This window comes from Patiria miniata, unplaced genomic scaffold, assembly GCF_015706575.1.
Source record: "Patiria miniata isolate m_02_andy unplaced genomic scaffold, ASM1570657v1 HiC_scaffold_20, whole genome shotgun sequence".
In the NCBI taxonomy this organism is placed as follows: Eukaryota; Metazoa; Echinodermata; class Asteroidea; order Valvatida; family Asterinidae; genus Patiria; species Patiria miniata.
This window is the reverse complement of record NW_024037059.1, coordinates 27,354,375-27,457,749: the sequence shown is the minus strand read 5'-3', so window position 1 is coordinate 27,457,749 and position 103,375 is coordinate 27,354,375. Positions and strand designations below refer to the sequence as shown.

At 40.4% G+C, this 103,375-nt stretch overlaps 9 protein-coding genes across 13 annotated transcripts in view; 7 read left to right on the top strand and 2 right to left on the bottom strand.

Annotated features, from left to right (window-relative positions):
- Positions 1-8,429: 8,429 nt before the first annotated feature.
- Positions 8,430-22,991, top strand: LOC119727125 (golgin subfamily A member 4-like). The gene is made up of 23 exons (XM_038198987.1): positions 8,430-8,540; positions 9,611-10,141; positions 10,538-10,699; positions 11,385-11,546; positions 11,642-11,822; positions 11,983-12,209; positions 12,612-12,746; positions 13,185-13,322; positions 14,306-14,500; positions 15,425-15,568; positions 16,011-16,151; positions 16,357-16,507; positions 16,905-17,166; positions 17,540-17,795; positions 18,329-18,532; positions 18,884-19,063; positions 19,493-19,587; positions 20,067-20,141; positions 20,619-20,771; positions 21,189-21,290; positions 21,495-21,597; positions 22,026-22,171; positions 22,655-22,991. Exons 2-23 carry the CDS (start codon positions 9,662-9,664, stop codon positions 22,890-22,892), a joined length of 3,930 nt encoding a protein of 1,309 aa, XP_038054915.1. The 5' UTR covers positions 8,430-8,540; positions 9,611-9,661; the 3' UTR covers positions 22,893-22,991.
- A 3,285-nt stretch (positions 22,992-26,276) lies between these two features.
- Positions 26,277-28,753, top strand: LOC119727109. 2 transcript variants are annotated; one of them, XM_038198972.1, is made up of 3 exons: positions 26,277-26,315; positions 26,894-27,887; positions 28,053-28,753. In XM_038198972.1, exons 2-3 carry the CDS (start codon positions 27,063-27,065, stop codon positions 28,320-28,322), a joined length of 1,095 nt encoding a protein of 364 aa, XP_038054900.1. In that variant the 5' UTR covers positions 26,277-26,315; positions 26,894-27,062; the 3' UTR covers positions 28,323-28,753. The 2 variants fall into 2 exon arrangements, with proteins under 2 accessions (XP_038054900.1, XP_038054899.1); XM_038198971.1 differs by having other exon boundaries at positions 26,894-27,950.
- A 1,350-nt stretch (positions 28,754-30,103) lies between these two features.
- LOC119728418 (nucleoprotein TPR-like) lies at positions 30,104-72,043 on the bottom strand. Its single transcript, XM_038200649.1, has 58 exons — positions 71,829-72,043; positions 69,456-69,560; positions 68,962-69,132; positions 68,380-68,483; positions 67,545-67,658; positions 66,903-67,046; positions 66,622-66,702; positions 65,716-65,872; positions 64,862-65,031; positions 63,638-63,730; positions 63,150-63,254; positions 62,146-62,253; positions 61,714-61,838; positions 60,783-60,884; positions 59,639-59,795; positions 58,471-58,667; positions 57,664-57,742; positions 57,145-57,288; positions 56,840-57,013; positions 55,805-55,945; positions 55,410-55,520; positions 54,961-55,033; positions 54,474-54,575; positions 53,747-53,896; positions 53,328-53,425; positions 52,854-52,988; positions 51,817-51,891; positions 51,179-51,256; positions 49,705-49,815; positions 48,793-48,899; positions 48,474-48,621; positions 47,701-47,838; positions 47,283-47,467; positions 47,104-47,166; positions 46,807-46,848; positions 46,071-46,112; positions 45,806-45,838; positions 45,151-45,229; positions 44,667-44,813; positions 44,417-44,455; positions 44,032-44,107; positions 43,189-43,376; positions 42,814-42,885; positions 42,131-42,225; positions 41,248-41,486; positions 40,125-40,502; positions 38,710-38,864; positions 38,011-38,382; positions 37,521-37,661; positions 36,658-36,808; positions 35,996-36,186; positions 35,176-35,336; positions 33,979-34,076; positions 33,695-33,790; positions 33,237-33,471; positions 32,184-32,275; positions 31,270-31,428; positions 30,104-31,004 (listed from the first exon to the last, which is right to left on the bottom strand). The coding sequence occupies exons 1-58, from the start codon at positions 72,007-72,009 to the stop codon at positions 30,952-30,954; spliced, it is 7,560 nt and encodes a 2,519-aa protein (XP_038056577.1). The 5' UTR covers positions 72,010-72,043; the 3' UTR covers positions 30,104-30,951.
- An 809-nt stretch (positions 72,044-72,852) lies between these two features.
- On the top strand, positions 72,853-74,465 carry LOC119728414 (perlucin-like protein). The gene has a single exon (XM_038200644.1). It carries the CDS (start codon positions 73,141-73,143, stop codon positions 73,924-73,926), a length of 786 nt encoding a protein of 261 aa, XP_038056572.1. The 5' UTR covers positions 72,853-73,140; the 3' UTR covers positions 73,927-74,465.
- A 1,947-nt stretch (positions 74,466-76,412) lies between these two features.
- On the top strand, positions 76,413-77,367 carry LOC119728415 (low affinity immunoglobulin epsilon Fc receptor-like). The gene has a single exon (XM_038200645.1). It carries the CDS (start codon positions 76,576-76,578, stop codon positions 77,359-77,361), a length of 786 nt encoding a protein of 261 aa, XP_038056573.1. The 5' UTR covers positions 76,413-76,575; the 3' UTR covers positions 77,362-77,367.
- Positions 77,368-78,980: 1,613 nt separating this feature from the next.
- LOC119728417 (perlucin-like protein) lies at positions 78,981-79,966 on the top strand. The gene has a single exon (XM_038200648.1). It carries the CDS (start codon positions 79,187-79,189, stop codon positions 79,964-79,966), a length of 780 nt encoding a protein of 259 aa, XP_038056576.1. The 5' UTR covers positions 78,981-79,186.
- Positions 79,967-81,921: 1,955 nt separating this feature from the next.
- LOC119728416 (perlucin-like protein) lies at positions 81,922-82,805 on the top strand. Its single transcript, XM_038200646.1, has one exon. The coding sequence runs from the start codon at positions 82,020-82,022 to the stop codon at positions 82,803-82,805; it is 786 nt and encodes a 261-aa protein (XP_038056574.1). The 5' UTR covers positions 81,922-82,019.
- A 3,605-nt stretch (positions 82,806-86,410) lies between these two features.
- Positions 86,411-92,242, top strand: LOC119728723 (cytochrome P450 2J2-like). Of its 2 annotated transcripts, none has more exons than XM_038201069.1 (5): positions 86,411-86,955; positions 89,522-89,679; positions 90,005-90,348; positions 91,001-91,649; positions 91,743-92,242. In XM_038201069.1, the coding sequence occupies exons 1-5, from the start codon at positions 86,750-86,752 to the stop codon at positions 91,922-91,924; spliced, it is 1,539 nt and encodes a 512-aa protein (XP_038056997.1). In that variant the 5' UTR covers positions 86,411-86,749; the 3' UTR covers positions 91,925-92,242. The 2 variants fall into 2 exon arrangements, with proteins under 2 accessions (XP_038056997.1, XP_038056995.1); XM_038201067.1 differs by lacking the exon at positions 86,411-86,955 and adding an exon at positions 87,092-87,647.
- A 2,054-nt stretch (positions 92,243-94,296) lies between these two features.
- LOC119728411 (protein FAM135A-like) overlaps positions 94,297-103,375 on the bottom strand; it is a 21,339-nt gene continuing 12,260 nt past the window's right edge. For all 3 annotated transcript variants that reach the window (XM_038200640.1, XM_038200642.1, XM_038200641.1), the window contains exons 12-19: positions 101,664-103,191; positions 100,112-100,259; positions 99,068-99,193; positions 98,242-98,339; positions 97,893-98,044; positions 96,799-96,909; positions 96,092-96,208; positions 94,297-95,275 (exon numbers count right to left, since the gene is read on the bottom strand). In XM_038200640.1, the coding sequence (XP_038056568.1) occupies positions 95,070-95,275; positions 96,092-96,208; positions 96,799-96,909; positions 97,893-98,044; positions 98,242-98,339; positions 99,068-99,193; positions 100,112-100,259; positions 101,664-103,191 (2,486 nt within the window). In that variant the 3' untranslated portion in view covers positions 94,297-95,069. The remainder of the gene's footprint in view (positions 95,276-96,091; positions 96,209-96,798; positions 96,910-97,892; positions 98,045-98,241; positions 98,340-99,067; positions 99,194-100,111; positions 100,260-101,663; positions 103,192-103,375) is intronic.

Below are 103,375 nucleotides of genomic sequence, written 5' to 3'. Positions count from 1 at the left end.
GAAGATTTTTCAATTGAGATTAAGCGAAGAAAGAGTAATTGATACAATTGACGCACCTTCAACTTGGATATCATTGCAGTCGATCCAAAACCATCGGGACAGGTTCTCCAGCAGGAACTCAGTTTCCTCCTGAGACTGTGGCATGACCAAGACACTTCTCATCTTGATGCACTCCTGTTTTGCCTCAGCCCAAGGTAGTTTCTCGCTGCCTTGTTTGTAGCATTTGTCACCCCACTGGCTCCAAGCAGGAGGACACGCCCCTCTAATGGAGGCCCCACACCTCTCATTACCACCAGTGCATCTGATCATAAGACAAAGGCTTATCAAGCCAATGATGAGACGTTTAGGCAACATCGTTTTCAGATGTTGCCAGACGTACGCCAAGTGATGGCGAAATGAGGATTCTCTTGATATTAAACGTCGGAGCTGCAATGCAGTACACAGTCAATAGTCCTTAATGAAAATTAATGGCGCGTCTGCTGGACACAAAAGACATCTCACGCTCGACATTTTGTTTCGATAGAACCAATTTCAGTAGATTACTTCGCAGCTTATGGAGTATGCAGCGGCATTTCTATCACCATGGCATCTTTAGTGTCTCTCAAATTCAGCGTAGTGACCGTGAAAAACACTAAATTCAAGTTAATTTTATTTTTAATCAAAGAAGCCTCAGCTGTGTTATGCAGTTAACCTGCAATATCCACAATAGCCTTTATCAAGGGCTGGGCATAATTGTTTTTGCTGAGCGCGCTTCGCGTTGGTTTTTGTATGTGATGTACTGAGACTATTTTTGAGACAACACAATGCAGTTGTGTTTTGTTTGGTTCTTCAAAATAAGAAATAGGTTATTGACTCTATGTTTGTATTTTTTTGCCGTATCGTGCATAAGTGCCATCTTCAAGGCAAATAGTTGATTGCACTCGTATAAACCTATAAAATTGACCAAACCGTCGGAAGAAAGTGCCTTAACGGTATACATAAAATTGTTCACTTACAAGTCGATGGTATGACCAAGTATCAAATGATGCCATTTCTGCCAATTTTCAAATTTGCGACTGCTGGAAGATTTCAACATTCTTGTTTTCCCGTTAAATATTCCCTGCCTGAAAGTCACTGTGCGCAACCTTGCATTAGTCCTTTAAAAATTAATAATCAAGGACATAATAATAGGACCTATTGGGAAACCTGCACAATGACAACAAAGCTAAGGTCAATGGATGGCTGCTACACCAGACTGCTTACGTCAGCACTCAACATCAGCTGGACGAGTCACACAACCAGTCAAGACCTATACGGGCAACTGCCGAAACTAACAACTACCATCAAGAGGAGACGGCTCCAGTCTGCAGGACATTACAGAAGACAGTGGCCAGCTTGATTCCCTGGCAGCCAACCCAAGGGAAGCGAAACGTGGGATGACCAATGCCTACATTATGTTGATACACTGTGCCAAGATACCCAGCTACAACCAAGGGAAATTCATAGTTGCATGATAGAAAGAGAATCCTGAAGAGCCATCACTAATGTCCGACGGAAGTCGCATAAGAGTTAGAGTAATATTGGTGTAAAAACTGTTAATTTCGATTGAGTTTCATGACACACGTTTTATAAGAACACTGACAATCTGGTACTGGAGATGTCAAAGAGTCATGTCCCTTAAACGTTTGGTCATTGCATGACGGAGAGTGTTACAACAAACCAATTGAAGAATAATTCGTTCTTTACTCAATCTATCTTTATTATTGCTCAATTACGAAATATCTCCCTTATTCATTTTCTAACAGTTAGTTCATTATACTTCAGTACAGATCTCACGAGGCTGTAATACTTGATGAAACTGCATCGATTACAAAACGAAACACCGTGATGTGAAACTGTAAAGTTCTCGTAATATTATTATTATTTTTTTCAATTTACGAAGAATTAAAAGTCAAGAAGTCAGTCTTAAGATGTCATTTGAAAGTGAATGCATCTCTAGTGCTGGTCTGCATTGATATGACTGCCCTCGCTGCACCTGTCGACAATTTAAAATATTTTGTTTTCTAATTTAGGGCTCTATTGAAATTTGAACGGAAACAATTTAGGACCTGCATGAGACTGTTGAGTCGGTTTTTTTATGAAATCTTCACTTCGTTCTTTCTCTTTCGTACTTGATTCTAAAGTCAGTTTCATTCTTAAAATGAAGAGTCGTTTTGCCGCTATTTAAAGGTGCAACTTTGGTGCCGATCGCATGCAGATGAAGGGAGCAAGAAGCTTGCATGGTGAATCATCCCAGTGGCCTTGTACGACGACTATTGCACAGTCGGCAGCTCCGTGATCATTTGGTTCACCATCACCCCAGTTAGCGTACATGTCAATGTCATTCGTGCACACCCAGGAACCTGTAACAAACACAGAGTATGGCGTAAATGAAATGCAGAGGGGGTCGTTTGGTTTTAGGTTTGTTTTGATGCATTTTATTACAAACGAAAGAACTGACCAAGTTTTTAAACAGTTTAGCAGTCGTACACGAGAATTAACTTGAAATAAACGGAGGAATGGGAAAAGCATATACAATGTACTTTGACGCACCTTCAACTTGGAGATCGTTGCAGTCGATCCAAAACCAGTGGTACACGTTCTTCTGAAGGAAGTCAGTTTCCTCCTGAGACTGTGGCATGACCAAAACACTTCCCATCTTGATGCACTGCTGTTTTGCCTCAGCCCATGGTAGGTTCTGTATGCCTTTTTTGTAGCATTTGTCACCCCACTGGCTCCAAGCAGGAGGACACGCCCCTCTGATGGAGGCCCCGCACTTCGCATAACCACCAGCGCATCTGATCGTAAGACAAAGGCTTATCAAGCCAACGATGAGACGATTAGGCAACATCATTTCCAGATGTCAGGCGTGCGCCCAGTGATGTCGAAATGAGGATTTTCTTGAAACCTCTGAGCCACAATGTAGCATTTGGTCAATATTTGTTCTTTAATGAAGACAAATACGGTGCGCAACTGGATACAAAGAGATTTCACGCTCGACATTTTTACAATGGAATGAATTTCAAAAGTTACTTAGCAACATATGGATGCATGCGGTCGGCATTTCCATCGCCATGTCAACCTCCACTTCTCTCAAATTCATTATACGATGACCTTGACAAAGCCCACAGATCGAGTCAAAGCAAGTTAATTTTATATTTAGCATGAAGGCAGAGCAATGCCATATACAGTTAAGTTGCCATATATCCACTAAGACAATATTCACCAAGGAATGGACACTCAGTTTTTGCGCCATTTGGGTTGTATATTGTTTTTGGTGAATAACGCCAAGTCTTTTTACGAGGATTCTAAATCAACTTGTGTTTTGTTGGGTATTTCAAGTAAACAACGAAGAACAGTTGATATATGCAGAATATTGTTATTGCGGTAATGAAGTTCAAAAGTGGAATCCTAAAGGCTAACAGTTGGTGGCGCTCTTCAAAAGATATAGCATAAAATGACGTCAACTGGTGCTATGGAATGTTTTATTATGAACGTACAAGTTTGTACCGACATTCCCTAATATCAAATAAGGCTACCTCCACGCTTTTCAATTTTCTGACTGCCGGAAAATCTCTTTTTTTTCCCCGATAAATATTTCCTTTTCGAAACGTAAGCAAGCAACTGTATATCCTTTAAAAAAAAAATCGAGGACAAATGGGTGAATACTGATAATCGATTGATTAAAGGTCACTGTCGTACTGGTAGTGGAACTGAATTGAAAAGAACATTCTATCTTAAAAAAAACCTTTTGGTCATTGCCTGACGGAAAAGTATCAACACACCAATTATAGACAAATTCGTTCGTTACTCAATCTATCCGAGTTTATTTATTGCTCACTGCAAAATCTTTCCTTAGCCATTTCCAACTTCCTTTAGTTAACTTCAGTTCGGATCCGACGAGGTTGTAGAGATGTGTAATACTATAAAACTGCATCGATAACAAAACGACATCACGTGATGTCAAACTGTAAAGTACTCATACTATCGCAAACTTTTTTCAATTTGCAAAAAATAAATATAAGGAATTAATTTTAAGGTGTCATTTTGAAAGTTAAGCTCAAGTGCTGGTCTGAAGATACTGAGATGATTTTGTCCTTACGTTACATCATTGCACATGTACAATATAAAAAACTGTTATTCCTTGTAATTTAGCTCTCTATTAAATTGTGTCCATAACTTGTTAATTGAACAGAAATAATTTAGGACCTGCATAAGACTCTTGAGTCGTTTATCATGAAATCTTCACTTCGTTCTTTCTCTTTCGTACTTTCTAAAGCATTTTCAGTTTATGCGAAAGTGGGTTAAATGAAGAGTCGTTTTGCCGCTATTTAAAGGTGCAACTTTGGTGTCGATCGCATGCAGATGAAGGTCGCAAGAAGGTCGCATGGTGAATCATTCCAGTAGCCTTCTTTGACGACTATTGCACAGTCTTCAGCTCCGTGAGAGTCATTCGGTTCACCATCACCCCAGTTAGCGTACATGTCAATGTCATTCTGGCACACCCAGGAATCTGTACCAAACACAGAGTATGGCGTAAATGAAATACAGAGGGGGTCGTTTGGTTTTAGGTTTGTTTTGATGCATTTTATTACAAACGAAAGAACTGACCAAGTTTTTAAACAGTTTAGCAGTCGTACACGAGAATTACCTTGAAATAAACGGAGGAATGGGAAAAGCATATACAATGTACTTTGACGCACCTTCAACTTGGAGATCGTTGCAGTCGATCCAAAACCAGAGGTACACGTTCTTCTGAAGGAAGTAAGTTTCCTCCTGAGACTGTGGCATGACCAAGACACTTCCCATCTTGATGCACTCCTGTTTTGCCTGAGCCCACGGTAGTTTCCCGCTGCCTTTTTTGTAGCATTTGTTACCCCACTGGCTCCAAGCAGGAGGACACGCCCCTCTAATGGAGGCCCCACATCTCTCATTACCACCATCACATCTGATCATAAGACAAAGGCTTATCAAGCCAACGATGAGACGTTTAGGCAACATCATTTTTGATGTTGCCTCTCTTGTGCTACGATGTAGAAATGAAGACGTTATCAGTTCGGCTATGACCCACGTTGGACTTCTCCGTACACTCGACGTAATGCAATGAAGACGTCATCTAACCTGGGCTATGTCAGCTATATTTTTGTACCTCCCTACTGCAACAGCCTATTGCGCTCATCAAGAGACACTGTCAATATTATTATTAACCCTTCCCTTCAAGTTGAGGCTTTTTAATAAGCGTATCAGGGCAATACGTTCACTGACGAAACGCAACAATATCAGCCAAGATATTACCACAGGTTATTATTTCAGTTGATACAGCTATATGAAGCTTCCGCAATAAGCTGCAAAATTCTCCGTCTTTGGACCAGTCATTGTTTACTTCGTATCCAGTGATTGACAGCTTTTCCAACTGAAATGATTTCAATAGTGATTTCACAGTGCAGGTGATCTAATTCGTGTTGGCATTATATCGTTGAAATTTGATGCTCAGCCTTCCATGTCACTTTACTTGATGGCGTGCAACTAATCTTTAGTGTATTGTATCAGTCAAGACATTTCATCTTATGAGACTTGTTGCTTATCAGTTAATGAAGATGGACTCACCAGTATGAAGCCTGCTTCAAACTTTGTCGCAATTACAACTTCTTTCTTTGTATGTGTTATTTCTGCTTCGAGGAGCTAATTAAGCGGTTGACAAAATTTATAAGAGTTCAGATTTCTTGAGTGACTCCAATATATACCATGTCAGACAGTGCAGACGTTGCGAATTTGTAGTATTTAAATTATACCTTAACCGTTTTCTTTATGTAATGGCTAGCGATTTTAAAGTGGAAGTCACGTGAACTACACTACAAACTCCTGCACACACATTTTAGCAAATCGAAGTTGTGGCGGTTTCTTTTGTTATATCTCGTCATTTTTGTAAGTTTACCCTTAAAATAGTAATATTTTGGACAACATTTGTCACCATTGACCTATTCCAGCAACGAGAAAACAAAAACAAAATCCACCCCCCCCCAAAGGAGGATTTTAAAAACGTTTTCAAAGTCAGTGCAAAGGTTTATTCGGTGCCTGCAGTTGCAAGATTTGAATTGCTTATGTAAGTTTACAACGTATCGCGGTGGTAATTATGGTTATTAATGCAGAACTCTAAACACGAACAGTAATAATTTCTCAATACGTATACATATTAGACAAATAAGCGTAATAAAATATTGTATTCGGTGGTGCATAAGATATATTCTACCATTGTGTTCGAGAATCTTTACTTACAATTCTTCCTTATTTATTTAAGATACAGTAGTATTTTGTGCATCGAGGTGAAGAAGATAAATTGCTGATTCTGTACTGTATTCAACACCAAAACATCAATACGCACAACAATCTCTTCTGAGAAGTGTAACTCACATTAAGTCAATGCTCCTATATGCCATTGTTGTTAGGTTGTTTCTAAAAGACAGGTTATTGAAGATATAAACTTTTGACTTAAGATGTTGATTTTCTTCAAGAGAGACTAAACTGTGCCCTGCAGGCTTTTCTGATGAATGCAGAGCAGAATATGTGTAATACATTCAAACTGACGTACAAACGTCTTGCAAGATAGGCCTATTTACATCATTTTGGTCCTTGTGATTGTTGATAATTGTACAATTTTTAAAAATAAAAGTCCAATTAAAAGAGTCTCAGTAATTTGGGTGATGGTTTTCCACTGTAAGTTTCAAAGGTGTAGTTTGGGTGCAGGCTTCGTGCACACTGCGGGTTGTTCCCGTTTGCAGGGGAAGTCATTCCATTGGCCCATGGTTGTCAAGACGACGGCACAATCCTCTCCAGCGTTGCTGTAAGCCTTGGAATTATCTGGTTGACCATGTGCCCAGTTCCTAGAGGTTATGCTCTGACCATTCTGACACTTCCATGAACCTAAAGTATTGTAGAATATAAATCTTTGTGTGAAATGCATCGACGGAATATGAACTCTTTCAACTTTTTCCAATGTCTCAAAGTTCTGGTGCCTATACTTGTAATAGGTGAACAAGGAGGGTTCTCTACCGAATTTACTTCCCACGTACCTTCCCTTTGAAGATCATTGCAGTCAATCCAAAACCGAGGACTAAAGCGGCTCTGAAGGAACTCAGTTTCCTATTGAGACTGTGGCATGACCAAGACACTGCCCATCTTGATGCACTCCTGTTTTGCCTCAGCAAATGTGAACTTTTCAGTGGTACTTCTTTTGTAGCATTTGCCATCCCACTGGCTCCAAGCAGGAGGACACGCCCCTTTGACGGAGGCCACACATTCTTTAGTTGCAGCATGGAGTTGGCTTGTCACACACCAAATAATCAGGATTACGATCAAACTTTTTGATAACATCATATTTTCTTTCAGGAATGAACCAGTTCTGAGTCGAATGATTGATAATTTCCTCTATGACTACAAAGTATAACGGCAGTTATTATTGCGTCGATATTTTGATGCCAGTAGTAAGCGTCATAATTTGTAGACATGTCATTGCATAAGTATCAGTGGAAGTTATACGACCGTCGTCTGTCTGTTACCATAGTAACCGCGTGGAGACTGAGAGAGGACCCAAGCTTAATACCTCACGTTTTGTTACTCAGACTATTTTCATCTCCTAATCCATTTGTATAATGAGTATGGCTATAATTGCGCCGGTTGCTGTCATGGAAACCATGCTTTTATTTGTTTGCATCTACAGGGTGCACGAGTCATAAAGAAATTAACCAAATTAGAAAAAAATATTTCAAATAAAATATGTGGCTCTCTCCATTTCATAAAAAAAATATGATAGGAATAAAGTACATGTTATTGACTAGTAAATGTGAAAATATCACGTAATTTGCATACTCTGCTCCCAATTTATGTCCATTTTAATATATTGATCACAAAATGCAGCTGATGAATACAAATTTAATACAATGAAACATGGACGTTTTCCGACATCCATGAATGAACGAAAACTTGCAAAGGAAAACAGACACAAATTACCCTCAATATTGCAGGGAAAAGAGTCATATTCAAAACACAAAATTAGACATAAGAATGTTTCAGTCTTGATTCAAATGGGGGGGGGGGGCTTCAGATGTAGCTTCTTTTGTAATATCAGGAAACATGAAACCGATATTCCTTATAATATTAATTTTAAACTTTTAAAGAGGAGAATAGGTGCAAGGCACTATTCTTTCCATCATTATCCAGCAAAGACATCCGCATTCCCAGTTGAATTTCATCACTTTTCAACAATTACAATAATATTGGGTTTTGAATAAAAAAAACTGATCGCACTCAGATCGCGCGAAGCTCCGTCCACATAACGCGTAAGATAGAACTGCGCCCTCATGAAGCGAATACGATGAAACGTTCTGATTGGTCAAAAGTTTTCTAAGTGAACAAACTACTGACAAAAGGTGGCGCTTCATAAAGTTTACACAGTACAGCTGGTCGGATCGGATCGATCCCGTGGAAATTTGAATCGAACTGAGTAAGAAACAGCGTCGTGGAAGGTAAATGGATTAATTTCGACCAAATTTGACTTTGCTATAATATGCTAAATGTGTGAATAAAATTGTTATTATTTTTTGAACCTGGATAGTTTTGCTTCGTAACATTTATGAATTGAAATTTTGCCAAGAATGGATGTCAGTTTTGCAACAAGTCAAGGTAAAACTAAAAGTTTGGCCTGCCCGCCTAGGCTAGCGCGATGTAGGCCTAGCTAGGCCTATCTTGACTCTTGGATTTACTGGATTTGTATTGCTGACAAACGTTTAACTTTAACGAAGATGAAGATAATATTCAGTTTCGGTATAAAATGTGTATACGAGCATGTGTATTTATTCAAAAACTATGGTAGACAGAAAATTTCAGACATGTCAGAATATATGACTGACAACTTCACCCCCGTATAAGGCAAAATAAAAAAAAAAACATGTTTAGCGTCCTGCCTCTTTGACAAAAAGGAAGGAGGAAGCCCTTTTTTTTTTTTTTTTTTTTCTTTTCAAAATGGCCGCCCGACACATTTTTCAAGACAACGCGGCTATTTTTCAAGATGGTTACCAGCTTTTTTCAAAATGGCCGCCACTTGGACTCAGGAAATGACATATTGGCTTCTTATGGGCAAGATGCAACAGAAAATGAGACCAAAATGATGTAACTATGCAGAACCGAACATCTCTTCTGCGCAGAGATCGTTAAAATTTATCAATTTTTGTTAAAAAAAAAAAAGAAAAAAAGAAAAAAAAAAGGAGGCGGCCTCTAAAAAGGAAGCGGGCGGGGACGCTAAACATGTTTTTTTTTTACTTCGCCTAATAAGCCTATGCTGGCATGATTAAAAGCCAAAGTAGGCCCTACAAACAATCTATCTAGCCTACATGTTGAAGAAACACATTGAAAGTTTGAGTCAGCATCGTCCGTTTTATGAATCATTTATATTTCAATTAAGTTAAGTTAGGGTGCCTAACTTAGGCCTATATCTGTATAGTAATGAAATGACTTTTAATCACGTATACAATGTGAATTAATGTTTTAGCTCTTTAACCCTAATCTCCGCAGTATTTGAAATGTTGTGTTTTCAAAGGTACAAGACAAACTCTTCATCAATTAAGATGTTCTAGGAGGACAATCTACAATGAGTAACCACGGAGATCCCTGCATTGTGAAGCTGTGCGCTGCTACGAACAACAGTAGCTCCGAGGACATGGCGTCTTCGACGTCCACAACGACCGATGGAGATGACGACCTCCCGACCTTTGAGCACTGGTATTGCACGGGGACCTCCTCCCCAAGAGATGACACAGACCACACCTCCTTGGTGGTGGAAGCATCCAGCTCATCGCACTCTCTAGGTGATTTGCCTTTCGGGGGTGCCGTGATGATGGATCTACCCAATATCCTTGTCCCTTCATCGCAACCCAGTGGCTCTACCGTCCCCCTCCTTGGAATGGAAGATTCCACTGCCAAACTGAGTCCAATGCAAGGACAGTTTGATCAGGATGATTCCAAGGTGCAATGCGAGGGAGGGACGAAAGACAAGAAAAGTGAGGGATCATCTGGTATGGAGCTCAGCGTATCCTCATCAAACCAGCTGGAAATTCTGAACAATTTACAGGTAACTACAGCTGTTATCTTAATCAGGACGACTGTAATGTTGAATGCCTGCTCTGATAAATTAAGTGGATGAACACAATTTGTCTTGAGGTGTCACATGTACCGTACTTGGAATGCACTTACAGTTCAAATTTTGACAGATCATATCTGTTTTTGTTCAGACAAATATTCAGTGAAAAATGGTCGGTAAGTGTCCACAATGTCGGAATGAAATGGACCGTTCCTGTCTGACAATCAAACAGTATGTATTGCTAATTAAATAGCGACTTTGGGTCGGATATGGTAGCCCAAACTTGGTCACAAGCATTGAGAGAAATGTAGACACACCAAAGGCTTAAAATATGGCCAAATCTTTAATGGTCCATTTCACTTAATTATGGGATGTTGCCTTCATTAGTCTGAGCTGGAAGAGACGAGAGCAGCTCTGGAAATGACTGAGAGACAGCTGACACAGAAGATGAATGACAACGATGAGGCGGCCAAAGAGATTGATACCGCCTGGAAGATGGTTAGACAATTGCAGATGGAGAGAACCAAGCCAATGCTACGAGGTCAAAAGGTCAGAGTGAATATAATTCAAATTCATTTGAATTCAACTACAAAGTAATGCCTTTCCATACGCACACTGTATGCCTCAATGGCACACTATTAAGGAATTCTTACCTTCTATTAAAAAAGCTGATATAAAAGTCCAAAATAAAACAGCATAAAAATGTATACTGTCCACAAAAAATAGTGTAGTATTGTGTCACCATTTGTTTGAAGTGATTAGTGAATTTATGAATTTTCCTGCCTTTAATTTTGTGTTTTGGGACCTAATTATAATCTATAAAATGAAAACAAAGTATAGTGTGCGATAGATTCAAATAGATTTTTCTGTTTGACACTTGATATTTTTTTTTTTAAAGAAAAGCATATAGGGCTCGTTCAATGACGGCCATTTCTGTAGGAGAAGTGCAACTGCGTATTTCATGCAATCAAGCGCGCATTGCGCAGAGTTGAAAATGTTCCAAACACGCGTTCTTGTTGCTCGAAATGTGTTCGAAATACGACGCAGCCGATGCGCGTTATGCAAGTTGAGGCACAAATGCGGATGTACATGGATGGTCTGTAGGAAATGACGTCATTTGAACAAGACCTATTAATGTAAGAAAAGTTGTTACACAAGTCTTCTATGGTTCTGAAAGTTACAATGAATTTGGTGATTTAATGTTTTAATAAGTGTTCCCCCTTTTATTTAGCAGAATTCCAAGTTATTACTACACATCCTACATCAAATAGAGCAAGAAGGTGGGCCAGAGGGGGCGTGGCTAAGCCAGGAGGGACTGGAGGGGGCACTCCTCCATCTCTACATTGCTAGGGAAGATGCTATCATGGCAAAGAAGCTTGCTCAGGAACAAGTCCAGGTAAACATCGCGATGCATTTGTATCTTGGCTACACATCATAATGAATGTCAACAATATTACAAATCAAATTTGGAATTGATTTTGTTTCGTAAAGGAAATATCCCAGCAGTATCAGTCGATGCGAGGCAAACTCCAGTGTTTGACAGCTGGCCTACAAGGTTTACTCGGCAAGCCAATGGAGGAGGGGGCACTGACCTTTGACCTGGAGGTCATAGGTCAAGAGGATACCCCTGGCAGAGCGACAGAGCGGGACGAGCTTTGCTTCACTTTGCTCGGTATGCTAATTGATGAACAATTTATAATAACTTCGAATGGAATATTTTGTGTATATTCAAGGCTTTATTTACACATGGCCTTGACTTGTTTCACATTGACAAATGGGAATGTATACTGGAAGAATCTTCCATATTCTTAATTTTACGTCCCTAATTTCAGAGCAACTGAAGAGCAAGTTGCACTCACAGGACTTGCAAGCCACTCGTTGGCAGATGATGACGTCCCAACTACGCCGAGAGTTGGAGCAATCCAGACAACGATGTGAAGCTAAGATGGACACTCTGTGTCAGGTGGAAGACGAGTGTCGGAGGAGGACTGAGGAGGCAGAGTCTGGGAGACTTAAGGAGAGGAAACAAGATCAGTTGATCCAGGCACTCACAGCAAAGGTGAGAGATTGGGGCCAGAACCAATTTGGAAGGGGATGGGGACGGCTGGACTTAGCTAGGAGGCAGTCTTTTTTTCCCTTTTTTTCCCATTTTCTCACAAAACCATAGAGGAAAATGGGATGAGTAGCATCAATTTAAAAACATTTTTCTTTACTCCTTGTCTGGTTAATTTTAAAAACAAGTCTCAAAACATAATGCACACATTCAGAGGACCAAAAAGATTGAAATTAAATTTGTGGTTCATAAAGTTTTCTCTTTTAGTTTATTAACATGAGATATCCATTAAGAGGAGTTTCTCAATAGACCACAGAATTATAATATTAAAGTGAATCTAACACCATGCTTTGCACTTGTAGCAAAGAACCCCAAGTTTCTAAAAATGTGTTCCTTCAAACTGTGCAGATGGCAGAGTGCGACAGAGAGAATGCAACATCTCAGAAAATCCACAGTGAGCTAGAGGGTCGCATCAGCCGACTGTCGGAGCAGCTTCACAGAACTCTCAAAGAGCATGAAGAGAACCTCAAATGCCAGCAAAAGGTCCGAGAAATTCAGTTGTGCTAAAAAAATAATTTCTAATGAATATCAGAAGTCATCACAAGTCAATCTCAAGTCGTTCAGTTAAGTGAAGTGACAGGCTATTCCACTGAACATTGACAAAGGCATCTCTTAGCTTCGACTTCGTAATTATTTATCCCCGGTTCCAATACTTGTGACCTCATGTGTGACTGATTTTTTTTAAAATTTGTCGTTTGACTTGTAATTGACTTGTGATTTGACTTGTGATTTAACTTGTGCTTTGACTTGTGATGGATTTGTGATTGACTTTTAGAGAATAATTATTGTATTAACTAACCTGATATAACTGGTTCAAAATTTGAATACAATTTTTTTTAGAACCCATGACTTATGAGAGAAACGCATAAGTAACAATTGATATGACTAAACAATCTCTCTCATTTTTTATTTTAAATCTAGGTCATTTCGCTGGAGGAGCAGCTTAAAATTGCCAAGACAACCTGCAATGAATTATGGGAACAACAACATGACATTGCCTCTCAGCTTGCTTCTAAGACAACAGAACTTGAACAACTACAAAATAGCTCATCTAATGGGGTGAGAATCAGTCACTCATTGGCCTGAGCCCACTTTAAGAGATTTGGCAATATGATGCCTAAATGGCGATTACTACCCCTGCCAACCAGACCTGTAATTCATTGCACTGAGCCTATACATGTACCTTATAATCTCGCTGGGAGAATATTTCTGGCTAAGTGGTCACAGAAGATGTCACTGTGCTCAGAGACCAAGAATCTTGAGACCAATTCAGAATTTAAAGTACACTTATGCAGCAGCTGTGGGTTCCCCAGTTAGAAACTAATATTCTCATTATATGATTTTTCACTACAAGAGGTCGCAGCATATATTCAAAGTAGTATTCATAAGCTGTATTCATAAATACCTCAGACAGTTTAGCTATTCCTATTGGTCGAGAGCCCATCACGTGGCCGGTCTTAAACGGATGATAAAGACATGGCTGGCTGGTCTTAAACACTTTTACAGTGCCACAATAAAATGTGGACTCCTAAAAATCCAGTGCCTCTTACCGTTTCATTGGTTGAACGTTCACAATCCTCACGTAGGCATGCGCAATACTACAAGCGAGACAGAATTTTATAGTTCTAAATTCAAAACGCAACGCCCCAGGTGCGTTCTGCGTGACATCGCACAGAACATGCTACGCGCGCGTCAATCTCCATAAAAGGGTTGTTTACATCTTACTCGCCAGCTGAACACTCCATTATTTTGCTAGAGGGATGTTTCAAAAAGCATGAAGTGAACTTGTTGAACAAAATCGGGATTTTTTGAACGAATTATTTGATTTTTTTTACGGATAAGGTATTTATGAATGGGAATAAATATGTGCTCGGTCGGTATTTATCACTCTGTTTAATACCGCTTAGAGTCTGGGTGCTGATAATTACCCTCGCCTCCGGCTCGGGTAATTATCAGCACCCAGACTCTAAGCGGTATTAAACGAGTGATAAAAACCTCCGGAGCACACATTTATTCCCTTATTCATATTCATTTATTTACAGACCAATGCTACAGATGGTATGCATGCTGGTTGTTCTCATGACGATCCATCCATAAACTGTGATCAGCCAATCAGTACCAACGCAATGGAGGAGATTCGTGAGCAGTTTGCTAGGCATATGACCCTCGCTGAGGAGCTGGAGACTGAACGACAGAAATCCTACCAACTCAGGAATGCAAGGCTGGCTAGTGATGAGGTAGATTCTGATCTTGTCCCAGACTAAGTCATAAGAGTTGTAGTCAATACGTAACAAGTCAATCCCAAGTCAATTGCAAGTCAAATCACAAATCAATCACAAGTCAATCATAACGCAATCACGAGTCAATCACAAGCCAATCACAATTCAATCACAACTCAATCACAATTCAATCACAACTCAATCACAATTCAATCACAAGTCAATCACAATTGACCTATCGCCGTTTGCGAGTTAGCCACGCCCCTTAGACACCCTTATGGAGTTTTTGTACACTAAGTTTTGTTTGTCTCAGATTTTGCGCGTTCTACGTCCATTTGTATATCATGTAATTGGGCAATATTTCACAAGCTAGGTTGACGCGATTTTAACGCTATTCTAACACGTTAGGTCAATACATTAAGTCAATTACAAGTCAAATCACAATTCAATCACAAGTCAAATCACAATTCAATCACAATTCAATTACAAGTCCATCACAAGTCAATCACAAGTCAATCACAAGTCAATCACAAAGCAATCACAAGTCATTTACAAGTCAGTCACAAGTCAATCACAAGTCCGTCACAAGTCCATCACAAGTCGATCACAAGTCAATCACAATACAATCACAAGTCAATTACAAGTCAAACATAAGGCAATCATATGCCAATCACAAACCAATCACAATACAATCACAAGTCAATTACAAGTCAAACATAAGGCAATCATATGCCAATCACAAACCAATCACAAGTCAATTACAGGTCAATCACAAGCCAATAACTAGTCAATCACATCAATCAATATTCATTTGCAATTACACTTAAAATGTTTTATCCATAATTTCTTGTATTTGTGCAAAAACACCTTCTACATCAGAACAGATATATCAAACTTGCAGCTAGTAAGTCATTGATTCTTGAATGGTTGTACTCGTTGCAGTCAGCATGCTTGAATGTGAGAACGGAGCTATCCAAGGAGCGTGAAGCTTTGCAAGAAGGACAGAAGAAACAGGAGATGGCCCAGCAAAAACTGGAGGAAGAAAAACGATCGCAGGAAGAACGCGTCCAGAAAATGACTGAATCGGTAAGCTGAGATTCTTTTTGTCAAAGGTATGAAGTGATATGGGGGGGGGGGGGGGGAAGAGTCAATATAAGCTTTAGGTAGTGTAGATTCTAAAAATAAAAAAAAAATACATTTCTTTTGCAATTGTGAACATTGCGTTTGTCTGCTAGACAGTCTGCTAAATTATTGTTCAATCCATGGAGATACACTGCGACTTTTCTTACATTTCAAATTTTAATTGGTTTCACGAGAATCACCACACCAATTTGAATGTGTGGGGGGGGGGGAGGTGAGTGGGGGGGGGGAGTAGTTGTGTGGGTGGGGGGGGGAGGGGGTAGAGGCGAACCGGGTCAGTGACACAAATTTGCCAACTGTCAATTAGGTAATCAACATAGTTTTGCAACATCTATTAAACTTGTTTAAAGACTAGACCACATCTTTGATTGCAATTCTCATCCTACAGTTGTTGGAGGTGAGCCAAGTCCGAGGCCATTTGACCTCTGACCTGAGCCAATCCCAGCATGAAGCTGAGAAGTTCAGGAGACAGCTGGTGGCAGCATCCACTTCCCTGGAGTACGAGAAACAAGCCAGAGAGACCATACAAGTGAGTCCTTACACATGAAGCCAACATTTCTTGGCAGACATTGCAGTACTTTACCATCTGATCTCTAACCCTGTAGATGAATGGCCATGATTTAAAAATAGGGGGCCTCAATTACTGGTGGGGGGGGGGGGAAGGGAGTGGGGGGGGGGGGGCTCCGTTCACAAGTAATGTCACTGTATGTTTCTCTCATCATTTCTTGATCCAGGTCAAGTTTGACAAGTCAGAGGAGCAGGTATCCCAGATGCAACACCAGCTGACAACGCTCCAGCGAGATTACCAACTGACCATTCAGAAGTGTGCTGAGGCTCAGAGACAGGTGGCTGTCATCCAATCAGAGCGAGACAAATACAGAGAGGGTGAGTGTAACACCCGTTTCACAACTTGTGTTCTAGAGACATAGAACTAATTATACTGAAGTTGAGATTTAAGTTTAACACTTCAAACAGCTAGGAGTGACTAGACAGAAAGATTGACTGTTGCAGTCATAACTGCAGAGCCTAGTTGATGGTAAAATTAGTAAATCAAGATTTCCTGTCTAAACCCAAAATGTCTTCATGATGACTTGAGTTGCTCTAAATACGTATTGGTTTGGCACAACTCTGTTAAAGCCGATCTGGAATAGGTGTAAGTTCATATTGCTGCCGGAACCACAATGGGAATTTATTCATTTTTATAGAAATGTGGTTATCTTAATCACCAGCCTTTAAAATCTGCCTCACCACTTAATTCAAATTCCAAAATATATCTCATCAGAATACGTGAGGGTTTCTGAGGAATTGAAAAAGACGTCCGAGGCATTGCAGGGCTTGGAGCGCCAGACCTCCGTTACTATGGCAACCCGGGAGCTTGAAGCCAACGCCAAGCTGACCGAGAAGGCCATCTTGAATTCAGACCTGGCCAGGAGATTGGAGACTGTGACCGGCGAATGGAATGAACGGAACGAAAAGATCAAAAGCTTGGAAGAAAAACTGAAAGAGTACGATCAGACATTGGCGGATCTGCGAACAGCAAAAAGGTGACAATGGAATGTTTTTCTAAATCTTCAAAGAGGCTCTCTACAATAAATAGGGCTCTTTAGAAAAATAGACAATAAACAAAATTTGAACTGGAAAGGACTTAAAAATCAAACATTTCTTAACAGCCATTGCAGCATTTTACCAACTGATGATCCTCAACCAGTTTTGGTTAACGAATACTTGAGCTATTTTACCGCATACTTCAAAATTCTTCATCAAATTTTACAACGGCTAAGAGTTATTTTAATATGAATCAAAGGTTTGCAGAAAGAGTTATTTTACATATTTCTTGACATATTTGCACGGAAAATAACACAGTTAATTTTTAAATCAAGCTGTTGGAAAAGTGAGTGTTAATTTCATTTCCTGTAGTTGTTGTGAGCAGTTGCAATCCCACGTTGCTCAACTACAATCTGACTTAGCCACATCCCAGTCAACCCTCCAAGAATTAACAGCTCTGAGACAACAGCAAGAAGCGGATTTAGACACCACACAGGAGGAGCTGAACAGCGCCCTCGCTGGGCAGACTGCACTCACCAAGAAGCTGAAGAAGCAGAAGGTGGGGTCAGAGAGCACCCTCAGGGGTCTGGAAGAGGAGAGGGATGTCCTGACCAATAAGCTCACAGAGGTGAGAACTTAATCATGAATATGCATGAGATGATCTTGCCTGGTGTGTGTGATGTGTTTTGAGTTACAAATCTTTGCTTTAGGGTCATTTTCTCTTGTGCTTTGATATTTTGATGACAAAATCATATTATACACACAACAAAAAAGTATTTTATAAGAGTAAAGTCGTAGTAAAGTCTGTCACAAGCCAATGTGGCCCATCAGGCTGGTATTTTATCTCCGGTTTCAGTGCCATGGCGTTCCACTGAGAATATTTCTATTCCCCCTGGATGGGATGCCAGTCCATCGCAGGTTACTCCCCAGCTAATGCCGGTAACCATTTATACTCCTGGGTGGAGAGAGGCAAGTGGGGTGCAGTGGCTTGCCCAAGGACACAACATATGACCAGTAGCTGGATTCGAACCCCTGACCCTCTGATCATGAGTCACGAACCCTAAACACTTGGCCACACTCCCCAAATGTAGTGCTGTGTATCTTAACTTTAAATATGAAAAATGAGATTAAATTAATATAATAATTGTGGCCGTTTATCAGGCAACCAAGAATCTAGCCAACATACAGCAGCAGTTGAAGGCAGCCTTGGACAGCAAACTGCATCTCATACAGGACAAGCACAAACTGCGCGAAACCTGCAACGCATTGGAAGAACAGAGCAAACTGGACCAAGATCAGCTACAGAGGGCGCTCTGCAAAGCAGACAACCTCACACAGCAATTGGAGGAAGAGACAAAGATCAAGGTATTGCATGGATAGAGATCCTAGGACATATAGTGGTGCCTCGAAACCTCTTGTCTTCTCAGAAATCATACTGAAAAAGTGATTTAATGAACCACAAACAGCAAATATTTCTGAAAAATACCAAAGAAAGTTCATCATAAATTGGCCTCAAAACACATAAAACACCTGCTGAAAGGCTTGAACATGTCTACTACTACCACTACTACTATATAAATTTGTCTGTATTTATTCATTTCCCCAATCCGGCATCTTTACAAGGCTGAACAGTTAAAACCACTCACCGAATATTTTGAATACATGAAGTACAAAGGAAGGGTTAGCGAATGAAATTTACTTTTCATTTCATCACAGAGTGAGTGTCAAGAATGTTTAACTGAAGCAACAACGAGCTTGGCATCGATGAAGATAGAGGTCAAGGAGGAAGGGTTAAAGGTCACGACCCTGTCCACTGAGGTGTATGCTCTGAGGGACACGGCACGTTGTCAGAAGAATCAAATCGTGGAGCTGACTAGCCAGGTTCAAGAACTGCAGGTAGGGACTATGTATCTTAACTGAAATCTGATTAGTTGATAAAACATACATGAATGACACACTGTTTCTGATTGGTCAAAAGTTTTAGTTATGCAAATATCCTGTTAGATCTCAAGTGATAGCCTAAGTGGTTGATTTTAGACAGTTTATGTAGTGACAAAGCTGGTTGTGTTTTAGTTTTAGCTAGACAAAAATCAGTTGTAATGGTTGATTGTCAAAGTATTTAAAGCTTTTAAATAGTGTTAATGAATGAACGGTTTAAATTAGGATGTTAAGCTTCGAGTTAGATTGAATAGTTTATTTCTTTGCTTTTCAAATATTTCTAAAATCGCTTAAAAAACTGGTACAAAGTATTTTCTAAAACTGGAAAAAATTGATTTCCAATCTAAATTTTCTGCATCTCATTTTTACCACTTCTTCTGAGTTTAGTTGGAACTACAATCTGCAATCCACAAACATGATCTCCAGTACAACAAACTGATGTCATCCTCGGAGAAAACAATATCTGAACTCGAGAAAACATGGTAAGTGCAAAATATGCCATCCACAAGTTAAAAAAGGTTACAGTCGAGTGGCAATGAGTGTTTTGAGTTTTTTCTTTAAAATATTTCACAAGCCAAACACTTTAACAGACATATTAATTTGATTTGTTGAATATTGTGTCCAGTACTCCATAAATGTTAACTGTAATGTTAAAATCGGAACCAGGTTTTTGAAATTAAACTCACGCTTTTGAAATAGTTTTTACCAGACGTGGTAAAGAGAACAGCTCTGCACTTGCAAATTCCATCACTTTCTGTAAGTGCTGTATTTAATTTTCCCCTGTATTCCTGATTTTGAGTGAGCTTGTTAAACTATCTTGCTACCTTTCTGAAGCACCATCTAAACAATTAAACCGACTAGAAAATGTTGAATTCACAATGTGAAACATGAAGCTGTTTTGTTTACATTTTGTCCTTCACAGTGCTCCCTGATCACTAACCTTTTTATTTTCTTCTCTTAGTGAAAAACAAGAGGAGCAACTCAAAGATGTTTGTAAAGAGAACAGCAAAATACAGGCAGAACTAAATCTCCTCAAGTAAGTTCATGTATTACAACTCAACTTGCTTTGCCTCAAGAAACTCAGGATGCGGGATCCTGTAGGCGGCTAGTTTTACTATACACCACCTCAAACAGCTAATATTTGTAAACTATCACCCCTTGATGTAGTCAGTATTTGTAAAATATCACCCCTTGAAGCAGTCAATATTTGGAAATATTTCAAAACCATCACTGCTTGAAGCAGTCAATATTTGTAAACTATCACCCCTTGAAGCAGTCAGTAGTTGCAAACTATCACTGCTTGAAGCAGTCAATAGTTGCAAACTATTTTTTAAAGTATCACTGCTTGAAGCAGTCAATAGTTGCGAACTATCACCCCTTAAAGCAGTCAATAGTTGGAAACTACTATCACTGCTTGAGGCAGTCAATATTTTTAAAACTATAACATACCACATTTCATTTCAGTTTCCGTCTAGCAACCATTATCTAATGCAATGTTATTTTCTTCATCCAGCAATGCATTTTCTAAGAAGCGATGTGAATACAACCGGGCCCTCCTTGTGCTCCACAAGGCTGAGATGAAAGAGAAAGAAATGATGAGCGTCATCCATCAGTTGGAAGGACAGTTGGATGTCGAGAAGAACGTCCAAGACCAACTCAACAAGAGGTCAGACAATGGCTCAGATAGGCAAATGACGATAGAAAACTAACTCTACATGATAATTGATTGATTAAAGGGGTTTAAAAAGGGCAAAATGGAAGAAACGATATTTGAAATGGTGATAAACAATCAGTTGGAAACCAGAGTCCTACTTATTCAATCACAAATCTTTTTGATTTTTCAGTTAATCAGAAGGAACTGACAATTGCTTTCATTTTTGTGGGCAGATAGTTGAGAAAATTTCTCCAAGAAAAATGAGCTTGGACCGTCTCATTGTTTTATATCTACAATTTATACAATGTTAAACACGAATATTGTTCATCAATCAACAACCATTTAAGTTTCATTCTGGTGTGAAGTGTACAAGTGATTGCTGATGTATATTGCAATTATTTTGAAACGGTTGTTTCTTGCTCAATCTAGCTGTGAGAGTCACGAAGCTGAGCTGCAGAGACTACGGAAGACAGCGAAGGACAAAAAGCAAAATATGGAAGAGCTGAAAAACACCATGGAATGTAACACAAAGTAAGTGCCTTTCTAATAAGGCCAAAGTTTTATATTATCCACAGATCATGTGAACACAGGACGGACAAACAACGCCTTTTTAATTTAGGAAGAAATTATTCAATGCAAATGGCAGAACCAACCAATAATAATTGAACCAAATCATTATCTTCTGTTGGAAATCAGTCATTTGTTTACTTGTTTGTTTACTTGTTTACTTGTAAGGATTGAGCTGCAGCACATCAAAGCAGAACTCACTCGGGAGATAATCAACAAGATTGAGATCTCGCCACAGAAAGAAAACCAAAGTAATGCAGACAGGTCAAAGGTTAGATTTCAGAGTTCTGATTAAAAAAAAAAATGTTTACAATTTTTATTGTTGTACATGTACTTTATACATTACTTATTCATGCAGATAAATTACACTATCAATATGTTTGTATAAAAAGCATGTTGGAAAATGTTACATACATATTTTATTTACAAAAATCATGATTAAATTCTGATTCCTTCAAATAATGTTAGAGGAAATTGACTAGGTTGACTATTAATTAGTTCATCAGTAGAAGACAAACGCCCAAGTCCTCCTTCCGTTTATTTTTTACTATAAAAACTTGGCAAGGTGTAGCAACTTTATAGGTGGAAATTAAACTAATATTCTGTTTTATCGAGAAAAGGTGATTTAATTTCATACAATATAACTTAAAAACATGCATCACTTTAAAATCATAAAATTGTTCATGCTCAATTTTACAGGAATGTATCCAAGAGCTTGAAGCTCAGGTGTCCAAGTTGGAAGGTCTGCGATCCGTGGACAAGCTCACCATAGCATCACTGACAGAGGATCTGAACAAACTACAAACATTTCTAGCTAAGCAGAAAGGAGCATTGCTCAAACGCAAGTAAGAATATAAAGACTCCATAGCCAAGAGGATACAAGGACAAATCTGCTAAGCATGGAAGAGTTTCCTTAGCAAAATTGTAAATGATTTTTATTGCTCATGTTCCTGAATCCCTGATAACTTTTTGGCCTAATACTTTATTACTTTTAGATTTTGATACAAGAAGAAAACTACATAGAAAAAAAGTGCGAGCAGAATTGCCAACATACCTAACATGTCTGCCGAAGAATTGTGTCCCGCAGTTTACAGAATTTTGTTAATATTGTAGATGACATATTTGTGAACCTCAAATCTCCCGCAAAATGTCAACAGTCATCTTTAAATCCAATGTATCAACCACTTACTACTAGATACCACAAGATACCTATAAAAACATCCAAATATGTGATTTTTTAAAGTAATATCCAGGTGGACAATACAGCCAAGGAAGTACGAGCAATGAAATTTAATCTGACATCTCTCTTGCAAACTCTGAAAATACAGATCCCATGCTAAACCAAGGAAAGATGATATCAAAGCAGCTCTTGCAAAAGCCCATGTGAGGGCGCTGTCTATGAACTTGGCCGACAACTACCCCACTGTACAGTCGCCGCTCTTCGGCAACGCAGAATGGTTTGACACCGGCAAGGCATCGTCACCAAAGAAAAAGCCTAGTTACGGTTACTGGGAGACCAAATCCACGGACTCCATAGCAACCAGTAGCGATGAGTACTCATCTTGAAGTGAACATTAAAACAAACAAATAAACAATCAAACTGAAGCTTAGATCACCAAAGGGCTCTGTTGTCAGAAAATATCCTGTGAAACTATAAAAAGAGGCCTAGCATCGGAGGTCACATCTTTCATGGAATGTCTATGTTCCTCTAAGAGAATTTTTATGAAGTGATCATCTTGAGCTTAAAGGGAATGTACATCATTGGCTTTTGCTGTAATTTTCAGATATGAACTATTTGAGGGGTTAGTATTATAGATCAAATATTGTTACACTGACATTTTTGAAGTTTTGTGTTCGAAAAGGTTGGAAAAACCAAGAAAAACAAAATTGTTCAAGTAGTCTGGTTCCCTGACTCCACAAAAGATAAAATGGATCAATTTATAGATGATGAAAAATTGTAAGGCAAGGGAACCAGTCTAGTTGGCCTGCATCCGTTCATGAACATGTAATCAATAGCAAACAAAATTTGGACTGAAAAAATGGTAAATTTGGAGCAGTAGTTGAAAAATAGTTAGGTTTTTCCAACACTGGTCGGCCGACCACCGTTGGAAATGTATACAAAAATACCATTTTCTTGAAAATGACTTCACACCAGGTGCCATAATTTTACAAGATGCTTGAGACTGTCATTTACCAACATCCTAGTAAGGTATTTCGTAAAAATTTGGTAATTTTATTTTTCGATGTTTGCAAATGTTGTATATTCCCTTTAAACAGAAGCTATCCTATTTTTGGTTTAGGGGAAGAGGGGCTGGCAAATGGTACTTTGTCTCTAACAAAATGGATCCCATTTTTTTCATTTGTAAAAATGTTCTTAAAAAGAGGGGGATGGAACTTTGACCTGTTGTGAAGTGGTGGCACTCTCATAAAACGAAACAAAGACAGATATACCAAAAAACCCACAATTTGCAAAAAGTCAATTTATTGGCGTGAAATTTAGTTTTGTTTTATATTTAAAAAATTGTCATAGAAATTGATATATCAAATTTATTATACATAAGATTATTAAAAACTGTGCAGTGCACTGTGCATTTACACACGAGGGTACTCATGATATGTACACTGAATATTGTATATTAATGACAAAAAAAGTATTTTCTAGTAATTCTATGCAACGAATAACTTGCCCGTTTACAATCATATCAGCCTGGAAGTGTGCAGATGTAATAAAGAATTTTTAGTTAATTTAAAAAAAAAAAGCGCCAAATGAATTCATTTTTCAAGCTGTCCCGATGATTCTGTTAAAATTGATTTTGAATTTAAATGGCCAGTCAAATTGATTTATTTGAAGTGGCTTTTAGCACAAGTTTTTGGAAATTTAATGGCAAGACACTTAAAAACATCAGATTTGCACAGACCCTGGCCTTTTATTAAATCAAGAAAACTCACAAATCAAACACACGCCATGAATCAAAAGATAAACAAATTGATTCATGTAATGTAATGTCCTTGGTAAGACTAAATTCTGTTATTGGTATTAGTTATTAAAAGGCACTTAAAGACAGTTGCACAAATTAAGAGACTTATACACCTGTTAATTAGAATAATGGTTTTGCTTCTATGTTGAAAACATTCTCCACAAGACTTGAAGATTTGGCAGTGCTGTCGACTAATACCCAACAGAACTAATTACAGCAAAGTAGCAGGACATAGGCCACATACACCACAGACAACTTCAATTAGTAATTTCTTTAATTTCTGCAAACAATGCAAATGTGAGTTTTCTTGAGCGCATGCGTGAAAGCCGCTAGATACCTATTACAATCGGTGCTCTGAAATTTTGAGCTTAGTCTTCTCCATCAGTTTGCCAGGGGCACTTTGCCGCCTTCATCTTGCACTTTCAACACTTCGAACACCAAGCCCAGTTATTGCACAGGAGAAAGGTTTGTAGACGAATCAACCTTTTCACTTCAACTTTTGGTTTTGCAGTTCAGTTATTGGAGGTATTTTTAATAAGATTTGTGTTGACTGTTTTGAAATCATCTCTTGTCCTCAAGTCTGGTTGATGATTATCAGTAGGACGATCGTATCATTTGCAGTTGTTGACTGAAATAATCTTCAAATCCAGGATATATTTTAAAAAAATATGTATGAAAGGGATAGTGGTAGATTACATTTTTAATCACTGTGGTTTAGATTAATTTATTTTTATTTTTCCCCCTTCATGACCTAATAAAAATTAATTGGTCTTTTCTGTAGAGGAACTCAATCGATATTAATTAAAAGTGTGCATGTCTGTTTCACAGAAAGGCTAGAATTATTTTTTTTTTGTACTCCCTAGCAATTTCCTTCTCGGAGTCTGCAACAAATTGAAGACATCATGAATATGATTACGGTGATGGTTGCTGCAGCACTTTGTAAGTATCTGTATATGTGTGCTCGAGAGGTTTTAATCACTCATTTAAGACTGCTTAGAGTCTGGGTGCTGATAATTACCCGAGCCGGAGGCAAGGGTAATTATCAGCACCCAGACTCTAAGCAGTCTTTAAAAGAGTGATTAATACCGACCGAGCACATATTTATTCCCATTCATAAATACCTTTTCGGTAAAAAAAAATCAATTAATTCCTTCAAAAAATCCCGATTTTGTTCAACAAGTTCACTCCAGCTTTTTGAAACATCCCTCTAGCAAAATAATGGAGTGTTCAGCTGGCGAGTAAGATGTAAACAACCCTTTTATGGAGATTGACGCGCGCGTGGCACGTTCTGCGCGATGTCGCGCACAACGCACCTGGGGCGTTGCGTTTTGAATTTAGAACTATACAATTCTGACTCGCTTGTAGTGTTGCGCATGCCTACGTGAGGATTGTGAACGTTCAACCAATGAAACGGTAAGAGGCACTGGATTTTTAGGAGTCCACATTTTATGTGACACTGGAAAAGTGTTTAAGACCAGCTAGCCATGTCTTTATCATCCGTTTAAGACCGGCCACGTGACGGGCTCTCGACCAATAGGAATGGCTAAACTGTCTGAGGTATTTATGAATGAAGATTCAAAGCTTTTATTTCTTTTAAATTGCCTTTTCTTTGAATCGTTTTGATTTTTAGTAGTGGTCGATGACTCGTGTAGAAGAAGACTGATAATTTGTCAAAAACAAAACAAGCTCAAACAAACCTGCTTAAAAAAAGTGTTTTAAAAGATTGTTTGAATGAATACTTTGTTCTCTAAATACGACTTTTAAATGAAATAAATATTTACAAAAGGGAATTTTTTCAGTTTTTCTTCGTCATGTATGTCATACTGTAGCAGTTGTAATGTTATTTGAATATTTGGTCCATGTTACATTTCTAGTCATATGTGGAGTTGATAGTCAGTGTTACAACTGCTCTGTCGTCACTACGGGTCAGGAGACGGAGGGACCGCTGGGCTGCAAGGAACCATTCAACAGTGATGGAATACAGACCGTACCGTGCCAAGGCAAATGCAAAGTAAGTACATGTATTGACAAACCTACAACTCAAGCAAACAAACCATTAGTTTAATGGGAGTCACCCATTAAAGGCTTAAGCCACTACATACAAAAGGCAGGTGTTAAGAGATTGGAGGAAATTGGTTTTCAAGTAGTAAGCAAAAAGTGCCACACCTGTGAAAACACAAGTCAACTGAGCTAATGGACCCAAGGGCCAAGATGTTTAATTGATGCCCTTCTGGGTACAAAGAAGCCTTTGAAGATTAACTTTGCTTTATTAATCTTCTGTCAATTTTAAGTGGGAGGTATTTTGTGCAAAAAATGTGTAGAAATGTTGGGATGATTTTCAAGGAAACAGTAGTGGGGTGGGGTCAAAATTAACATTTTCAGTCATATGTGATGACACTGTACAATTCTCACTCGTTTTTCTCCTTCTACAGCACAATGCATTGTCGGGAGTCCCCCCCCCCCTCCCCACGAAAACGACCCCTGAATCAAGCATGATCTAGACTCTGGACCAATTCAATTTTGCAAATGAAAAATAAACAAACAATGCCTTCCTTACACTGTTGACTTATTTCATCACAATATCTCCAGATAACACAGGTGGATGCTGCAGCAGGTGACGGCCTGACAAGTACAACAGTCCTGCGCAGGTGTCACAATCAAGATGAAGGACCATGTGAGGAGCTCAATAACTTGCAAATAGACCAACTGACATGGACCCAAACCTGCTGCATGGGGCCTCTGTGCAACGGTGGTGGGAATGAAGGTGGTCGTGCAAGAGATGAAGGTGGTCATGCAGAAGATGAAGGTGGGGATGCAGGAGATGAAGGTGGTCATGCAGGAGATGAAGGTGGTCATGCAGGAGATGAAGGTGGGGATGCAGGAGATGAAGGTGGTGATGCAGGAGATGAAGGTGGTCATGCAGGAGATGAAGGTGGTCATGCAGGAGATGAAGGTGGTCATGCAGGAGATGAAGGTGGTCATGCAGGAGATGAAGGTGGTCATGCAGGAGATGAAGGTGGTGATGCAGGAGATGAAGGTGGTCATGCAGGAGATGAAGGTGGTCATGCAGGAGATGAAGGTGGCCATGCAGGAGATGAAGGTGGTCATGCAGGAGATGAAGGTGGTCATGCAGGAGATGAAGGTGGGGATGCAGGAGATGAAGGTGGTGATGCAGGAGATGAAGGTGGTGATGCAGGAGATGAAGGTGGTCATGCAGGAGATGAAGGTGGTCATGCAGGAGATGAAGGTGGTCATGCAGGAGATGAAGGTGGTGATGCAGGAGATGAAGGTGGTGATGCAGGAGATGAAGGTGGTGATGCAGGAGATGAAGGTGGTCATGCAGGAGATGAAGGTGGGGATGCAGGAGATGAAGGTGGTGATGCAGGAGATGAAGGTGGTCATGCAGGAGATGAAGGTGGTCATGCAGGAGATGAAGGTGGTCATGCAGGAGATGAAGGTGGTCATGCAGGAGATGAAGGTGGTGATGCAGGAGATGAAGGTGGTGATGCAGGAGATGAAGGTGGTCATGCAGGAGATGAAGGTGGTCATGCAGGAGATGAAGGTGGTGACGCAGGAGATGAAGGTGGTGATGCAGGAGATGAAGGTGGTGATGCAGGAGATGAAGGTGGCCATGCAGGAGATGAAGGTGGTCATGCAGGAGATGAAGGTGGTGATGCAGGAGATGAAGGTGATGATGCAGGAGATGAAGGTGGTGATGCAGGAGATGAGGGTGATGCAGGAGATGAAGGTGGTGATGCAGGAGATGAAGGTGGTGATGCAGGAGATGAAGGTGGTGATGCAGGAGATGAAGGTGGTGATGCAGGAGATGAAGGTGGTGACGCAGGAGATGAAGGTGGTGACGCAGGAGATGAAGGTGGTGATGCAGGAGATGAAGGTGGTGATGCAGGAGATGAAGGTGGTGACGCAGGAGATGAAGGTGGTGATGCAGGAGCTGAAGGTGGCAAGCCAGGAGCTGAAGGTGGTAATGCAGCATCAAAGCTGTTCAGCTTTAACATAGCCTTTATTATTCTTGCACTGTTCTTTACCATTATGTTTTGAACTCCCAAGTCCCTTTTCTTGGACCCCAGAGTTCCTATGTACATATATACCTAACACTACAATTACAGTGTTAAACTAAACGTTGATCATTACGGATCGAGTATCAGCACGATTCCCATTCAATTTTATTCATAAAATGTTTGTATGACATCTACAGTTTTTAATTGATTTCTCATGGTTAACGTATACTCGTTCGGTGGACACATTAATAGTGAAATAATACAAAATTGTCAGTCTAATAAGGGTCAAACAGAGTATTTCAGAAGAACATTCATGTGTTATCGGTTCTGTGCAGTATTAAAGAGATATGAATAGAGTGATTTTAATTCTTTAGTGAATACCTAAAAATAAGGTCATAAAACAGTATATCCCTGTAGCTGTAAGTTCGAATTGTGGTTTGTGCAGATTCTATTCCATTTGAAGAGTCTTTTGATTTTCACAATTACATTTGATAAGGCACCTTGTAGACCATGTCCCTTCACGTCATACCAACAGGCAACTGATGAGCAACTGACTGGCAACTCAAACATTTCAGCATCTTTTGCACGTTACTTTGCCCACGTTACACAGTTTATGTCACCACTTTTGCACCAATCACATTTCAAGAAATACACATGTAGTACAGAACAGAACAGTTCTCTTCCAGTTAGCATAACGTGACCACAACATTTGTAATTAAACGTAACATGACGTTTACGACCTGGAAAGGTAGCGTGACACGCCGTTTTACAAAAATATGGTTTAACATCCAAGGGGGATGGAATAAAAATAACGAGTTCTTATATAGCACTTTTAACCAAGATCAAAGCGCTTTACATGATTATTACCCCTGATCATTGGGCCAAGGAAACATACCAAATACCATCTCAGCTCCCTGGGGGCGTAATTTTTTTTCCTAGGAGGGTTAGGGGCAATGTCATAAATAATTAAGTTTTTCCTTTGAATCATTGCAAGACTTAGGTTCTCGTTCTATTTTCCCTTAATTTAAAATTATCTCAGTGATAAATTTGGAGAAGAAAAATAGCTGATGAAAATGAGCAGCGACGACGTGGATTCGAACCAGGGATCTTTGTATCCATAGCTCATCTCGCTATCCACTAGGTTACTGTGTGGTAGCTCGACGACAACCGTTCTTTAAAATGCTTTAATATATTGTAACTAGTTGAGTAACTAACAACAATGCTGTTGATGTCATTGTCCGTTCTCATGGATAAACATGAATTATTCATGACATTGCCCCTAACCCTCCTAGGAATAAAAATTACGCTCCCTGGGGAGTATACAGCTCGATGCTGCCATTTAGGTGCAAAGCAGCTACAATCACCACAATAACCATCTCACAGGTACCCATTTACTCCTGGGTGGGAAGCAGTGACAAAGTGCCTTGCCCAAGGGCACACACACCATAGCCCCAGGTTGGACTCGAACCCACAACCTGCAGAATTACCTGCAGACCTTAAATTCAATACCCCAGACCAGGACACTCCATGAAGGAAGGGGGGGGGGGTGTGCAACGGGGGCAAAGTATCATTTAAAAAAATTAACCACAGGAGTGAAGACGACCGTTTTGAAATTGATGCTACTCATCCCTTTTCACACTAAGAATTTGTGAAATGTTTACAGGAAAAAAATTCCATTCTTTGGTAGCATAAGAATGAAATATTAGATAGAATGGCTGTCGAACATGACAACAGGCGTCTATATAAACTACACAATGAAAGTACACGCTTGACATCTACGTTACGGTAACTTCAGTTTATTTATCTAATCTCAAAAAAAAAGACACAAAATACCTGTACACAATGGATCTGAAACTTTTGATTCCTTGTTTCATAAATTGATGATCCCAACAAGGGAATTTCAAACACAATTTTAATAATGACATAACAAAGAGACGAAGTAAAGCAACAAAATAATGTACTCCACTACAAAATATGACAAGAAAATAATGCTTTCAAAATAACAGAAATAAGTGTTAACATTCGACACATGCTTTAGAAGCAAAAACAGGTACCTTAACCCTGGTGTTGAAACAGCTGGACAGATTTTAATCGCAACACAATATTATGGAACAGTTGAAATTACTCTAAAGAAAAGACAGTGGTGGAACATTTATGAACAAACAGTGCAGTCTATCAGCTTAGAATATTAACTTTTATGGCATTATGTACAACTCCAACAAGACAACCACAATGGTGATAACATATGGCCATTTTACATTGCATACTGTTTCTGTATTTATTTATTTATTTATTCATGATCATTTTTTTAGCGGGATGTAACTTAAAATAAAATAATCAAAATTGGAACATACAAGATTTCACTGTAACTTGGTTTTCATTGATATGCATGAATTAGAACAAGGAATTTTTAAACTATTAGATAGAATAATCCATCAATTCCCATCCACTGCACATAGACGTTTGTCAGACATTTGATTGTGCAGTTGTGGCCGTGACATCAAACATCACTTGCTGGAGTTGAAGGGATCGGTCTGTTGTCAAAGCTTCTGCGACAATCTCAACTCCTCCAAATTTTTTTTAAAATTTCTTTGATGTCTTGTAGAAAGTAGAAAGCCTTCGGACTGTTTAAAATGGCGGTTGGCCCCGACCACGCGTGAATCGTCCACCTCGACTTCGAGCTGTGAAGAAATGAAAAACAAAATGTTAAGCCTACAAAAAAATAGGATTTCATGATCAGTATGTATTACATGCACTTCCCAAAACATTAAAAAATGCTGCGTCCTTGTTAAAATAATACATGTAATAACATTTGGTGCATGCTTGTTGACCGTTTTCACAAATGCACTGCTAAAATGGCCTCTCAGTGGTATATTTGTGAATAACGCCTGTTATTCTCCAATAGAGTTATGCATTAAGGTCAACGTTGTCAGGGTGACGATTTACTTGCTGTGCCGGTGCCTCTAGGAAAGGACCGTTGTATAAATCGACCTCGACTCCTGATAGCTGTGCCTCCTCTTGACTGTTGAGGGCGCTGTTGCGACTGACTGGAGCTGGCTGAGTCCTGCCACACGATGCGTTTGGGTTTCGGCCGCTCCCCTTGACCTTTCAATCACAATCAGAAAGTGTTAGCGTTTTTTTTTTTTAATTTTTAAATTACAAAATTATAATGATTGGGTTTTAATTGATTACTACTAACAAAAATTCTGAAAACTTTATGAAATATCAAAATATTTTCAAAATCCAGTGTCAAGAACAAGGAGTTATTTTTAAAGAAAATTAAGATAAAAAGATAAAAAGACACAAAGTAATTCAACAAATTAAAGAGAATTACGAGGTTCATTGTATCTTGAGTTAATTCACATTCTCTGTTGTTTAAAAGGTAATGTGAGTTGAAAGTTTATGACCATACACAACTCATGCATTATACACAGAACACAACTGATGCATCTATTAATATTTGGTTCAGTAAAAACTGACGTCGTGACACTGAGTGGTTCGGTACAGGTACAGGCAATGCATGATCTACTCTGAAAGCATCTGCATGGGACTCGTAACAGATGGTGTTTAACAAAGAACCATGTGGTAAAGGGGTGATCAGCACATACATTGTAATTATTACCCTAGTATCCCTACATTTGTTTGTTGCACCCAAACACATATCATTCTGTGCATGGGCTCCGTGCACAAGTACCCCCTCAACGGTAAGAAAGGGAGAGTTGGGGGAGACCACTGGGAGAGACATGCGAACATATTGCTGACTAAACCCGTCCACTGGCTCTTGAAAGTAGTAAAATAGCGCCCTCTTTTTGTTTGCGCACAGAGCCATTTTGGATGATATGTGTTACACTAAGCCTTACCTGCTTCAGCGCTACCACTTTGTTCTGGTCTGTCCCTCGGATCGGCACCCTCAGCACTTGGAACAGCACTGGTTAATTCTTCACCTTGGTCGCTGTAGATAAAGTTAGCCAAAAGGAATTAAGTCATTCTTTAGAATTCAATGCAAACCAGTAGAAACATATCTGGCCATGTTTTCAATTCATCGGTGAAAGTATTGTGCTAGCTGTTGTTGGGATAATCCGTCACGGGCAGTTGCTTTGTACAATAGTATGCACAATGGTTTCTCCATTGAAAAGGGCCTTGTGAGGTACAATCCTCACTTGCCCTGGGACCGATTTCACAAAACTCATCTTATCTTGTGACTCATCTCAGGACTTGAGACGAAGCCCCAATCGCGTTCTAAGATCGATTTCAGTAAACCCATCTTAAGCAAGACGCATCAAAACTACCAATTCGATGGCTGTTTCATGTTTGTTTATACTGTTTGACGAAACAGTCGTTGAAAAGAAATGGGCAAAACCAATTTCCCGCGCTCTTGCGCACAGAACACAAACTTTCACCAGAAAAATTACTCTACTCAATAAATTTCACATGAAAGGTAGTTCTACACAAGATACGATAGAGTCATTCTTGCTCCCCGTTTCAACACTCTATTTAAAAAAGTTGACTAGTTGGCGTATAATTGAATTTTGTAAATAACTTATTATTATTAAACCTCCCCACATATCAGCAATCTTTTCAAATCTGTTTCTAAAGGGGTTTTCCTCCTCGAAACTATAACTCTTATAGGCCAATATTCATCTTTAATGAGAAGCTACAGCAATGATTTCCAGACGATTATTACAAATAAATGCACGCATTATGAGATAAGACTATCCTCAGATGGATCTTAAGTTAAAGACAAGTTCAGCCACATTGCTAAGGAAGTTAGGACGTGTTGAACACGTCTCAAGTTTGGTTAAATCGATCCTAGGACGAGTCGCGAGTTATGATGAGTAACCCTTCCTAAGATTCGTGAATTCACCCCAGGTTCGTCTTTACATGACTGGTCAATGATTTTTTGTTTCATTTACCCCTGGGAATCAGCAGACGCTATGGTGGTTTGTTCCTCGCTACTCGTGTCTGGTCCTGCGGGAGACGACTGCGGTACTTCGCTAGGCAGAGTGTCGGGCTCGTCTTGCTCCCCGACTCCCTGCAGCTGTTGCTGTTGGCTGGCTTCACTGGTGGCTGGCACAGAACGCGAGGTGTCCTGACTAACTGGTGAGGAATCTCGGGTCTGGCTTGAGGGACTCGCTGTCAGAACGGTTGCTGAGAATTGACAAAGAGAAGTGATTTTATAAATAAGACACCTGCCTCTTTGTGGCTGTTACTATGGCTGCTTCATAGGTCTCTTGCCGAAATGACTTATGACAATATATCTGAATTTGGAAGATTGTTTGATCTTTAAGGGGCAGCCAGTCTCTATATTTATGAAATGCAAGGAGGTTTGGTACCGTTTGTTTAATAGTTTTAGTTTTGTCAGTAGGCTTACAAGGTGCGTGAGTTTGCAGGGGTGTCGTTGGCACGCTCCGTCCTCCATCTTCATCTCCTCCTAGAAGGTTGATGCGGGTGTCGTCCAGACCCAGATCTTAAGGACAGAATCAGATGCAAACAGATAACACAATGATTATACTATACCAACTTGACTGCTGGTAAAACTAGCCTCCCGAGTTGATCCGTGGAACACTCTGTTTTTCTAAGACGTTAGATGTATATCTAAGAAGTGATAAGAGTATTTTTTGTATCAATTTTGGTGCCCAAAATGAATTTCCTTACCTCCTTGGGTAGCTAGCTGGGCCAGTGCTGGAGCCATGGAGCGTGATGGTTCAGCATCCGAGCCCCCGAAGTGAAATCTCCCAGGAAGTAGAGGAGAACTGCAACATGTAACCATCAATCACATCAACTTAACACAGGCATCAAATTTTAGTAAAACTCTGCAATTTTACTGAACCAGAAATATGTTTACAAGACAGTGCCAAAATGAGAAATGCCCTATTTAAAATGCCCTGTTTGAAATGAAAGAGATGGCTTTTTGAAGAAGTTTCAAAGCCAAGTAATGTACATGAACATTCTGTTTCAAAAGATATTAAACTATTGCAATGAATATGACTTTTGACTTGGTTAAATTAGAATCGAAAACGGAATATTGGTTGATGATCAGAAGGACGCAAAACCACCAGACCACTGGACTAGTCAATCCATAGAAAGCACTACAGTATGTTCCCCAAAAAAAGCGTCCATCTGACTATTTTTGACATAACTACAAAACCATGAAGTCAATTAAAAAAATGTTTCATCGTGCAGATACTCTTAAGCCTTGGCCTCAACCCCTTACGAGTTTCATTAAATTTCAGTCACGCATCACTAAAACAATTGTCAATTGATCACAACAACCTTTTCAGAAACTGTCAATAAGTTCCTTGCCTTAATCATTTTCAGTACTGTGTTAGTAAGCTGTGTAAAATCCTGCATGTTGTGCAAAGGGCTGCGGTTGGGATTGGAATCATTTGCCTGGCTATCAGTCATCATGGCAAGACATCAGTTGAATGCTCAAGGGCAAATGATTCCAATCCCAAACCACATCGGCCTTTTTTCGCAACATGCAGGATTTTACACAACTTACATAACACAGAATTGAAATTGAATAAGGCAAGAAAATTGGTCACAGTGTCCAAAAATGTTGTTGTGATCAATTGACCATTGTGCAGTGAGGCGTGACTGAAATTAAATGAATCTCATAGAGGTTGAGGCGAAGGATAAGAGGTATCTGCACAATCAACAATTTTGAAAATTGGCTTCATGGTTTTGAAATTATTTTTAAAAAAGTCAGACGGACACTTTCTTTGGGACGTACTGTAGTCGATGCCTTAAAATGTTGCTCCCAATAGTCTCCCCAATGTGGAATGCTAAAGACTTGTGAACAAGTTCATTGGTAGAATCAGGAAGCAAAAATGCCAGGTATCTTGGTCTTACTTGATTGCCTCTGCAAAGCCATCCGTCCTGCGTGGCACGAAGAGGGTAGGCGTGCTTGGCACTTGTCTGTCATCTCCGATGTCATCAAAGGGCCCCCCGGCACCTATGAACATCGGGGCTCTCCCAAGTGATGCAAGACGTTGTCTCGGAACAGTAGCTTGCTGTAAAGAGAAGGAAAGAGGACTCAGATTACGTTTGTGGTTTCACAATGTGACAACAAATCACTTTTGGTGAGTTGGTATGGTTCTGAAAAGAACCGATGGAAACTCAGATGGTATGCTCTGCCTGTCATCAGGAGACTGGGACCGACTATTCAATGACTAGTTGCAAGGCAGTCTATCAGTCATCTAGCATCTATGTCAAATTCAGGGGGAAATTCACCCACAGAATAAGGATATAATGTTTGAGAAGGGATACTCAAAAAATAATTACTAAAAAATCTTTAAAAAACCTAAAATTGTGCCTACTTTTATAAACTGTTAAGGGTTATACTATTAGATCTGTTTATTAAAAATACTGACAAGATTGCCTCAGGATCCACGTTTTTCATGTATGCACATTGTTGTTTATGAGACACTCTATAAAAGAAAAACATGCAGGCTAGTGAAAATGCCCGCAGGCTAGTTAAGTCTGTTTCAGTAGCCCGGCTGGCTCGTGAAAAAAAAAAATTTAGGTCGAATCCTGAAAAAAATTTTTAGGTCGAATCCTGGTTAACATAATGTTGATAGAAACCTTGTCTCTTCTTAATTGCCTTTTCCTTGGGTCATTAAAAATGTAACAACAAATAAAGAATATGAAATCAAACAATATGTATTTTTACCTGGAATGGAATTCTCTCGATCTGCGTCTCTTGACCCTGAGAGGTTGGGACTTGATCTCCAGGGGGCTCCACTCTCAGCTCCGGCATGGGTAAGCGTAACTGTGGATGCTCTTCCATTGGTTGCGCTTGCTCCTGCTGGTCGCTAGACCCAACTTCCATCTCATTCTCTGCTCCTTCGGTCTCCTCGTCCTCTGTGCATCATAAAAACATTTCATTCAGAAACCAAAAATTCATCTCGCAATTATTTTTACTCCTAACAAATTTTCAACTTTGTATGCTTTATTTTAACCAAATAAAACCTACCCTTTTTCCATTTTGGGCATCTGCAATCTTCTAAAAGATGGCTTTAATTTTTGGTTGCTTTTGGGCATAAAAAGATCTACCCTGTTATTAGACTAGTTTCAGACCCTACATTATCAATTTTGATAGGGTGCGGGAACCAGTCTAAAACTGCAATATACAAATGTTTTTGTTGGGATGTAAATTATTCAAAATTTGTAAAATTATTTGTTATTCCATAGCAAAACTGTCAATGTCTCATTCAAAATTGAAAAACTTTCGTACAGCTAGAAAATTAGCACTTTATAAAAAATAAATATTTTTTTTTGGGGGTGAAACTCAAAAATAGCACTGACAGTACATCTTGAATGAGGGAGTCTTACCACTGATTTCCACCACCTCATCATCATCCATGACCTGATCATCTCCAGTGTCTCCTGCATCACCTTCTTCATCTTGCTCATCCATGGAGACAGCTTCTTCTCCTTCATCATCGTCCATTTCCTCATCAATCTCATCCTCCTCCTCTCCATCCTGTCAAAACAAATCCACAAGGAGTCAAAAACTGAAGGAATAAAAGCAGAGTCTAACTGTGTAGCACAGAGTGTGCCAAAAAAGGGCACCATTCAGAAAACAAAGAATTAAAACTGTTCAATGTTTTTTCTTCAATGAAATTATATATTACATTAAAGCCTGACTATTTTTCAATCCACTCGTTTTTACCCCATTCCATTTGGGTCCCTAGATCCAGAAATACAATCACCTAAGTGAAAGGGTGTACATTTTCTACTTGGGCCACACTCACCTGTGATGTCGCCAACTCCAATGCCTATTCAATGTTTAACCCAGATTCAGCATGTCCAGGTGAGAGTGGCCCAAGTAAAATGTACACTCTTTCACGTAATCAATTGTATTTCTGGATCTAGGGACCCAAATGGAATGGGGTAAAAAGAAGTGGATTGAGAAATAGTCAGGCTTTGATGTAATATACAATTTCATCGCAGAAAAAACTTTAACAGTGTTCATGATTTGTTTTCTGAACGTTGCACTTTTTTGCACATTCTGTACAAAGTAGGAGACAAAAATATTAAAAACTCTCTGAGATTGATCATGGTGATGTACTGTGGGATTTTATCTGGCTTTCAAACTTGAACTTCTGAAAAAAAAAGTCTTGGAAACAGTGCTGAACCAATGGAATTTTACAATCGAATAGCATGGTGTTACAATAACAGTTGTAAGGACTTACCCCATACTCGATCTCTCCTTCTACTGGGTACTCATCATCAAAGTCTTCATAGTCTCCTGCTTCTCCTTCCTCATCTGCATCATCGCCGATGTCTTCATCTTCCTCTCCTTGAGACTGCTCATCCTCCTCAGAAACATCCTCCTGCCAAAACAACAACAAATTCTCTGAACTAGAATGTTTTCATTTGAGATTTTGTCATTCCAAATGTTAATTTACAACTATTACATATTCAGTGCCATCCAACTGGAAGAGCATGCAAGAGAAATTCACAAGCTTGCATGGGTAGGACTCGAACCCACAATCTCCTGCTCACTAGTCCAGACGTCAAGATCTTGTAAACCACCTAATCACTGAGCCTGCCTGGGTTGGCTGTCCAATTAGAATCTCACACAGCATTCAGTTCAACATTCATTTGGGAAACCGAGAATACACAAGTAACTCTGACTACAAAGTAGGTTTGGGCAATTATGAATGCAAAAGTCCAACTGACCTCATCGCTATCAACGACGATAACGATATCATCTTCATCTTCTTCATCTGGGTCTTCGACTTCGCCTCGTACATCAAGCCCCTCCTCTTGTTCGTCGTCAACTTCTCCCTCAGTGGGCGGAGCTTCCTCCTCCTCTTGCTGCAATGTATCGCTAGCCAAGGGCTCTTGTGTCGATGCCTGGTCCTGGGTTTCAACTTCATCTTGCTCTGTCTCCTCCAGAGAGGGCGCTTTTACACCGGTGCCCGCTTCGTCTTCGCCAGCGGGAGATGAAGTTGATGACTGTCGGGTGCTTGAAGGAGTTGCCTCTGCTGGGGTCTCGGCTTGGGTGTCGGTAGAAGCTAGGGAGGGCTGATCTGGTTCCTCTACCGCTTGCTGAGGAGAGAGATTTGAATTCATACACTTAATGAACTTGTACATACGTAGTGCTAGGACATAGGAAAGAATGTTGCAACCTGACGCCACTTTTTTCTTCATATATCATCTCAATAATGGTCAGTCATTCCAAAATGAAGTGGTGTCTGGATACTACATTCTTTCCGGACGGATACCAAGTTACCTGATACCAGACCAAAAATGCTGGGTTCTGGGTTCTATTTTTTGGATGTTAGACATTCTGGTAGCTCTATTATGGCTGTGATTGCTCCAAATACGACAGGGCAGGGTTCAATGGGATGGTCTATTTCTGGATGGTCTGTTTACCGGTTGAGGCGTGACTCGCTGACGTTTTTCTGCATGGCCGGTCTCTTCTATTTGAGCTGTCTCAGTGTCATCCTCTGCTGATTCCTCTCGTTGACGTTTGTGACTCAGCTCTGTACGACTGCCCGAGGAGGAACTTGGTTTCTGTGTCTCAGCATCTGAAAATGAACGAGACCAGACGCTGACAGATGAACAAAACAGAGCCAGTTTGTTCAGGGACATTGGTCAACAAGTGGACCATTTTGGATTTGGCCATAAACCACACCCACTTGTGGTTTTATACGTACATTTCTCATGGTGCTTGTCACCAAGTTTGACTGACTTTTTGTGAGAAGCTGACCAACATTGCAAATAAATTTGTCAGTCGCCCCACGAACCGTCGTATCCCGAATTTGGCCAAATTGTCATTAACATTTTTATTTCATTGCAGTGCTCATCCTCACAAAGTTTTATTCCGATCTGAGTTCTAATTAACTTAGAAGGCTAATTAGACTGTGCAGCGTATCTCTAAGAAATCACAAACGTTTCACCCCGAAGTTTAGGCCACTCAGCACGCTAAATCCAATAGCGCTGTGACGTAACTAAACAGCACCAGCATGAAAAGTGTAAATTCATTGTATTCTCGTATCTGCCACGTGGCCACTATTACGTGCGTTGTATGAAATACAATAACGTAAGTTTTACAAAGAGACATGTATCTTGGGAACTGAATATCTTAAAAACTAAGCAACTCAGAAGCAAACAGATTGCATACGATGAAGTTTAAACTCAAATTTTTTAACTGAAACAAAACTGATTGAATTCTTACACTGGAAGAATAAGGAATGAGCCTACCGAAATATGACCACCTTTAATTAATTTTTTTTTCTCAAAACACCAAAAATTGCGATACAACGGTTCATGGTGCAACTGATGAATTAGTCAATGTGCACTGCGTCCTGAAGTCCCCGAAATGTTCATGTTTTGGATTGTTTACTATCCTATTTCCAACATCTGGTTGGAAGGAAACCAACCTAATGTCTTGTCGTTCCTGAGAAAGGATGAAAAAACCTGGTTGTTTACATTGGACACGACGAGGAACACATACATTTCTCCTGTCGTTTTCAGTTAATCTACAATACACGTTGTGTTACATAAATTACACACAGCACCAATGCACAAATATGGTTTCTTACACATCTGCAAAAGGCGAACGCTTTATGGCTGGAATCACAACTAGCATGAACAGCCTGACTTTTGGGGGTCACAAAAATGGACCCGAAAGTCGTTCTCGCACGCATAACACAAGAATAACACAAAAACGCCCAGTTTTTAAAGGATAGATGTGTGGATGTTTATATCCTACTTTTAAATGTTCTTTCAAGCAGGACAAGCAGGAAGGATCAATTTCCTCCAGTAAAGAAAGTAAAGAATCTCACCTTCTCTCTCTGATTGCTCACTGGGAGTCTGCACCTCCGCCAGGCTCTCCTCGTCAGGCTGCAAGGCTTCCGTGACTGCCTCTGTGACGGGTTCAGTCACCGGTTCCGCCACCTGTTCTACCACAGGCTCAACGACAGGTGCAATTCTGGGTTCTGCCCTCACCTCCTGTACATTATCAGCGCGAACAACCTCCTGCTGTTGCATGGGTTCTAGCCTCTCCTCCTGTGCCCCATCCATTCTGGTATCTGGCACCTGGTGCTGGTAGTGGGGTACGGACGTGTGAGGGGCTTGTTGGGTTGGGGTGACTGCCTGGATTGGTGTGGTTGAAGCTATGGAAATGACGATAGGTGTCTCTACAGAGAGGGGTTCTTGAACTGCTGTACAGGCAAATAAATCAGAGCAAAATATGAACAATACTGTAAATGTAATTATTTTGAAATTACAGCAGCTCTTACATAAGCTTATTAAGCATGGATTCTCATTATAAACATTGCAAAAAAAGAAACTCCACACTCATTGGAGGGGTCATAATTTTGAATCTGATCGTCTTATGATGATGTCATTTGTGTAGACCTTTGGGGAATGTTGTTGGCTACATTTTGATACCCCGTTTGCTAGCAAAGACTGTAAATCATCCAAGATTGACAACGGTTTATGAAAAATGATGCAGTTTGAAAAGTTGCAAATTTAAAGATTACGCGTGCCCATAATTGGCCCCTATCGACTGCACAGTGCCCAAACAAAGCGCGTTAATTCAATTCGCATGCTCCCATGCATACAAGCACTATGCGATCGCTATACCCTGCCGTTTATTTCGGATAGTGTAACATATTCACGCGGCAATTTCCACTCGAGTACTCCTTAACTTCGCAACTTTTCAAACTGCATCATTTTTCATAAACCGTTGTCAATGTTGGACAATAGTCTTTGGTAGCAAATGGGTATCAAAATGTAGCTGACAACATTCTCCAAACGTCTATATAAATGACATTATTATAAGATGATCAGATTTAAAATTATGACCCCTCCAATGAGTGTGGACTTTGTTTTTTGCGGTGTTTATAAGCTCCGCATTAGTAAGTTTTACCGAGTAAAAACAAAACGTATTCTGGACTGTCTTACCTTGTTGCCTGTCAGTCTCCATGACAACGGTACTAGCCTCGCTCTGGGTCTGAGGCATGACTGTTGCCATGGGTGTTGCCGAGGCGCTAGACAGAGCACTAGTTACCGGGGTAACAGGGATGGGACGGACGCTGGCAGTCACCCGCAGACTGGAGGGGACGGAGGTCTTGGTGACTGGCTGGGCTGGGGAGGAGATGGGTTTAATGTTGGCTGTGGGTGGCGGCTCTTCACTTCTGGTACTATGGGCAAAAAAGTCAATGCTGTGTTAATAACAAGGTCTGATCAGGGACCATTTTGGTCGACTAGCTGTTACTGTGTGACGTAACTTATGCCTACTCCCTAATGGTAATGAACAAATGTCTTTAGCAAATCAATGGTCAAAACACCATATGTGTCATGGCCTAGCGGTTAAGAGCACCGGACTCATGCTCTGGTGTTTCATAGGCAACAGTGACGTGGGTTCGAGCCCGCCGGCGGACACTTGTGCCCTTAAGCAAGGCACTTAACCATTATTGCTTCGTCCTTCGGATGGGACGTAAAGCCGTAGGTCCCATGTGTTGTGTAATCCAATGCACGTAAAAGAACCCAGTGACACTTCGCTAAGAAAAGGGGTTTGCCCCGGTGTTTCTGGCCTCCTGCATAAACTCCCACGCAGAGTATTTAATAAAAGGACCAACCAACAACCAACCAAGAACATCATCATGAAATGCCTGGTCTTGTCTCCCTGCTGTGAATTATAATGTACGTGGCTATTGGTAATCAGCGATACGACTGACCATTGAAGTCAATGTACAAAATGACTCATTTTAAGTACATAAATGGCACTTTTATAACTGCTTTGCCTCTGCTGTATAATGTAACGACAAGGAAAGGGGAGTTGTACCTGGGTCGTTCGGCTCCCATTGGCTGCTGAGGAGCCAGATGCTTGATCTGTAGCTGCTTCTGCTGCTCCTCAACCTGTCGCTCTAACTCCTGGACCTACCAAAGTAAACGATTAAATAGTTGACAACGTTGGACAAAGAAAGAGAATGTCAAGCTATACTATTATATGAGACAAAAGTAGTAATCCATCGGTCAGGTAACAGGACAAAAAAGGATAAATAATCACAAAGGAATGCCCTTGTTACACACAAGAAGCAAAGAATTGGGGGAGAGCATTTTATTATGTGACAACATTTTTTAATTCACCATGCAGCAAAATTGTCCAGTCATTTTGCTCTTGTGGTGTATTTGTTGCAGTGAAAATATATAATGAGGAACTATCTTGTTGGAACTACAGGGTGGCGCAAAAAGAAGGAAACCCACTTTTGACAGGAAGTTTAACCTACTTGCTTAACTTATTTGAGCTTTAAAGATCAATATTTTAATACCATTAAATTATTTTTTTTTTAAATATGCTCAACAAGTAGGTGAAATTGCTGTCAAAAGTGGGTTTCCTTCTTTTTGCACCACCCTATATAGGCTCTGTTGTAGGTGCTGCTATTGGTTGACCATAATTTTAAAACAGAGAATATCATGTATCAGTTTAAAAAAAAGAAAATAAAGACTGAAGAAAAAACTAGTTACCTTGGTTTGGAGCTCAGTCTTTTGCCGCTGCTGTTTCTGTTGTTCCTCTAATTGGATTGTTTGAAGCTTCTCCTGCAAGTGTTTCAAACAACCATGATTGGGTCAACGTTTCATTATGGCTCATCTAACAGGTGAATTCTAACAGGTGAATTTGAACAACAGGTGATCCAAATTAATTGATTGCTTGAATGAAATGATGTCATCCATTACTTAAAGGGGTACAATTAAGGTATCAGTCAGTCAGAAGCAACTACACCGGCAGTGTTCAAAATCATCGTTTCAAGTGACTAATTCATAATTTGGGATTACCAATTCTGTTTAGATCATCCTCTCCAACAATGTAAAAGAGGAACATGTTTGACATTCTAAACGGACCTGGTTTTCTTTGGATTGTTTCAGGTCTTTCTCCAGTTGTTCCACTTTCTCCTGGAGTTGTTTCTTCTCAGCTTCCATCTGTGCCTCACTCTGTGTCTGTAAGGACTTGATGGCCGACAGCTCCCCCTTCATCTCATCCACGGTGGACTGCAGTTTGGTCTTCTCCTCATTCGCCTTGTTGCGCTCCGCTGAGGAACCACAACCAAACACATTCCAAACTCAGTAATTTCAGTGCATTATCTAATTTCTCTCTACAAGTAACAAAAAGACTACAAATTTCAGAACATAATTTGATTTTTGAGCTTGAAAGTTTGTTTCCAGTCTCGTTATTATATCAAGTAAATCCTTTTTGGGACTTGAGTTTCAGAGCTCGTATCAGGAGCTTGCGACACCATAACGGTGTCCTTATCAACTGGTGTTGTTAAATTTTCGACAGCAACCAAGACTACGCTTGCCTAGATCATCCAAAGATACAGGTCTTACATAAATTACCAAATAAACCAGAAATAGAAGATGACTGCGTTCATTTTGCCAATTCAATAGTATAATAATTCAAATTGATTAGTATAACAAGTCAACTACACTTAAGGATATACAGATTCTCGGCTTCGTCTCCGTCTTCAGCTTTTGGATCTAACTTTATAACTTTAGTCACCTGATCTGACAGACTTTAGGACAATATTGGTTCATTTTCAGTTACAGAGACTCTACCACACCTGGCAGTTCAAATGTAGCAGGATTCATATGAATCTCAGGATGGAAATGAAGACAAAGAGGGAGACAAAGCTTCAGTTTCACAACCCCCCCCCCCCCCCCCCCCCGAGTCTGAGAAACTTGACTTACTGTTGAATTGGGCTAGTTTCTGCCTCACCAGTTTCTTGGATTTCTCTTCACGCTCATCTCTTTCACTTAGTTGAGTCTGTTCATGGGGACAACAAACAACACATCTGATAAGCTGTAATGTGGACACTGGAAATATTGCTTTAATGCAGAGAGTTGAATTTGAGTCAATCACAAGTCAAGTCAGAGTTTCATCACAAATAATGGGATGAACAAAGAGAGATACCCTGGCCTTAGCTCATTATGACTAGCTTGTAACTTACTTGACACTGGATCACTTGTAACAACTTGATTACACTTTTTTTTGAAGGTTCTGTTCTGATCATCTGTTCCATAAAATGTTTAAAAAAATTACTCAAAATGGATTAAAAATGAGACACAACTTTACCTTTGTCTTCTCTTCTGCCTCTTTCAACGATTTGTTTTCCTGTTAAAAAAAAACATCCATAATATCTCAGAATATGAAATATTTCTGCGGTTAATACACAAACGTCAATGATTGCTGAAGACTCTCTTAAAATTATGTTTCTGCCAAGTAAAAAATTAATACTAATTATGAGTCTAAGTGCGTGAGACACAAGAAGAAGCACCGTTATGGAATTCTTGGTTTCATTCCAGGATTACAATACTTGACTGACCTCTGTTAGTTTGGCCATGGCTTCTTCTAACTCTTTGATCTTGATATCTCTTTCTGCGTTGGGCGCGCCTTGTTGTTCCTTCTCTGCGTCCACTTTGGCCTGCAGATCCTCAAACTGGGACTTGTAGCGACGACCGATCTTCTTAACCTGGGGATAAAGCAACATTGATGTCCATCACACTCCAGCATGCCTTGTATTCAAGATTGTGTCCACATTGTGATGTGTACTGTGTTCTTTTTTTCTTGATGTTTGTAGTTCTGTGTCCAATCGTTTGGCAGCATATTTTATTTGCTTCTTTGTGTTACCAGCGTCAGCATCACCTACAAGTCCTAATATTTCATCTTCTGTTAGAACAAACGGTGTTTCAGTCTCGCGTAACGTCTGCATTTTGGAAAATAGATTCTGCACCAAGATTATCACGATATGCAATGTATCCTAACACCTGTAGCGTCTGTAAGAATATCACCAGTGCTTGAGTGCATACCTGTTGTATTGTATTCTTCTTGTCGTTAATATCATTCTCCTTGGCCGTGTTATCCATTTTCAATGTGTTGATCTCCTCACTAAATCATTTCAAGGAGACAAAATAAAACAAATTTAAATTTTCATCCATTTAGCAGGTTATCAGAAACAAACAAAAAACTCCTTAACTTCCAATTGGAAATTGACTAAACAAGAAAGTGTAAAGATCTGATGTTTCAAGCCCAAAGAAAGATCTTGTCAAACAAAATGTGGGATGACTTATAATTCTGCTAATATGTCACTTTAAAAAACAAACAAAATTGGGCTTGCCTAATGGAGGTGGAGCAGACATTCTAACTTTTGGACATTACTTATACTCAGTGGCTCAGTCAGTCAGGTAGCGACTCAGTCAATCAGTCAATGAATGTCAGTGACTCAATCGGTCAGTGGGGGAATCAGTCCGTCAGTCAGTGGGGGGGGGGGGGGGGGGGAGGGGGGGGGAGCCAGCCAGTGACTCGGGGAGTCAGCCAGTGACTCAGTGGGGGAGTCGGGGAGTCAGTCAGTCAAAGACTCAGTCGCTCAGCTGGCCCTTCAGATCCACAAAAATATCTAAAATAAAAGAGGACTTCATATATTTACTGACATTTCCTCAATAAGTTTAAATGGTTAATACTTACTTCAGTTTGCTTTGCTCTAACTTCAGTTCAGACCTGAAAAAGTAAAATCACAAACAGTCAGAATGGTACTAGCATAGAGAAAGAATTTCTCTTCAAATGGTAAAAAGTCCTATCACATCTACTGAAATTAAAGTACGCCCTTCACTTTAACATCATTCATGTTCCACACATTTGGAGCCACCTTTTAACCTTAACTAACTATCTATTTCCCACACCATAGATTGTGTAGTGAAACAAAATGTAGAAGGATTGGGGCAAAACTTACTGCATACTGGCAAAGTCAGTGGTCATCTTGCTGATCTCATTCCTGGGGGGAAACAACACAAGTATATAATTTAGCCATTTAAAGGGTGATTAACTACTAACGAAACATACACTCCCAACTTTTGAGTACACAATATTCACAGTTAAAATACAAATCCGTTTTAATAACTGAGGGAACATTCATTTCCAAATATGATCACAAATTTAGATGTAGGAGACTTTTTAAGAAATAATAATAACAATTTTGGGGTTAATCATCCTTATTCGAAGCTGAGAAGCTGAATTGCAAAAGAAGTGGCTACGACGTGGTCTATCCGAAACATGTAAAGGCTCCTTAGGCAGCCGCCATACGACCCATGTGTGACCACGGAGCACAGCCAGGGATCAAAAGTGTTGATTTTTGCGAAGGGAGGAAAACTGGAGAGCCCCGAGAAAAAAACCCCTCATGGCACAGGAGATAAACAACAAACAACTCTACTCGCATATGGTCCGAGCCAGGAATCGAACCCAGGCCACATTGGTGAAAGGCGAGTGCTAAACGCTGCATGTGTGGGGTTTTTTTTTTAAAAATTTTAGCACGGGGCACATTTTCAAAGTAACATCATATCTTCATTTCCTTCAAGTAAATGCAATATTAAAAGGTTTCAAATCATTTGATACAACTGTCTAGAAGATTTACAATTTGACTCTTCAACTAGAAGAAAACTAGTAATTAATTTGTACAACAATCTACTTACTTTGCGGCTGAAAGCTGTGCATTTAGTCTTGAGAGCTCAGCTCTACACACACACAAATTAAAATAAACAAATATTTGAGAAATCCTGTTGAGTTTTAAAAATAGTATGTTGCTCACAATTTTTTGGACATTAGGATTCAAGTCAAAGAAAAAAAATTGTGAGCAAGTTTAGGATTTTGGACTAATTAATTTCAAATCGATTAAATTTTCTTAAGACACTGTGGTTGATTTTCAGCATCTATATAATGTAGCTATTTTTTTCTTCTTCAAATTATTTTTATATTAAGCACTTTCTTACTTGTGTCTGAGGTTTTCTTCCCGTAGGCTGCCTATAGTCTTCTTGTTTGCGTCTTTCTCAGCACTGAAAAATTCAGAAAAACAATTAAGGAAATTATCAACAATTTGCTGGAAGATAATGTATCTTGTTGAGGATAGATACTTATGCGATATAAATAAATAAGATTGTAATCTGTTTACATTAATCTCTTCTGCTCTTCTGGGTCGGCCCTGTTGCACTGCTCGATGAGATGATTGGTGCGTTGCTTCCATCGGGTGACTTCAATGGTCAGGCCAATCTTGTCGGTGTTCAGAGCGTCTCGTTTAGCCTCCAGATCTCGATTCTGATCTTGAAGCGGCTGGATGTCATTCTCCAACTGGCCAACCTGACAAACAAATCAAACATTCACTACAATCAGTTACCGATTTGGAGCACTGAGGTCAAAACGGATTATGTGTTCTTGGGCAAGACAGTTTACTGTAATTGTCTTCCTCCACTGAGGGTTATATATGTTACAGTGAGGGTAGAGAATCGAGGTACTGTAGCAAAATGGTGTCATGACCCGATGAATAGGAGTAATTGTGAAAAGTGAGGTTTGTAGTTTGCTACACAACCCACCTTTGCCTCTAGTTGTTGCACCTGTTGATCCAGCCTGTCTTTCTCTTCTCTCAGCATCCTGTTGCTGTCTGTCAGGGCATTCAGTGTCTCCACCTTCTTTAGGAGCTCCTGGTGCTTAGCTGTTGTCTGTGCCATCACCTGGATATGACAATATAAATTTTAAAGAGTGAATCAGTTGGTGGGATGGTAGCTTGGTGTAGGTTGGGTCCAGTTGGGTCGGGTCCTGGTCTGAGTTGGGGTCTGGGATGGGTTGGGTTGGGTTGGGTTGGGTTGGGTTGGGGCAAGTCGAGGTCGGGTTGGGTCAGGATTGGGTTGGGTTGAGTTGAGTTGATTTGGGTTGGGGTTGTGTTGGGTTGGGTCAGGGTGGGGTCGAGTTGAGTCAGGGTTGGGTCAGGGTTGAGTCGAGCTGGGTCCGGGTTGGGTCGAGCTGGGTCAGGGTAGGGTTGATTCAGGTCAGGGTTGGGTTGGGTCAGGTTAGGTCGAGTTGGGTCAGGTTGGGTTATACGCAGGTCAAGTTGGGTCCAGTCGGGTTGGGCTGGGTCAGGTAGGGTCAAGTCAGGTCTGGTCCGTGTAAGGTGAGGGTTGGTTCACATCTGGGTCAGGTCAGGGTAGGGTCGGGTCAGGTGGGGTTGAGGTTGTGTCAGGGTTGAGGTCGGATCAGGTTGGGTCATTCAGGTCAGGTCAGATTGGGTCAGGTCATTCAGAGGACAATAATCTGGCCCTTCAGTTGCAGAAAAGACACATCTTCAAGACGGCCTAGTTTGTCTACGTACCTGAGTCCTCTCCCTCTCTCCAGTCAAGTTACGATGGGCCTCTTCATACTGTCGCTCAAGATGCTCGCATCTCTGCTTGAGACGAAGGGTTTCTGACTGAGCCAGCTCTGAACGGGTCTCGGCAATCTCCTTCTCACGACGCAAGAATCTGTCAAACAAAACTTAGTTATATGTTATTGCTGTATACTAGTACTGTACTACCAAGTCAAAAAATTCAACTATGTGCACCAAGTCCGTTATATGCTCCTAACATCTCTACAAAGACATGAGTAGACTAGACAAGCGTCACATGTTCTACAGGCAGAAATACCAGCCTTACTTGATAACTTCTAGTAGTTGTTCTGATGATTTGTTCTCGTCGGGTACACGCACGTTGCCATCGACAGAATCCCTCCGCTGGGGACTTCTCATCATACGACCGCTCAACTAAAAAAAAAAAAAACCAACAATTTTAAATAAAATGCAACATGATGACCATAATAAAACAAAACATTTTGACCTGAATTTGTGATCAATCAATAACGCACATTACTATTGGGAAAAGATAAAAATCTAAGTGTGTGACGAAACATGTTTCTCTATTCTGCCAGTTGAACATGAATTAAATTTTTATTAAACCTTCTACTACTTAAGAGGTCACCATTGGTCAAAAGTTTCTTCCTCACCTCCTGGCCTACTGTGTACAAACCAATGGGGGTCTTGACCAATATTGACCGAAGTAATAACCAGGCTGACAATGCATGTTTCCATAGCAGGGTTAATGCAGGCAATAAAGTTGAAAATGAAATTTTGACCTAAACTTTTGGTGATACGATCCTGCACACACATACTGAAATTTGTATTTTTGTGGAGACATTTCTTTGTTCTCGTGTACTTAAGTTTTTGAGTTTGAAAGTGAAGTTTCAAAATGCTCTTATTTTAACCATAATTAATTTCCTTAGTTGAAATTCGGACTTAATATCCCTTTCCTAAAACTCTTCCATTTGCGACAGATCAACCCACCTTGGAAATTCCTAGTTTTTGAGTAAAATCCATATATCAATTTCGTGAAAACCTTGTGGAGTCGTATTCATCTATATAAATTGCCCTGTAGAGACGTTTACATTTTTTTGTTCCCTATTGTGTGCACGTCTCCAGAGGGCACGGTGTATCAGATCATTACTACTGGGTAAAGATAAACACATGAGTCTGTGACTAAACTAGTTGGTAATAAAAACTGATCATGGCCTACCTCTTCCAGTTGCTGGTGTAGCAGCATGTTTTGATGGTTGAGTTCCTGGCAGGTTGTTACTCGTTGTTGCAGCTCGTTGGCCTGGATGCGTGACTGCTCCTCCCATCCGACCTGAATAGACAAACACACACAAGCCTCTTTGTAAACACCAGCAATTGTGGACCCCTATTGTCCCTATTCCTCATTCCTTTGTTTGTACTCTTGCAACAGCTCTCATTGGTTTTGTACACGACTTTCAATCGTGGACTATCGGTCAATCGTGGATGTACTGTTTGTGCCCTAACCATTTAGTCCCTAGTCCACGATGCCGGCGTTTACATACTCACCCGTTTGTTTATGGTGTAAATCGAGGATTTTCTATTGTTTCTCTTATGTTTCCTTTATTTATACTCTAACATTTTTGCAACAGCTGTCATTGGTTTTGTACACATTTTCGAATCGAGGTCGTCCTCGATTTGGTTCCTGTCCTCCATTCATCAATGATGTTGCACCTGTGTGTCCTCGATTTGCACCATAAACAAGGGCACAAAGGGAGAGAGAACGGATGTCAGTATCCACTTGTCTTGTCTAATTTTTTGTTTATAACCACTTAACAAAATATTTGATAAAGAAAGGTGCAGTGTATCATTCTTGGAGATCAAGGCTTTTATTCTGAAGCAGGATACTGCTTGCCAACATAACACAGTCAAGCAGAAGATGAATTTCATGTCTGGACATTGAAACTTTCGTCGGTATTTTCATGCTGTTCATTTTCCATTTATTGTTATTATTTCTCACGTCGGAACACAAACAGACACAAAATACAATACAAACATTTTGGGTAACAGGCCCGTGTAACAAAGACTATAAAAACAAACAAACAAACAAACAAGCAAGCAATATTGATAACACCCCTGAAGGATTGCTATCTGTTGGCTGTCCTAAAATGCTGTCAAGTACAAAGAAAAACAATTAACGTGCATGTATAGAATACCCAGTCCCATCGAATATATTGCTATAAGCAAAAAAACAAAACAAACAAACAATTAGATCAAGACAATTCAAGACTGGGATATCAAATCTACGATACAAACACTTGGCAACAGCAATTAACCTATTGCGGTAGAATCGCGTCAACGCGGCTTGTGAAATATTGTCCGATTACATGATATACAAATGGACACGGAACGCGCAAAATCTGAGACAAACAAAACTTAACATACAAAATTCTGTAGGGTTGTCTAAGGGGCATGGCTAACTCGCAAACGGCGATAGGTCAATTGACAATTAGAACAACAAAAACTAAATTTACACATTAAACATTTTACAAGGTGATTAAGTTTTACCACTAGTCCAAAGCTACAAGTATTAAATTGAAATATTGTTTCTTTTAACCCTCTTTCACACAAGGATTCAGTAAAAATATTCACAATTTTGTGTTGGGGGGGGGGGTTAATTAGGGGTAGGGACAGAGTTATGAATAATGCTTTTTTACCTTTGATGAGCTCAGTGTTTCTTCAGCCTTCCTAGCTGCTTCCTCTGCCTCTGCTAATCGCGTGTTGAGACCTTCCAACTGTGGATGCAAACAAAAACACAGCAGCATTTAGTTTTGCATAAAGATATTGAAACTTGAAGTAGTGACCTCCAGATTAACTCTACTCATTCTCCAATTTGTCAAGTTTTAGCTGCGGGAAAGCAGCTCTACAAGTACTCACTTATCTCTGTTGGTTGGTTGGGTGGGTGGTTAGTAACAAACTTCAACGAATGCCTTGTTTGGCAATCAATCACTCTGTCCCTTAGGCCCTCGCAACAACATGTGCTTCAGGTCTCCACTGACCAGCCACCAATTTATTGCAGTCGTGGAAAATTGGGTCACGAGGTCACACATTTCGCATTGGGGCTAGCACTGCACTGCACACAAATTGGGTGTTCCACATGTTATAAAACGCTCCATGCACCAACTGACATTCCACAAAATAATGGGAATCCTTTTCAATTGACAGTCACGACCACATGAGTAGTTGTGCATTATAAGAACAGACTTTTACATCATGTACATGACTTATAGGCTACAGCAGGTCTACAGTTAAGCCGTAGCTTCTGAGATCGTTTCAAGCTTGTTTGTTACATTACCTGATCTTTCACTGTCACCAGCTGCTGGACATCTGCTGCGTGAAGCAGAAACTCTCGCTCATACTTGTCCTGAGCCTAAGACGGAACAAATACAGCAGTACATTACCACTAACCACGGGCCTTATTCATGAGTAAGCCTTATTGGATTGAGAATGAGGTAAAATCTTCATTTTTGGAACTTGTGTAGAGAAATGAAAGCAACAAAGTTACAAATTAATACCAGTCTGCTCTGATGAATAATTGGAAATTTTGTGATTAAACATACCCTAATGTTTTAAGCCACATTTAAAAAAAAAAATGCAAGTGAGGCTATAGTGAATAAGTAGTCTGGCACCATCCCATTCAACAGTTCACAATTTATGATATACATTCAGGGAACATGACAAAAAAATGGCCAACTTGTACATAAGGCCCAGCAAGATGCAACACAGCGCAACACGTGAACAAGTCTGTGAGACGTTGTTGCATTAGGCCATCATCTTCAGTTCAATAACTGCTGATTAAGTAGTTAATGAAGGGAGATACAGATTCTTGAATTAAAGATTATTGCATTTGTGACCTGTTCTGTCAAAATCAGACTTTTCTGGGCATAAGGTCAAAAATGAGATTTTTGCATATTGTTAAAATACGTTCTGTTTCCTTTTAATAGGTGGTTTAATTTTTGAAACCGGTCATTCCTGGGCAGAGCTATGCTATTTTGAAGTTCATTGGGTCGAAAAGTAGAAAACAGAGAAAATGGACACGAACGTCACAAAACAGACATTTCTTTAACTGATATACCTTATCAAATCATCAAAAATACTATAATTAGAGATCAAATTAGGGTTTCAAACTTTTATAGTATATTTTAGACATGCTCAGGATTACAAATATGCAAAAATTAGAAAATGGGGAAAAAAATCACCCCCACAGCGTTTTTTTGGCCCTATCTCAATTTCAACCTCTGCCCAGAAGCGTCTGCTTTTGACAGAACAGGTCACATTATTTTGTCCTTAAATTTCTGAGGAACGGACTGAACAAGAAACAAATTGTCTCACCTCCTTGGCCAGTTTGGCCTGCACCTGATTGTCTTGTCTGGCCGTGGCCTCGTTAGTCTCTGCTTCAGACTTCCGCTGGACTGCCAAGGTCAGCTCCTCTTGAACATGAAGGAGATTGCGACGCAGTTCACTGGTCTGTCAAGAGAGGACAAAAGTTACAGTCTTGTTGTTGAGACTATCACAAGTCTAGACACAAGTAAATCAGAAGTCCATTCGTAACTCTGGTCGCAAGCAGCAGGGAATGAACAATAAGAAAAGGAATGTCTTTGTCACAAATATTTGAATACCATGTTACTTGATGACTTATTATGAATTTGATTAGATGACTTGTGATGACTTTGACAGACTTGTGATTGTCTTGACTTCAACAATGCTTGGCTGCATCTCTAAATTCCCCATTTTACAGCTCAGATAAGTGTTACTTTAATTTCCTGCAGAAAGTTTCTTAGCTGTTTGCTTGGTTCTTCTTTTTACCTGAGACGCAACAGCCTCGCTCAGTTCCTCTTTCTCGCTGCGCATTTCGTCTCGCTCTTTCACCAACTCAATGACTTGCTTCTCAAGTTGCTCTCGAGCTGCCATGAGACAAAAGAGAAAAAAGAAAAGTAGCACATTTAAGCAAGAAACACAAATTAATTAACATTATCAATGTTGCTACATTTACTTTGATTCAATGTTCCCTTATGCTTGGTTATTTTTTCTCAATTGAAGATTTCTGAAACCCCAAAAATATCAAAACTAAATTCAAAGTAATTTTATCCAGTAATTTATGAATGGGATTTTGATATCCAGTTTGATGTTTAATGTTCATAAAAATGAAGACCCATTACGTACAGTCAGGTCACTTTTTTTTTTTACAGAAAATTTGTATAAGTTTGAATGCCTGGCATCCATACCTTGTGTTGTCTCCTCCATACGTTTCTCCATGTTATCCTTGTATGTCTGAGCAGCCAGGCTCTGTTCCTTCAGGCTAGTCTCAATGGCAGCGCTGATGGACTTGTATTGCTCTAGATGCTTCTTAGACTTCTCAATCTGGTCCTTCAGAACTAAAACATGAGATAAAAATATATCAATAACCCCATAGAATCACCTGCACCCAATGTGGCCAAGAAGAGACGATTTGCTGACAGATTCAACGGCACATCCAAAACATCAGGCTACCTACTGCGGTAGCGCAACATTCTCTATTTAAGCCCCACCATTGATGACATGAGTGACTGCATCCTGGATGCCAAGTGGGCCGAGCATATCATCTTCCAGCTCGGTACGCTGTCTCCTCGTGGTATCACATGGAATTTACTGCATTCTATCCGCCTGATAGGGCAGTTGCTGCACAGCCCTGAAGGGCAGACTGTCCAAAAATGTGGCTCTTTTCATCAGTGTGCACTGTTGTATCTTTCTTATATTCAATAACCCCATAGATCCAGAATCATTTTGTAAACCACACCCCTAATACACAATCACATGGGTTCCATAGTCGAATGTGCATGCATATTTGCACCTTGCAAGAATCCGAGAATTTGTATAAAACTAGCAGCTGGAACATATTGTGATGGTCAAATGACCACTCAGAATTTAACTCTCATTCATGAATATGTACGACATATGGTAATATCAACTAACCTTTGACCTGATCCTCAGCCATTCGGAGCTTAGTCTTCAACTCTCGGACCTCTTCATCATTGCTAGACACAACAACAGTCTGCTGAGACTGAGACGCTAGAGCTGTGAACACATTAGAAAGGGAAATAGACAAATGAGGACTGCTACAAGTCTAACGTATATAAAATTGCAGAGCATTGATTTTCTCAAATCCAAAACAATCTGCTGTGACCAAGACGTTAGAGCTGTCAACACATGAGAAAAGGCAAATATACAAAATGGGGATTGCCACAACTTTAATGATTGCAAATTGCTGACATTTGAGTTTCCTCAATGTTACTGTGATCATAGAGTAGCACCCAGGCTGTGATACCTTCAAAGCAATAGTTTTTTTTTTTTTTTTAATTTGTGAAGCGCTTTAAGACATTTAGTGAAAAGCGCTATATAAGTGTCATTATTATTATTATTATTATTATAATTTTTTAATATGAATTTATGAAAACCTTACCTTCATTTTTGTCCTTAAGAGCACTCTCATACTTGATCTGAGCTGATACCAGCTGAGCCTCCACAGACGAACACTGAAAGAAAAAAGTTTAAGTCCTCATAAATATTCATGATCATACATATTCATGACTCAGCTCTGCTTTGAATTCAGCTGACCAAAAAAGTAACCTCTCTAACCCATAGCTCTAGCGAAACGAAATACAGTCGAGTCTCGTTAATACAAACTCGTTCGATCAGAATTTTGTATTAAGAGGAACATCAGTCCCATTCATTGTGCACATACATGCACAGTCAGGACCAAGGCTTTATGTTTGTTATAACCAGAATTTTGTATGAACAGGGTTTGTACTAACGAGACTCGACTGTAGCCCATCCCCAATCCCAATCAGAGCACAATAGTCTGGCCCCTCAGGTCCAGCCAGAGGTTCCACAATGGGTGAGTCTAGGTACCTGTTCCTTCATGTTCTGAAGGTCAGCCTTGGTCTTGTTCAGGCTTTCTCTGGTCTTCTGATGATTATCCAGCTCGTGGTTCAACTGCCGTTGGAGGCTCTGCACCCGACCCTAACAAAAAAAATAAATAAAACACAGGACATGCATTGCTGTTTTGTCAATCAGGTCAACCTATGCTAAATAGTAAATCTAGCCGTCAAAATACTAATGACTAGTAAGGGATCAGATGGAACTTTCTTACCAAACTGAGGTGGAATTCTATTGTGAGAGAGACAATGAGGTCTGAAGTTGGCTAGATCGCCTTGGGTAAGATCGAAGGGGTTATGAAATAGTTCACTATACACCCTTTGTTTGAGATGCAAAATTGTTCCTGACAAAGGAATCCACTACGTTACCTCCCATGTCTTGAGTACCACACGATGCTGGTCATTTTCTCCTTCTAGTCTTCGTCTCAACTGATTCAACTCACGCTCCATCGCTTCCATCTGATTGGACAATCGGGCCTTGCTTTCAAACTCTGACCTCTCCAAGTTATTCTATGATGAAGACAAGAAAAAACACCTTAAGATGTAACAGAAAACAGCACTTGAAATTTTGAGTCCTCAAGTTCTCCGCACCATGCATGGTAACAACTGAAGAGCCTTGCTCTCCACTTTGCTAAACTTTTGAGTCTGACTCAAGCTATCCAATGACAATGGCCTACTTGTAATTGACTTGTGATCTGACTTGCGAATGGACTTGTGAGTAACTTTGATAGACTTGTGACTGACTTGTGATGGCTAGTGATTGACTTGCGACTGACTTGTGATTGACTTGTGACTGACTTGTGATGGCTAGTGATTGACTTGTGATGGACTTGTGATGACTTGTGATTGACTTGTGATTGACTTGTGATCTGACTTGTGAGAGACTTGTGATGGACTTGTGATGACTTGTGACTGACTTGTGATCTGACTTGCGATGGACTTGTGATGGACTTGTGACTGACTTGTGATCTGACTTGTGATGAACTAGTGATGGACTTGTGACTGACTTGTAATCTGACTTGTGATGGACTAGTGATGGACTTGTGACAGACTTGTGTTCTGACTTATGATGGCTTTGTGATGGACTTGCGATGGACTTGTGATGGACTTGTGATGGACTTGTGATGGACTTGTGTTCTGACTTATGATGGCTTGTGATCTGACTTGCAATGAAACTGTGACTGACTTGTGACTGACTTGTGATTGACTTGTGACTGACTTGTGACTGACTTGTGATTGACTTGTGATTGACTTGCTATGGACTTGCGATTGACTTGTGACTGACTTGTGACGGACTTGTGATGGACTTGTGATTGACTTGTGATGGACTTGTGATGGACTTGTGATTGACTTGTGACCGACTTGTGACTGACTTGTGACTGACTTGACTACCACTCTACCCACCTGTATGGTTTCTAAGTTTGTCAGCAGCAAGGTCTGGCCGCGGTGCTCTCTCTGCATGCTTTCCTTCTCCTGTGTTAGTCTGGCCTCCACTCCCTTCAGCAATTCCCGCTCAACCTTCAGATTGTCACAAGCAACTTCTGCTCTCGTTAGTTTCTCATTGGCAGCCATCAGGTCCTGATTGGTGAACAAATGCAAACAGTTTAGAATGGGTAACGATGCGCTGTGTTGTAGTAGAAGTGGTTGTGATGGACCACAAGTTACAACAAATTAATAAGACTAAATTGAGAGAACATTTCAGCACCAACCTGTGTGAGGGTGTTGATCCTCTGCTGATTTTTCACCATTTCAGCCGAGTATTTCTGGCTCTTGTCGCGATGAGACGCAATCTCCTTCTTGTAACCATCAACGTTGGACTGCAGGATTTTGTAGCGTTCACCGGCAAAGTCAAGCTGTGAAGGTTGTATTGAATGACACATGATTAGAACTACTGCCTCAATACGCATTTAAATGCACCATATTATGCTTTGTGGGATACCCTAAGTGCTATACTTGTCGGAAATGGAAGCAAAGTTTAAATAATGGGAAATATTTGTATAACAAAACAAAATAAACCCCAACTCTGAAGCACTTTTGCTGAGAATTTTACTGAATCCTCCAAAACATCCTCCAATGTGCAGGAAGAAGCAGAACATTTTTTTCTTCACTTTTTAACTTTCAAGGGACAGGGCTCTACCATCCTCCAAATTCTCACAGGGGACTTTTAAGGACATGAGAGAGTAAAGGTTAAGGGGCTGTACAGTTTGACCTTTGACATGGGTCATTACCTGTGAGGTCAGCTGGGCGTTCTGTACTCTGAAGTCGGAGACATCTTTTCTCATTGTCTCAAGCTGCTCGTTCAAAAGCCTGTCAATTATTCCGAGAAAATAATCTTACTTTCACTAGCTCAAAAGGAATATACTACGTCACAATCTCAACACTTAGAAGTCTATGGGAAATGCTTCAGTCCCTGAGTTGCATGTAACAACAAATACTTTTTGGACTGAGAATGCACCGACAAAACATTTGTTTTGAAATATCTGGTTGCTTTTCCACACAGTATTTTCTGTATTTAGTTTAGACTGCCATGAGTGAAAGCCAGTGCAATATTTTACCTGCACGGCTGCAATTCAGATTTGATAATTCTGATAATTTTCGCATGCGTGCAAATTTAAGAGGATCATTGTACAAAAGGCTTGAATCTGAGGTAACTATGAAATCCTGAAAACTTTGGAACACATTGCATTTTACAGCAATTTCCACGGTCCAACGTATACATCTTTACGATTACAAAAACAATTCAAAACTGCACAACATATTATCATTCCTCTGTCAGATTTTTGTACATTTTATCTGCTGTATTTATGACAATGTACAAAATTGCAAATGTGCCACAGACATTATCATGTTGCGGCCATCTTAATTTTCCCATTCAAGTCAAAGTAACCAAAGCGAGGCTGGAAGGAAAAATAGTCTGGTTCCTTTTTGCACAAAAAACATTATCATTCAGTACTGTTAATGGATACAGGGAACATGACTGAAATGGTGGCATAATAACGGTCTGTTAAATCAATGAAGTGGCTTATTGTATTTACTTTTCATTTTGAGCCTTTTCCTTTCTGTAAGTCTCAAACTCCTCTTGTAGTGTCTTGAGTGCTTGCCTAGCCATATCCTTAGCCTCAGCGACTGGTGCACTGTCTGACTTGGTGATTGGTTGTGTGTCTGGGGTAGTCACAGCCGCGGGAGCAAGGGCAGGGGAGGCTAGAGGGCTGACAGACATTATCAACGACATCTAGACGCATGGAACAAAAACAAATCAGATATTCCATTAGCAATATATCTGAGAACCCGAAAGAAAAAAGTTAACACCACACCCACAGATTCTAACTATGGATTGGCCGAGAGTATGTGGCATTTGCTATTTTTACTACCTTGCCTGGCTAAAAACACTATATAACGGTGCCTTTGATTGCATAGGTGCACGCGTGCATTGTTTGCATTTTGGTTTGGGGTATCAGGTTTGATAATTCACCTTTTTGAATTACAAACTAATATGCAAGTAGCCACGCCAAATGTGGATCTTTCCATGGTTTTACGCACAAAAAAAATGAATGCGCCCAGCAGGCGTCACTACATACTTGTGATTCAGCTTTCTACTAACTTAACATAGCTCACTGGTCTCTGGACCCAATTACATGAGTTTTCTGCTAACAAGCCTCTGTCTAATTTGGGCGATACACAATGCAGTGCGCCACCAAGAGTTTGCCACGGAGAGTCCACTTTTCAAGTTTACGGTCGACAAAACATGGCCCATTTGAATGAGTGTCGGTAGACAACTTGAGCTAATATGTCAAAGATTGGTGCTTAGCGTTCTGCCGCCTTACAAAAAACACCATATTGATAACAAGAAAAGAAATGGGCAAACAGATCCTCGAATCATACGCTTCAACGAAACCACTGACCGGAAAAACTAACAATTTCAAATGTCCCACGCTGCGAATTTGTCGACCATCTCCCACAATGCACTGGGAAAAATGAACTCTCCGTGGCAAACTCTTGGTGGCACACTGCATTGTTAATCGCCCGAATTCACTGATGCCAGTAAGCACAGCAAAAGGCACGTTAACTTCAGAGGAAAAATTTGAGTTGTTAAGATAGCACACCCAAGCCATGAAAAAGGTAAAATTATTTTGTTCAGTTGTAGCCAGCTTTTCTGATAAGCAACCCCTGGTGACATATAAAGACTTGTCTGTCTTGACTGACCGGTGGAGGTGTGGTTCCACTCTGCTGTAGTAGGACTCTGTACATGTCTCTCTGTCTGACGATAGCCTCAACCATTTCTGTCTGCCTTGCTCTGGCTTCTCTCATCTCCTGGATGTCTTGTGAGGCGGCGTCCAGTTGCTGCTTCAGCCCTGCAGTCCTGTAACCGAGCAAGATTCAGTATGATCAGTTATCATTTATCAATTAGTGTGCTGTGTGTGTGTGTGTTAACGCATTAGAACCTGTGGTCAAATAGTGACTCATGTGCCATGGTACATGGGTTCGAATCCTGAAGGGGAACATGGTGCTTGTGTTTTTGGGCAAGACACTTGACTACAATTGCCTTTCTCTTCCCAGGAGTATAAATGGGTACCTGTGAGGGTAGAGACCAGAATGCGCTGATCTCGAGCTGCTGCAAAAACTGGTCTCATGGCCTGATGATCAGGGGTAATATTTGTGAAGCGCTTTGCAACCTCTGGTATAAAAAGCTATCCAGGGTGGTCCAAAAAAACCGGAACGACATACTTCCACTACCTTGAGACTCAAACCACCTGCACCAATGGATGGAGAATCCTTTTAGAAGAATTATACCAAAATATCCCGAATCGGTCCAGTAGTTTTGCTGTAGAGCCTATTCTGTGAAGGATACTTCTTAAGTGTGGGTTAATTAAATAACAATCCCTCCATCAAATACGATGTAATTAAAATCCCGGGCGCGGTTTAGTAATTCATCGGGACAAAAATGACCCCCACCTTGCTGCACAAAATAGGCTCTAGAACAAAAACTACTGGACCTAATCAGGCGATCTTGGTTTTATTTTTCTTCTAAATAGATTCTCCATGCATTGGTATATGTGGTTTGAGTCTCAGTGTAGTGGAAGTATGAGGTTTAATTTTTTGGAAACCCTGTATAAGGACCATATTATTGATATTATATCGCACTAATTCCCCAATGAAGCCATAAAACGATGTGCTTGGGCAGTTCTTGGCACCCGCAAGGCCAATAAATGGGCTAAATCCGGCATGTTGTGTAGATCAGATAATAGAATTTAGTGGACTCTAGGGACAGCCTTACTAGGCTTGCCGTGTCATGTTTACTAACAGAGTCAACTGTACCACTCAAATCCCTTCTCAAGAACAGACTTACTTGCTCTCAACGGTCAGTTGTTCTTCCTGTTCTTTCTTGTTGCTGAGTTCTCGTAGCGAGGCCAGGAGTTTCTCATTCTGCGCCTGCAACTCTTCTATGCTTCTGTAGGAATTGAGACACGTACGGAAGACTAGTCAGATTAGTCAAACTATCTGGGAATACGATTGATTCGGGACTTGCAAGAAATCTGTTTGGTCACGTATGTTTCTTGGTATCTCTTCAACTGCCGCAGCATTTCACATGACAAGCTTTCCACTCGCCATGGAGTCACATGTATCCATGTCAAGCCATGGAATCTTATCAGAAAATAATGGCAACTCGCACAGCATTCAAGCAAATGATCATGAGTGAGATATGCTTAGAATTTGTTTAAATAGCAGTGCCAAGGTTCCCGAAACTGGATGTAATCAAGTTCATAGCACCCTTTACCACCATGGCAAATTCGGGCGATTCACAATGCAGTGCGCCACCAAAAGTTTGCCACGGAGAGTCCATTTGTCAAGTTTATGGTCGACAAAACATGGCCTATTTGAACGAGTGTCAGTGAACAACTTGAGCTAATTTGTTATAGGTTGCATAGCATTCTGCCACCTTACAAAGAACACACCATATTTATAAAAAGAAAAGAAATGGCAAATAGATCGTCGAATCACACGCTTACAAAACTACTGACCGAAAAACTAACAATTTCAAATGTTCCGTGCTGCGACTTTGTCGACTATCTCCTACAACGTACTGAGAAAAATGAACTCTCTGTGGCACACTGCATTGTGAATCGCCCGAATTGACTGTGTTGATAGAGATCTGGACCAGCTGAATTGGGAACAAAATCCAAATCCAGTATTGAATCAAAACTGAGCCTTGGCCTTAGCCTTTGTCTTAGACTTTGTCTGAGTCTCTGTTTTAGCCTTTGTCTTAGCCTTAGCCTTACCTGAAGGAGACAAGGTGTTCACTGATGACATTGGAGGAACTGGAGACATCAGGGGAAGAGACGTTGGGCTCATGCCTGATGGGTCCTCCTTTGGCCTCATGGACCTCCTTCAGTAACACCCGAACCTACCGACACACAAGAAGTCACATATCACCAAAGGAAATGCATTTTGAATTTGTTTACCTAGTCTTTGCTATTTTCGACTTCCACCCAAAATCTGTTTATTTTTAAATAGCAATTTTTCAAGCGATACAAAAGTTTGTCACTTTTGAATGAGATATCAAACAGGAAAAATAAATCAGCCAACATTTAGTTATTGAATGATTACTTTACAAATTTCAACTTCCCAGAACATAAAATCTATCAAAGAATGGAGGGGCCCAAGTTTCTTGCCAAAGGAAATCTGTCACCATGAGGGATCTGCAAACCTACCTGTTGGCCTAGGTCTGTGCACTGTTGCTTGAGTCGAATGATCTCCCTGGCTGACATGCTTGCTCGACGCTCTGCCTCGTCAGCAGCTATACGCAACTGTTCACACTCCTATAGAGAGTCAAATTAATTTCAATGCATGAGGTACAATCTCAGTCATTCCAGTAATCTTCAATCACCATCTTCAAGACTTGTATCAGACTTCCAGGCATGCAACTAGAAATGTAGAAAAAATGAGGAAGGTCCAAACCACGCAAGACTTTGTACAGTATTTTTCAATTTGTAATGGCATTCATGAGAAGTAAAAAAATGAGGAAATCAGCGGATCTGAGGAAAAGTTGCATGCCTGGACTTCTCATGAAGTTTGCTACCCCTATCTGGGGTGGTACAGGAGTTACATCAGATTTCCAGGCAGGTTGGCGTAGCCAAGGGAGTCAGGTTGGCGTAGCGGTGCTTTCCTCGCCTTCCACCGCTGTGACCCGTGTTCGGATCAAGCCTGGGCCAATATGTGGATTGGGTTTTCAGTCCCTACCTGATTCCGTGGGTTTTTCCCAGAATATCTTCTGGGCTTTTCCTCCCACCTCTAAAACTAATTTCTTCTCATTGTCTTCTCTCTAAGTTGGTGTGATGTTTCCCCTGGGATGCTTTACCGACTATAATGATACAGATACAGATACATTGAAGCTGAGGCAGATAATAGGACAGGGCATTCGGTCTGCTTGAGACTAATGATCCTCTGAACATAGGAGGAAAGTTGCATCACTGTCTTCTGGAGACATTTCTTTAGGCAACCTTCTGTTGAACCGTCTAATATTTTACCCCAAACTTACGAGCTACAAGACTGCACACAAGTGGCCACGTGTACCGTGTTGTGATCCCTAAATCAAAACCAGCCTTCAGCTCAACTGAAGTTAGCTATGGTTCATCATCATTGAACCTGTGTTTTACAGATATACTTCAATAAATTCAGTCACTCCTTTTCCCCAATGTTCCGTAGGCATACTCACAACCAGGTTTGCATCCAGTCGTGCTGACAGCTGATTAGTTGTCTGCAATGCCTTCTCGTAGTCATCACGCTGTTTCTGCATAATGGGGGCTTTCTCTTCAATTTCCTACACAAGAATCAATCAATCAGCAATTATTCACATTAAAATTGACTAAAGTGTTGAGTTAAGCTACTTCAAGTTTGACTGCAAGACTGCAAGCCACATTTGCCTTCTTTATCATGCTGAAAACTTCTCATTTTTCTGAAGAGTGCTGTCTGTGGTTTGACAGAGTCTGATTCTTATTCTTCAAGATGTTTTACTCTTAGCAAAAAAACATCCGTGCTTACTGTAGCAGAAATTTCTGTACTTTACGGTTAGCAGATTTCATGGGTTAGCAAAGGATTTTGGCTTATGTGCATGAATACATCCTGAAATTAGAGATTCTGTGCTTACAGGGTTAGAACATAATTTGTGCACTTAGCGGCAATTTAAAATTGGTCCCTGCTTACCACTAGGATCTGATCAAGGTAGGAGTTGAGCCGTTGGTTCTCCGCCTTCTCCACTTCCAGTTCATCGGAGGACTTGACATATTCACTGTACATCTGTGTCATCAGAGAAACAACACACTCATAGTGATACGCTAGTCTGGTTTAAAGTTATCTAACCTGTGCTTAATAGGATTAAACGCAGGATGATTTATTAAAACAAATGGTTTTAATCAGTTATCGCCTGCAAGTCAGATTACATTGTATTGTTAACCTGGTTTGAATACCCGAGTCAGGGTAAATCCAGATTTTAGGAAGCTGCTGGCTGCTGCCTCATGTTTTGTTTCATAGTTAATGCTAACTAGTCTGGTTAAATATAACCTGGTTTGAATATTTGAGTCAGTGTTAATCCAGATTTTATGACATAGCTGGCTGCTGCCCCATATCTGGATTGATTCAGGTAATGCTAACTAGTCAGGTTACATAACCTGGTTTGAATACCTGGGTTACAGTTATTCCAGATTTCAGGAAGCTGCTGGCCACTCCGTCATATCTGGTTTTACTCAGTTAATGCTTACTAGTCAGGTTACATAACCTGGTTTGAGTACCTGAGTCAGGGTTAATCCAGATTTTAGGAAGCTGCTGGCTGCTTCCCCATATCTGGTTTTAATCAGGTACTGCTAACTTGTTAGGTTACATAACCTGGTTTGAATACCTGAGTCAGGTTTAATCCAGATTTTAGGAAGCAGTTGGCTGCTTCCCCATATCTGGTTTCAATCAGGTACTGCTAACTTGTCAGGTTACATAACCTGGTTTGAATACCTGAGTCAGGTTTAATCCAGATTTTAGGAAGCTGCTGGCTGCTGCCCCATATCTGGTTTTAATCAGGTACTGCTAACTAGTCAGGCTCATAACCTGGTTGAGTACCTGAGTCAGGGTTAATCCAGATTTCAGGAAACTGCTGGCTGCTTCCCCATATCTGGTTTTAATCAGGTACTGCTAACTAGTCAGGTTGCATAACCTGGTTTGAATACCTGAGTCAGGGTTAATCCAGATTTCAGGAAGCTGCTGGCTGCTGCCCCATATCTGGTTTTAATCAGGTAATGCTAGCTAGTCAGGTTGCATAACCTGGTTTGAATACCTGAGTCTGTGTTAATCCCAATTTTAGGAAGCTGTTGGCTGCTGCCCCATATCTGGTTTTAATCAGGTAATGCTTACTAGTCAGGTTACATAACCTGGTTTGAATACCTGAGTCAGGGTTAATCCAGATTTCAGGAAGCTACTGGCGGCTGCTGCAGTCGGTGAGAGGCTGTTCAATTCCTCATCAGACATCTTCATCACTACTCCCTTCTTCCTGGCAGCATTCAAGAGATCATTGGCATCCTCCAACTCCTTCTCCATCTTAGCCATCTTCTCATCTTCAGAAGATCACAAAAGAGAAACAGAAGTTGGGAGAGGCATGCAGCATTGATCTTGGACCACCAGCATATCAAAATCATCAAATATAACCAATTGTATACAATACATCGCACAGACTCAATAAATAAATGCAGATCATTGCAAACATGCAGATTGCATGAATACAAGGTCTCATGTTTAAAATTTGGATTCCGTTTAAAGATATGTCAAAAAATTGGTGAACAGATTCTGAATTTTTTTTTCATTTGAAATTTAAACATGTAAATGTCACATCCTTTATTGCAAACAGGCAGATGGCATGAAACACAGGCATATTTTCAAAACGTTTGTAGAAATTTGCGAACACTTTTACAATTTATGCATTTGAACTTTAAATGTTTAAATGTTAGGGAATTGTGGGCTACAGTTAGGGCTCGTGACTCATGATCAGAGGGTCAGGGGTTCAAATCCAGCTGCTGGCCATATGTTGTGTCCTTGGGCAAGCCACTTCACCCCACTCGCCTCTCTCCACCCAGGAGTATAAATGGGTACCGGCATTAGCTGGGAGTAACCTGCGATGGACTGGCATCCCATCCAGGGGGAGTAGAAATATTCTCAGTCATTTCATGCTACTGAAACTGGAGATAAACGCCGGCCTGATGGGCCATATTGGCTCGGGACAGACTTGACTTTTAAACACCTACTTAGTTCAGTCTCCTTGGCTGAATACCCGGTCTCCATCTCCTGTAGCTGTGTCTTGAGCTCACCCTGGGAGGTACTGGCCTGGCCAAGTAACTTCTGCAGTTCCTCCACAGCGGTGATCAGTTCCCGCACCTTCCCCTGGGCTTCCTCAGCGCTTTTCTGCAGGATTCAAATCATTTTCCAAAAAGGATCATTTACATTTATCCCAAAAGTAAAACACCAAATTATTGTCCAAAACTTTCTTGAATTCAAGATTGTCCTGGTATTAAGCACCCAGTGAAGGTACTCTGTCTGGCTTGCTGTCATTTTGAAGAAATCAACAAATGTAGGTGATTCCAATGATCACTCAATTGACTGATTTTTTTAAATAAAGAGTGTTGACAAAAACGTGGTTCGTGATCAAATGTTGTGCATGGTTTTTCAGTTTTCTCAAAAAGTGTAATATCCACTGAGCTGAAACTTTAACAGGTTAGGTTTTGAATATTCTTCTTTGAATTTTGAGTGGTGTTATTATTGGAAACAAACAAAATGCATGTAAAGCAAATGATCCTATATGCATTTAACCCTTCTGCTGTATGAACAGTCACAGACAGTCAAAGATTTTGGTCTAGTCACCAACAGTCATATCCATTTTATGCAAGCACTGTAACTAGTCAAATTCAATCAACATACGAAAGTAGGTAACTGGTATGTACAGCTGGCTTATCAATCACATAGTCAAGGCAAAGCTGTATCAAGTTACATTAACAGTCACAGCCAGTCAATCCTATATAAGCACAGGATTTCTTTCTGCTAAAGACAAAATACTTGATTGAGTTTGACGCCCGAGATGGCTGTGTCTAACTTGTCAATTTGATCAAAAATCCATTGCTTAGGTTGAGTGTTTTATTTGTTATCATACAACCTACCTCATAGAGACTTGTCAGCTTGCCTTGGGCTTGGAGTTCTCCGTGGAACTGCTCTTCACTCTTAGCATACGCTTCGTTATTCTAAGCAGGAAGATCAAGAACTACAGTTTAAGAAATCTATATAATTTTATCCACTTATGGAAATTTCATTACATTAAGTTTCGACATACTTACATGGAACTTTAACTTTTAGAAATTAAGGCAAATAATTTTGTACTCAATGAGTTAAAAATGACAAAAAAACACAAAAAAGATATGTTAAACAAGTAAATTCTTCTGACCTCTTTCATCTTTGTGATCAGCTCCTCAATCCTGGTCTCTTGGTCTTTGTTGGTCGTCTTGAACGTCTCCACAGATTCCTGGAGATGTGTGATCTCATCCAGTCGTTCATTCAGCTGGCCTTGCAGCTCCAAAATCTGATTGGACTGGATGGGGTTAATTGAAAGTAACAGGTAAGTAATGTCAGTCTCAAGGCAATATGGCTCATCAGGCTGGCTCTTATCTTCGGTTTCCTTGGCATTAAACAACTGACAATATTGCTATTCTGACTGGATAATAAGCTAGTTCGTCAGGCTACTGCCCAGCTAATGCCGGTACCCATATATACTCCTGGGTGGAGAGAGGCAAGTGAGAGTCAAGTGGCTTGCCCAAGGACACAACTTCTCGCCAGCAGCAGGGTTTGAAGCTGTAACCCTCTGATCACGAGTCACAAGCAACTGCAGATTAAAAGAAGTTTGCAGAGACACTATGAGAAGCAACTAGCTCTCAAAAGAGTGGTTGTAAAAGTACCAGCGGTTTTACACCTAGCTCAACTTTTCTATCAGTGTGCCCTTACCACTACTGGGAGAAAGCCTAATACCAACTTTAAATTCAACATTTAGACAACCAATACAGGTTCATGATGTATGCATGGAGAAACTCACCTTTTCTTTTCTCAGAACCAAGAGCTCATCTGAGTTTGCTTTGAGTTGTTGAGTGAGCCACTCATTCTGTGAGCTGAGATGAGTCTTCTCCTGCTCCAGGCGCTTCTCTCGGTACTAGACAAGACAATAAACAGGGGAGGAAAAAAAAGAAAAGAATTGAATAAACCCAGTTCCTACTTATTCTAAAGTTAATATGAAGCCAAGTTAACATCAAAAACATGTTCTTGAGTAATCTGTTTGAAAATCTGCAGAGGCCAACTTTTACTTTTAACACCTTTTTTTGTAATGGGTTTTCCCCTTTGGCGACGTATGTTATATACACTCAATACTTAGTGTTGTCTGAAGGCTTACTGGGGAAAATTCACAACACTGAGTGTACAGTCTTTATAAAATACTTTGGCAAAGCGCAAAACCCGATATAACAAACCTACCACCACATCCACACAAGATGCAACTTCACACTTCATCAATTCGCTTTTGCTACTTAAGTATTGACTTTTTTAGAGTTTAGGCACTCTCCTGAAGACGGTCAGAGCATACTGATCGGAACATCGAGTTTACACCTCTGGTTCTTTTCAGAACTATTCTCTTAGTTGAGAAATTATTCGCACATGGTGTTTCCGCAAACCTTTCATTATTTAGTATCTCCACCATGCAAAGCCTCAAACCTAAGTCTCCCTAAAATTCCATCTAATAAAAAGTTTCAATATCACAAATTTGCTTAAAATTGCTTTTGCAAACATTGTAAATGGTTTGGAAACATCCTATGTCCTATCATAATGGGGTCTGAAGACTTTGGTTGTCTTTTGGGGGAGTAGGAAAATGATGCAAATACCTTGACAGACATATCCTGGTTCTGTAGCTCGTCAATTTTGACCTGCAAGTTGCACTTTGCCACGTTGGCTTCAGCCAGCTTACCAGACATGGTCTTCCAGTCATCTACAAAGAGTTTGATCAAATCATACATGTATGAGATCAAAATGAAATTTTGTATGCCAATCCTATTGAAAAAAAGGCTCAATAATGTTTTCAAAATGGCAAGCACTGTGCACTAAATATCTCAGAACGGGTGACACTGATGACAAGACATGTACCAGGTCAGGGGGGAGATTTGAGAAAATAAAGTCCACAAACAATATTTGACGGAGGGCGACCCATGGTCCCAGAGCATCAGAGGTCAGATGTGTCCTCAATATTAAAACCTTTGATCTAAACACTTAAAAACAGTGATGAGGACTTCTCATTTATGTTTTTTTTTCTTAAATCCACCGATGTGGGGAAAATATGAAAGAATCTAGCCCCTGATGTACACATTAGAAGTCTTGATTATCATCAATATCACAATTGTTACATTTGGAGCACGTGAGGTTTATGTTGGGAATGCTGTCTGCTGTCAAGAACAAAGACAGGCTCTCACCATTGAGTCGGCTAATTTCTTGGTTCTTGCGTTCCAACACTTTTAGCAGTTCCCCCTTCTCATACTCAAGAACTTCCAGACTGCGGCTCAGCTGCTTGTAGCTGAGATTGCTGCCCTCGCTTGAGTCACGCACTTCAGACAATTCTTCTTTACTTCGACGCAGCTGTTCCTCTATACGGAGACACATAAGATTCACAGTAAGCGGCTGACGTAGGATTCGAAGGAGCGAAGTGTGGTGGCCCAGTGGTGAGTTTTCTAACTCAGGATCAGAGGGTCAGGGGTTCGATTCCTGTTGCTGGCCCTATGTGGTGTCATTAGGCAAGCCATTGCACCCCTCAAAAGGAACAAAAGGATTCTTTGCACCGCAAGAACTGAATGTATTCACACATATTTATCAGATCTACAGGCCAAGGGTTATGTGTGCTGAGTAACCTTTGAGGTTTATAAATGGTCTAATTTAGGGGAAGGTTTGTGAAGATGAAGACCAGTCTTACCTAGTCTGGTATTGGAAGCCTTGAGCTCATCAATACTGCCGAGTGATGACTCCAACTTGCTACTGGATGCTATCAGTTGCTTCTCTAACTCAAAGTAGCGTTGCTCTGTCGATTGAAAAAGAAGACAAGACAACTTCAACAACCCGGACAATATGCCCATAATGCAACGCAATAAACCTTTGCCAGACTTTAGTTACTCACATGCGTCAGGGCTCAATTTACCCGGGTGCACGCATGCACCAGTGCATGTAGATTTTTGCTTGTGCACGTAGCTTTTTTACTGAGCATGCACGTTGTGCATGTAACTTTTTTAGCCACCAAAATACTCATTTCATGCATATATTTACCAATGAGTGAGAATAAGAATGTTTGTTGCATACTTGACCAGATAGTGTACAAACGTGTTATTTCTTTTAAAAATCCATAAATTATTACTCGCAGCAGATTCAGAGTACGAGGTAAAACTTGGCAAGATCTCAACCTCCTGCAACCTCCTCCGATGCATGTGATTTACCACGTGATACACGCTGCGGATAATTTGGTATCGCACTGACGTTATTGGCCAATCGGACGTCGCCTATCATATATGTGCCACATGAAGCAGACGGGTAGCTCGGAGGGCTCCGATAATTTTGCACGCAAATGACCCTGGGTACTTGTCCGACTTGTCCAGGGTCATTTGTCAGGGTCACTTGTCAGGTTAAAATTTAATTTCTACACGTTCGTATGGGTCTTTTCATCGATGGCAAATTTCATCGAAATGACACATCCTGAACACGCGGGAAAGCAAATTTAGATTTCTAGGTGAATACTCAACATATGCACGAAATTATGTATGGCGGATCGATTTCGCCATGTTCGAAATGCCACAACAGCGTGGCGTTATATACAACGCCACTAGATAGAGTAAAAAAGGCTATGTACTGTTCTGTCTGTCGAAAGTTTGATAAATCAAAGAGAAAGAATGCCTTCAGAGAAGCAGACGGTGTAAGTCAATTATGGTGCATGTGGGTTTTTCTTGGTGCATGTAGGTTTTTTGGTCTACATGCACCAGTGCATGCCACTTTTTTTTTGTAAATCGAACTCTGACATGCATGACATGTGTATATGTTTCCTTAATTAATCATATAATCATACATCAAAAAAAATTAATACATTTAGGAACACAAAATAAACTGCACTAGGCCTAGTCCGAAAATTTGGGACTCTCAATACTGTGTATGAGAGTCCCAAAACTTAAGGTATCCATATCGTGCAAAACTTTGTGCTGCATAATAAAACCAGTGTGAATCAAATTTGCAAGCTTCTTACTCACTACAGTTTCTTCAATAATCCCCGAAACTTCTGCCTAGCAAAGTTGCTGTTGTGAGCATTGCATCACCAAAATTGCAGCTTTTAATTCTAATTTTGCAGAGAGTTATCGAAATCCATACGTGAGACATCACATTGATGTGTACTGCAATGCATTGTGCAAAAAGACTCCTCAGCTATAAGTTACATTTTCATCGTGTAGATAAAACAGCGCCCTCTTGTTGATCTGAGTGAATGCAAAATGTTTCATTTTTTAGCAGAGGGCGCTATGTTCATTTGGCCATTGATTAAAAAACAAGTAAGCTGCAAGGCTCTTCCTACACCTACCCAGAATACATTGGGAATCACACACCCATTTCCAGAGCATGGAGATTGACGTGGGTGGTTTTTGAACTGCCAAAACCTTGCCTTAAAATTGGATTTAAGGTCTCAAATTTTGCAGGTGACATGCTTGCAACTATAGCATTTTGATGTATGTGTTGTGTGGGCATTAATTAGCCAAATGGTGAGTAAAAAAACGTCAGTAGTAATTTGCACGTTTTTATGCACTCACGGTCCCAGTCTGCACTAGGCCTTACTGAAAGAGAAATAGTTGTCAATCACAATTTCTTTGTTACATTCTTATTACTGAAGAGAACATTATGAAACAGAGGTTAAGTGTACTGACATAATTGTCTTAAATATTGTTTGTTGCTAATTAATTAGGAGCTAATAATGTGTTCAACAAAAAGAAGTTTAAGTAAGTAGGATTTCTGAGTAATATCAAAATAACACAAAATGGCAAAATGGCATTATTTATATTTCTTTTCTCAAATGTCTTACATTTCTTACGGCAGAAAACATAATCCCCAGTTTCATGCCTTCTGAAAATAGAAGAAACTGTTCAAAAATTACAAAAAAGGTGTCAATGTATTGAAAGAAGTCTCTCTAGCCCAGGTTGAAGAGGTCATTTTTTAGTAATTAAAAACACCCTTGACCCTAACTTTATCGAAAATAAAGTACACTACACGATCGCCATTATTTCTAAATCATGTCCGAAAACTGGGCATACAGTAAACTCACCAGAATTCACTCGCAACTTCTCCAGTTTAGTCTTCAGTCCATCTTCAGTCGTTTCTTTGGAATCCAGAAGAGCTTCGAGCTTTTCTCGAACATCTTGAGGAACCAAGTCGATTTCAGCTGGGCTCAGAACAATCGCAAGATATTTGAGTTCCGCACGTTCGCCCGCCATCATGGTCGCCATGTTGAAGTTTGGTACGGAGTCTCCGAAATGACACGCGTCTCGAATAAATAGTCATACATTCAAAAAATCGAGATCGATTATTTTCCGCGTTGTTCGTTTTTTTGTTGAAAGGCGTTCAAACGAATGCGAAGGGTATAGATAAAAATCGAACGTTTTTATGCGTAGATAAATGAGGAAAAGTTTCCAAGTTATTTCGTGATAAACAATCTACTACTAGCACCAGCAGTCCCAGAACCAATATTTTCGCCGGGGTGGGGTTAGGTTCATCCATTCCTCCATGGTTCATCAAATCAGAAATAACTTGTACGTGTACATAAAATGTATACTGAAATTTTAATTTTTTTCTAATAAACAAAATCATTGGTTGTACTGAAAAGGTCAGATTTTCGTGATCATGTTGTGACATAAAATTCTTCATAACTTAACTAGGCTCTGTCTAACCACGGCCCAACCATGCACTCTGCTTTGTAACTCAACAAGCGCCTTGACCTCTAGTTTAATTACAAGTAAGGCCAGAAGAATATAGGCGATGGCATCTCCAGAAATTTCAACTTAAATGCATCTGCCAATTCATCAATGATTTTACGGTTAATTTCACGTACTTTTTATATAGCTCTGCCGTGTTTAATGAAACGTAAGGGTCATTGTTCATATCTCACCGCGTTGAGGAAAAATTCAAACGATGCGATACACAAACTATTCTGGGTCATGGCTGAATACGTATTCTGCTTGCTCAGTAAACCATTAGGCAATATGAAACTGTCCCGCTTGAGGTTAGACCGCGACTTTTTAATTAAAAAAAACCGGACAGTCCTTTAAGCTACAGTTCAAATTTGTTACCGCAGCAACTAGTTTTTCCGGTGACTTGGCGACGCATTTTTAATTAAAAAAACAACCAGACAATAACGGGTTGTTGATTCAACAACTACCATTCAAAAGTGTTACCATAGCAACTATTTTTTCGGGTGACTGGGAATTGGTTTTTGCTGTGCTCTGCTCGCGACGTCATGTTTTCGCTGTGATGATCATTCTCCACTCTGTGCGCACACGCTCTGGATGAACAAGTGATATCTCTCGATCATTTCTACTGAATTACTTTGATCTGTTGCTTGTCACAGAGGCAAACGAATCATGTATTCGCTGAAATGTTTTGCTGTTTTGGCCATCACTTATGTCATCACAGTGTTAGGATCTCACATCTGCCCGTCTGAACCCGCTGTCAAATGTTCCTGCCCACCTCAGTGGCAATTGTGGCGGAACGGGTGTTATCGCCTGACTTCTTCCGAAAACAATTGGGAAGGCGCCGAGACAGGTTGCAAAGACATTGGAGGCACAATGGCCGCTCCTCGCTCAGTCGAAGAAATAAACTTCATGGCGAAAATGGCACGAAGTGAGTACAGTCTCTACGAGGCCTGGATTGCTTGCAATGACAAAGAAGATGAAGGAACTTGGGAGTGTGATGGTCAGAAAGGAGACGAGCCCTTCTTGGTATGGGATGCTGGGCAACCAGATAATTGGGGAGACAATCAAGATTGTGTTCTCATATCAGCACGTTATAATGACAGGATGGATGATAATTACTGTGGGTTTCAGTGTAGGGCTTTTTGTGTTCGTCAGGCAGATTGCACTCATCTCCCAACCCAACCCCGTCAATACTGCCTCTCTACCGACACCCACGGCCGCATTCTCAATTCAACCTGCCTCCTCAACCATACCATCCGGGAGTTAATCACCGAGGGCGTGGTCGCCTGTGGTTCAGCCTGCACCAAGGAGTCCGGATGTCGCTCCTTCAACATCAAGAAAACAAAAGAAGGGAAGAAAGTATGCCAGCTGAACAATAGCACAAGCTCCGAAGATAAGGACAAGTTTCTGAAGACCGATTACTTCTGTATGTACTCGCAAATGTGTTTCGTCTAACTAAATACGTTCACAGTGGATAGAATTAAGATTTTGTAAACAGTGTACTGTACAAACTCAACCTTTAATTAAGTAAAAAGACAATTTGCTTGGATTACAAAACAATTGGGACTGGACGCTAGTTTTTGAAGAAGAAAAAAAATCAGCTACTTCGGCAAACCTTATTGTTTTCATCATATCAAAAACTGCTAAACCGTGGACATCGTTAAAATAGCTGATTAATGACTCCTATACTTTGTTCGCTTATCATGACAGAAGAAAGAAGAGATATCCTTTCAACAATAAAGGTACATGTAAATACTTTATGTTCATAATGTTAGAAAAGAGTTGGAAACAAATTGTAATGTGCCAAAACAAAAATAATAATTAATTGATGTTACCGTTGCATTCAGAATGCAACGGTAACATTATTTATTATTATTTTTGTTTAGGCAGAGGGAGTATTTTTAAAGTATCATTTAGATTGAGTTTCCGTGGTATCGATAAACGTTTTATTCGTGCGATTTGCAGTTGCCATAGTGATACTTTATCGCTACGGCGCATTAACCCTAAAGGGGCCGGGTTATTTTGACCATCTCTCAGCCGGGGGGGGGGCGGAATCCCTAAGATCTCGGCCATCGAGAGACGAAAAATTTTGAAACTCGGCACATGCATAGAGCAACTCTTCCTAAACATACCCAAGAAATTTCATGATTATAGGTCAAAGGGTTTTGGAATTATGGCTAATTAATTATTCATAATGTACGAATGACAATTCTGCTCTGTGTACACGACGCATATGCAAAAATTCAGTTTTCACGCCGGAAAATGTTTCGCTACGCGGCAACCCGTGGTCCGATTTTTATGTTTTTGGTATCAAAAGATGCGCAAAGCTCGAGGCTAAAAAGTCATAACAGCTCGGGTCGCGAAACTTTTTTTTTTTAGAGGCTATCACGGAAAATGTTGAGGGGGGGGGGCGGATTCCGCCCCCCGGCCCCTTTAGGGTTAAAGCACAGGCATTGTAAATTCGCATTTTGTTTATTGTTAAATTTGGTATGTTGGAAATGAATAATGGAATGAGTAGGCATATTTTTCGTTAGAAATCATCTGCACTGTAAATTCGCGTTTAATATTTTACAAGTTGATATAGTGAAGTTCATTTCGGGGGTACCAAGGCATTTTGCATATTACAAGGTTTAGTGGCGACCTCTTGTAGTTGACTTTTGAGGCAAACATTGATAATGATAATGTTATGATTCGGTTACTAATTTGCCATCTTAAGAAACCAAAGAAAATGATTTGAAAATGAGAATAATGGTGAACTGTTTGTATCTCTGCTAAATTAGGGATCCGTAGTTTCAATGATAAAAATGAATATAAACGTGTAAATGAAAATATCCAGCTTTGAATAATGAAAAGAAACATTGTCCCATCAATCTGTAAAATAAACCTCAGCCTCTCACTTTCTGATAGGCTGGGGGCGCTCGACCTCAGTTTCAAAACGATTTGAAAATGAGAATGATGATGTAATGTTTGTATCTTTGTTGCATCCGTAATTTAAATGATAAAAATAAATATATACATGTATTTTATCCAGCTTTGAATATAAAAAAAGAAAAACATTTTCCTCATCTATCTGTAAAATAAATCTAAGCCTCTTATTTCCCGGGGGTTGGGGGCGCTCGACCTCATTTAACCTTGAAACCCTAATTCCCCTTTCTTCTCAGCCATTCTTTTAACAGTTCATGAATGGCGAGAATCGGGATGAGGATACTACAGCATCAATCTTACGGTGGTCTTCACTCCTCTAGATTCCCCCCCCCCTCCTTGGTGCCCCAGATGACCAGAGGAAAAATCTTATTTTACAAGTGTTTGCTGCTACAAAAGGGGAAATCGTAAAGTTTTCCTTTAGCTACAGAGTTATAGACTGGTTAATAGTCCCTCCATCATCCATTCTGACTTCAAATGTTTAACACAGTGAGACTAGAGAGAGTGGACAATAACCCACGTTAATGACATTCTTCTTTGCGATAGAGGGCGGTAGACAATAGTCATGGGGGGGGCTACATTTGAGAACTGCAGGTCCCAATGATCGCGTCCATGAATTACAATAGGAACTTGTTTACAAGTAAGGAAGGGAGAATAGGCAATGGCATTCCGATGGAATTTCAACTTATTTATTGCGTTTGCCAATTCATCAATGAATTTACGGTTAATTGCACATACTAAATATAGCTCTGCAATACTCAATGAAACGTTAGATCACTTGTTAATATCTCACAACTTTGAGGAAAACTTTGCAAACAATGCGATACAAAACATTCTGGTTGATGGCTGAACGCCTATTTTGCTTGCTCAGTTAACCATGAGGCAATATGAAACTGCCTCGTTTTTAATTAAAAAAGAAACCGCCTCGTTTTTAATTAAAAATAAAAAAACTGGACAATTCTAGGTTGTTGAATCAATAACTACGATTCAAAATTGTTACCAAAGCAACTATTTTTTCGGGTGACTGGGAATTGGTTTTTGCTGTGCTCTGCTCGCGACGTCAAATTTTTGCTGTGACGATCATTCTCCACTCTGTGCGCACACGTTCTGGATGAACAAGTGATATCTCTCATATCTACTGAATTACTTTGATCTGTTGCTTGTCATAGAGCCAAACGAATCATGTATTCGCTGAAATGTTTTGCTGTTTTGGCCATCACTTATGCCATCACAGTGTTAGGATCTCACATCTGCCCGTCTGAACCCGCTGTCAAATGTTCCTGCCCACCTCAGTGGCAATTGTGGCAGAACGGGTGTTATCGCCTGACTCCTTCAGAACATAATTGGGAAGGCGCCAAGACAGCTTGCCAAGACATGGGAGGCAAGATGGCCGCTCCTCGCTCGTTCGAGGAAATGAACTTCATGACAAAAATGGCACGAAAGGCGGACAGTAGCTACTACGCTTGGATTTCTTGCAAAGACAGAGAAGTTGAAGGAACTTGGGAGTGTGATGGTCAGGAAGGAGGCGAGCCCTTCTTGGTATGGGATGATGGGCAACCAGATAATTGGGGAGACAATCAAGATTGTGTTCTCATATCAGCACATCATAATGACAGGATGGATGATGATGGCTGTTGGGTTCGCCGGAGGGCTTTTTGTGTTCGCAAGGCTCACTGCACTCATCTCCCAACCCAGCCCAGTCAATACTGCCTCTCTACCGACACTCACGGCCGCATTCTCAACTCAACCTGCCTCCTCGACCACAGCATCCGGCAGTTTATCACTCAGGGCGTGGCCGCCTGTGGCTCAGCCTGCGCCAAGGAGTCCGAATGTCGATCCTTCAACATCAAGAAAACCGAAGACGGGAAGAAAATATGCCAGCTGAACAACAGCACAAGCTCCGAAGATAAGGACAAGTTTCAGAAGACCGATTACTTCTGTTTGTACTCAGAAGTGTGTTTTGGCTAACTACGTTCACAGTGGATATAATTAAGATTCGTACAAACTCAACCTTTAAGTGATAAAGTCACCTCTGTTTGGATTACAAAACATTTGGGACTGGATGCTGGTTTTTAAGCGAAAAAAAATCAGCACCTTCGACAAACATTGTGTTTCCATCATATTCAAAAGTGTTAACTGTGGACATCGTTTAAATAGCCGTTTAATGACTCGTGTACTTTGTTCACTTATGACGAAAGAAGGAAGAGATACTCTTTCAACAATAAAGGTACATGAAAATACTTTATGTTCATAACGACAGAAAAACTATTCGAAACAAATTGCAACGTACCCCCCCCCCAAAAAAAACCCCCTATAAATTGATGTTACCGTTGCATTCTTTTAGGCAGACCGAGTATTTTAAAAGTATTTCTAGATTGAGTTTTCATGCTATCGATACAACTTTTACTCGTGCAATTTGTAGTTGCCATAGTAATACTTTATCTCTACGGCACATTAAAGCATTCGCTTTGTAAATTCGCATTTTGTAAATTGTTAAATTTAGTTTGTTGGAAATGAAAAAGTGAATGACTAGGTTTATTTTTCGTTTGAAATTATCTGCACTGTAAATTCGCGCTTAATATTTTACGAGTTGATAATTAAAGCTAATTTCAAGGGGTACCAAGGCATTTTGAAAATGAGAATGATGAAAATGATTTCTGTATCAAAGTTGCATCCTTGATTTCAAATGATAAAATAAATATTCATGTAAATGAAAATATCCAGCTTTGAATACTGAAAAAGAAAACATTTTCCCCATCAATCGGTCAAATATACTTCAGCCTCTCAATTTCTGGGGTTTGGGGCGCTTGACTTCATTTAACCTTAAAAACCCTAATTCCTTTTTCTACTCAGCCATTCTTTTGCATGAATGGAGAGAAATGGGATGAGGATACTACAGCATCAATCTTTAATACGGTGGTCTTCACTCCTCTAGATTCGCCTCCCCCCCCCCCTCTTTGGCGCCCCATATAACCAGTTGGAAGTTCTTGTATTAGGAGTGCTTACTGCTACAAAAAGGGGAAATCATAAAGTTCTCCTTTAACTAGAGACCTAGACTGTTCCCAGTTCCTCCATCATCGGTCTGACTTGGACTGATTTGGAGGCAGAGAGGGCGGACAATAATCCGCCATTAATGGCATTCTACTTTGCGATAGAGGGCGGTAGACAAAGTCTAGTCACAGGGGGGGGGGGGGGGAGCTACAGTTCCCAATGATCGCGTCCATGAATTATAATAGGAACTTGTTTACAAGTCAAGAAGAGAGAATAGGCGATGGCATCCCGATGGAATTTCAACTTAATTGCGTCTGCCAATTCATCAATGAATTTTCGGTTAATTTCACATACTGAATATAGCTCTGCAATACTCAATGAAACGTTAGATCACATGTTAATATCTCACAACTTTGAGGAAAATTTTGCAAACAATGCGATACAAAACACTCTGGGTCATGGCTGAATGCCTATTTTGCTTGCTCAGTTAACCATGAGGCAATATGTAACTGCCTCGTTTTAATTGAAAGAGGAACTGCCTCGTTTTCAATGAAAAATATAAAAAAAACCTGGACAATGCTAGGTTGTGGAATCAATAACTACCATTCAAAAGTGTTACCATAGCAACTATGGTTTTCGGGTGACAGGGAATTGGTTTTTGTTGTGCTCTGCTCGCGACGTCAAATTTTCGCTCTGACGATCATTCTCTACTAAGTGCGCACACGCTCTGGATGAGAAAGTGATATCTCTCATTTCTACTGAATTACTTTGATCTGTTGCTTGTCATCGAGCCAAACGAATCATGTATTCGCTGAAATGTTTTGCTGTTTTGGCCATCACTTACGTCATCACAGTGTTAGGATCTCACATCTGCCCGTCTGAACCCGCTGTCAAATGTTCCTGCCCACCTCAGTGGCAATTGTGGCAGAACGGGTGTCATCGCCTCACTCCTTCATGGCATTCTTGGGATGACGCCAAGGAAGCTTGTCAAGACATGGGAGGCAAGATGGCCGCTCCTCGCTCGCTCGAGGAATTGAAGTTCATAGCGGAAATGGCCCGAAAGGTGGACAGTCAATACAGGGCCTGGATTGCTTGCAATGACAAAGAGGTTGAAGGAACTTGGGAGTGTGACGGTCAGGAAGGAGGCGAGCCCTTCCTGGTATGGAATGGTGGGGAACCAGATAATTGGATGGATCAAGATTGTGCTCAAATAACCGCACAGTATGACAGAATGGATGATGCGGGCTGTTATGTAGAGAAATTGGCTTTTTGTGTTCGCAAGGCTGATTGCACTCATCTCCCAATCCAACCCCGTCAATACTGCCTCTCTACCGACACCCACGGCCGCATTCTCAACTCGACCTGCCTCCTCGACCACAGCATCCGGGAGTTTATCACCCAGGGCGTGGCCGCCTGTGGCTCGGCCTGCGCCAAGGAGCCCGGATGTCGCTCCTTCAACATCAAGAAAACCGAAGACGGGAAGAAAATATGCCAGCTGAACAACAGCACAAGCTCCGAAGATAATGACAAGTTTCAGACGACCTATTACTTCTGTATGTACTCAGAAGTTTGTTTTGGCTAACTACGTTCACAGTGGATAATAATAAAGATTGTGTAAATAGTGTCTCAACCTTTAAGAGAAAAAAGACACCTTTGTTTGGATTACAAAACACTTGGAGCTGGACCGTACTTTTTGAAAATAAAATAATCAGCAACTTCGGCAAACTTTGTTGTTTCTATCATATAAAAAACTTAAACTGTGGACATCGTTAAAGCAGCTGTTTAATGACTCCTATACTTTGTTCGCTTGACAGAAAAAAGACGAAGTATCTGTTCAACAATAAAGGTACATGTAAATATTTTATGTTCATATAGTGTTAATAAACAATTCGAAACAAATTGTACCGCACCCCCAAAAAAATATTTAATTGATGTTACCCTTGTATTCTTTTAGGCAGAGCGAGTATTTTAAAAGTATTTTTTTGAGATTGAATTTCTCTGGTATCGATACAAGTTTTATTCGTGCAATTTGCAGTTGCCTTAGTGATACTTCATCGCTACGGTAATTTACAGCACTCGCTTTGTAAATTCGCATTGGAAATTGTTAAATTAGGTTTGTTGGAAGTGAAAAAGTGAATGAGTAGGTTTTATTCTTAAGAAATTACCTGCACTGTAAATTCGTATACTTTATATTTTTTTTAGGAGTTTAAATTAAAGTTTATTTCAAGGCTACCAAGGAATTTTTAACATTAATTGGTTAAGTGGCGACCTTTTGAGGTGGAAGTTTGAAGCGAACATTTGATAATGAGAATGATATGTTTCGGTTACTTCTTTGGAATCTTAAGAAATTTGAACGAGTTGAAAATGAGAACGATTATAAATTTCTGTATCTTTGTTGCATCCGTGATTTCAAATTATAAAATAAATATATACATGTAGGCCCTAAATGAAAATATCCAGCTTTGAATATTAAAAAAAAATCCCCCATCAATCGGTCAAATAAACTGCAGCCTCTCATTTTCTGGGGGTTGGGGGCGGTCGTCCTCATTTAACCTTGAAACCCTATTCCCCTTTCTTCTTAGTCATTCTTTTAATAGTTCATTAATAGAAAGAAATTGGATGAGTATACTACAACATCAATCTTACGGTGGTCTTCACTCCTCTAGATCCCTCCCCCTCCTTGGCGCCCCTAGATAACCAGTTGGAAGTTCTTGTTTTAGGAGTGCTTTACTGCAACAAAAGGGGAAATCATAAAGTTCTCCTTTAGCTAGAGACCTAGACTAGTTCCTAGTCCCTCCATCATCGGTCTGAATTGGACTGTTTTACACAGTGAGAGGTAGAGAGGGCGGACAATAATCCGCCATTAATGGCATTCTACTTTGCGATCGAGGGCGGTAGACAATAATCATGGGGGGATATATTTGAGAACTGTCGGTTCCCAATGATGGCGTCCATGAAATAAAATAGGAGCTTGTTTACAAGTAAGGAAGGGAGAATAGGCGATGACATCCCGATTGAATTTCAACTTATTAATTGCGTTTGCCAATTCATCAATGAATTTACGGTTACTTTCACATACTTAATATAGCTCCGCAATACTCAATGAAACGTTAGGTCACCTTTTAATATCTCGCAACATTGAGGAAAAATTTGCAAGCAATGCGATACAAAACATTCTGGTTGATGGCTGAACGCCTATTTTGCTTGCTCAGCTCAGTCAACCATTTGGCAATATGAAACTGCCTCGCTTTTTTTTTATTAAAAAAGAAACCGCCTCGTTTTTAATAAAAAAATGTAAAAACCCTGGACAATTCTAGGTTGTTGAATCAATAACTACCATTCAAAAGTGTTACCATAGCAACTAACCTTTCGGGCAACTTGATAGCGCATTTTTCATAAAAAAAATATTTGAAAAACGGACAATTCTAGGTTGTTGATAAATGACTATTGGAAAATGTTACCATAGCAACTAGCTTTTCGGGGGACTATTTGTTGTGCTCTGCTCCCGCGACGTCATGTTTTCGCTCTGACGATCATTCTCCACTCTGTGCGCACACGCTCTGAATGAAAAAGTGATATCTCTCATTTCTACTGAATTACTTTGATCTGTTGCTTGTCATAGAGCCAAACGAATCATGTATTCGCTGAAATGTTTTGCTGTTTTGGCCATCACTTATGTCATCACAGTGTTAGGATCTCACATCTGCCCGTCTGAACCCGCTGTCAAATGTTCGTGCCCACCTCAGTGGCAAGTGTGGCAGAACAGGTGTTATCGCCTGACTCCTTCAAAGCATTCTTGGGATGACGCCAAGGAAGCTTGCCAAGACTTTGGAGGCAAGATGGCCGCTCCTCGCTCGCCCGAGGAATTGAAGTTCATAGCGGAAATGGCCCGAAAGGTGGACAGTCAGTACAGGGTCTGCATTGCTTGCAATGACAAAGAGGTTGAAGGAACGTGGGAGTGTGATGATCAGGAAGAAGCCGAGCCCTTCCTGGTATGGGGTGATGGGCAACCAAATAGTTGGAGAGGCAATCAAGATTGTGCTAAGTTAGCCGCACGTTTTAATGACAGGATGGATGATGCACAATGTGAGAGTCGGTGGAGGGCTTTTTGTGTTCGTCAGGCAGCTTGCACTCATCTCCCAACCCAACCCCGTCGATACTGCCTCTCTACCGACACCCACGGCCGCATTCTCAACTCAATCTGCCTCCTTGACCACAACATCCGGGAGTTTATCACCGAGGGCGTGGTCACCTGTGGCTCGGCCTGCGCCAAGGAACCCGAATGTCGCTCCTTCAACATCAAGAAAACCGTAGAAGGGAAGAAAATATGCCAGCTGAACAACAGCACAAGCTCCGAAGATAATGACAAGTTTCAGAAGACCGATTACTTTTGTATGTACTCAGAAGTGTGTTTGGTCTAACTACGTTCACAGTGAATATCTTACAAATTACAAATACTCGGAACTGGACCAAAACTGCGAACTGTAAGCAAAGTCATCGTTTAAACAGCTGTTTAATACCTGCTATTTTTTGTGCTCAACAAGACATGAAAACACTTTCATCATAAAATGTAAAAAAAAAAGTCATCATATTATAATATTACAATTGCAATAAAGGATTCCAAATAATAGTATCCCCCAGTCCCAGCCAAAAAAATGGGATGTTAACATTGCATTCTTTTAGGCAGAGCGAGTATTTTAGTAGATTGAGTTTCAGTGTTTCCTATTATGTAATTGGACGTCAAAGCTGTTACCATCGTTACAGCACTTGCATGTAAATTCGCATTTATTATGTAAATTTTTACAACAGGTTTGTTCGAAATGAAAAAGGTTTTTTTCTTCAGAAATTATCTGCATTGTAAATTCGCACTTAGTATTATTGGGAGTTGATATCACGGGTACAATGGCATTTGGAATATTATATGTGTTCAGTAACAAACTCTCAAGGTTGATATTTGAGGCAAACATTTTGATGATGATTATGCCATGATCCGCACACTTCTTTGGAATATTAAGAAATACATGTTTAAGCAAAACGATTTGAAAATGAGGATGATGGTGAAATGTTTGTATCTTTGTTGCATCCGTAATCTCAATGATCAAAAATATATATAGGCCTACGTGTAAATAAAAATATCCAGCTTTGAATACTGAAGAAAAAAAATTCTATCAGTAGGGGAAATTCCGCCTCTAATTTTCTCAACACCACTGTAAATATCATTATGACAAATTGGGCCATTTTTTCTATGTCTGAGACAAACAAAAGTATGGTGATGATGATGATGATGATTCTTCGGTGGACAAAGACAAAAAAAAAATATATGCGAAGTCATTGATGACATGATAAAGAGACCATTATTCTTGATCTTGAAGACTTTCTAAGGGCAAGATTTTGAGCTCACATTTTCTTTTGATGATGAGGAATACGAAGAAGACATATGGCAAACTCGAAAATTAAACATTTTCTTGAAAGGAATACTGGATGGTGGAGACACGGGAGCCATTTTGCCTGCTGAAAATATCAGATATGCTGGACTATACCCTGTACTGTTTGACACGATTGAGATTCATCTTTGACACGGCTCTCCGCTACACATTTTGTAGACTCCTTTTATAACAGTATATTATCTATACCAACAGTCCATCATAACAATAGCCCCCCCCCCTTTTATATAAAATAAATGCCATTATAGCACTAAACCACAAGTCGTCTTCTAGAAATATGCAAACCTAAGAATGTCACTGACAATAGGCGTGCCTGCCACATAACTTTACCAAAGGACTCAACAACAGGTGTGTATGTCGGCACGTGACGCCACGTGCCGACTTTCATCAAGACGCCAGCATTAAAATAATTATGAATAACAATGACCACCTCTCGCAGTGGGGTCAAAGGTCGAATAAAATCAATACAGCCGCCCAGGGGCCAAGGCTTACATTGTTCGCGTCTCGCGAAGCTTTTCTTATAAAGGAATTTACAGGTGTTAACTATGCCTACTGACCGCAAATCAGGGAGAAAAATCAATACACGCACGCCTTTCACAAAACAAAATGACATGCCTTTGACATGCCTATGAAAAACAAATCACACTTGGATCAAGAAAAATAGGTCTGTGGAGCTCAAGACTTTAGCAACTTTGTCAACTTATAGGTTACAGTATCATGTGTGAATTCGACATTAATTTAAACCATCCGTTTTGTCATTTACAAATACATGTACATGTTTATACAGGTATAGGTTATCAACATGTTGGCATCAAATATGAGTTGTTATTTTGTTTCTTGGATGAAAGAGTAAATTCGGAGGCGGATCTAGGTTGATTCCACAGAGGTAGACAATACTGTTGAAGACTAATTTTTTAATTAATTCTTTTTTAAGTGTTAAGTTAACACAAAGCCATAAGCAAAGAAAAGAGATTTGCAATGTCAGGATGGAAAATGTACAATTTTGCCAGACGGAAAGAAAGCAGTTCCAACCACCTCATTGAAGCAACGCACAAATATTTCTTGTTAACTTTCGAAGATAAATTCAAAATTTTACTTACCTCAGATATTTGTTTTTGACTTACCGAATTTCTTGAATTCTTTTCTTGTCCAAAGTTAGCACACACATTGAGTATAATATCCACAAAGTTAGCACACACGAGTATATATCCAGAGTCGGAAAAATTCAACCAACCGTTCAGGTTCATTAGAAAAAAAACCAATTTGCTCATTTTGATAGATGGGTAAACGTACTTCAGCTTTTGTGTTCATCGCTCGTAAAATGTCCGAGCCTTTTCTGGGGGAATTTGTGGCAGTTTAGTTCATTTTGAACAGAAGTCACTAAACGGCAAGCTGGTCTAAATAGTCTGTTCCTCAATGTAGTTCCATTCACGATGAATCCATAGACTGAAGTCAGTGAACTGAGAATTCGGAGTGTAGCGTGTCACGTCGAATTCTGATGGGTAGAACAGCGTGAAAACCCGGTCGCCGCGTTGGTGTTGACCCGCACGCAAGGCGGTCTCCGAGTTAAAACAATTTCAGCTCTTCTCTCTTCCTGTACTTCACATAATTCCACGTAGTGCAAGTGCTAAATAATTCTCACATTGTTCCCCCTCAGGTCAGAGGGATATTCACTGCTCCACAGTCACACAAACTGCTCAAAATTTCGTTTGTTGTGGACAAACGAAGAGTGCCGGTCATCCATACTGAATGAGTGTCTACAAATAACTTCAAATGCTGGCGGCTAATCAAAAAGGAGCGTTTTACACGAAAATGTCGAACATGAAGATGTGTCCCTCCGCGACCAAGTTTTTTAACCACAAAACTCGTAAACGGAAGTACTTTCATCGTTGGTTACGCTCAATAATTGAACCAATCATGTTGTATTCACAAAAGACTCAGATACTATTTTTAAATGACAAAAGTATCTTAATATTTAAGCAACACGGTGCGTCCTATTTTCTTTGACGTGGAGCGATATCGAACTGAGTCTCCGGGTAAGTTGGCCTTGAACGCCAGAGAGTGTCTGCTATTGGTTGGAAGTGGAAAAGTAATCATTTTGATTGGCAGATGACGCGTCAGACGCGCACATATTGACGCTGGCTTGTTGGCATGCTGTTGTGTAGAATTTGGACTCCTTAAAAACCTGTCGCCTTCGCATGCGCTGCCTGTATGTACAAAACTACCAGTCCGACTTGAAACACTATAACGGGCGGATCGGCAGATAAACAGCTTTGATGTAAAATTTGTCATCTTTAGTCCTCTTTTGTATTAAAACAAAAGGTGTATTGGTGGTGGTGGTGACGGGGGGGGGGGGGGGGGTGGCATTCCCCCATTGCGCCGGCCCTTTTTATCATGGATGATGGAAGATATCTCACTCGCAGTTTAGTCACGTTTTGTCTTTTGTCCTTGGCCCGCGTTAGTTTTGCCGCACGACCAAGGACGCGTGTTCCATGCTGTGGAATCGCTTACCTATCGTATGCAAACAGCTTAATTTAAAAATCAACAGTATGACCATAACAAAGAAGGATATGACTTTAGGCTCATTTTCGAATATGCATTGATCTGCATAGGTTCTAGTCTACCTGTCTACACATGGATTGATTGATACCTTGCACATTATTTTGCTTTATACACATCTTCATCTTTTATGGGGCTCATTTAGTTTGGAGGCAAAATGCATGGTTTTCCATAATTGGGGTGCTCGCAAATGCCCGCTTCTATGCACACGTTATTACGTAACTGTTAGCTGACTCCTCTTTCTCGCGCTATCTGACCACGTGTATTGATCGTGGTATGTGCCACAGCGTCTAGACTTTATATTGATCTATGGTTTGAGAAAAGTACTAAATTTGCTCCCAGGTCACCGGAAGGATACAGCCATGGATTACTCCTGGAGCCTCGCCCTCCTTGGCCTTAGTGTAGTCCTGTTTGTCCTGTGGTGGTCCCGTCGCCGTACCCCTACCACCACCAGGAATGTACCGGCCATGCCCTTCATCTCCTCGCTAGCCGATGCGGTGGAGGATTTCTGGATCACGGTAGATCTGTTTCGAGCGGGGTTATCTCAGCCGCACTACATGTTCAACAGGTAAAGAAACTCGGGGCCAGTGGCTGATTGCCAGCAGGCTTTGGGTAGGAGGAGGCAAAATAAGCATTTTGTTCTTATAAACAGGGCACGATTTGTTTCGTTCCGTAAAAATTGTTAAAATTGGGGGGTGGGGAGGGTGTAGCAGTTTGAAAGACCTTTATGACACAAATTTACACGAGGCCTATTGCAGGTGATGTTTCTATTAATAAGCTCACGTCATGCGCACTCTCAACAACTTTTGACCGGGTAAAGGTGAACCAAAATATCAACGACATGAGTCAACAAACTTTGAGCATACATGTACATAAGTGCGAATGCCGACCAAACCAGAATTATGAAACATTTTGGACCCTGCATAATCGATTATAGGATTTGTGCAGACAGACAACACCTTGGTTGAAAATTCTTCATTTTAACCGGAGTTTGTGTAATCGCTGCATTATCATGAGTCGGTCGTCAGTCATGTCTTTGCCGAGCGGCGTTTTCTGGGGGCTAGTTGAACCTCGTACGGTTCTCTTGACTGTCCTGGTGTTCCTCGGAGTTGTGTGGTTCATCCGTGGCAGGCGGGCTGGTAAGACCTATCGTTACCCTCCTGATGCTGGGCGGTCCCTCACAAACGCATATGAAGATCTGCGCCTTATGGGGGATATGTTCATGAAGGGAGTCTCTCAGCCTCACGAAGTATTGACAAGGTATGATGGACCATACATGACAATGAAGAGTGCCTACGGTGATGCTTTCAAAATTCCTCCCAGTGATCTCTCCAATATTTTTTCTTCGTCATCACCGAGTTGGCATTTTATACGGAGTCCTATACCTTTTCGCGGCTTTTTTTCCAAAGCGTTTGATGATTGCTCATCTCAAACAACGGTTGAGTCAAGGCTAACGTAGGTTAAAAGTGATGTGACATGTTGAATTTCATTTTTAACATTTAAATTTCAAAATGAAAGATAACCTGATGACGACCCAAAACATCGTCAGAGTCCTAACCCAAACCAGGTAAACATATATGTGAGGGATTTTTAGGGGCCAATACCTGGATGAATTTCCCTTTAAAACGAAAGAGTGGTTATATGCAATGTAAATAAAGATAGTCCTTGTTTTTTGTTTATCTGATATTAGTGTCTGATATGGTAGGACTTTAAACCTCGAAAGTAGAGGTCTTATTTAAAGGTCTGGGTGAACAGTTCAGTACATGTATGTCGCAGCTACCAAGCGACCCTTTTAAAGCTGTGCATAGTACATGTAGAAGAGACATAAATATATTCTGCATATAATTATTCACATCTATATGATCAGTTTTAAAGAATTTTAAGTGTTTTACGCCATATCCATCCTTATCTACCTAGCTCTATGCATCTGGTTTCTTTTCTAATTTAACCCCCCCCCCCCCCCGCTCAGGGAAGGCAAAATTGAAATTTTGACTCCCTGAATATCTCTGAAGAAAATGAGGCCCCCATGTGCACCCCCCCCCCCCTCCTACAAAAATAAACCCCAGTTTCACCACAAGTTAGCGCCCATAATGACCAAATGAGTTGTGGTTATCGTTGTACACATACATGTATGCAGGCCTTTTTGTTACTACACACGATGTATGCATACTTAAGTGACAATAAAGTCTCTCGTTCAACCATATATCATCATCGGACAATCACCACTGGACAGTCACATTGTGACTTAACTGCATTCAGGATAATTGTAAGCTATTAAATGGGGAACTATGGGCAGCAATGCTCACAATTTGAAAATACGAACACCAGTGATACACTGTGGCATGTTGGAACTATTTTTGCTTCGGGGCGATATGGTATCACTGTCGCTTGGTTTTTGTTAATTTTGTTTTTTGCACTTGTAAACAGGAGGTCTTGGGTTCAAGTCCCGAGTAAGTTTGTGATTTTTTCTCACCAGCCCTCGGACAACACTGGCATGGTCGTCGCCAGGATTTTTCTAGGGGGCAGCAAAGCACATTTTCCCCCCAAATCCCTATAATTTCCAGCATTTCCCCGATTTATCATGTTTTCGAGGGTGGGCAGGGACATTTGCCCCCCCCCCCATTAACTTAATATGACTTCACACCTTTTTTTCCCTTCTTATTTTTCCTCCTTTTTTTTGGGCTTGTGGGGGGGGGGGGGGGAAGCACCCCCCCCCCCCCCCCTGCAACGACCATGAACACTGGGTATACAGTGTTTATTTATTTTTTATTTTTTTTAATATGCATTACAGCAACACTAAAATGTTGAATTCACAAGTCAAATGCCTATGGTGAGTCAGGTTGGCGAAGTGGTACTTTCCTCGCCTTCCACTGCTGTGACCAGGGTTCAATTCCTGCCTGGGCCGTTAGAAAAATTGGTTTTCATTCCACATTTGATTCCGTGGGTTCTACCCAAAATATTCTTTTGGGGTTTTCCTCCCACATCTAAAACTGTAATTTCTTTACATTGTCTTCTCTTTACTGGGTCCTATGGGAGACCAGTGGATACCACTGAATGGGCTACCCAGTTAAAATAAGAGAGAAATATAAAACATTTCATTTGTAATTAGGCTTAGTGTTATTTTTGTTGTCCAGGTTTTCCCAGAAGTACGGGCCTGTTTTTAGTGTTACCCTTCCGTACCTGCGGATCGTGGTACTGAGTAGCTACGAAGCTATACGGGAAGCCTTTCAAAACCAGTTGCTTAGCGACCGACCGGTCATTCACGTCCTGAAGCATGGGGTCAAAGGTCACGGTAAATATTACATCCGTTCTTCTCCACAACCCCATCCCTTTTAGAAATTTAAAAACTTAAATGTATCCAACTTTTGTGAATTCAAATGCGAATACTTTCCATTTCTGCTTTTGCTCGGAGTATGACATGAGTAGCACCCGCCTTGTACTGACGAAACATGATTGATTTGAAACTCTACAGGGAAAACAAAAATAGACCTATTGTTTGTTATAAAAATTCGCAAAGGATTGATCAAATTAACCAATCATGTAAAGTAGAGCACAAATACTTATGTAGAATGAAAGTTGCTGTGTATTCACAACATTTTTCTGGTACTGTTCACCAGGGGTTGCATTTTCCTCGGGAGAAACTTGGAAAGTCCAACGGAAGATGGTCTTGAATTTCCTGCGAGCCTTCGGCGTGAATCGATCCAGCTTTGAGGAGAAGATAGCCCTTGAGGCTAGCCATCTGAATGCCGAGCTACGCCAGCTGGACGGCCGGGCCTTCAACCCATCACACCTGTTTGCTAACGCCGTCTCCAACATCATCTGCTCTGTGGTCTTTGGCCAAAGATACGAATACTCCGACCCTAGGTTTAAGAAGCTCCTACGGGCCGTGTACCGTAACGTGGCTATCATAGGCGGCAACACTGGTCCGTTACAAATGCTACCCTTTGCATACCTTTTGAAGGTAAGTTCTCATCGACAAACTACGTCTTTCAATTCTTCAAAACACCACCTAGAAATCTTTCCTAAAACTGTTTTTATAGTAGGCTTGTTTTACGTAGTGAACCAATTTCACAGCACACGCACTTTAAAGAGGTTGTGGAATGCTCGAAGACATTTTCGTCATTTTTCGGGTATATGTAGCCTAAGGTGTGATGAAATAAAAACGACTATTGTGTCTGTCATGAAATGAGTACAAAAGGTACTTTTGAGAGCCGTTTTTCAGGTCAAGGTTTCGACCCGAACGTGCAATTTGTGTAAAAGTCGTCGTTGGGGGCAGCAAACAAAACGTAGTAAATCGTGACGTAACAAACAGGACTCCCTATGCAGCGTAGTATAAACGAGTCCTGTTTATTACGTCACGATTTTTCTGATTTTACGAAGAACCCGATGACTGTTGATTTCAATTATGCGCTCGCCGACCAACAAATTACTCGATGAATTTCAGTTTTATAAACATATAAACACACATTACAAAAGAATGGGAGTTTGTCATTATGATATATATGGGTCTACTCTACAATAAAAAAATATAAAAAACAAAACGACTTTCAGCATTCCACAACCTCTTTAATTGATGTGATTTTTCCTATCTTCCTGTCCTTATTTCCACGAAGCCATTAATACCTGTTCTGAAAGAAACTGAGGATAACGGCAAGCTGATCAACAACTTTGCCAAGGAGGTCCTAGAGGAGCACCAGAAGGATTTTGACCCGGACAATCCCCGCGACTTCACCGATGTCTTCCTGCGGAAGATGGCTGCTGCGACGACTGAAGGTGAGAGTGACAAGGACAGTAATAACAATGAGTCCATCTTGACTGTCCACAACATGTGCGCCACTGCCTCGGATCTGTTCGTAGCCGGCACGGAGACCACGTCTACCTCGCTCCGCTGGGGGTTGCTCTACATGATGGCCCGGCCGGACATCCTGGAAAAGGTTCAGCAGGAGTTGGATGCGGTGGTTGGGAGAGGTCGTCTGCCTAGAATGTCCGATAAGCCTAATCTACCATACACAGAAGCCACACTGATGGAGCTGCAACGCGTCGCTAACATCCTACCACTTGGGATACCTCACCAAGCGTCTGAGGACACCACCATCCTGGGTTTTGATATACCTAAAGGCTCCGTCATCATGCCCAACATGTGGGCCTTGTCTACTGATTCTAAGCTGTGGCAGGATCCGGAGACATTCCGTCCTGAACGGTTCTTGGATGAGACTGGACGTAACGTGGTCAAGCAAGAGGAACACATCCCGTTCAGTATTGGTGAGATCATCTTGAACAATCAACCACAAGTTAATCTCAAGTCAACTTTCAATTTTTTTTAAACTCAAAACTTTTTCACCCTGTCTTTCACAGGTCGTCGCATGTGCATCGGAGAACAACTCGCCAAGATGGAACTCTTTATCTTCCTAACGCATCTCTTCCATCAGTTCACGATCAAGAAGCCAGACGGTTCTCCTCCTATCTCCTTCAAGGGGGTCATGGGTGTCACCCTCTCGCCTCTTCCTTATGAAGTCTGTGTCATTCCTCGTTCTTAAAGAACATCAACACCCCACTGGGTGTCCAACCACATATCTAAGATTAGACTAAGACAACCAGGCAGAGGATGCTAATGCAGCACCATCGTTAATGAGCTGTGGTCATAAGAACAACTTTGACTCTCTCGCTTTTCAAACTTTTCCTCTGCATGTAAAGATTAAACTTGCTGAATTTGTTATTTTCAGTGAGACGGGTTTTCCCTTTCTTATCTCATTGGATATTCATGTTCTACATACATTGCAGGGTGAGTAAAAAAAACACGAAACCCAAATGTCGGGACTATTGTTTAAGTGAAGTTCTGCATGTAGCACTTTCAAAATCTAGGATATGAAAGCCCAATTCATAAGCTTTCTTTTAGTACAAGAATCATTCAAATCACATGAGTGATTTTCAAGTTACGGAATTTCAAACACAACCACCATTTTAAAGTTCTGTCCACAGATCACAAAAAAGATGTGCGTTCTTTCAGCAAAACGAAAACAATAAGACCATGTCCAAATGTGATTTATTTTCGTTTTGCTGAAAGAACACTTTACCTTTTTGTGATCCGTGGACAGAACTTTAAAACAGTGTTTATGTTTAAAATCCCGTAACTTGAAAATTACATGAGTGATTTGCATGATTCTTGTACTAAAATAAAGCTTATGAATTGGGCTTTCATATCCTAGATTTTGAAAGTGCTACATGCAGAACTTCACTAAAACAAGGGTCCCAACATTTGGGTTTCGTTTTTATTACTCACCCTGTACAGCTTGAAACAGAAAAAGTAAAATATATTTTTAGGCGATCAATCCATATCGGTTACACCATCTGCATTCCGAGTGATTAAGGAGCGGAAAGTATATAAAAAAAAAACAAGCTCAAAAGATGGTCACTGCCAAATTTTGTAAATAAAAATGAAAATGTTGAAAGTGAGTGATGTTCAATGGGTTAAACGTTTCTTCTTCAATTCTTAACATTTACTTCTATATTATTATTCTTTCCAAATAGATACAAGGTTATACGGTTTTGATTGATATTCAGCTTTTGTAACTCCATAACAAATAGATAAATGTTTGATAATATACATTGTTACAAGACTATACTACATGCATGTCGCCTAGAACTATGCATATACAGTTGTAACTGCATTTGTTAGAAATACTTGAATATTATTTTGTGCTTGTATCATTAAAATGTACTCTAACTATAGTCTAAATAATCAAATGCTATCTAGGTAAGTACTTTGCCATTTACTTATTATTCTCTGTAATTGCACTCATATTTATCTAAAGAACTGGACGACACAATGGAGGTAAATACTGATTGCTTGGTAAATACAACGTATGTTAGATCTGCTGAATTAAAGGATTACAATTCAAAAAAGATGGAAAATACATGTCTTCTGTTTTTCATTCCTTGTTCAGTTTCCCTTAATTTCAGCTTTATGAATAAAATATGTGCATTTTGTGGTTCTTAAAGGTTTGAACGACAAAATGCTCAAAATCTAAAGATGGGTGTTTAACAACTAACCTGCTGAAGCGTTAGCTCTGTGAATGCTGTTTAATTCGAGAAAACATGATATTCTGGATCTCAATTTCAATTCAAAGTTCCCGAGTCATAAATCCCGAAATCAGCATTTGGGACAAGATTCTCATTCAGCCGATTGTTGCTACGTGATGTCACACACTGAACCGATGATTCTGGCTAATAATGGCAACAGTGCTGGCACCCATTCATGGATTTGCCCTATTACAAACCACCTGCTAACAGAAACTTCCAAAAATATGTCACTTGACACATCTTCGGGAATTACCATCTTGTATTGTTTCCTTCAAAATGACAGCATGCCAGAAGGAATGTCACTTTGAGTTTAGTGTCATTATACTATCTTTAAACCAATTACGTTTTTGACAACATAATTTGGTCGGTTACTTTTTAGATAGCTGCCAATGGTCTACTACTTTTACAATGGTGTTATAAAAACCCAATCAAATAAAGTCAACACTGACTGACAGCTTATCAGTTTCGGTTGTCGCAATTCTGGCATGTACAGTTAAGGGACATTTCACACACAAAAATCACACAACTAAACATTATATCAACCTACATTTCAACCTAATATACAGCTATTTCAATTTCAGTTAAATTCAAATTAAATGTGTAGGAAAATAAATATTGTGAATTGATTTAGAATATTAAGTAGTTTTATAAGCAGACTCAAAAGAAATTAATTCGACAAAATTCTAAAGGAGAAAATGTACCAAATTTAGGGCTCAGGCTTGTATGCAGACTACAAATACTGTGTAATGGTACCAAGTTTAAATAAAGGGTCCATGGGATGACTTTTTCTTAGGAACACATTTTGTGCAACTTTCTACTCCTCTTAAATGTATGAAAAGTATTTGACATCCATTTTTGGTTAACTTTATTGAAAAGTGCACTTCTTTAAACATATAAAAGTTTCCGTGCTTTTCCGGACCACTGAGGGCGCTGTTGCTGTGATGTCATTCCAGGAAGATAATGTTCAGTTTAAGGGTAGTTTGCTCAAATTGTGAACCCAAACATTTGGTCTTTAAAAACATTTGTGAGAAAAGTTTGTTCACTGGCTGACTGCCTTGAACTGACACAATGAATCACCAAAGAAAAGAAAATTCACGACAACAAAACTACCAAAATTCTGGCAACTTTTGGTGCTGTAATAGCTGTAGCATTGAGTTTCTGCCTGAAATGACATCACACTGTTGCTCATGAATATGGAAAATTGCATTAGCATAAAAACCAAAAAGGCACCAAAATACCTTTGAAATGGCAAAACGAAAATTGAAAATAAAGTTAAATGGGACATTTTGAGGATTGCTTTAAACAAAAATGCATTGCATGGACCTTTAAGAATCTTGAATGGATATCACTAACAGTAAAACCCTGATAATGTGGATGATTTGAATTCATCTGTCACAACCAGCAACACGCTTTAAAACCAATTTTTGTCCAATCTGAGTTATTATTTGATCTATTGCCATTCTTACAGTCCACTGAGTGACTCGCGAGTCACTTATAAATAACTTGTGAGTTACCTGTGAGTAGCTTGCGAGCGACTAGTGACTTCTGACGACTTGACTACATCTCTGGTCTCAAGACCTGACTCTCACGATCTACCTCACACTACTTGAAGTAATTGAGAGCGGAGACCGTCATGAATTTCTCAATGAAGAGTTCCGAGTCAAGGAATGCAATGTGCGCTGCCCTGCCGATGAGTGTGTTTGCGGAGGTACTGAGGGTGTGGTTGACATCGTAACGGACTAACGAGCAATTAGCATTCTGGATGACAGGCTGGAGTAGATTGTTGATCATTTCACTGTAAACATTTCCTGCATGATACAAAGGGTAGATTATCAAAATCAATTTTGTTTTCTAACAATAACTCTACTATAGAGATGAAATGAAGGTTTACATCTAACATGATATAATAGGGTCAACAAACATTCGGCTATTCCGAACATCGTCCTTGGCCACTGATTTTTGTGTACAAAGTGTACCAATCATTGTTGAAAATTGTCAACAGAAGAGCGACAAGTGGCTATTATTTTAGAAGGGGAAAGCCACCCATTGCTGTTGGTAGTAAGCTTAAAAACTGTGTAATTACATAATTCAATAGTCGGCATATGTGATTCAATCAAGCTAAACGAGTCGTTTGTCGACCATGGTCAATTTTTTTTTTTACAGATTTGAAAAGAGCACAATCTCAGCATTACTGCTTTAAAAACCGCATGCTGGTACCATCTTTAGTTAAAAAATTATGGAAGTCGGAACACCAAGAGATGTGATGAAGTGATGTGATGAAGGGGCCCTATTTTGGCCTGAATCTCCAAATGAAATTTTTCGACAAACGACTCATTTAGCTTGATCGCATCACATATGTTCAAAGTCGTCTTTCAGTAACTACCAGGGCATGCAGGGTGAAGTTCTAAAGGGCGCTATTTGTTGAAAGTGAGTACCGGAGCACTGGCAGCTTCGAATCGCTATACCGAACGATCGCTATTACGACAAATTTTTGTGGATCCCGCGATGTTTGTTATAACGGTGTTTTACTGTATAACACAAGAGCTATGTAATGTCAATTATATAATGTGAAGAGTTCATTAACTACTTTGCTGATTGTTTGCTCAAATCTCCTCTGATCTTACCTAGCAAGGACTTATCCTTGACAGCGGGTCGACACATCTCAATCCTAGCCGAGTGGATAGGAACATAGCGGTCCTGTAACGACCCTACTAGGACTACGTTCTTGAAGAAACTCAAACCTGAATGTTTGAAAATTTAAAAAAAAAAGAAAATAACAAGTAAACCATCCTTTTTTGTAACACTTCTAAACGCATTAACGGATAGATGATGAACAACAAAAAACTAAACTACAGAAGCTGATCATAATGATAAAAAGAGACTTGTTTGAACTAAAACGTTTGTGTGTGCACTGCATTTTAAACTCTTCTATGAACCACAGAGATTGACTGCTTAGAATTTGACTTCATTCAGATTTTAATCAGATCAAACTATCTGGCCAACTCAGTAGTAAGACACCAGCAGCCGATTTCACCAAACAGTAACTTTCGTGAAAGTGTTATAACTGAAATAAATTGTGGCACAAGTGGACTTACGCACAATGAAACTTTCATGAAATTGTCATAACTAAAATGCTGTGCAGCGTGAAATGTCATGCCACTTACGCAATAAATTGTGGTGCAAGACAAGTTATGCCACTGCTTAAATTTCCAGAAATCGGCTGCAGCACTATTAAGCAGGTAGTTGTGGGTTTGAGGAGCCCAAATAAACTTGTTAAACTTCTCTGTTTACTATACAATCTTAGCATCTGTGTTTTAATTTCTCTACCTACCTGAAGAGCGGCTGAGCTTGTAGAGGAATGTCTGGCGCATGTCCGTGTGATCTCTGAAGGCAAGTTGAAGTAGAGAGCTAGACTTCTTCCATTTCTGCATCAACCACATGCCTACAAGAACAAAAACAAGTCTTAGTTTTTTTTTCTTAATGATGACTGTCTTGCACCCAATTTCATGAAAGTCATCGTAACTTACAATGCATCGCAGCGGATGCGACACGTCGTATCTCTACAATGCGTCGTAGCTGCGACGCGTCCTGTGATTAATTTCACAAACATGTTGTACCGGTAAGTGCGAGGTGTCTTACGTGTATTTATAGCACACCCCGTTGACTGTTACATGTATTTATTCAGCGTACAGTAAATAGTCGTCTGATACTCAGCAAAGAGTCGTCCGATCTCCTCTCAAAAGTTTGTAAAACGTAAAACAAAATGCCGAACGTATGATGCAGTTTTAAAGAAAAACAAGTTTACAGAGGGCTGTTAGCTACTTTGAAATTTCAACTGCAATATTCAAGGCTAATAAATATTTACTTTGATGTATTTTCCATTTACAACTTGATACACAATGTCTTGGTATAATAGTCTCGTGTATTTAATTTTTATGGCATAAAACTGGCTAAGACAAGAACGCTTCCAATTTTGCGATGGCTAAAAGACACGTCGTAATTTGCGACGTGTTTTAAGCCATTGTCAAGGAACTTACAATGCCTTCAACACATGGTACATTTTGTGAAATGTATCATACGATGCGTTGCAAGTTGCAACGTGCTACAGGTCGCAAATCGAGTTGCGATGCGTCGTAGCGCTTCGTGAAATTGGGTTCAAATCACGTTGTGCTATCAACAATATTAACCAAATTCAGTCTTAGGACTTTGGTACGCTGAACCAAGAAATTCAGAGCAAAGCTCACTCGCGCTGTATTCAAGATAATGTGCATAAGTGAGGTGTGCTTGAAATTTCTTTGGTAGGGGTGCCAAAGTGCCCAAGACTTAAGTTGGTTTGTCTTGTTGATAGCGCCCTCTACCGTCAAGGTAGCTTGACCGCATTTGTCAGGGAACGGCTGCATGAGGTACTTATAGATTTGAGCTTACCTGTGTTTACGATGGCACTGCTGTTATATAACTGTCCTAGATGAGGGCCAGATAGTGACAGGAACGTGTACATCTTGTCAATGTAGGGTGTAAGCTGAGGTCTGGCTAATGCTGATCGAATGATGATGGTGCCTAGCGAATGGCCTATGAAACTGTTGAGAGATTAAAGTACTGAATGTTAGCTGAGAACAGGAAATAAAATATGCAGAAAACTGGGCATAATTCTTGACGCGGCTTTACACTTAGCAGAATGGTTTTTCTCAGTATAGCAGAACATTGCGCTAACCTTAAGCATTATTTCAAGGAAAAGGAGACAGTGGTAGAGCAACCAAGACGTGAGATATCTGACCTGAGTTTCTTGGGTCGTATCCTGAAGACATCAATGTACATGATGATCTCCTTCACTAGCTTATCCGTCATGGTATCAAAGTCAGCAAAAGTATCACCCTTCAAGAAAAAAACAGAGAATGACGCTTTAGGCATTCCCAGCTAAATATTAGTTGGTGATGTTAGGATTTGTCCAATGACACTGTCACATTCCTCATTTGTTATTATTTCTTATTAACCCTCCTATGCAAACATACATTCTGTGCCAAATTGTCCTTTCAGTCAAAATCAATCAAGTGCCTGTTTTCAACAGTTAAGAGCTTCCAGCCAACATAATTCAGGATTGACTGGCTGTGACTGTTTATGTATTAAACATGATACAGCTATGCTTTGACTGTAGATGATTGTAAGCCAGCTGTTAATAAGACATGATGCAACCATTTGATAAGCCTGCCTGGTTTTGTCTGTTGACTGAAGTTGACTACTCACAGTGCTTGCTTGAAATATGATCTGACTGTTGGTGACTAGCATGTGTAAAAGGCATGGCAGGGGAAGAAGATTGATTTTATTGACTGCCTGTGACTGTTAAGATAGCAGGACGGTTAAGATAAAATGAAAGGACTTCATCCTGACTTGAAGCCCATCAACGATTAAATTCCTCACTACTTGCACCTCGTTATTATTCAAGTTATTGACTTCGGTTGACCACCCCTACATTAGCCACAGACATCCCAGACTAGATGCAACCACCCTACAGCAAACCCCCAAGGCGTTACAATCAACCATCAGAGATTCTAACTCTAAGTTCTTTTAAAACTATGCCTTGTTTTCAGAGGAGTGGTACATACCTGGTTACTCTCAGACATCAGGAAGTCGAATCTCTCTCCTGGTAACCCCAGCTCCAGATAGGTCTTCAGTAGTCTCAAATCAGCCCTGTTGCCATCCAGGCCATGAACGCACACTACAAGGTGTACCTAGAAAGGAAATAGTGATTATTGGGTTATGCCCTTCACAAATCTAGTTTTATGAGCACTAATGGCTTAAAGCACGAACAACGCAGGGTGTTTTTGACCATGTTCGACAGCCCAGTGGATTAGACACACTGTGTGCGTGTACTGGTTCGTGCCCGTATTGTTGACTGATGTACCCCAATGTGGGGCGGCCCTTAATATAGCGCACTTGGATTTTTTGCCTCTAGCGCCTAGCTGGAGCAAACTTTTTACCTTTAAATTTGTCATTAAGTGAAATTTTATCAAGTTCTAAACACTCCTGTTCATAAATCTTGAGTTGACGTACTCACTTTAAACTCCCAGAGAAACTCTATTTTGGCGTAATTTTCCGACTTTATTTTGAAGTGCACATGCGCCCAACTTTCTGATAAACTTGTAGTTGGGTTTGTGAGTGGAGATAATAGCGATTGATCAGAATGAATCAACTTTCAAGAAATTCTTAAATGTTAATGTGAGATTTGTTCAAGTGCGCCACGTTAGGGAATACTCAGCCGAACTTGTGCCACATTTCTGGACGCCGCTGTTTTTGAATTTCAGACTTTTTTTCATAACACTGAAATTGTTCGCAAAGGTTCAACAGCACGCATTATTGAGGTAAAAGTACCAGTATTGAACTGAATGAATTTGAAGTTTGTCAACAAAGAGGTTTGGCAACACTGAAAGTCGGGGGAAACGTCGAAGTGCACAAAGCCTTTTCGTCTTTGCGAGAGTGTGAGGTGTTGTTGGTAATACGTACATATGTCTCTTCCAGTGGTCTCCCCCAACTCTCCCTTTCTTAACGTTGAGGGGGTACTTGTGCACGGACCCCAAACATTGTTTCAAAGTGGGGTCGCTTTTACGGATGCTTCAAATAATTATGGGATGAAAGGAATAAACACCCACCTCCAAACCTAACTCTTCTTCTTCTGGTTCCATCGGCGGTTCAGGAATGCTGAAGTATGGCTTACAAGATGCCTTCTCTGGTAAGTCACTGTACAGCTTACCAGTGAACCGTAGCTTGCGTTTGAAGTCCTCCTTGGCCGTGTTAAAACTGGGGGAAATTTGGACGACAAAAACACAATGCGATCAACATGGAAAAGTACATCATGACACAGATTCTTTATTCCAAAGATTAATTAATAACCAATTCTCAGTAAAATGGCATCAACATAAAACAATGTTGTTACATGTGAGATCATTGGAGCATTTTAAAGGGAATGTACATCATTGGCTTTTGCTGTAATTTTAGAAATGAACTATTTGGGGGGTTAGTATAATAGATCAAAATTTGTTACACTGACATGTTTGAAGTTTAGTTCGAAAATGCTGGAAAAACCAAGAAAAACAAAAATATTCAAGTAGTCTGGTTCCCTGACTCCGCTAAAGATGAAATGGATCAAAAATACCGGAAAATTGTAAGGTAAGGGAACCAGTCTAGCTGGCCTGCACCCGTTCATGAACATGGAACCAATAGCTAGCAAAACAAAATTTAGACTAAATAACATTGGTAAATTTGGAGCAGTAATTGAAAAATAGTTAGGTTTTTCCAACGGTGGTCGGCCGACCAGCGTTGGAAATGTATACAAATATACCATTTTCTTGAAAATGGCTTCACACCAGGTACCATAATTTTACAGAATGCTTAAGCATGTCATTTACCAACATCCTAGTAAGGTATTTCGTAACAACTTGGTAGTTTTATTTTTCGATGTTTGCAAATGTTGTATTTTCCCTTTAACTAGTCTTGGTCAAGACATTCGACGTTAGTGTCTGATGATCGATAGTCGGCTGCCAACATAAGACAGCAGCAGCGCTATGCACCCATGCGTACCGTACGAAGCACGAACAGTGACCTCACGCGGCTAGGCTACAATATGCAAATCAGTCGGTGATGATCCAACACCTTGGAACAACCGTTCACCTTGGCTTATGTGTTTCTTTATTTTGTCACTAGATTTCCAGCGACGACCTTGTATGTGAATAAAGATGAGATTATTATTCAGTACTTGGTCATGGAGGCTCATATTTTACATGGATAGAGAGCTGGATAGTATAGCTGCATTCTCCAACAAGCTTGCAGTCCGCAGACCACATATGACTCGATATAAATCCAGTGACAAAACAACAAAAATTGCCTGGAAAAAGGCGCCAACGCGACCATTGTTCCAAGGCGTTCGACCAGCACCAATGATTTGCATATTGTAGCCTAGCGGCGTGAGGTTGCTGTTTAGGCTTTGTATGTGTGAGTCCATAGCACACAGCAACTGTTTAATGTTAGCGGCTGACCATCGATCATTGGACACGATTGTCAAACGTCTTGACTAAGGCTCTATTTTTACATGCTCAAGCAAAGCTCCACATTTCAAATATAAGGAGATTTCAAATTTTGTATAGTAAGCAACAGCTATTTTGGACTTTGTCCACATACATGGCAAGAACAAGTTAATTGTCCTACCTTGCTTGAGATACTTGGGACAATGTTCGCACCAAGCCTTCTTGTAATCTGGAGTGGATTCTAGGATCTTTGTCATGGCTGTGGCCAACCGCTATAGCATCCGACACAACCGCACTAGCTGCAGGCTGATGCGTGAGGGCAGGCTTCACCACGCATGCCTCAGCCCCACCGTTGCCAGAGGAGGCCGAGCTGCCACTGTGATGTATAAACGAGAAGCAGCCGATGCAGGTGTTCATTTTACGAGGTACGAGGTGCACGGAGTTGCAGTCACAAAGACCATGGCTCTGCTTAGCGGAGTCCTCTGGGCTGGCGTTTGAGGAGGAAAAGGTGCTGTTGCCGCTGGGGCTAGTCCTGCCAACTGAGGGCTCCAAGATTGCACTGCTTGCTGGGGTACTCGCCAAAGGAATTGCTGGCGTCACCTGAGTAGAACTGAGCTGGAGTTGTGCCGGTTGGCTGTTGGGTTCTTCTGACTGCTGGGATGCAGCGAGTTGTGTAGAAGTGAGCGAAGCCTCTGGTTTGGAGTCCTCAGGGCTTGGTAGCTTGGGAGTGTTTGCATCTTGGACAGGGATGCAGCCTGTTGCCTGAGGAGTGTCTGAGTTCTTCCTGGAAGATGCAGAGTCCGACTCCATGCCGGAGTCGGTGTCTAGGAACCGGAGCTGGGAGTTCTCCAAGCAGATTGGCTCCTCGTTAGCAGCAACGCACAGTTGGATGTTGGGAAGATCATCCAAATCACTGCCGTTAAGTTGAGCCATGCTATCCACAAAGGAAAAGTCAATCTGTGCTGCTGCAACAGCAGCAGCGTCTTGGCTCTTAGGGTCACTGTCTGACTCCATCCTGGTGGCAGTGCCTTCTGGATCCTCATCTGACTCCTCATAGCCGTTTGCATACACTTCGCCATTAGTCTCAGTGAAGCTTGTCCGTTCAAAGACGTCCGTGCTGCCTACAATCCCTGAACTTTCACTGCCCTCAACAAAGGGGCCTTGATTCCTGAAGTAAGGACCTTGAACAGGCTGAGAGGCCAAAGATGAGTACGTGTACTCCGGCGTTGATAGAGCCCTCGTTTTCACATAGCTTTCTCGTTTATTGCAGTGTGCTGGGTCAACAGGAGTTTGTCCAGCAGGGTGATTCAGAGAAGAGGTCCGACTTAAGCTTGGCAGCGAAGAGTAGGAGGTGATCAGCCTTCGTTCTGTTGGCGCATTGGGGTCATTAGAGACAGCAAGTAACTCACTAATAGATGGTTGGTTATCGGTTATCTCATACTGGCTATAATCCCTCGCTCCTTCCTTGGAGTGACGCAAGCTGCTGGATTTACCGCTTCTGGAGGAGCGTAGGCCGTGCTTAGTCTTGGACTTGTGCTTGGAATGCTTCTTGTCTCTCAGAGAGTTTGAGGTGCTGGCCTTCTGAGTGGGGCTCTTCTCTCTTGGAGACGAGGGTTTGCTGTGTTGCTCTGAAGGATGCTCTCTAGGAGTAGGAGCTTTGGGAAGGGTGCGGATGGACTGTGCAATCTCATCAATGCTCAGATTCTGAACTGAAAGATTGGAATATTTCCCGTCAAGTGCTGATGGTTTTTAACAACTTGAGAGTAATCGCAATTGATAACACCAAGAAGTAACAAGAATCAAAACAAGGCCTATAAAATTTGACCCAAAGACAACTATCTAGTTTGAGATACTAGCAACAAAACATGATATATCCTTTTTTTCAGCGAGCTT

Bases quoted from the DNA above. Each gene is read 5' to 3' on its own strand.
- LOC119727125 (XM_038198987.1), top strand. From the start codon at position 9,662: ATGAGTAACCACGGAGATCCCTGCATTGTGAAGCTGTGCGCTGCTACG. The intron at 20,142-20,618 runs GTAAGTTCATGT...TTCTTCATCCAG, and splicing joins GCAGAACTAAATCTCCTCAA to CAATGCATTTTCTAAGAAGC. The intron at 20,772-21,188 runs GTCAGACAATGG...TGCTCAATCTAG, and splicing joins CAAGACCAACTCAACAAGAG to CTGTGAGAGTCACGAAGCTG.
- LOC119727109 (XM_038198971.1), top strand. From the start codon at position 27,063: ATGAAGGTGGTCGTGCAAGAGATGAAGGTGGTCATGCAGAAGATGAAG. The intron at 27,951-28,052 runs GTGGTCATGCAG...CAGGAGATGAAG, and splicing joins TGGCCATGCAGGAGATGAAG to GTGGTGATGCAGGAGATGAA.
- LOC119728418 (XM_038200649.1), bottom strand. From the start codon at position 72,009: ATGGCGACCATGATGGCGGGCGAACGTGCGGAACTCAAATATCTTGCG. The intron at 68,484-68,961 runs GTGAGAGCCTGT...AACTCTTTGTAG, and splicing joins AGAAATTAGCCGACTCAATG to ATGACTGGAAGACCATGTCT. The intron at 36,809-37,520 runs GTAAGTCCTTAC...TTGTTTTGACAG, and splicing joins AAGGAGAGATCGAGTATGGG to GATGGAGAGGAGGAGGATGA.
- LOC119728414 (XM_038200644.1), top strand. From the start codon at position 73,141: ATGTATTCGCTGAAATGTTTTGCTGTTTTGGCCATCACTTATGTCATC.
- LOC119728415 (XM_038200645.1), top strand. From the start codon at position 76,576: ATGTATTCGCTGAAATGTTTTGCTGTTTTGGCCATCACTTATGCCATC.
- LOC119728417 (XM_038200648.1), top strand. From the start codon at position 79,187: ATGTATTCGCTGAAATGTTTTGCTGTTTTGGCCATCACTTACGTCATC.
- LOC119728416 (XM_038200646.1), top strand. From the start codon at position 82,020: ATGTATTCGCTGAAATGTTTTGCTGTTTTGGCCATCACTTATGTCATC.
- LOC119728723 (XM_038201067.1), top strand. From the start codon at position 87,400: ATGAGTCGGTCGTCAGTCATGTCTTTGCCGAGCGGCGTTTTCTGGGGG. The intron at 89,680-90,004 runs GTAAATATTACA...ACTGTTCACCAG, and splicing joins GCATGGGGTCAAAGGTCACG to GGGTTGCATTTTCCTCGGGA. The intron at 90,349-91,000 runs GTAAGTTCTCAT...ATTTCCACGAAG, and splicing joins CCTTTGCATACCTTTTGAAG to CCATTAATACCTGTTCTGAA.